General features: G+C 46.2%; 5 protein-coding genes across 8 annotated transcripts in view; 2 read left to right on the forward strand and 3 right to left on the reverse strand.

The window, feature by feature from the left end:
* LOC311125465 (eukaryotic translation initiation factor 4E-binding protein 3-like) overlaps positions 1-3,162 on the reverse strand; it is a 9,267-nt gene extending 6,105 nt beyond the window's left edge. Inside the window, exon 1 of the mRNA XM_084199514.1 lies at positions 2,709-3,162. Coding sequence (XP_084055640.1) covers positions 2,709-2,841 — 133 coding nt within the window. The 5' untranslated portion in view covers positions 2,842-3,162. The remainder of the gene's footprint in view (positions 1-2,708) is intronic.
* A 7,790-nt stretch (positions 3,163-10,952) lies between these two features.
* On the reverse strand, positions 10,953-63,514 carry LOC311125466 (ankyrin repeat and KH domain-containing protein 1-like). 3 transcript variants are annotated; one of them, XM_084199517.1, is made up of 38 exons: positions 63,089-63,514; positions 53,535-53,688; positions 46,175-46,331; positions 45,629-45,776; positions 43,732-43,879; positions 42,203-42,436; positions 41,923-42,017; positions 40,465-40,620; positions 39,717-39,798; positions 39,300-39,491; positions 37,721-37,830; positions 37,192-37,279; positions 36,642-36,769; positions 36,343-36,486; positions 36,067-36,172; positions 34,468-34,745; positions 33,609-33,902; positions 32,447-32,876; positions 31,974-32,113; positions 31,721-31,832; positions 31,365-31,510; positions 31,031-31,173; positions 30,166-30,379; positions 29,785-29,960; positions 29,436-29,598; positions 29,164-29,259; positions 28,707-29,007; positions 28,299-28,498; positions 22,174-22,481; positions 21,354-21,506; positions 20,868-21,017; positions 17,382-18,903; positions 16,659-16,845; positions 16,350-16,475; positions 15,952-16,197; positions 15,651-15,835; positions 11,794-11,958; positions 10,953-11,668 (listed from the first exon to the last, which is right to left on the reverse strand). In XM_084199517.1, exons 1-38 carry the CDS (start codon positions 63,362-63,364, stop codon positions 11,618-11,620), a joined length of 8,004 nt encoding a protein of 2,667 aa, XP_084055643.1. In that variant the 5' UTR covers positions 63,365-63,514; the 3' UTR covers positions 10,953-11,617. The 3 variants fall into 3 exon arrangements, with proteins under 3 accessions (XP_084055643.1, XP_084055642.1, XP_084055641.1); XM_084199516.1 differs by having other exon boundaries at positions 45,629-45,791; XM_084199515.1 differs by having other exon boundaries at positions 31,974-32,116; positions 45,629-45,791.
* Positions 63,515-79,697: 16,183 nt separating this feature from the next.
* On the forward strand, positions 79,698-85,111 carry LOC311125474 (heterogeneous nuclear ribonucleoprotein H2-like). The gene is made up of 10 exons (XM_084199524.1): positions 79,698-79,836; positions 80,418-80,521; positions 80,627-80,782; positions 80,984-81,127; positions 81,888-82,026; positions 83,014-83,198; positions 83,344-83,456; positions 83,539-83,674; positions 83,850-84,026; positions 84,189-85,111. The coding sequence occupies exons 2-10, from the start codon at positions 80,437-80,439 to the stop codon at positions 84,275-84,277; spliced, it is 1,224 nt and encodes a 407-aa protein (XP_084055650.1). The 5' UTR covers positions 79,698-79,836; positions 80,418-80,436; the 3' UTR covers positions 84,278-85,111.
* Positions 85,112-85,174: 63 nt separating this feature from the next.
* On the reverse strand, positions 85,175-96,795 carry LOC311125471 (RUN and FYVE domain-containing protein 1-like; the record flags this gene model as incomplete). Of its 2 annotated transcripts, none has more annotated exons than XM_084199523.1 (15): positions 85,175-86,163; positions 86,343-86,420; positions 86,648-86,696; positions 87,506-87,600; positions 87,677-87,806; positions 87,899-88,018; positions 88,128-88,225; positions 88,381-88,548; positions 88,671-88,787; positions 88,874-88,975; positions 94,791-94,926; positions 95,118-95,303; positions 95,466-95,685; positions 95,898-96,071; positions 96,448-96,795. In XM_084199523.1, the coding sequence occupies 15 exons, from the start codon at positions 96,779-96,781 to the stop codon at positions 86,029-86,031; spliced, it is 2,142 nt and encodes a 713-aa protein (XP_084055649.1). In that variant the 3' UTR covers positions 85,175-86,028. The 2 variants fall into 2 exon arrangements, with proteins under 2 accessions (XP_084055649.1, XP_084055648.1); XM_084199522.1 differs by having other exon boundaries at positions 86,510-86,696; positions 96,448-96,781.
* A 1,023-nt stretch (positions 96,796-97,818) lies between these two features.
* On the forward strand, positions 97,819-103,622 carry LOC311125467 (proheparin-binding EGF-like growth factor). Its single transcript, XM_084199518.1, has 6 exons — positions 97,819-98,073; positions 98,921-99,181; positions 99,608-99,797; positions 100,468-100,626; positions 101,628-101,716; positions 101,958-103,622. The coding sequence occupies exons 1-5, from the start codon at positions 98,031-98,033 to the stop codon at positions 101,698-101,700; spliced, it is 726 nt and encodes a 241-aa protein (XP_084055644.1). The 5' UTR covers positions 97,819-98,030; the 3' UTR covers positions 101,701-101,716; positions 101,958-103,622.
* Positions 103,623-127,144: the final 23,522 nt, after the last annotated feature.

Consider the following 127,144-nt stretch of genomic DNA (forward strand, 5'->3'; position numbering starts at 1 on the left):
ATAATCCCAACAACTGGGCTCTGACAGGTTATAATATAATATAATATAATAATATGCCATTTAGCAGACGCTTTTATCCAAAGCGACTTACAGTCATGCGTGCATACATTTTTGTGTATGGGTGGTCCCGGGGATCGAACCCACTACCTTGGCGTTACAAGCGCCGTGCTCTACCAGCTGAGCTACAGAGGACCAGCTGAGAGACTGATGATTCCCTGAATTGCAACAGAACATTGATAAACAACCGTTAGATATTTCATACTGAATATGAATATCATGCTGATGAACTGAAGTTTGACCTGAACCACTGTGTACTAGATAAACTAATTAGCAGGCTGCCTTCCAGAACATTTCATAAACAGCTGTTAGATGTGAATCATCCAATGTTGTGGTGTCTACTAGTGAAGTTTTCCCTGGACAGGGTTACATGGAGAGGACAGGGAGTGGTGCCGTGCAGTATTTAGTATTAGTACAGCATGCTGGAGTTACAACTGTTCTGCACTTAATCACTTCTATTTACACACACATACACTATGCAACCTCTGCCTGTTGAGCACCCTGTCCTGAACAAAAGGGGAGCGGAGGGGAAGGAGTGTGTGCGTGCGCACAAGGGAACATTGGGGCAGGAATTCAGGCAGAAGCTATGCAGAGAGAGCAGGCCAGCCAGCAGCTAAGCTATAGTACCCTGGCCATGAGTTATGCAGCAGAGGCCCAGCCAAGCCCAGCTCTGTGGCCAATCTCTTTGTTCACAGGAAACGTACCACGTCCCATGTAATGCTACTCACTCTGTTTGTGGCAATGGGACATCACCCTCCCTCCCCTCATCACATTACAACAGGGAGAGGAGATGTTACATGATTGGGCGGGGGACCGGAAGAGTCTCTCCATACCATGTGCTTGTTGTGCTCACATCAGCAGTTAGTTGCATAAACTTTACTTCTGGTTATAGAAGCATCATGTAAAACTACTCTAGGCCATTGGTTGTAAGGCATCAATGAAGAACCACCAATAACCACTTGACAGTAACAGAGCTGTTATATCCATGTTATAACCCCTTAAAGCTCATAACTAAGTTGTTCTGGTCTGGCCATGCCTTCCACAACACATAAGGGACATTAAGTATCCATAGAGGACCTGAAACCACACTGTTTTCTGGCCTCCTCAGCCAAATCACACATTCCACCACTCCCTCCCTCGTGCCCTCACTTCAACCATTCTTAGAAAGGCCTCGTTGCACTCCATTTATGCTTCCCAATCCCTCCCCCCTCTGATCCCTCCCTCCCTCTCCACTTGGCTGGAACACAATGTTCCTACAGTATTCCTGAAATGCACCAGGGCAGCTGCGGGGGCGCACAGAGGGGATGTCTCCCTCTCTTCTTCCCAATCATCATCCTGAATCTGGCACCGCCCACCCATAGGTCAAGAGGAGCTTGTTGTCCAACAATCTGCTTTTTCACAAGTATTTTTCCGTCCAGAATGTTGTGCCAAATTTGACAACCATAACACCCATCACTATGACTACTTCACTTACATCCCAACTAACAAAACATATGTAAGCTAAAGTTTAATTTGGCCCAGTCAAAGTTAATTGTGAATTGGTTCCCAACATAACACTTTACGTGGGTGTTGTTGTGAATGTGAATTGCAGCAGCCAGCTCTCTTGTCAGCGAGTTTGCGCAGGTCTGAGCTGTGTGTGTGGTAAACAGACAGTACCGAATCTCACCACCAGATTGCTCTGCACAGACTGCACGTAAGCAGCCATGAGGTTGAACAAGTAAACCTTGTTTTTTTCCACATCACTTAAAAATGCATTTTTTATTTTCGTCTGTCAATAAGAATAAAGCTTTTCCAGTAAAGGAAGAGTGACCTCTGTATTAAAAAGACTGGAGGCAATAATTTGAACACTTTTTTTTGAAGATGCATTGATTAAATTTGCATTAGCATTTAAAATATCACATAGCAAGCATATTATACACAATTTCCAACATAAACGCTGTATGCTGCAAGTCAAACTGACAGACAGAACACAGTACGCTGCAAGTCAAACAGATACACAACACAGTACGCTGCAAGTCAAACTGACAGACAGAACACTGTACGCTGCAAGTCAAACAGATACACAACACAGTACGCTGCAAGTCAAACTGAAAGACAGAACACTACGCTGCAAGTCAAACTGAAAGACAGAACACTACGCTGCAAGTCAAACTGAAAGACAGAACACTACGCTGCAAGTCAAACTGAAAGACAGAACACTACGCTGCAAGTCAAACGGAAAGACAGAACACTACGCTGCAAGTCAGACACAGATCGCTAGACTAGTTTTAGCCAGCTAACTAACAAGCGCGTGGCACTCATTTGCGCATGTATTATGTACGACACAAATAAACTGGAAACTGAGGGTTGAGTAACGATGAGTGGTTGCAAGATTTGGGTAGGTAAATGTACGTTTCAAAACAGCTTTAAAGAACGTGAACGTGTTATTTCGTGCACAACCTTCGACAAGTAGCTAGCTAGTTTAGATCCCCTAATCCCACAATATAACGTTCGTTTTCAAACTATAAAAAACATAGCTGGCTAATGTTGGTGAAACCATAATATATTATATTTACTAAGACACTAACGTTAGATAAATTATCCCTGGTACAAAACGTGTTGAGCGTGGTGCATGGTTGATCATAAACAAACATCCGGCTCCGTGCTCTTACCTCCGGGCGTTGTGGAGAAGAGAGTACCCCCGGGAGTCTGACTGTAGCAGTCGGGGAGCTGAGACCAGTCTTTCAGGGTGAGAACCCGGGTAGGGATGGGGCAACTCTTCGCCTGCTGAGCGTTGGTAGTCATCCTGAGTTTGTTTGGGTTCTTCTGATCAACCGCAGAAAGATGCTTTGTGTGAAGATCAGCTGATCTTACAAATTCGATTGTTTACAAACGTTTACCAAACAAGAAAATCTCCAAGTAATTTGCTAACAAGATCCACAACAATGAAAACGTAGCTAAAACTGGCTAGCTAAACAAATAAGAGACGGAATCGACTGCGGTGCTGTTCAGAGCGGACGGTTTTGTTGGCAGATAAGTATTGCTGTCAGCTCAGCAACAACCGTAGCTAGAGAGAACGAACTGAGAGATGTTCAACATGTTCCCGTGCATTTAATAACTGCCAGGGTGACTCTGGTCATGTGACGTGTTGTGATCGCAAGAACATAATCTCCATGAGGAAGGGCGACTGGTTAGTCACTCATACTAGCTCCGCCTGTGAAGGGTGGGGCTGTCCTAAACGGAGTGATATGGTCCTTTTATAATAATAATAATAATAATAATAATAATAATAATATGCCATTTAGCAGACGCTTTTATCCAAAGCGACTTACAGTCATGCATGGGGTGGTCCCGGGGCTTTTGATCCAGAAGTAATCCAGTGGATCTAATCTGAAGCGATGGTGTAGAACAGAAAGTAACACTGACCATAAACAAGTCCCAACTTGTTTTACTTGACAACAATGGCAAAGCAAATACATTATTCAGCAGAAACACCAAGACTCAAAATACAATAATTTCCATCCAAAAAATAATAAACTGATCTACCTCAACTCACCACATTCTGATAATGTACCTACCTGAATATGACTGAACCCAGCAAATGAAGTTATGACATCACTAAATGGATCTGTCTGTGTATTGATACCACTGAACAACATATTCCCATTTACTTTTATTTATTGTGATCTGATTAACAATGTGTACACAGGCTGGGTATATTGTACATTCATGGCTGCACAATAAACTTCTCACCCGCGTGAGATAAATATATTTAATTGGTATACAGCATTGATTGTTTTATAATACATGTAATGGGAACAGGAAGTGTGCTACTGCATGACAGGTCTTCTGACCCACTGAAGAGAACAGTCATCATAACTCACCGCCCGCCGACAAGGACACAATGGCTGATATGAAGTTTCACCCCAAACTGTAAACTAGTGCGCACACACAAGGTTCCCGAAACGGTGAACGAACACACACACGACCTGGCATGCCTCACATTCTCCTTGTTGCCTAAGGCATACATCACTCTGTTTGTCATTTGGCACCCAGCACCTCCCAGCCCCCCAGCTGTCAGGCTCCCACAGCATTAGATCATCTGTTTATCAGTGCGCTACTACAGCACCAGAGAAGGAAATCCCCAGGTAGTTAGTTTCTCTGGACGAGAGTAGCTAGTTGCTCTAGTGTGACGTGACCAACGTGACTACACGATGCCAGAGAGGTAGAGGCAAAGCGAGATGTTCCACTCTCGTCAATATGTACACGCGAGAATACAGCGACAAACTTACTAAGTGGGGGATTTTTGTATGGCGGTCTATGAGTGTCGGATTTGGTCAACAAAAAATGTGATTGGATGCTAATTTGCTAATGTTTCGTAATGTTTAGGTTGTTACAAATTTACTGATATAAGTGGACGCAAGTGGCATCTCGGCAACTTTGAGAAAAATTATTTTATTTGGAGTTGTGTCTGTTGTTCACACACCTATATGCCCTCTCATTGGCTAGAATGTTCCAACCTGCTCTCACCTGCCTTCTGCCTTTAAGACAATGGGCGCGTTTGAGTGGTGGTGACAGAATGGTTAGTTCCTATGCTTTGAGTTTGCAGACGCCGGACATCAGTGTTGCCAACTCCTCAGTAAGGAAAGTAGCTATTGGCTGTCCTAAAAGTCGCTAAATGACGTAATCGCCTAATTTGCATAATTGGCCACGTGCATGTAATTGTGATGGACGCTGTAGGAGAGAGGAATAACGTTGTGGGAAAGAAAAAGTGAGTAAAAAACACCCTACATTTACATCCCACCCTGAATGTAAGCCAGGGCGGGATCAGCCAGCGCGATTCATTTGCAGTCTGGACACGGAGGGGTGAACATCTCCTGCTCTGACTGCAGCTGGGAGGGACTGCTGTGCGAGGACTGGGCCGCCTGTGTGCTCTGGGACGGGGGTAACAAAGCACCCGCTGCTCGTTGAGAAGAGTAAGAACGATAAGTGCTTTCACGTCAGAGTCTCCAAAAGTCTCCAATAACACAAAAAAAAGTCGCTAGATTTGTCGCTAGACGCTTTTTTGAAAATGTCGCTAGAGGGGTCTGAACTCGCTAAATATAGCGACAAAGTCACTAAGTTGGCAACACTGCTTGCAATGCCTGGTATTTTAAGTATCAGCTAACCACAAAATTATAGCAATTTGTCAGTCGATGACGTAGCATGCAACCATTGGTTGTTGCGTCTCCTCGCCTTTAGCTGTGGAACTCGCCTTGTCTAATAAAATACAATAAAATTGTGTTTGTCACAGATTTAGACCATACAGTGAAATGCTTACAGTGGGGAAAAAAAGTATTTAGTCAGCCACCAATTGTGCAAGTTTTCCCACTTAAAAAGATGAGAGAGGCCTGTCATTTTCATCATAGGTACACGTCAACTATGACAGACAAAATGAGAAAATAAATTCCAGAAAATCACATTGTAGGATTTTTAATGAATTTATTTGCAAATTATGGTGGAAAATAAGTATTTGGTCAATAACAAAAGTTTCTCAATACTTTGTTATATACCCTTTGTTGGCAATGACACAGGTCAAACGTTTTCTGTAAGTCTTCACAAGGTTTTCACACACTGTTGCTGGTATTTTGGCCCATTCCTCCATGCAGATCTCCTCTAGAGCAGTGATGTTTTGGGGCTGTCGCTGGGCAACACGGACTTTCAACTCCCTCCAAAGATTTTCTATGGGGTTGAGATCTGGAGACTGGCTAGGCCACTCCAGGACCTTGAAATGCTTCTTACGAAGCCACTCCTTCGTTGCCCGGGCGGTGTGTTTGGGATCATTGTCATGCTGAAAGACCCAGCCACGTTTCATCTTCAATGCCCTTGCTGAAGGAAGGAGGTTTTCACTCAAAATCTCACGATACATGGCCCCATTCATTCTTTCCTTTACACGGATCAGTCGTCCTGGTCCCTGTGCAGAAAAACAGCCCCAAAGCATGATGTTTCCACCCCCATGCTTCACAGTAGGTATGGTGTTCTTTGGATGCAACTCAGCATTCTTTGTCCTCCAAACACGACGAGATGAGTTTTTACCAAAAAGTTCTATTTTGGTTTCATCTGACCATATGACATTCTCCCAATCCTCTTCTGGATAATCCAAATGCACTCTAGCAAACTTCAGACGGGCCTGGACATGTACTGGCTTAAGCAGGGGGACACGTCTGGCACTGCAGGATTTGAGTCCCTGGCGGTGTAGTGTGTTACTGATGGTAGGCTTTGTTACTTTGGTCCCAGCTCTCTGCAGGTCATTCACTAGGTCCCCCCGTGTGGTTCTGGGATTTTTGCTCACCGTTCTTGTGATAATTTTGACCCCACAGGGTGAGATCTTGCGTGGAGCCCCAGATCGAGGGAGATTATCAGTGGTCTTGTATGTCTTCCATTTCCTAATAATTGCTCCCACAGTTGATTTCTTCAAACCAAGCTGCTTACCTATTGCAGATTCAGTCTTCCCAGCCTGGTGCAGGTCTACAATTTTGTTTCTGGTGTCCTTTGACAGCTCTTTGGTCTTGGCCATAGTGGAGTTTGGAGTGTGACTGTTTGAGGTTGTGGACAGGTGTCTTTTATACTGATAACAAGTTCAAACAGGTACCATTTATACAGGTAACGAGTGGAGGACAGAGGAGCCTCTTAAAGAAGAAGTTACAGGTCTGTGAGAGCCAGAAATCTTGCTTGTTTGTAGGTGACCAAATACTTATTTTTTCACCATAATTTGCAAATAAATTCATAAAAAATCCTACAATGTGATTTTCTGGAAAAAAAATTCTCAATTTGTCTGTCATAGTTGACGTGTACCTATGATGAAAATTACAGGCCTCTCTCATCTTTTTAAGTGGGAGAACTTGCACAATTGGTGGCTGACTAAATACTTTTCTCCCCCACTGTACTTACAAGCCCTTAACCAACAATGCAGTTAAGAAAAATAAGTGTTAAATTATTTACTAAAATAAACTGAAGTAAATAATAAATAAAACAAATAGAAAAATAACAATTAAAGAGCAACAAAATAACAGTAACGAGGCTATATACAGGGGGTACCGGTAGAGAGAGCAGTCTATGACTAGGGTGGCTGGAGTCTTTAGCAATTTTTAGGGCCTTCCTCTGACACCGCCTGGTATAGAGGTCCTGGATGACAGGAAGCTTGGCCCCAGTGATGTACTGGGCCGAGCAGTTGCCATACCAGGCGGTGATACAACCAGTCAGGATGCTCTCGATGGTGCAGCTGAAAAACTTTGTGAGGATCTGAGGACCCATACCAAATCTTTTCAGTCTCCTGAGGAGGAATAGGTGTTGTCGTGCCCTCTTCACGACTGTCTTGGTGTGTTTGGACCATGATAGTTTGTTGGTGATGTGGACACCAAGGAACTTGAAGCTCTCAACCTTGCTAACTGGTTGTAATTATACACAGATAGGACAATGAGAGATATTTCACTGGACATATCAATGCGAAGCATCCGCTTGGCATTTCCACTCACTACCAAATATGGTAGTGACTGGAAGCCCATTGGCCGGCAGTGGGAGAAGATGGAACGAGATGGATTTTTGCTGACATTCTGCACATTTTCTCATCAATGAAACATTTGATCTCTATACAGTTTTCTGTTCCCAAAACTACAATCTGTGCCGAACAGAGTGGACAAAGTTTTGTAGACTTTACCCTTTACCAGTTTTAAAAAATTGCAGTTGTTTAGGAGTGCAAAGGCAAATTGAGTTATTGCACACGCGCACTTCAGAGTAGGCGTTCCCTAACGGAAATATGCAAATGTAGCTAGAATGTGCCAAAAGGATCTTGCTAGCTTGTGCTTGGCTCTGCCCACCTCCTTGCTTGTGTTGTGCACTGTGACTCATTTGTTCCCATTGGAAACGACATGCTGTAGTCTATATTCGTTATAAAAATCTTTGGTTATACACGTACAACCATTAAGCAAGTCGGAAATTTGAGTTTACTAGTTCCAACCAGTCCAGCCCACCCGACTAGAATCACTACTCTCGACGGGTCTGACCTAGAGTATGTGGACAACTACAAAGACCTAGGTGTCTGGTTAGACTGTAAACTCTCCTTCCAGACTCACATTAAGAATCTCCAATCCAAAGTTAAATCTAGAATCGGCTTCCTATTTCGCAACAAAGCCTCCTTCACTCATGCTGCCAAACATGCCCTCGTAAAACTGACTATCCTACCGATCCTTGACTTCGGCGATGTCATTTACAAAATAGCCTCCAACACTCTACTCAGCAAATTGACTGTAGTCTATCACAGTGCCATCCGTTTTGTCTCCAAAGCCCCATACACTACCCACCACTGTGACCTGTACGCTCTTGTTGGCTGGTCCTCACTACATGTTCGTCGTCAAACCCACTGGCTCCAGGCCATCTATAAATCACTGCTAGGCAAATCCCCGCCTTATCTTAGTTCATTGGTCACCATAGCAGCACCCACCCGTAGTCTGCGCTCCAGCAGGTATATCTCACTGGTCATCCCCAAAGCCAACACCTCCTTTGGCCGCCATTCCTTCCAGTTCTCTGCTGCCAATAACTGGAACGAATTGCAAAAATCTCTGAAGCTGGAGACTCTTATCTCCCTCACTAACTTTAAGCATCAGTTGTCAGAGCACCTTACCGATCACTGCACCTGTACACAGCCCATCTGAAATTAGCCCACCCAACTACCTCATCCCTATATTGTTATGTATTTTGCTCTTTTGCACCCCAGTATCTCTATTTGCACATAATCTCTTGCACATCTAGCATTCCAGTGTTAATACTAATTGTAATTATTTTGCACTATAGCCTATTTATTGTCTTACCTCCATAACTTGCTACATTTGCACACACTGTATATATATTTTCTGTTGTATTTTTTTGACTTTTTTTTTACCCCATATGTAACTCTGTGTTGTTGTTTTTATCGCACTGCTTTGCTTTATCTTGGCCAGGTCGCAGTTGTAAATGAGAACTTGTTCTCAACTGGCTTACCTGGTTAAATAAAGGTGAAAAAAAAAAAGTGAACGCTGCATTAACTAGCACTTGTATTCCGCCTCACCACGCTAGCTTCGCCCTCGTGTGAATGCTAGCAAGCATGCTAGGTACTGCTAGGAATCAACAGCCAATCCAGTAGAGGCTGGAATCTATAGTGAGCTTCGATGAGTCAATTACGGTGCGATGTCACAGAGTATTTGCATATTTGGTCCCGTCCTGTTCACGCTCCCTCGCCCATGCATGCGTCGCTCAACGATCCCCTGCCCACTTCGCTTCTTCCATTGGAAATGAATGGCTTTCCGTAGTTTCATCGCCCAGGCACCTAAAAGGACTCTGACCATGAGAAACAAGATTCTCTGGTCTGATGAAACCAAGATTTAACTCTTTGGCCTGAATGCCAAGCGTCATGTCTGGAAGAAACCTGGCACCATCCCTATGGTGAAGCATGGTGGTGGCAGCATCTTGCTGTGGGGATGTTTTTCAGCGGCAGGGACTGGGAGACTAGTCAGGCTTGAGGGAAAGATGAACGGAGCAAAGTACAGAGAGATCCTTGATGAAAACCTGCTCCAGGGTGCTCAGGACCTCAGACTGGGGCGAAGGTTCACCTTCCAACAGGACAACGACCCTAAGCACACAGCCAAGACAACGCAGGAGTGGCTTCGGGACATGTCTCTGAATGTCCTTCAGTGGCCCAGCCAGAGCCCGGACTTGAACCCGATCGAACATCTCTGGAGAGACCTGAAAATAGCAGTGCAGCGATGCTCCCCATCCAACCTGACAGAGCTTGAGAGGATCTGCAGAGAAGAATGGGAGAAACTCCCCAAATATAGGTGTGCCAAGCTTGTAGCGTCATACCCAAGAAGACTCAAGGCTTTAATCGCTGCCAAAATGTGCTTCAACAAAGTACTGAGTAAAGGATCTGAATACTTATGTAAATTGATAGTTTTATTATTTGTAATACATTTTCAAACATTTCTAAAAACCTGTTTTTGCTTTGTCATTATGGGGTATTGTGTGTAGATTGCGGAAAACAAACAATTTAATCAATTTTGGAATAAGGCTGTGCCGTAACACAATGTGGAAAAAGTGAAGGGGTCTGAATACTTTCCGAATGCACTGTATAGGGGTAAGGTGACTAGGCATCAGGATATATAATAAATAGAGTAGCAGCAGCGTTATTGATGATTGTATGTGAGTGTGTAGAGTCAGTATGTTTGTTTGTGTTGTGTGTGTGTGAGCAAATTGTGTGTCTATGACTTGGGTGACTTGGGTGGCTGGAGTCTAACAATTTTCCGGGCTTTCCTTTCAAACCACCTGATAGAGGTCCTGGATGGCAGGGAGCTCGGCCCCAGTGATGTACTGGGCTGTCTGCACCACCCTCTGTAGCGCCATGCGATCGAGGGCGGTGCAGTTGCCGTACCAAGCAGTGATGCAGACAGTCAAGATGCTCTCAATGGTGCAGCTGTAGAACTTTGAGGATCTGAGGGCCCATGCCAAATATTTTCAACCTCCTGAGGGGGAAGAGGCTGTGTGTGTGGACCATTTTAAGTCCTTAGTGATTTGGACACCGATGTGGGAGAAGTCAGAGCTCAGGGATGATAGACATTTCCCACTAGTAAATCACCAGTTGGAGGGGCGTTCAAGTGGATTTTTCCCCAGTCATATGTGGTAAATACCACCTTCCCACTTGATTATGAACGCAGCATTAGCTGTCAAAATGTTAGTATTTATTAAATGTATCGCGTCGGAGCCATGAGTTGAGTGTGCAGATTTTATTTTCTAAGACGACAATATATAAATACATTGTGTTGTCACTAGTCAAACATGCCATTTATTTTGGGGAAATAAATACAAAGCCCTACCTACACATATACAAAAAAGTGCACTGCCACAACAAGTACATTTCAATATTTTTATTGAATATTAAGGTAAATATTTCACATTAATACAGGCTACGTAAAGTAGAGCCACTATAGGACGTGAAACGTACTCTCATTTTAACCCTTTTTTTAGTATGTAAACAATTATACATGTATTTACCACTAAAAGGTATTCTGATTTCTTTCTCTCGCCCTCTCTTTAGGTAATCATCATCCTCTAGTTCTTGGCTGAGTATCATTAGCTACGTCATCATCATCATCTTTATCAGGTCAAGCTCTCCCCTTAAGGAGAGCGAGAACTCTGTACGTGGGTGGAAGTCCTAAAGCTAAGCTACACAGAGCATGGAGCCAGTTGGACAGGCTGTCACCATCCGTTTGGTTGTTCATCAGACATCAACAGGACTTTAAACAGAACTAGGGCCCAGAGTTTTCCCTCCCTCCCGACCCCACCACCATAACAGCCCTCGCTCAAATTGTAGTATATTTCTTTATTTCTTATTAAAGAACGGTGCCAAGATAATTTCTCTCCAATTGGTCAAACTCTGCTTTGCTCTCTGTTCTCTACTAAAGTTAGCATGTTTTACAAATCTGTTGGTTTTTGTCTCGTCAAGGTTTTGTTGTCAGTTTGTGGTGTGTGTGATGTGTGTGTGTGTGTGTGTTTGATTGCTGTCGATGCCGGCCGGCTAGTTGACGTGGTTCAGGTGCACGTGAGGAGCCCAGGTACCAGGCCACACCTGAACGTGAGGAGAGGCAAGGGGGGAAAGAGGAACAGGGGAGAGAGGAAATTCCATTAGCAAAGACAACTGTGTGTGTGTTTGTGTGTGTGTGTGTGTGTGTGTGTGTGTCGATAAAGTCTCACCTGCTGTGGGTCGGTGTTGTCTGCGTTGTTGGGGACCACCTTGATGATGGGGCTCCATGCAGGGTCGGCAGAGTGCAGCCCGTTGAACATGGCCCCCCCCGGACCCTCTCCCATAGGGGGGTTGGGGGGCAGCATGGTCCCTCCATACATCGACATGGCCATACCCTGGAGACAACAAGGTCATTATACACATCACAACAAGGTCCACTATCTACAGTATATTGACATGGCCATACCCTGGAGACAACAAGGTCATTATACACATCACAACAAGGTCTAATGACATGGCCCTACCCTGGAGACAACAAGGTCATTATACACATCACAACAACAAGGTCTAATGACATGGCCATACCCTGGAGACAACAAGGTCATTATACACATCACAACAACAAGGTCTAATGACATGGCCATACCCTGGAGACAACAAGGTCATTATACACATCACAACAACAAGGTCTAATGACATGGCCATACCCTGGAGACAACAAGGTCATTATACACATCACAACAACAAGGTCTAATGACATGGCCATACCCTGGAGACAACAAGGTCATTATACACATCACAACAACAAGGTCTAATGACATGGCCCTACCCTGGAGACAACAAGGTCATTATACACATCACAACAAGGTCCACTAACTACAGTATATTGACATGGCCATACCCTGGAGACAACAAGGTCATTATACACATCACAACAAGGTCCACTAACTACAGTATATTGACATGGCCATACCCTGGAGACAACAAGGTCATTATACACATCACAACAAGGTCCACTATCTACAGTATATTGACATGGCCATACCCTGGAGACAACAAGGTCATTATACACATCACAACAAGGTCCACTAACTACAGTATATTGACATGGCCATACCCTGGAGACAACAAGGTCATTATACACATCACAACAAGGTCCACTAACTACAGTATATTGACATGGCCATACCCTGGAGACAACAAGGTCATTATACACATCACAACAAGGTCCACTATCTACAGTATATTGACATGGCCATACCCTGGAGACAACAAGGTCATTATACACATCACAACAAGGTCCACTAACTACAGTATATTGACATGGCCATACCCTGGAGACAACAAGGTCATTATACACATCACAACAAGGTCCACTAACTACAGTATATTGACATGGCCATACCCTGGAGACAACAAGGTCATTATACACATCACAACAAGGTCCACTAACTACAGTATATTGACATGGCCATACCCTGGAGACAACAAGGTCATTATACACGTCACAACAAGGTCCACTAACTACAGTATATTGACATGGCCATACCCTGGAGACAACAAGGTCATTATACACATCACAACAAGGTCCACTAACTACAGTATATTGACATGGCCATACCCTGGAGACAACAAGGTCATTATACACATCACAACAAGGTCCACTAACTACAGTATATTGACATGGCCATACCCTGGAGACAACAAGGTCATTATACACATCACAACAAGGTCCACTAACTACAGTATATTGACATGGCCCTACCCTGGAGACAACAAGGTCCACTAACTACAGTATATTGACATGGCCATACCCTGGAGACAACAAGGTCATTATACACATCACAACAAGGTCCACTAACTACAGTATATTGACATGGCCCTACCCTGGAGACAACAAGGTCCACTAACTACAGTATATTGACATGGCCATACCCTGGAGACAACAAGGTCATTATACACGTCACAACAAGGTCCACTATCTACAGTATATTGACATGGCCATACCCTGGAGACAACAAGGTCATTATACACGTCACAACAAGGTCCACTATCTACAGTATATTGACATGGCCCTACCCTGGAGACAAGGTCCACTATCTACAGTATATTGACATGGCCCTACCCTGGAGACAACAAGGTCCACTAACTACAGTATATTGACATGGCCCTACCCTGGAGACAACAAGGTCCACTATCTACAGTATATTGACATGGCCCTACCCTGGAGACAACAAGGTCCACTATCTACAGTATATTGACATGGCCCTACCCTGGAGACAACAAGGTCCACTAACTACAGTATATTGACATGGCCCTACCCTGGAGACAACAAGGTCCACTATCTACAGTATATTGACATGGCCCTACCCTGGAGACAACAAGGTCCACTATCTACAGTATATTGACATGGCCCTACCCTGGAGACAACAAGGTCCACTAACTACAGTATATTGACATGGCCATACCCTGGAGACAACAAGGTCATTATACACGTCACAACAAGGTCCACTATCTACAGTATATTGACATGGCCCTACCCTGGAGACAAGGTCCACTATCTACAGTATATTGACATGGCCCTACCCTGGAGACAACAAGGTCCACTAACTACAGTATATTGACATGGCCCTACCCTGGAGACAACAAGGTCCACTATCTACAGTATATTGACATGGCCCTACCCTGGAGACAACAAGGTCCACTATCTACAGTATATTGACATGGCCCTACCCTGGAGACAACAAGGTCCACTAACTACAGTATATTGACATGGCCCTACCCTGGAGACAACAAGGTCCACTATCTACAGTATATTGACATGGCCCTACCCTGGAGACAACAAGGTCCACTATCTACAGTATATTGACATGGCCCTACCCTGGAGACAACAAGGTCCACTAACTACAGTATATTGACATGGCCCTACCCTGGAGACAACAAGGTCCACTAACTACAGTATATTGACATGGCCCTACCCTGGAGACAACAAGGTCCACTAACTACAGTATATTGACATGGCCCTACCCTGGAGACAACAAGGTCCACTAACTACAGTATATTGACATGGCCCTACCCTGGAGACAACAAGGTCCACTATCTACAGTATATTGACATGGCCCTACCCTGGAGACAACAAGGTCCACTATCTACAGTATATTGACATGGCCCTACCCTGGAGACAACAAGGTCCACTAACTACAGTATATTGACATGGCCCTACCCTGGAGACAACAAGGTCCACTAACTACAGTATATTGACATGGCCCTACCCTGGAGACAAGGTCCACTATCTACAGTATATTGACATGGCCCTACCCTGGAGACAACAAGGTCCACTATCTACAGTATATTGACATGGCCCTACCCTGGAGACAACAAGGTCCACTAACTACAGTATATTGACATGGCCCTACCCTGGAGACAACAAGGTCCACTAACTACAGTATATTGACATGGCCCTACCCTGGAGACAACAAGGTCCACTAACTACAGTATATTGACATGGCCCTACCCTGGAGACAACAAGGTCCACTAACTACAGTATATTGACATGGCCCTACCCTGGAGACAACAAGGTCCACTAACTACAGTATATTGACATGGCCCTACCCTGGAGACAACAAGGTCCACTAACTACAGTATATTGACATGGCCCTACCCTGGAGACAACAAGGTCCACTAACTACAGTATATTGACATGGCCCTACCCTGGAGACAACAAGGTCCACTAACTACAGTATATTGACATGGCCCTACCCTGGAGACAACAAGGTCCACTATCTACAGTATATTGACATGGCCCTACCCTGGAGACAACAAGGTCCACTAACTACAGTATATTGACATGGCCCTACCCTGGAGACAACAAGGTCCACTATCTACAGTATATTGACATGGCCCTACCCTGGAGACAACAAGGTCCACTAACTACAGTATATTGACATGGCCCTACCCTGGAGACAACAAGGTCCACTATCTACAGTATATTGACATGGCCCTACCCTGGAGACACAGACAAGAAGAGGAACAGCCATTTGAGAAGGTGATATGATACTTTCAAAATCAGCAAAGGTGTGTGTGTTACCTTGGGGAAGTCCATGTAGTTGTTGGGGTGGTTGATGTGTTGCTGGTGGTAGTTGTTAGCGGGGTTAGAGATGCCGGTGTCGTCCTGCTCCATGGGCTGGTACTGGGAGAAGTTGTGGTCCGCCTGCAGCCCAGGGTGCATCATGTGACTACCCATCAGGGGCTGGGACCAACCTGACATGGCTTCTAGAGGAGAGGGAGACGGGAGATGAGACACGGGGTGTGGTCTGTTTACCTATCAGCCCTACATCAGGGGATGGAGAGACCAGGGTGGGTTAAAGGTTGTGTGTGTGACTACTCACCCGAGGCGCTGCCGACTCCGAAGGACCATATGCCTCCCTGTCCTACAGGAGCGGTGTAGGAGGTCTGGAGGAGAGGAGGGTTGACGGTGGTCTGTCTGATCCTAGCCAGCCTCTCTGTCCCGATGGGAGGAGGCACCTTCCTGTCCTGCTGGCTGCTTCCCTGGCCCTGCTTGGCCTGGTGGGGAGGGGGGCCCGGGGGGCCAGACGACGACACCGTGGAGGCAGGGGGCACCGCCTGGGACTCGCCTGGGGAGGGGAGGGGTTAAAGGTTGTGTGTCTAGTTAGGCAAAAATCTCTTAAATTGTATTAGTTAAATAATTTATGTTCTGTGTGTTGAATTCCTGGAAAATAAGCTTCATGGGCATTTTAGATTCATTTTCACACATCTGTGTCAGTACCTGATGTGGCAGCGCTCCAGGGGTGAGGGGAGAAGTGCTGTCTGCTGAAGGAGGGGGTTCCCACAGCTGCTGGGCCGTGTAGATAGACTGGACTACCAGACATACTAGTAGCATAGCTGGTCAGAGCTACATACAGAGAGAGAGAGTTAGAGGCCTATAGACTGCAGGTACCCTGGACTACCAGACATACTGGTAGCATAGCTGGTCAGACTCAGAGCTGTAAGACAGGGAGAGAGAGTTGGGGCATATACTGTAAGGTCAAACAAAGTCAAAGAGAAAATAAATCATCTAAATAGCCTTTTATTTTACCAATGGGACTGTTGACCATCCTCTGTGAGGCAGAGCGGTATCCAGGGGCCTTGGAGCTGTCTGGAGGAGGGGCCATCATGCCATCCATCTGGCCCATGCCCATGTAGGTGGGGGGGGCAGAATACTGCTGCTCAGGGGGGGAGCGGGCAGGGAGGTGGCACGCACCCCACACCTGGTTGTTACCCACCTAATAGAGACAAGTGGTTAGTGAGCAAATTGGGCACAGGTGTGACCCAAAATGAGTAGGCACTGAAGTTTAGGTCACAACCTTCAAACATGTTGTTACTCTATGGCAGGGCTCTCCAACCCTGTTCCTGGAGAGCTACCCTCCTGTAGGTTTTCGCTCCAACCCTAATCTAGCTCACCTGATTCTAATAATAAGCTGGTTGATAGGCTGAATCTGGTTAGTTACAACTGGGGTCGGAAGGAAAACCTACAGGAGGGTAGCTCTCCAGGAACAGGGTTGGAGTTAAAACCTACAGGAGGGTAGCTCTCCAGGAACAGGGTTAAAGTGAAAACCTACAGGAGGGTAGCTCTCCAGGAACAGGGTTGGAGTGAAAACCTACAGGAGGGTAGCTCTCCAGGAACAGGGTTGGAGTGAAAACCTACAGGAGGGTAGCTCTCCAGGAACAGGGTTGGATAGCCCTGCTCTGTTGTAATAAAATGTTTTTCTTTGGATAATAAAAATAAAAATAGTAGAAAATAATGTGTGGTGGCACCCACCTGGTTGTTGTCGAACATGCTGCTGAAATGGTTGAAGAGGGCTGCAGGGCCGAAGTTAGGGGGCATCTGCTGGGGCTTGGCCCCACCATGGACCTGCTGTTGCTGCATCTGAGAGCCGTTCATCAGACCCATGGAGGACTGGGGGTGGTGAGGAGACTGGGGCTGAGGGGGCATGGAGGTTGGCTGGGACGCTTGGGGCTGCTGCTGGTTGGGGTGCTCATGTTGTTGTTGCTGTGTGTTGTGGGGTAGGAACGGTTGTTGTTGTTGCTGCTGCTGGTTGGGGTGTTGGTAGTAGGGCCCTGTCGGGGGCTGCATGCGGTGTGAGACGCGGGGAGCGGGAGCCGAGAAGTGGGGTACGGTGCTGTTGGGGTGTGTGTGTGAGGGAGCGGAGGAGGATGGGGGGAGGTGGGAGCTGGACTGAGGAGGGAGGAGAGGTGGAGGGGAGTCTGAGGAGGAGGTGGAGGTTAGGGGAGGGGGTTGGTGCTGCTGCTGGCGGGGCTCAGGTTTGGAGGGGGCAGCCATGGCAGGGGCGGTGAAACCACCTGAACTAACCCCATTGTTGACTGAGACGGGCTGGGCCTCCTGAGAGAGGGAGGGGGTCAGCTTCACCTTGCCTGGGGGAGCAGTGGGGGCGCTGGGGGGTGACTTGGGGGGCTGAGAGATGGGGGCGACCTGGGGTTGATGAGGTTTAGGGGCGTATGTAGCCGTTAAGCCTGTGTATTGGTGGGCGGGAGACCCTGTACCTCTCACTGAGTGACTACTACTATTACTACTACTACTACTGACAGTGGTGGCAGTAACCATGGAGACAGAGTTGACCCCTGTGTGCTTGGGGTCAGAGGTGAACAGCTGTTTCCTGACTGAGGAAGGGGTGGGGGCACTGGGTTGGGCCCCAGGAGGGGTGTGGGGTGACCCTGTAGTCGTAGCAGCGTGACTGTTAAAGGCACTAGGACTGGAGACAGAGGACCCTGTGGATGATGTGTTGTGATCATTATGACTAGATAAGTTGGATCTGGCCTGGTTGTTACTACTACCACCGTTGTGTTTGGGGGAGCTGTTGGCGCTACCGGGACTCAGCGGCCGCACCGGGAACGGGCCCCAGGTGCTGGCGGCAGGGGAGAAGGTCCCACCGAACTGGGCCATGGGCAGTCTGGGGAGCCTGATCTGGTGCATGGTCTGGGCTGCCAGAAGGGCCAGCTGGGGATGGGCGTAGGCCAGGGGGAGAGACACGGGAAAGGGCTGCCTCACCCCAGACGACAGACCCTTACCCATCTTACCCCCTGTCTGAGAGGAGGAGGACTGGAAGGAGACCCCAGAGGACGTGACCAGGGAGCCCAGTGCCTTGGCCCCGACGGTGAGGTTAAGGTTAGCTCCAGTGGGGGTGGGGAAGGGGACTGAGGTGGTCTTGGAGCCCGGGGCCCTGATGTGGTTCCTGGGGATCAGGTCCTCTAGTTCCTTGGCTGGGTCCTGGATCAGAGAGTTGATCAGCTGGACCGCGTGGCGTGTCGACTCTGTGCCACCTCTGGAATGGACCATCACAACACGGGGGTCAGGGGATGCACTACAATGTATACATTCCATATGGAAATGGTTCCAACCAATCACAGTATCTGAACTCTTCACTGATATCCTGGAGATACAGCAGGAGGATGATTAAGACCACACTTCATTCCTTCTAAATACTTAGAATCACTCAGATAAATCAACACATACACTACTGGTCAAAAGTTTTAGAACACCTACTCATTCAAGGGTTTTTCTTTGTTTTTACTATTTTCTACATTGTAGAATAATAGTGAAGACATCAAAACTATGAAATAGCACATATGGAATCATGTAGTAACCAAAGAAGTGTTAAACAAATCAAAATATATTTTATATGAGATTCTTCAAACAGCCACCCTTTGCCTTGACGACAGCTTTGCACACTCTTGGCATTCTCTCAACAAGCTTCCCCTGGAATGCTTTTCCAACAGTCTTGAAGTAGTTCCCACAGATGCAGAACACTTGTTGGCTGCTTTTCCTTCACTCTGCGGTCCAACTCATCCCAAACCATTCAATTTGGTTGAGGTCAGGGGATTGTGGCCAGGTCATCTGATGCAGCACTCCATCACTCTCCTTCTTGGTAAAATAGCCCTTATACAGCCTGGAGGTGTGTTGGGTCATTGTCCTGTTGAAAAACAAATGATAGTTCCACTAAGCCCAAACCAGATGGGATGGCATATCGCTGCAGAATGCTGTGGTAGCCATGCTGGTTAAGTGTGCCTTGAATTCTAAATAAATCACAGACAGTGTCACCAGCAAAGCACCCCCACACCATAACACCTCCTCATCCATGCTTATCGTGGGAAATACACATGCGGAGATCATCCGTTCACCCACACCGCGTCTCACAAAGACACGGCAGTTGGAACCAAAAATGTCCAATTTGGACTCCAGACTAAAGGACACATTTCCACCAGTCTAATGTCCATTGCTCATGTTTCTTGGCCCAAGCAAGTCTCTTCTTCTTATTGGTGTCCTTTAGTAGTGGTTTGTTTGCAGCAATTCGACCATGAAGGCCTGATTCACGCAGTCTCCTCTGAACAGTTGATGTTGATGTGTCTGTTACTTGAACTCTGAAGCATTTATTTGGCCTGCAATTTCTGAGGCTGGTAACCAATGAACTTATCCTCTGCAGCAGAGGTAACTCTGGGTCTTCCATTCCATGAGAGCCAGCTTCATCATAGCGCTTGATGGTTTTTGCGACTGCACTTGAAGACCCAGAGAAACGTATTGACTGACCTTCATGTCTTAAAGTAATGATGGACTGTCGTTTATTTGTTTATTTGAGCTGTTCTTGCCATAATATGGACTTGGTCTTTTACCAAATATGGCTATCTTCTGTATACCCCCCCTACCTTGTCACAACACATGTGATTGGCTCAAACACATTAGGAAGGAAAGAAATTCCACAAATTAACTTTTAAGGCACACCTGTTAATTGAAATGCATTCCAGGTGACTACCTCATGAAGCTGGTTGAGAGAATGCCAAGAGTGTGCAAAGCTGTCATCAAGGCAAAGGGTGGCGATTTGAAGAATCTCAAATATAAAATATATTTAGATTTCTTGAACACTTTTTTGGTTACTACATGATTCCATATGTGCTATTTCATAGTTTTTATGTCTTCACTATTATTCTACAATGTAGAAAATAGTAAAAATAAAGAAAATCCTGGAATCAGTAGGTGTTCTAAACTTTTGACCGGTAGTGTATATTCCTGGTAGCGTAGCTATTATTTTCTCTCGTTTCCTCCTGTTCAGTTCTCTACTCGGTTGACTGGTCTAATAGTGGGCTGCTGCCACCAGAGGTCTCTCTCTCTCTCTCTCTCTCTCTCTCTCTCCCCCGTCCTCTCCATCCCCTCCCTTCCTCTCTCCCCCTCCCTCTCCATCCCCTCCTTCTCCACCTGATGGTGATAATTCTCTCTCCCTCCCTCCCTCCCTACCTGATGGTGATCATTCTCTCTCCGTTCTTGTCTTTCTGTTTGTCCACGTCGATGTGTGCTCCCGTCACGTCCTGTATAGCTGTGATGTTGCAGCCTCCTCTACCCATGATCCTCGACACCACCGAGGCCGGCACCGACAGCTTCTTAGACCTGCAGCCCGGAGAGAGAGAGAGAGGTTCATATGGAGTTTAGAACCGGGCCAAAAAACAAGATCAATGGGGAGCAACAGTGCTGACAACTCACTTTTCCTTATTGTCTAAAACAGTGGTTCCCAACCAGGGGTACTAGGCCTATCCACAGGGGGTACTTTAGAATACTCATGAGACCATAGGTCTACTGTGAAAATGCACATGAGGGGGTTACTACAGGCAGAGAAAGACTTAAAAGTAAACAAAAAAGGTTGGGAACCACCGGCCTAAAATGACCTATAGATTAATTTGAAGCATTTCTAGATGGATTTTATGGATGGTGCGTGCGTCTACCCACCGTCTGACCACCTCCTTCCAGCCCTCCTCTCTCTTCTGTCCCCTCTTGGGGCTGGTGAGGCTCTTGCTGTTGGGGGATGTGACGGGCAGAGACATCGTCTTAAACTGAGACGGTAGAGAGCTGCTGGGGGTCATCTCACTCATGTCTGGAGCTCTGAGAAGGGGAGCGGGTGAGAGAGAAGGGGGGGAGGAAGAGAGAAGGGGGGGAGGAAGAGAGAGAAGGGGGGGGAGGAAGAGAGAGAGAAGGGGGGAGGAAGAGAGAGAGAAGGGGGGAGGAAGAGAGAGAGAAGGGGGGAGGAAGAGAGAGAGAAGGGGGGAGGAAGAGAGAGAGAAGGGGGGAGGAAGAGAGAGAGAAGGGGGGGAGGAAGAGAGAGAGAAGGGGGGGAGGAAGAGAGAGAGAAGGGGGGAGGAAGAGAGAGAGAAGGGGGGGAGGAAGAGAGAGAGAAGGGGGGGAGGAAGAGAGAGAGAAGGGGGGGAGGAAGAGAGAGAGAAGGGGGGAGGAAGAGAGAGAGAAGGGGGGAGGAAGAGAGTGAGAAGGGGGGGAGGAAGAGAGAGAGAAGTGGGGGAGGAAGAGAGAGAGAAGTGGGGGAGGAAGAGAGAGAGAAGGGGGGGAGGAAGAGCGCGAGAAGGGGATAAATATTTACAATTATTATAATTACGATTCACAATTAATAAGGTTGCTGTTTTTAACTATGCATTTGTATAAAAAATGCACTGTTCTGTGTAATGTGATGGAGCTTGACCAGCTCCTTTAGGAAAACTACAGTTCTTAGTCTAACTCAAACCAATATCTCTCCTCTAAAGTGCTGCAGGTCACTCACTTCTGTGTAGGTTTGGAGATGGAGACGGTGACTTGGTTGCCTGGGTGTAGCTGAGGACAGTGTCTCTTCTCCGGGCCTGGCAGCAGGCTGTGAGAGGGGCCCGAGGACGAAGAGGAGGAGGAGGACGAGGAGGAGGAGGAAGAAGAGGAGATGTCGGGGAGGAAGTTGAGCTCCTGGCTCTTGCCCCCACTGCTGCTAGTCTCACTGGCACAGTCGGTGCTGTCCAGGGGGTCTGAGTCGCTGGTGCCCCCAGCCCTGCCCCGCGGCTCCCCATGGATCTTGTTGGCCTTGTGCTGTGCCAGCACCACCTGCTGGACAGAGATGGAATTATCACTGATTAGACACCTTGACTGACTTGATAAGACTGTTTGATGGTAGAATTTTGAGTGGAAATGTGTATGTATTTACAGCCTCCCAGAAACAAAACCATCATAGCTTCTCACTCTTGTCCTTGAATTTAGCTACATTATATTTTGCAGTCATGTCACACACACACTACATGACTAGTGTATGTGGACACCTCCTCGTCAAACATCTCATTCCAAAATCATGGGCATTAATATGGAGCTGATCCCCCCTTTGCTGCGATAACAGCCTCCACTCTTCTGGGAAGGTTTTCCACTAGATGTCCCCGCAGCAATGTTCCAACCTGCTTCCATTCAGCCACAAGAGCATTAGTGAGGTCAGGCACTGATGTTGGGCGATTAGTCCTGGCTTGCAGTCGGCGTTCCAATTCATCCTAAGGGTGTTCGATGTGGTTGAGGTCAGGGCTCTGTGCAGGCCAGTCAAATTCTTCCACACCGATCTCGACTAACCATTTCTGTATGGACCTCGCTTTGTGCATGGTGGCATTGTCATGCTGAACTTCCCAAAACTGTTGCCACAAAGTTGGAAGCACAGAATTGTCCATAATGTCATTGTATGCTGTAGCATTAAGATTCCCCTTTACTGGAACTAAGGGGCCCCAACCATGAAAAACAGCCCCAGACCATTATTCCTCCCCCACCAAACTTTACAGTTGGCACTATGCAGTCGGGCAGGTAGAGTTCTCCTGGCATCCGCCAAACCCAGATTCGTCCGTCGGACTGCCAGATGGTGAAGCGTGATTCATCACTCCAGAGAACGTGTTTCCACTGCTCTAGAGTCCAATGGCGGCGAGCTTTATACCACTCCAGCCGACGCTTGGCATTGTGCATGGTGATCTTAGGCTTGTGTGCGGCTGCTCGGCCATGGAAACATTCTTGAGCTGACGTTGCTTCCAGAGGCAGTTTGGAACTGCCAAGACTGTGCAAAGCTGTCATCAAGGCAAAGGGTGGCTATTTGAAGAATCTCAAATATACAATATATTTTGATTTGTTTAACACTTTTTTGGTTACTACATGATTACATATGTGTTATTTCATAGTTTTGATGTCTTCACTATTATTATACAATGTAGAAAATAGTAAAAATAAAGAAAAACCCTGGAATGAGTAGGTGTGTCCAAACTTTTGACTGGTACTGTGTGTATATATAGATTATATAAATATAACTCAGCAAAAAAAGAAACAAATTTTTCAGGACCCAGATTTTCAAAGACAATTCGTATAAAAATACAAATAACTTCACAGATCTTCATTGTAAAAAAGGGTTTAAACACTGTTTCCCATCCTTGTTCAATGAACCATAAACAATTAAATGAACATGCACCTGTGGAACGGTCGTTAAGACACAAACAGTTTACAGACGGTAGGCAATTAAGGTCACAGTTATGAAAACTTAGGACACTAAAGAGGCCTTTCTACTGACTCTGAAAAACACCAAAAGAAAGATGCCCAGGGTCCCTGCTTATCTGCGTGAATGAGGCATGAGGACTGCAGATGTGGTCATGGCAATAAATTGCAATGTCCGTACTGTGAGACGCCTAAGACAGCGCTACAGGGAGACAGGACGGACAGCTGATTGTCCTCGCAGTGGCAGACTACGTGTAACAACACCTGCACAGGATCGGTACATCCGAACATCACACCTGCGGGACAGGTACAGGATGGCAACAACAACTGCCCGAGTTACACCAGTAACGCACAATCCCTCCATCGGTGCTCAGACTATCCGCAATAAGCTGAGAGAGGCTGGACTGAGGGCTTGTAGGCCTGTTGTAAGGCAGGTCCTCACCAGACATCACCGGCAACAACGTCGCCTATGGGCACAAACCCACCGTCGCTGGACCAGACAGGACTGGCAAAAGGTGCTCTTCACTGACGAGTCGCAGTTTTGTCTCACCAGGGGTGATGGTCGGATTCGCGTTTATCGTCGAAGGAATGAGCGTTACACCGAGGCCTGTACTCTGGAGCGGGATCGATTTGGAGGTGGAGGGTCCGTCATGGTCTGGGGCGGTGTGTCACAGCATCATCGGACTGAGCTTGTTGTCATTGCAGGCAATTTCAACGCTGTGCGTTACAGGGAAGACATCCTCCTCCCTCATGTGGTACCCTTCCTGCAGGCTCATCCTGACATGACCCTCCAGCATGACAATGCCACTAGCCATCCTGCTCGTTCTGTGCATGATTTCCTGCAAGACAGGAATGTCAGTGTTCTGCCATAGCCAGCGAAGAGCCCGGATCTCAATCCCATTGAGCACGTCTAGGACCTGCTGGATCGGAGGGTGAGGGTTAGGGCCATTCCCCCAAGAAATGTCCGGGAACTTGCAGGTGCCTTGGTGGAAGAGTAGCTTAACATCTCACAGCAAGAACTGGCAAATCTGGTACAGTCCATGAGGAGGAGATGCACTGCAGTACTTAATGCAGCTGGTGGCCACACCAGATGTAGAGGTCTGTAATTTTTATCATAGGTACACTTCAACTGTGAGAGACGGAATGTAAAACAAAAATCCAGAAAATCAAATTGTATGGATTTTTAAGTAATTAATTTACATTTTATTGCATGACATAAATATTTGATCACCTACCAACCAGTAAGAATTCCGACTCTCACAGACCTGTTAGTTTTTCTTTAAGAAGCCTGTTTGAACTCGTTACCTGTATAAAAGACACCTGTCCACACACTCAAACAGACTCCAACCTCTCCACAATAGCCAAGACCAGAGAGCTGTGTAAGGACATCAGGGATACAATTGTAGACCTGCACAAGGCTGGGATGGGCTACAGGACAATAGGCAAGCAGCTTGGTGAGAAGGCAACAACTGTTGGCGCAATTATTAGAAAATGGAAGAAGTTCAAGATGACGGTCAATCACCCTCGGTCTGGGGCTCCATGCAAGATCTCACCTCGTGGGGCATCAATGATCATGAGGAAGGTGAGGGATCAGCCCAGAACTACACGGCAGGACCTGGTCAATGACCTGAAGAGAGCTGGGACCACAGTCTCAAAGAAAACCATTAGTAACACACTACGCCGTCATGGATTAAAATCCTGCAGCGCACGCAAGGTCCCCCTGCTCAAGCCAGCGCATGCCCAGGCCCGTCTGAAGTTTGCCAATGACCATCTGGATGATCCAGAGGAGGAATGGGAGAAGGTCATGTGGTCTAATGAGACAAAAATAGAGCTTTTTGGTCTAAACTCCACTCGCCGTGTTTGGAGGAAGAAGGATGAGTACAACCCCAAGAACACCATCCCAACCGTGAAGCATGGAGGTGGAAACATCATTCTTTGTGGATGCTTTTCTGCAAAGGGGACAGGACGACTGCACCGTATTGAGGGGAGGATGGATGGGGCCATGTATCGCGAGATCTTGGCCAACAACCTCCTTCCCTCAGTAAGAGCATTGAAGATGGGTCGTGGCTGGGTCTTCCAGCATGACAACGACCCGAAACACACAGCCAGGGCAACTGAGGAGTGGCTCCGTAAGAAGCATCTCAAGGTCCTGGAGTGGCCTAGCCAGTCTCCAGACCTGAACCCAATAGAAAATATTTGGAGGGAGCTGAAAGTCCGTATTGCCCTACGACAGCCCCGAAACCTGAAGGATCTGGAGAAGGTCTGTATGGAGGAGTGGGCCAAAATCCCTGCTGCAGTGTGTGCAAACCTGGTCAAGACCTACGTATGATCTCTGTAATTGCAAACAATGGTTTCTGTACCAAATATTAAGTTCTGCTTTCCTGATGTATCAAATACTTATGTCATGCAATAAAATGCAAATTAATTACTTAAAAATCATACAATGTGATTTTCTGGATTTTTGTTTTAGATTCCGTCTCTCACATTTGAAGTGTATCTATGATAAAAATTACAGACCTCTACATGCTTTGTAAGTAGGAAAACCTGCAAATCGGCAGTGTATCAAATACTTGTTCTCCCCACTGTGTGTGTGTGTGTGTGTGTGTGTGTGTGTGTGTGTGTGTGTGTGTGTGTGTGTGTGTGTGTGTGTGTGTGTATATATATACACATATACAAACACACACATATATATACATATACAGTGAGGGGAAAAAGTATTTGATCCCCTGCTGATTTTGTACGTTTGCCCACTGACAAAGACATGATCAGTCTATAATTTTAATGGTAGGTTTATTTGAACAGTGAGAGACAGAATAACAACAACAAAATCCAGAAAAACGCATGTCAAAAATGTTATAAATTGATTTGCATTTTAATGAGGGAAATAAGTATTTGACCCCCTCTCAATCAGAAAGATTTCTGGCTCCCAGGTGTCTTTTATACAGGTAACGAGCTGAGATTAGGAGCACACTCTTAAAGGCAGTGCTCCTAATCTCAGTTTGTTACCTGTATAAAAGACACCTGTCCACAGAAGCAATCAATCAATCAGATTCCAAACTCTCCACCATGGCCAAGACCAAAGAGCTCTCCAAGGATGTCAGGGACAAGATTGTAGACCTACGCAAGGCTGGAATGGGCTACAAGACCATCGCCAAGCAGCTTGGTGAGAAGGTGACAACAGTTAGTGCGATTATTCGCAAATGGAAGAAACACAAAATAACTGTCAATCTCCCTCGGCCTGGGTCTCCATGCAAGATCTCACCTCGTGGAGTTGTAATGATCATGAGAACGGTGAGGAATCAGCCCAGAACTACACGGGAGGATCTTGTTAATTATCTCAAGGCAGTTGGGACCATAGTCACCAAGAAAACAATTGGTAACACACTACGCTGTGAAGGACTGAAATCCTGCAGCGCCCGCAAGGTCCCCCTGCTCAAGAAAACACATATACAGGGCCGTCTGACGTTTGCCAATGATCATCTGAATGATTCAGAGGAGAACTGGGTGAAAGTGTTGTGGTCAGATGAGACCAAAATTGAGCTCTTTGGCATCAACTCAACTCGCCGTGTTTGGAGGAGGAATGCTGCCTATGACCGCAAGAACACCATCCCCACCGTCAAACATGGAGGTGGAAACATTATGCTTTGGGGGTGTTTTTCTGCTAAGGGGACAGGACAACTTCACCGCATCAAAGGGACGATGGACAGGGCCATGTACCGTCAAATCTTGAGTGAGAACCTCCTTCCCTCAGCCAGGGCATTGAAAATGGGTCGTGGATGGGTATTCCAGCATGACAATGACCCAAAACACGCAGCCAAGGCAACAAAGGAGTGGCTCAAGAAGAAGCACATTAAGGTCCTGGAGTGGCCTAGCCAGTCTCCAGACCTTAATCCCATAGAAAATCTGTGGAGGTAGCTGAAGGTTCGAGTTGCCAAACGTCAGCCTTGAAACCTTAATGACTTGGAGAAGATCTGCAAAGAGGAATGGGACAAAATCCCTCCTGAGATGTGTGCAAACCTGGTGGCCAACTACAAGAAACGTCTGACCTCTGTGATTGCCAACAAGGATTTTGCCACTAAGTACTAAGTCATGTTTTGCAGAGGGGTCAAATACTTATTTCCCTCATTAAAATGCAAATACATTTATAACATTTTTGACATGCGTTTTTCTGGATTTTGTTGTTGTTATTCTGTCTCTCACTGTTCAAATAAACCTACCATTAAATTATAGACTGATCATTTCTTTGTCAGTGGGCAAACGTACAAAATCAGCAGGGGATCAAATACTTTTTTCCCCTCACTGTATGTATAAATAATAAATAAATAAATAAAAAACACAAAAAAAATCAAAATGTGAATCTATATTTTAAATACACCAAACGCCTGTGGGTCCTGCAGTATGATTGGTTAATACCTGTGGGTCCTGCAGTATGATTGGTTCGCTGGAGGACGAGTCCTTGATCTTGTTCTTCTTGCTCTTGCGGTTGGCGCTGGTCGTCGTGGCAACACTGGCCCTCTTCTTGCCGAACACACAGCTGAAGGAGACCGAGGTGGCGGGGATACCGATGGTGGTGGTGGTGGTCGCACTGGGAGGGTCGATGGGGGGGTCCACTTCTGGAGAGGGGGAGGGACGGACGGAGAGTTGAAGGGATAGTTCCACAATATTACATATTAGACATTTGTTTCCTTACTTTGAAAACAGTCTATGGACAAGGATTGACTGCAATCTTTGCTTTTGTTAAACTAGCTACAGCAAACAAACGTTAATAATCAGCATTTTTGGGAACAAAAGATTAGATATTGAAATCAATATATAATTTACCCTCAGCCGACTCGTCCTCCTTCTGCATCTCACAGTCTTCCTCCTCCTCCTTGGTAGTCTTCTGCTCCTCCTCCTCCTCCTCCTCCTCCTGCTTTTTCTTCTGTTCCTCCTTCTTCTTCTTGCGTTTCTCCTTGCGTTTCTCTCTCTTGGCTGCCAGGGCCTGCTTCTTGCTCTCCTCTCTGGACTTCTCCAGGTCGAGCTCCTTGAGGAGAATGCTGGCGTTCTTGTTGGCCTCAGCAGCCTGCTGGTCTTTGGCTTTGACGATGGTCTCCATGCACTGGTGGCACTTCTTCAACAACTCCTGAGAGCGAGGGAGGAATGGAGAGAGTTGGTGGAGACAACTCTTTCTAACCCACCGCCATACTTATACAAGATATGCCGCATTTGACAGTAAATGATATCCAGCCAACATACAAACTCAAAGAGTGATCATTCCAACCTGGTGGAGGAGTGTTACCTTGTCAGCGATGGTGGCGATGTATCTCATACACTCAATGTCTGAGGGGAACTGGTTGACCTCTTTTACCAGGTACTGAACCACCTTTACATGACCCTGAGAAACAGACACAAGGAGATAGAGCGAGATGAGATAACTGTAAAATAGACCAACATTGTTTCAGGCTGGGGGCAGTAAAGGGAGGCGGTAGACTGTAGGACCTAGTAGTAGAACTAGGTAGTGAGGGGGCCAGGTGTTGCAGAGGGGAAGGGTCATCCTGCCACACGACCTACCTTGCGGAAGGCAGCCATGAGCGGTGTGATCTTGCGGTTGTCTGCAGCGTCTACGTCGGCCCCGGCCTGCACCAGCAGCTGAACCACGTCAAAATGGCCGCCGTTGGCCGCCAGCCACAAAGGGGTGTTCCCTTTCTTATTGCGCACGTCAATGTGAGCCCCTCTGGAGAACGGAATAAAAGAGGGAGGAGTTAAGAGAAGAGAGATAAACAGGATAAAAAGAAGATGAAGGAGATAATTAAAACATTACCTTTTAGGGAAATTCCTGGCTTCAAAATGAATACCCACTCAGACAAAGACTGATTCATTCAGAATGATTGATTATTTGATTGGTTGGTTTAACACCCACCTGTTGATGAGCAGCTCACAGAACTTGTAGTGGCCCTTGTCTGCAGCGATGGTGAGGGCTGTGTCTCGGGACGAGGGGACAGGAGGGGCGTTGACATCAGCCCCTTTATCCAGCAACACCCGGCCGACCTCAGCATAGCCCCCCGACGCCGCCTCCATCAGAGGGGTCAGACCAGTCTACCAGGGGAGAGGGAGGTCAACATCACATGTACAATATGGGGCCAATCCCTCACTCAAATCACTTAGTCATGCACTGAGACAGAGTGACAATTCTAAAGTTAGGATTCCCCAGACCCTATATGTAACTTGGCTCTGGACTTGATATACTACTATAATATGGACGACTAACAGTTCATGTGCAGTCCTGGTCCGGTCTCCTCACCTTGGCTCTGTGCTCTACGTTGGCCTTGCGGTCTAGCAGCAGACTGACCACCTCAGCGCGGCCCTGGAAGCAGGCCAGGGTCAGCGCCGTGTTGCGGTTAGTCTCGATCTGAGCGTTGATGTCTGAGCCCATGTCAAGCAGTAGCTTGACTGCTGGAACGTGACCATTCATCGCTGCCAGCATCAGGGGAGAGATACCCAGCTTACTGCCCGTCCTAGAGAGAGAGAAAGAAAGAAAGAAAGAAAGAAAGAGAGAAAGCGAGAAAGAAAGCGAGAGAGAGAGAGATATTGAGGGTGGATTTTATCAATGAGTGAGAGATGTGAGGGGCTTTCACTATCAAAGACGCAGTCATCATTCATTTAAACAACACGGTGCAAGTTTCTGATGTAAGACATTTCAGAAATAAATGTATTTGATCAAGACCTGGAAAAGTAGTGTTATCAGTTAGAAGAGAAGAGAAAATAAGATGTAGTCTCGCCCTGCCCCTTCTCGCCCTGCCCTGCACCGTCTCGCCCTGCCCTGCACTGCACCGTCTCGCCCTGCCCTGCACTGCACCGTCTCGCCCTGCCCTGCACTGCACCGTCTCGCCCTGCCCTGCACTGCACCGTCTCGCCCTGCCCTGCACTGCACCGTCTCGCCCTGCCCTGCACTGCACCGTCTCGCCCTGCCCTGCACTGCACCGTCTCGCCCTGCCCTGCACTGCACCGTCTCGCCCTGCCCTGACCTGCACCGTCTCGCCCTGCCCTGCACTGCACCGTCTCGCCCTGCCCTGCACTGCACCGTCTCGCCCTGCCCTGACCTGCACCGTCTCGCCCTGCCCTGCCCTGCACTGCACCGTCTCGCCCTGCCCTGTCTCGCCCAGTACCTTGAGTTGATCTCTGAGCCGGCGTTGAGGAGGATCTTGATGATGTTGACATAGCCTCCGGACGCCGCCAGGCTCAAAGGGGTGTAGTCTGACACGTTACGATGCTCTTTATTGGCTCCTCGCAACAGCAACAACTCCACCACCTAGGACAGTTATCTGTAAGTACTGGGACATAGTCTTTATTATGTTTTCAATATGCTATTTCAGTGAAAGGCGAGTTGATTCAGTGAGTCGTTTCAGTGTGGTGATTCATAGAAGGGAAGTGAGAGTGTACCATAGAATTCCATATTAGAAATAATTAAACACATTTAAATCAGATCTCTATGGTGTGTACCTCCTGTCGTCCCCCTGAGCAGGCCAGGGAGAGGGGCGTGTCTTTGGTTCTCTCTGACTGGGCCTCTATGTCACCTCCTTTATCCAGAAGGACCTCCACCACACCTACGTGGCCCGCTGTCGCAGCCAGGATCAGAGGGGTGAAACCTGGGGAAAGGACGAGGAGAGGGGGTCAGAACCAAATATCCAAATTCACCCAATACAATGTGAAACACTTTGAACACTGTATAAATCCTATCTTGGATGTAAGAAAAATATATTCCTGATTAATCAGAAAATAAAACATGTCTGACGGATATACCGGCCCAACTAACATTCAGAATGAACAGTAACTTCATGTGTGTGTGTGTTTGTTACCCTTCTTGTCGCGGTGCTCGATGTTGGCTCCTCGTGCGATGAGAACAGACACCAGCTCCTCGTGTCCTCCGGCACAGGCCAGCGTCAGCGCTGTGTCATGGTTACTCTCCGTCTGAAGGGAGACACACATTTACAACAACACTGTGTGTATCGGTTTGTCTCTCAGTCTTGAATGTGTGTGTATGCGTGACCATGGGCTTTACAGTACATGAGCATCGATCTCCACAGTGTGTGTGTGTGAGCAGTGACTTACGTGTGCGTCGATGTCCACAGAGGGGTAGAGGGGCAGTGGGGAGGGGGGCGAGCCCATGTTGGAGGGGGTCTGTGACAGGGGGTCAGACAGGGGGGTGGGGGACGTCGTAGTGTTCAGCATGGGTACTCTGCTGCTCACAGCTGCTGGAACAGAGAGAGGAGGAGAGAAACAGGGGAGGGAGAAGGAGGGAGAAGTAAGCATCTGTTACTTTTCAGGCCTTTCCTTTGGGGAATTTGTTCATCAGTCCTGTTCTTTCAAGTCAGTGTAGTTGAAGGAAAGGAGACAGGGAGTATACTAAGGAGGAAAGGAGTTAAGACTATTGAGATGCACCCACCCACCCACAGCAGGCAGAATGGAAGGAAAAGAGACGGGGAGTATACTAAGGAGGAAAGGAGTTAAGACTATTGAGATGCACCCACCCACCCACAGCAGGCAGAACAGCTGTAAGACCACGCTACGCTACACACACTCACCTGCCATGATGTCATCCAGTGTGTCTGTAAGTGTCTGAGCGGGCGTAGCCACCATGAGTCCGTCTGGGGCCTGCTGCCCTACCATCCCTGGTCCTAACCCCTGACCCAGACCCAGACCCAGACCCAGCATCTGCTGGCCCACCAGTACCCTCTGCAGATCAGGGCTGGTACTGCCAGGGCAGGGGTAGTCGGCAGGGCACGGGCTGTACTCGGGTAGGGGTTGGATGGGCACGAAGGCTGTCTGGAGGGGGGGAGGGGGGTGGAGATGTGAGTGGGGGGAGGACAGGGGCTGGGGGGAGGGCGAGGGCGGCAGAGGGGGCTGCTGTCCATCCCTGTAGAGGATGGTGTCCACCTGGGGAAGCTTAGTGTAATCTTCCTCCTCTCCTTCCACCTCGTCATCATCATCTTCATCCTCCTCATCATCGTCATCCTGGAATAGAAACAAGGCAAACTTAAAACAAATTAACAAAGCATCTAAAAGTATGAAACAGTTTTCACAAAAAACAGCAGAAATGTGATCAGGACAACTTAGACAGTCAGAAGAAATGAAGATTTGGGCTAGGGGATGGATAGGTCTGTTTCTATTAGATATGAGGGGATGGATAGGTCTGTTTCTATTAGATATGAGGGGATGGATAGGTCTGTTTCTATTAGATATGAGGGGATGGATAGGTCTGTTTCTATTAGATATGAGGGGATGGATAGGTCTGTTTCTATTAGATATGAGGGGATGGATAGGTCTGTTTCTATTAGATATGAGGGGATGGATAGGTCTGTTTCTATTAAATATGAGGGGATGGATAGGTCTGTTTCTATTAGATATGAGGGGATGGATAGGTCTGTTTCTATTAGATATGAGGGGAAGGATAGGTCTGTTTCTATTAGATATGAGGGGATGGATAGGTCTGTTTCTATTAGATATGAGGGGATGGATAGGTCTGTTTCTATTAGATATGAGGGGATGGATAGGTCTGTTTCTATTAGATATGAGGGGATGGATAGGTCTGTTTCTATTAGATATGAGGGGATGGATAGGTCTGTTTCTATTAGATATGAGGGGATGATAGGTCTGTTTCTATTAGATATGAGGGGAGGAGAATGTCAGAAAAGCAGAAACTCTTGATTACTCAGAAATAACAGAACACCACCAACAACTCCTAACCTCCTCCTCCTCCTCCTCTTCTTCCTCCTCCTCCTCTCTGTTCCCCTCCTCATCAGACCCTGTATCCGACCCGGGCTGTGTGTGCGTGTTAACCCCCGGTGGTGCTGTGAGGGCCCCAGGCATGGTAGTGTTGGCCCCTACCCCCGGCCCTGGCCCCGGGTCCTGGCCTGCCTCCTGCTCCTCCTTCAAGCCCTTGGCCTCCATGTACTCTTTGGTGAACTGCTGCTGGGTCTTCAACTGCAGCTGGCGCTCCACCTTCTGCAGCTCCTTCAGAATCTTCTTCTTCTTCTGGACCTAGAAGACACGCACGCCACGGGGGAGAGAAATCAGACCTCTCTCATCCATTGGTTGAGAGACTAGATGGGTGGAGCCATCTATCTATCAACATATTTCCTAGACCCATCTGGTCCCTTCAGACCTGGGTAGTGTTCATTAGGCACCAACCAAAATAAATAAATGAAACGGAGATGGAACTACCTGGACTGCCTGGAATAAGAAACACACATTTTCGCTTTGCATTGCAAAAAGTTACAACATTTTCCATTGTGTGCCCTTTACCTACCTGTATTGAGGGTCTATGACAGCATTTCCCAAACTCTGCCCTGGGGACCCCAAGGGGTGCACATTTTGGTTTTTGCCCTAGCAATTCACAGCCGATTCAAATAACCAACTCATCATCAAGCTTTGATCATTTGAATAAGCTGTGTAGTGCTAAGGCAAAAACCAAAACGTGCACCCCTTGGGGCCCTCAGGACAGCGCTTGGGAAACACTGGTCTACGACCTCATCCCCTCTAATAATTCAATAGGATCTCTGTGGTCCTATACCTATAAATGATCCATCTGTCTGTCTGCTCTCACCTGCTCCTCCCGGCTCTTCTTCAACTCTTCGATCTTGTCTTTGGTGAGCGGCTCTCCCTGGATAAGTTCCAGAGACTGCAGCTGGGCCTTCTCTATGGCTGAGATCCTCTGGCCCAGCTCATTAAGCTTCCCCTCCGTCTCCTCCACGATACACTCCAAGGGCTGGCACAGGTGGAAGGAGGGCAAGGCCTCTGCATCCCCGGGACCCGGGCCGGGACGCACCCCTCCTGGACTGGAGGGGCTGGGAGGGAGGGCAGCCTGTCTCTGCTTAGACCAACCTGGAGAGGAGGGAGAAAGGGATGGAGGGAATGAGGGATAACAGGATTAGGTCACACTACAATAAAGCCAATTCATCATCAGTTGAAGTCACGTCATCTTTAGACACTTTTGATATGTATACTGAACAAAAATATAAATGCAACATGTTTCATGAGCTGAAATACAAAATCCCAGAAATGTTCTATACGCACAAAAAGCTTATTTCTCTCATATTTTGTGCACAAATGTGTTTACATCCCTGTTAGTGAGCATTTCTCCTTTGCCAATATAATCCATCCACCTGACAGGTGTGTCATATCAAGAAGCTGATTAAACACCATGATCATTACACAGGTGCACCTTGTGCTGGGGACAATAAAAGGCCACTCTAAAATGTGCAGTTTTGTCACCCAACACAATGCCACAGATGTCTCAAGTTGAGGGGGTGTGTAATTGTCATGCTGACTGCAGGAATGTCCACCAGAGCTGTTGCCAGAGAATTTAATGTCAATTTCTCTACCATAAACCACCTCCAGCATCATTTTAGAGAATTTGGCAGTACGTCCAACCGGCCTCATAACAGCAGACCACGTGTATGGCGTCCTGTGGGCGAGCAGTTTGCTAATGTCCTTGTCGTGAACAGAGTGCCCCATGGTGGTGGTGGGGTTATGGTATGGGCAGGCATAAGCTACAGACAAAGAACAAAATTGCATTTTATCGATGGCAATTTGAATGCACAGAGATACCGTGACAGAGATTCTGAGGCCCATTGTCGTGCCATTCATGCGCCGCCATCACCTCATGTTTCAGCATGATAATGCACGGGCCCGTCACACAAGGATCTGTACCCAATTCCTGGAAGCTGAAAATGTCCCAGTTCTTCAATGACCTGCATACTCACCAGACATGTCACACATTGAGCATGTTTGGGATGCTCTGGATCGACAGCATGTTCCAGTTCCCGCCAACATCCAGCAACTTCACACAGCCATTGAAGAGGAGTGGGAAAACATTCCACACCTGATCAACTCTACGCAAAGGAGATCTGCATAACGCAAAATGGTGATCACACCAGATACTGACTGGTTTTCTGATCCATGCCCCTAGCTTCTTTTTTTTTAGGTATCTGTGACCAAGAGATGCATATGTATTCTCAGTCATGTGAAATCCATAGATTAGGGCCTAATGAATTTATTTCAATTGACTGATTTCCTTATATGAACTGTAACTCAGTAAAATCTTTGAAATTGTTGCGTTTATATTTGTGTTCAGTATAGAACAGGCCAAGCCAAGGCAAGGCTCTTCGTTTATAACAGGCCAAGCCAAGGCTCTCTGTTTTACCTTTGCTGGTGACGGGTGGCGGGGGCGTGGTGATGTTGGAGGGGGCTCTGTCTGGCTCCTGGGGGGGCACCACCATGGCCAGGGCCTGGAATGGGACACGAGGAACCTGGGAATAGAAGAGTGGTTGTAAAACATCAAACACTTTGACAACAGTTAAACATAACTTCCATGCCGGCCATTTCCTGTTTCAATAGTGCAAAACAATCTCATAAAATATTTTTTATCTGAGAGGGGTCTTACCTGAGAGGGGTCTTATGAGGGGGGTGTGAGTTTTACCTGAGAGGGGTCTTGTGAGGGGGGTGTGAGTTGGCAGAGGTCAGGCGCGGGGACAGACAGGATGTTGTTAGGGAAGTCTAGCAGGTAGGACACCACGTTGGTGTGGCCGCCCTTAGCAGCTTCAATCAGCATCGTCGAGCCGTCCTATTGGAGGAGAAATAGGAAGTGAGAGTAAGTCTGCATGTGGCTTCATCAAAGTTCACTTTTTCTATTCTGATCCTCTTGTTACTATGGCTGAGTTAAACAGCTTCCTTATGAGGTTGATGCTGGTGTTTGATGACGGTGTGTGAGTGTTGTACCTTCAGTCTGTGTGTGGGGTCAGCTCCATGCGCTAGCAGCAGTTCTACCACAGCTAGGTGCCCTCCAGCGCAGGCCAGAGACACCACCGTGTGGTCCTTGTTAGCTGTCGCTCGGTTCACGTTAGCACCTGGACACAAAACACAGGAAAGAAACATTCATATACCGCTTTAAATTCACTTCTAAGAATCAATTGTTTCATACTAATAATAGTTCAAAATGAATGTAGATCCCAAAGGAGGGACTTGTTTTTATGTTTTTAATGCAGTCTAACCCAAAGAATACTAGAACCGGGTTGTAACCAGTTCAGGAAACCGAACAGAAAACCGGAAAATAACATATTTCGAGGAACAGAACCATTATTCTAAAAGCATGGGAACCGGTTAATAACGTTATTTTAAATTCCAAGCATTTTTTTCACTCCCACAAGAAATGCCACCAAAGACCGTACGCAAAACACTCACTGTCACTTCAACTTCTCCTTCCAGTGTCTGCTATAGTAGGACATTGTAGAGGTTTAAAAAATAAAAGATGCAGTCTAACCTAACCCACCCTTGCTGATGAGGAACTGCACGGTGCAGAGGTGTCCTGCTCTGGCTGCCTTCATCAGGGGAGTCCTCCCCCCCTCAGACTCATGCTCCTGGAGGACAGACAAACAGGAAGTGGATTTTAGGAGAGGACATGGGTCCACACACACAGTTTTGTATTGCTATCCTTGTGAGGACCAAATAACGGATTCCCATCCAAAATCCTATTTTCCGTAACCCCTAAACCTAACCGTAACTCCTAACCCCAACCTTAATTCTAACCCTAAACCTAACCCCTAAGCCTAAAATAGTATTTTTCCTTGTGGTGACCAGCAAAATGTCCCCACTTGTCCGAATGTTCCTTGTTTTACTATCCTTGTGAGGACGTCTGGTACCCACATGACAGTAAAACAAAAACCAAACACACAGAAAGAGTAGAATGGAAAGAGAGCAAAGGATAGAAGAGAGGGGAAGATAAAACAAATGGAGGGAGATGGTGACAGAACGGGATAACAGGAGATGGTGACAGAACGGGATAACAGGAGTGTGTGTACCAGATCTGCTCCTGTCTGCAGCAGAACGTCGGCCACGTCGGTGTGTCCATTCTCACACGCGTACGTCAGCGCTGTGTCTCCTGTCGCCGTGGTAGCGTGCACGTTTGCCCCTATAGAGAGAGGTCAGAGTTCAGAGCTGACCCAAAAGAAAAACTAACAAGCCCTGTTTAAAAAGGTAGAAGTTGTCAACTTTACTTACAACAGCCATCTAGTTACTAGGCTAAGGCCTGGAGTCTCACAAGTTCCCTACAAAAATACTAACGATCAAACAAAGAATTCTCAATAAGCAACCAGGAGGTTTCCCTCTCTCCCTCTCTCCCCGTCCGCCCGCCTCTGTGTCCGTCCGTCCGTCCGCCTCTGTGTCCGTCCGCCCCAGTGTGTCCGTCCGTCCGTCCCAGTGTGTCCGTCCGTCCGCCCCAGTGTGTCCGTCCGTCCGCCCCAGTGTGTCCGTGTGTCAGTCCGTCCGTCCCTCTCCGTGTCAGTCCGTCCGTCTCTCTCTCCGTGTCGGTCCGTCCGTCCCTCTCCGTGTCAGTCCGTCCGTCCCTCTCCGTGTCAGTCCGTCCGTCCCTCTCTCCGTGTCAGTCCGTCCGTCCGTCCGTCTCTCTCTCCGTGTCAGTCCGTCCGTCCGTCCGTCTCTCTCTCCGTGTCAGTCCGTCCGTCCGTCCGTCTCTCTCTCCGTGTCAGTCCGTCCGTCTCTCTCTCCGTGTCAGTCCGTCCGTCTCTCTCTCCGTGTCAGTCCGTCCGTCTCTCTCTCCGTGTCAGTCCGTCCGTCTCTCTCTCCGTGTCAGTCCGTCCGTCTCTCTCTCCGTGTCAGTCCGTCCGTCTCTCTCTCCGTGTCAGTCCGTCCGTCTCTCTCTCCGTGTCAGTCCGTCCGTCTCTCTCTCCGTGTCAGTCCGTCCGTCTCTCTCTCCGTGTCAGTCCGTCCGTCTCTCTCCGTGTCGGTCCGTCCGTCTCTCTCTCCGTGTCGGTCCGTCCGTCTCTCTCTCCGTGTCGGTCCGTCCGTCTCTCTCCGTGTCGGTCCGTCCGTCTCTCTCCGTGTCGGTCCGTCCGTCTCTCTCTCCGTGTCGGTCCGTCCGTCTCTCTCTCCGTGTCGGTCCGTCCGTCCGTCTCTCTCTCCGTGTCGGTCCGTCCGTCCGTCTCTCTCTCCGTGTCGGTCCGTCCGTCCGTCTCTCTCTCCGTGTCGGTCCGTCCGTCCGTCTCTCTCTCCGTGTCAGTCCGTCCGTCTCTCTCTCCGTGTCAGTCCGTCCGTCTCTCTCTCCGTGTCAGTCCGTCCGTCTCTCTCTCCGTGTCAGTCCGTCCGTCTCTCTCTCCGTGTCAGTCCGTCCGTCTCTCTCCGTGTCAGTCCGTCCGTCTCTCTCTCCGTGTCAGTCCGTCCGTCTCTCTCTCCGTGTCAGTCCGTCCGTCTCTCTCTCCGTGTCAGTCCGTCCGTCTCTCTCCGTCTGTGTGTCCGTCCGTCCCTCCGTCTGTGTGTCCGTCCGTCTGTCTGTGTGTCCGTATGTCTGTCTGTGTGTCCGTATGTCTGTCTGTGTGTCCGTATGTCTGTCTGTGTGTCCGTATGTCTGTCTGTGTCTGTCTGTACCTGCAGCCAGGAGGTATTTGACCAGCTCCAGGTGTCCCTCCTGAGCAGCCTCCATGAGAGGTGTGGAGCAGCCCAGTTCGATGTCGGCTCCGGCCTTGATGAGGAAGTCAGCCACCTCCAGGAACCCTCCACAGCAGGCCAGGGTCAGGGCTGTCTCCTGGGTTTCCTCCGTCTGGGCGTTGATGTTGGCACCTGGAGGGGGAGGGAGGAGAGAGAGCGATAAATAGAGTGAGAGAGAGAGAGATGGAGAGAGGTTAGTGTCTATTTTAGGAGTGAGACCCTCTCCAACAGGCCTGACAAAGCAGTTATTTCCACACAATAACATAGTATATGCAAGAGCATTGAACAGTGTGCAGGTATCCATTTATGTTCTAGTTCCATATGATCCCAGTTGCCAGTCGTCTCCCAGTTCATTACCCTGAGCCAGCAGCAGAGCCACCATCTCTTCATGGCCTTCTCTGGCTGCCTCCATCAGAGGGGTATAGCCTTCATCATTCACCTAGACACATTAAAACATCCAGTTACAGGACTCAGTGGCTGAATCCCAAATCACCCCCTTCCCCTCGCCCCGCTATTTGCACATTCACGTGCGCCTCCGCCATTTGCACAAGTGTCCCAAAGCAGAAGGAGTGAAAATGATCAAGGGCGTAGAGGCTAATTAGCCCCTCCAGTAGGCACTTAGACTGAGCCTGCAACGCTGCCGGCTTCATAGCGAAGTGGAATCCCATAAGGCACTGTGTTGTTTTTGTGCAATTTCACAAAAGAATGGAGAGGCGTGCCTAATTATATGACACGTGCATTGGTTTGTCTGATGTCGAGACTTGACACATGTAAAATATAAAAATACCTCCCAAATTAAATGTTTAACTGTTACGGAGGGTTGTAAAACGGCAGGGGGGGATTTGTTCATTTGAATTTCCTGCTTCTTTTATATGAATATGAATTGCATCATTCAAGTCAGGAGCGTCCTGAAGTTGATGGGTTTATTGATCCCCTCGCCACTAGTCACCCTCAGTGTGACAACAGAGGGCCCTCAGAGCGGGTTGGTAGGGGTGAGTCACCGTCTCTCTCTCTGTGTGACCCTAACCCATCAGAGGGCTGTAACCCTCATCATTCACCTACACACACACATTCTAACATCCACTGTTATTGTGTTGCTACTCACCTCCTCTAGGTTGGCTCCTCTCTCTATGAGCAGAGCTGCTAGTTCTACGTGCCCGCCGCAGGCTGCCAGGGTGAGGGGCGACTCGAAGGAGTCAGCGGGCATGTTGACCTGCGCCCCGCTGTCCAGCAGCAGCCGTGCCACCTCCACATGCCCATCCTGGGACAGGAGACACACACACACACAGGGACAACATAAGCACCTGAGTGGGTTACACACACACACACACACACACACACGCAGGAAGAGAGAAGAGAGGGGCTGTGTGTTGGGTCATATGCTCACCACGCAGGGAGAGAGAAGAGAGGGGCTGTGTGTTGGGTCATATGCTCACCACGCAGGGAGAGAGAAGAGAGGGGCTGTGTGTTGGGTCATATGCTCACCACGCAGGGAGAGAGAAGAGAGGGGCTGTGTGTTGGGTCATATGCTCACCACGCAGGGAGAGAGAAGAGAGGGGCTGTGTGTTGGGTCATATGCTCACCACGCAGGGAGAGAGAAGAGAGGGGCTGTGTGTTGGGTCATATGCTCACCACGCAGGGAGAGAGAAGAGAGGGGCTGTGTGTTGGGTCATATGCTCACCATGCAGGGAGAGAGAAGAGAGGGGCTGTGTGTTGGGTCATATGCTCACCATGCAGGGAGAGAGAAGAGAGGGGCTGTGTGTTGGGTCATATGCTCACCACGCAGGGAGAGAGAAGAGAGGGGCTGTGTGTTGGGTCATATGCTCACCATGCAGGGAGAGAGAAGAGAGGGGCTGTGTGTTGGGTCATATGCTCACCACGCAGGGAGAGAGAAGAGAGGGGCTGTGTGTTGGGTCATATGCTCACCACGCAGGGAGAGAGAAGAGAGGGGCTGTGTGTTGGGTCATATGCTCACCATGCAGGGAGAGAGAAGAGAGGGGCTGTGTGTTGGGTCATATGCTCACCACGCAGGGAGAGAGAAGAGAGGGGCTGTGTGTTGGGTCATATGCTCACCACGCAGGGAGAGAGAAGAGAGGGGCTGTGTGTTGGGTCATATGCTCACCACGCAGGGAGAGAGAAGAGAGGGGCTGTGTGTTGGGTCATATGCTCACCATGTAGGGAGAGAGAAGAGAGGGGCTGTGTGTTGGGTCATATGCTCACCACGCAGGGAGAGAGAAGAGAGGGGCTGTGTGTTGGGTCATATGCTCACCACGCAGGGAGAGAGAAGAGAGGGGCTGTGTGTTGGGTCATATGCTCACCACGCAGGGAGAGAGAAGAGAGGGGCTGTGTGTTGGGTCATATGCTCACCACGCAGGGAGAGAGAAGAGAGGGGCTGTGTGTTGGGTCATATGCTCACCACGCAGGGAGAGAGAAGAGAGGGGCTGTGTGTTGGGTCATATGCTCACCACGCAGGGAGAGAGAAGAGAGGGGCTGTGTGTTGGGTCATATGCTCACCATGCAGGGAGAGAGAAGAGAGGGGCTGTGTGTTGGGTCATATGCTCACCATGCAGGCTTCCATCAGTGCTGTGTGCATCTCATCAGTCTTATGCTCCTGATCTGCCCCAGCTTCCAGCAGAAACCTCACCATGTCCAGATGACCTGGAGGGAGAGGGAGAGAGCAGGGGAAGGAGAGAGTAACAGAAAGATCATTTAATTTAAATTGTTATTTTGTTGTCTATGAATGCTGCTTTTGGGGGGCTATGTGAGCGAGCACCACAAGAAAACATCTAAAACAATCAAAGGGAACAGTGAATACATAGATGAGAAGTGAAGTAGAGTGTCACCTTTGTAGCAGGCCAGTGTGAGGGCGCTCTCCTTGAACTCGTTGGAGTGTGTGTTGATCCCGGCGCCGTACTCCAGCAGAACCCTGGCCACATCCACGTGGCCCGCGCTCGCCCCCTCCATTAGGGGTGTGTGGCCGTTCTCGTTGTGGTCCTCGATGTTGGCCCCCTCCTTTAAGAGAACCTTCACCACATCTACGAACCCCCCGGCACACGCATACGTCAGGGCTGTGTTACCTACAGGGAGAGAGCCCATACGTCAGGGCTGTGTTACCTACAGGGAGAGAGCCCATACGTCAGGGCTGTGTTACCTACAGGGAGAGAGCCCATACGTCAGGGCTGTGTTACCTACAGGGAGAGAGCCCATACGTCAGGGCTGTGTTACCTACAGGGAGAGAGCCCATACGTCAGGGCTGTGTTACCTACAGGGAGAGAGCCCATACGTCAGGGCAGTGTTACCTACAGGGAGAGAGACCATACGTCAGGGCTGTGTTACCTACAGGGAGAGAGCCCATACGTCAGGGCTGTGTTACCTACAGGGAGAGAGCCCATACGTCAGGGCTGTGTTACCTACAGGGAGAGAGCCCATACGTCAGGGCTGTGTTACCTACAGGGAGAGAGCCCATACGTCAGGGCTGTGTTACCTACAGGGAGAGAGCCCATACGTCAGGGCTGTGTTACCTACAGGGGGAGAGCCCATATGTCAGGGCTGTGTTACCTACAGGGAGAGAGACCATACGTCAGGGCTGTGTTACCTACAGGGAGAGAGCCCATACGTCAGGGCTGTGTTACCTACAGGGAGAGAGCCCATACGTCAGGGCTGTGTCACCTACAGGGAGAGAGCCCATACGTCAGGGCTGTGTCACCTACAGGGAGAGAGCCCATACGTCAGGGCTGTGTTACCTACAGGGAGAGAGCCCATACGTCAGGGCTGTGTTACCTACAGGGAGAGAGCCCATACGTCAGGGCTGTGTTACCTACAGGGAGAGAGCCCATACGTCAGGGCTGTGTTACCTACAGGGAGAGAGCCCATACGTCAGGGCTGTGTTACCTACAGGGAGAGAGCCCATACGTCAGGGCTGTGTTACCTACAGGGAGAGAGCCCATACGTCAGGGCTGTGTTACCTACAGGGAGAGAGCCCATACGTCAGGGCTGTGTCACCTACAGGGAGAGAGCCCATACGTCAGGGCTGTGTTACCTACAGGGAGAGAGCCCATACGTCAGGGCTGTGTTACCTACAGGGAGAGAGCCCATACGTCAGGGCTGTGTTACCTACAGGGAGAGAGAGAGAGAGAGAGAGAGAGAGAGAGAGGCGGAGGGAGAGGAGGACTAGATACAATACTTGTGTTAGTGAGGTTTAGATTTAATGCAACTCAATGGAGCTAGATGGGGCTAGATGGGGCATATTGTCCAAGCAGAAATCTAAACATTTTGGTTTGGACCAACAAATAATGAATAGAAATAACCACACGCACATTGAGCAAGGCAGATGGAAAACGATAAATATGTGTGTGTGTGTATATATTCGTACCAGTGGAGGACTGTGCGTTGGCATCAGCCCCGTGGACCAGGAGCAGCTTGACGATGTCGACGTAACCTCCGCTGGCCGCCGCCATCAGGGGAGTGATGTCACCTTTAATCCCCCGGTCCTCCACGTTGGCATGCATGGCCAGCAATACCTAACAACCAATCACAGCAGGGGTCAGAGGTCATACAATGTAAATGTACAGTGAGGGAAAAAAGTATTTGATCCCCTGCTGATTTTGTACGTTTGCCCACTGACAAAGACATGATCAGTCTATAATTTTAATGGTAGGTTTATTTGAACAGTGAGACACAGAATAACAACAAAAAAATCCAGAAAAACACATGTCAAAAATGTTATATGTCTGCAAAACATGACTTACTACTTGGTGGCAAAACCCTTGTTGGCAATCACAGAGGTCAGACATTTCTTGTAGTTGGCCACCAGGTTTGCACACATCTCAGGAGGGATTTTGTTCCACTCCTCTTTGCAGATCTTCTGCAAGACATTAAGGTTTCAAGGCTGACGTTTGGCAACTCGAACCTTCAGCTCCCTCCACAGATTTTCTATGGGATTTAGGTCTGGAGACTGGCTAGGCCACTCCAGGACCTTAATGTGCTTCTTCTTGAGCCACTCCTTTGTTGACTTGGCCGTGTGTTTTGTGTCATTGTCTTGCTGGAATACCCATCCACAAACTATTTTCAATGCCCTGGCTGAGGGAAGGAGGTTCTCACCCAAGATTTGACGGTACATGGCCCCGTCCATCTTCCCTTTGATGCGGTGAAGTTGTCCTGTCCCCTTAGCAGAAAAACACCCCCAAAGCATAATGTTTCCACCTCCATGTTTGACGGTGGGGACGTTCTTGGGGTCATAGGCAGCATTCCTCCTCCTCCAAACACGGCGAGTTGAGTTGATGCCAAAGAGCTCGATTTTGGTCTCATCTGACCACAACACTTTCACCCAGTTCTCCTCTGAATCATTCAGATGTTCATTGGCAACATCAGACGGGCCTGTATATGTGCTTTCTTGAGCAGGGGGACCTTGCGGGCGCTGCAGGATTTCAGTCCTTCACGGCGTAGTGTGTTACCAATTGTTTTCTTGGAGACTATGGTCCCAGCTGCCTTGAGATCATTGACAAGATCCTCCCGTGTAGTTCTGGGCTGATTCCTCACCGTTCTCATGATCATTGCAACTCCACGAGGTGAGATCTTGCATGGAGCCCCAGGCCAAGGGAGACTGACAGTTCTTTTGTGTTTCTTCCATTTGCGAATAATCACACCTTCTCACCAAGCTGCTTGGCGATGGTCTTGTTGCCCATTCCAGCCTTGTGTAGGTCTACAATCTTGTCCCTGACATCCTTGGAGAGCTCTTTGGTCTTGGCCATGGTGGAGAGTTTGGAATCTGATTGATTGATTGCTTCTGTGGACAGGTGTCTTTTATACAGGTAACAAACTGAGATTAGGAGCACTCCCTTTAAGAGTGTGCTCCTAATCTCAGCTCGTTACCTGTATAAAAGACACCTGGGAGCCAGAAATCTTTCTGATTGAGAGGGGGTCAAATACTTATTTCCCTCATTAAAATGCAAATCAATTTATAACATTTTTGACATGCGTTTTTCTGGATTTTTTTGTTGTTATTCTGTCTCTCACTGTTCAAATAAACCTACCATAAAAATTATAGACTGATCATGTCTTTGTCAGTGGGCAAACGTACAAAAGCAGCAGGGGATCAAATACTTTTTTCCCCCTCACTGTATGTGCTGTAGATAGTTTGTGGGGGACTGAAACTCATTCTGACATAACCCCAAAAAGAGAAGACAGTTCACGAAAGTTACTAAGATGTTTTTGAAAAAGAACGATTACACACTCGCGTACAGACACGCACTGCTCTCTCTCACACACACCTGTGCGAGTTCATAGTATCCAGCAGAGCAGGCTAGGCAGAGCAGACTCTCTCCCTCCTCAGTGTGTTCGTTGACGCTCCTCCCCTCGTCTAGTAGCTTCCTCACAGCGTTCACGTCTCCGTCCGAACACGCCTCCGCTAGACTACGGCTGAAAATAACCAGACTGCTACAATTACTGCCACTGTGACAGGAGAACACACAGGTCCCTTACATACATGCATTAACACACAACGAATACCAACACACACACACACACACAACTAATGCCCACACACACACACACAGCTCATGATCACACTTCTGCTATTACAGTGACAGAGAAACAACCAGACATATGATGCTTGACTAAACTGTTTGATCGAGTGACATTTTGATCACGGAGGTAATACATTGACTGACATTCAGATATTGATTGCTATATTCAGTTGGTCTCACATACTTGTCAGCCTGCCCAGCGTTGAATATGTTCTCTTCTCATGTCTGCTAAATGACTAAAATGTAAATGTATTGATATATATTGACGTACAGACTGGGGTAGATACATACTTGTCGGCCTGGCCAGCGTTGAGTGTGTTCTCTGCTCTCATGCGCGTCAGGGCGGCAGCCGCCTCGTCCAGGGCACAGCTCACTGACGACGTCAGCCTCCGCAGCACCTCGGGATCTGCAAACGCTTTACCATCCGCAGTTGACAGTTTACCAATGCCTTCCGGGTTAAAGGTCATCACAGCATGGGGGAAAAACCACACCAAAGAAGCCAGGCAGGTGATCGTAGAGGCAAGTCCAGCCACAGCCAATCCAATCCATGGTTAGTAGAGGCATTCATTAAAACAAAAACACACAAGCATGGGTTAGATCCAAATCAGGAAAACTGAGATTTGACAAGCTTAACAGTCTTGGGTATATACACTGTGTACAAAACATGACGAGTGCTCTTTCCATGACATAGACTGACCAGGTGAAAGCTATGATCTCTTATTGATGTCACTTGTTAAATCCCCTTCAAAATCAGTGTAGATGGAGGGGAGGAGACAGGTTAAAGAAATATTTTTTATTGAAGCCTTGAGATATGGATTCTGTATGTGTGCCAAACAGAGGGTGAATGGGCAAGACAAAATATTGAAGTGCCTTTGAACGGGCTATAGTAGTAGGTGCCAGGCGCACTGATTTGAATGTGTCAAATCAGTGCGCCTACAGATCCTCTGTAGCTCAGCTGGTAGAGCACGGCGCTTGTAACGCCAAGGTAGTGGGTTCGATCCCCGGGACCACCCATACACAAAAATGTATGCACGCATGACTGTAAGTCGCTTTGGATAAAAGCGTCTGCTAAATGGCTTATTATTATTATTATTATTATTATTAAGAACTGCAACATTGCTGGGTTTCACACTCAACAGTTTCCAGTGAGTATCAAGAATGGTCCACCCCCCAAAGGATATCCAGCCAACTTGACACAACTGTGCGAAGCACTGGAGTCAACATGGGCCAGCATCCCTGTGGAACACTTTTGACACCTTGTAGAGTACATGCCCTGATGAATTGCGGCTGTTCTGAGGGCAAAAGGGGGTGAAACTCAATATTAGGAAGGTGTTCCTAATGTTTTGTACACTCTGTCTATGTCTACATGTTAAAAAGGTCAAGAGATATTTCACACTAAGTAATGTGAGAGTAGCTCCACCTTCCCCTCCGAGAGGCTAGGTGGAAACCGACTGACCCAGTCCTCACAGATCTAACCCTAAGAGCCTGGGGGCTAGACTAGAGCCTAAGATAGGTTTTAGGGTGCTACCTAAAGGGCTGGGGGCTAGCTGGTGTCTAGGGAGTAGGGACTAGCTAGGGGCTTGGGGGCCTATAGGCTAGCAGAGCTCGGTCTTCTGCCTCCTGTGTGTGAATTATAGATGACGACTAGAGTGGTGGACTAACACTGTGTAGAAAGTATTGGACAAGAGAAACAGCAGGGAGAAAAGCAAGAATGTCATACAAGAGAGTGTGTGGGAGGGAGGGGAGGTAAGGGGAGGGGAAGGAAGAGAAAGCCTGCAGAAGAGAGAGAGAGGACCGAAATGCAGGGAAGAGAGCGAGACGCAGGCATGAGGATAAAACAGACCGCTTGTTCTGTTAACCTACATTGAAGGACCTCTTTCACAAGGAGCAAGACCCACTTCCCATCCAGGGAGGCCATCCAAGCCAAAATACTGTGTTTTTTATTTTATTTTTATTTTATTTCACCTTTATTTAAACAGGTAAGAAGCCAGTTGAGAACAAGTTCTCATTTACAATTGCGACCTGACCAAGATAAAGCAAAGCAGTGCGATAAAAAACAACACAGAATTACATTTGGGATAAACAAAACATAAAGTCAAAAATACAACAGAAAATATATATACAATGTGTGCGAATGTAGTAAGTTATGGAGGTAAGGCAATAAATAGGCCATAGTGCAAAATAGTTACAATTTCGTAATGAACACTGGAATGATAGATGTGCAAAAGATGATGTGCAAATAGAGATACTGGGGTGCAAATTAGCAAAATAAATAACAATATGGGGATGAGGTAGTTGGGTGGGCTAATTTCAGAATGGCTGTGTACAGGTGCAGTGATCGGTAAGGTGCTCTGACAACTGACACTTAAAGTTAGTGAGGGAGATAAGAGTCTCCAGCTTCAGAGATTTTTGCAGTTCGTTCCAGTCATTGGCAGCAGAGAACTGGAAGGAATGGCGGCCAAAGGAGGTGTTGGCTTTGGGGATGACCAGTGAGATATACCTGCTGGAGCACAGACTACGGGTGGGTGTTGCTATGGTGACCAGTGAGCTAAGATAAGACAGGGATTTACCTAGCAGTGATTTATAGATGACCTGGAGCCAGTGGATTTGGCGACAAATATGTAGTGAGTGCCAGCCAACAAGAGCGTACAGGTCACAATAGTGGGTAGTATATGGGGCTTTGGAGACAAAACGGATGGCACTGTGATAGACTACATCCAATTTGCTGAGTAGAGTGTTGGAGGCTATTTTGTAAATTACATCGCCGAAGTCAAGGATCGGTAGGATAGTCAGTTTTACGAGGGCATGTTTGGCAGCATGAGTGAAGGAGGCTTTGTTGCGAAATAGGAAGCCGATTCTAGATCTAACTTTTGATTGGAGATGCTTAATGTGAGTCTGGAAGGAGAGTTTACAGTCTAACCAGACACCTAGGTATTTGTAGTTGTCCACATACTCTAGGTCAGACCCGCCGAGAGTAGTGATTCTAGTCGGGTGGGCGGGTGCAAGCAGCGATCGGTTGAAGAGCATGCATTTAGATTTACTAGTGTTTAATAGCAGTTGGAGGCTACAGAAGGAGTGTTGTATGGCATTGAAGCTCGTTTGGAGGTTTGTTAACACAGTGTCCAATGAAGGGCCAGATGTATACAAAATGGTGTCGTCCGCATAGAGGTGGATCCGAGCGTCACCAGCAGCAAGAGCGACATCATTGATATACACAGAGAATAGAGTCGGCCCGAGAATTGAACCCTGTGGCACCCCCATAGAGACGGCCAGAGGTTCAGACAACAGGTCCTCCGATTTGACACATTGAACTCTGAGAAGTAGTTGGTGAACCAGGCGAGGCAGTCAGAGAAACCAAGGCTATTTAGTCTGCCAATAAGAATGCGGTGGTTGACAGAGTCGAAAGCCTTGAACAGGTCGATGAAGACGGCTGCGCAGTACTGACTTTTATCGATCGCGGTTATAATATCGTTTAGGACCTTGAGCGTGGCTGAGGTGCACCCATGCCCAGCTCGGAAACCGGATTGCATAGCGGAGAAGGTACGGTGGGATTCGAAATGGTCGGTGATCTGTTTGTTAACTTGGCTTTCGAAAGGCAGGGCAGGATGGATATAGGTCTGTAACAGTTTGGATCTAGAGTGTCACGCCCTTTGAAGAGGGGGATGACCGCGGCAGCTTTCCAATCTCTGGGGATCTCAGACGTTACGAAAGAGAGGTTGAACAGGCTAGTAATAGGGGTTGCGACAATTTCAGCAGCTAATTTTAGAAAGAAAAGGGTCCAGATTGTCTAGCCCAGCTGATTTGTAGGGGTCCAGATTTTTCAGCTCTTTCAGAACATCAGCTGTCTGAATTTGTGTGAAGGAGAAGCGGGGGAGGCATGGGCAAGTTGCAGCGGAGGGTGCAGAGCTGGTGGCCGGGGTAGTGGTAGCCAGGGGGAAAGCATGGCCAGCCGTAGTAAAATGCTTGTTGAAATTCTCGATTATTGTAGATTTATCGATGGTGACAGTGTTTCCTAGCCTCAGTGCAGTGGGGAGGAGGTGCTCTTATGCTCCATGGACTTTACAGTGTCCCAAAACTTTTTGGAGTTAGTGCTACAGGATGCAAATAACTGTTTGAAAAAGCTAGCCTTTGCTTTCCTAACTGATTGTGTATATTGGTTCCTGACTTCTCTGAAAAGTTGCATATCGCGGGGGCTGTTCGATGCTAATGCAATACGCCACAGGATGTTTTTGTGCTGGTCAAGGGCAGTCAAGTCTGAGGAGAACCAGGGGCTATATGTTATATCTGTGTGTGTGTGTTGACACAAGAGACGGGGAGAAAGTGAGCGTAGAGGCATACGTTTGCCTTTACCCTACATTAGTGGAAGTTTTAGTTGTCACATGCACAAGTACAGTGAAAATCTAAAACTTGCAAGCAACAGCACAGTAAAGTAAAGATAAACGCCAAAAGAATCAGAAAAAAGCAAAAGTTGGGTCAGAGATTAAGACAGCAGCCACACGGTACGCAAACATCTTTGTAACAGAAAAGTTTAGAAGTAAAACTCTGTGTGAGTGGGTGGGTCCTGCCAGTCAGTGTTGTCATAACTACTACCCTCTGCTCTGCCTGTGTGAGTGAGACTAAACTTTGGCTATGCCTAGCTGTCAGAAGGATTTCACAACATTTCCCCAGGCGGGCAGGCAGGGCAGGGCAAGTGGTGGAAGGCTGAGGTTTGGGGGGTTGATCGTTGTATTGTCCTGTCTAAACAACATCATATCAGCTTTTGACAACAAGCAGTATTGTGAGGCTGTTTTTACTGATCTGGCTAAAGCCTTTGAGTCTGTTAACCACTGCATCCTGCTCAGACTCAGCGACCTAGCCTAGTTTGAAAAAGACTTCTCTGGCTGTGTACAATGTGTCAAATCTGAGGGCCTGCTGTCTAATCCACTGGAACTATCTATGAGAACACCATGAACACCATGTAACAACCCTACAACATAGCTTTAACATCCAGCACTGATGTTGAGCGATTAGGCCTGGCTCGCAGTCTGCTTTACAATTCACCCCAAAGGTGTTCGATGGGGTTGAGGTCAGGGCTCTGTGCAGGAGGGTCAAGTTCTTCCACACCGATCTCGACTCTGTGCAGGAGGGTCAAGTTCTTCCACACCGATCTCGACAAACCATTTCTGTATGGACCTCGCTTTGTGCACGGGGACATTGTGATGCTGAAACAGGAAAGGGCCTTCCCCAAACTGTTGCCACAAAGTTGAAGCACAGAATAACATTTCGCTTCACTGGAAATAAGGGGCCTAGCCCGAACCATGAAAAACAGCCCCAGACCATTCTTCCTCCAAACTTTACAGTTGGCACTATGCATTGGGGCAGATAGCGTTCTCCTGGCATCTGCCAAATCCAGATTCGTCCGTCGGACTGCCAGATGGTAAAGCGTGATTATTCACTCCAAAAACGCCTTTCCACTGCTCCAAAGTCCAATGGTGGCGTGCTTTACACCACTCCAGCCAACGTGTGGCATTGTGCATGGTGATCTTAGGCTTGTGTGCGGCTGCTTGGCCATGGAAACCCATTTCATGAAGCTTCCGACGAACAGTTATTGTGCTGACATTGCTTCCAGAGGCAGTTTGGAATGCGGTAGTGAGTGTTGCAACTGAGGCAAGACGATTTTTACGCGCTTCAGCACTCGGCGGTCACATTCTGTGAGCTTGTGTGGCCTACCACTTCACGTTCTTGCTCCTAGAAGTTTCCACTTCAAAATAACAGCACTTACAGTTGACCGGGGCAGCTCTAGCAGGGCAGAATTGTGACGAACTGACTTGATGGAAAGGTGATATTCAGACCCTTTACTCAGTACTTTGTTGAAGCACTGTTGGCAGCGATTACAGCCTCGAGTCTTCTTGGTTATGACGCTACAAGCTTGGCACACCTGTATTTGGGGAGTTTCTCCCATTCTTCTCTGCAGATCCTCTCAAGCTCTGTCAGGTTGGAGGGGAGTGTCGCTGCACAGCTATTTTCAGGTCTCTCCAGAGATGTTCGATCGGGTTCAAGTCCGAGCTCTGGCTGGGCCACTCAAGGACATTCAGAGACTTGTCCCGAAGCCACTCCTGCGTTGTCTTGGCTGTGTGCTTAGGGTCGTTGTCCTGTTGGAAGGTGAACCGTCGCCCCAGTCTGAGGTCCTGAGAGCTCTGGAGCAGGTTTTCATCAAGGATCTCTCTGTACTTTGCTCCGTTCATCTTTGCCTCGATCCTGACTAGTCTCCCAGTCCCTGCCACTGAAAAACATCCCCACAGCATGATGCTGCCACCACCATGCTTCACCGTAGGGATGGTGCCAGGTTTCCTCCAGACGTGACGCTTGGCATTCAGGCCAAAGAGTTCAATCTTGGTTTCATCAGACCAGAGAATCTTGTTTCTCATGGTCTGAGAGTCTTTAGGTGCCTTTTGGCAAACTCCAAGCGGGCTGTCATGTGCCTTTTACTAAGGAGTGGCTTCCGTCTGGCCACTCTACCATAAAGGCCTGATTGGTGGAGTGCTGCAGATCGGGTTGTCCTTCTAGAAGGTTCTCCCATCTCCACAGAGGAACTCCAGAGCTCTGTCAGAGTGACCATCGTGTTCTTGGTCACCTCCAAACTTCTTCCATTTAAGGTTCTTGGGGACCTTCAATGCTGCAGAAATGTTTTGGTACACCTCCCCAGATCTGTGCCTCGACACAATCCTGTCTCGGAGCTCTACGGACAATTCCTTCGACCTCATGGCTTGGTTTTTGCTCTGACATGCACTTTCAACTGTGGGACCTTATATAGACAGGTGTGTGCCTTTCCAAATCATGTCCAATCAATTGAATTTAGCACAGGTGGACTCCAATCCAGTAGTAGAAACATCTCAAGGATGATCAATGGAAACAGGATGCACCTGAGCTCAATTTCGAGTCTCATAACAAAGGGTCTTAATACTTATATAAATAAGGTATTTTTGTTTTTAATTTCTAATAAATTAGCAAACGTTTCTAAAAACCTGTTTTCCAAAAAAACAGTTTTGGTCATTATGGGGTATTGTGTGTAGATGAGGATTTTTTTATTTATTTAAATCGATTTTATAATAAGGCTGTAACGTAACAAAATGTAGAAAAAGTCAAGGCGTCTGAATACTTTCCGAAGGCTATGCACACACACGTTGACATTAGAAACATGGACATATCTCTTTCTGGTTTTCCATCAGGCTGGCTTTGCCCTGTTTGAAACGCCTCCTGCCTTCCTCCTTCCCCTGAAGTAACCAGTGATCTAACATGGTCGGACGGTAGGTGACAGCTATGCTGTGCAAGATGCAGATAACCACACGTTCACTTCAATGGATCAAGCAGAAATGCGACAGTCTGCAAGGCAAGGTGTTAGGGTCAGGTTTGTGGGAAGTACTAGATGGGCGAGTCGGGTTCTGGTAGGGTGGAATTGGGTTGCTGGTGGGGTCCTTTCACGTCAAGTAGGGTTGGATAGAATTGGTTTGGATGGGGTACTAGGCCTAAGTCTTAGGGTGAAGTGAGTTTGAATTGAGTTAGACTAAATAGAGGCAGGTTTGGGACAGGGCTGAACCGTGGGATTGGGCCCAGTTGGGTTCTGAACAACAGGGGTCAGGGTTAGGGCCCAGAGATGGGTTCAGGGTCGTACCTGCAGCCTCTAGCAGGGCCTCGAGGCGGGCCTGTGTCTCTGGGTCAACGGTGCGTAGGTCCACACCGTCTGTGGCGCTGGACAAAAGCAGCTCAGAGGCAGTCTTCATGATGGGGTTCTCCAAGTCCTCCTGGTCCAAGATAAATGACTCCACCTTGGGTAAGGAGAGGGGGGGGGGGGGGGGGGGAGAAAAGCAATGCACAATTTATAAAGTACATAACAGCAGACGGGGAAATCTCACTTTTGATGTTGCATCATGATCTGCAGCCGACCCCCAAAACGTGTAATATTATATTGCTTAAAAATCTGTATCCATAGGTATATATTTGACTTTGTCATCAACAACTAAGACAAGGGGTCTAATGTAAACTAGCACAGCTCTCCAGTTTGACTGGTGGCCTCCACAATTCCAGTCTTATTTGCATGACTGGATGTTTTTCTCCAACACCACCGCATGAGTGAGTAGAAACGCGTGGATCAGATAACCAACTGCAGCTGAAACGTATTGGCCGTGGCGTGTTGCCGGGTAGAATGGATACTGCATTTACTCTAAACAAATGACCAGACAAATGAGGGGTGTGGTTCCATATTTTTAACACACATCTTTTCCAGAGAATTATGTCAGACATTGTTATTGTTTATAAAAAGGGAGGTTCAGTTACATGTCTCTGCATTTTGGTCCAAAGTTGTGTCTGTATGAGACTTAAGGCTTCCCATTTGAAACAGTTCAGCAATATATTATGACCACATTGTGACGTTTTGGTCTTTGGCAAGGTTTTTTTTTCGGCTGCTCGTGCACACACATTATTTTCTTAAGGCAAGCGGAAGTCGGTTGCCGAAGTTTACACCCCTTCGGCGGTGATTGGTCAACAGTAGGGATGAAGTATACACCCCTTCGGCAGTGATTGGTCAACAGTAGGGATTCTTCAATTAAGTGTTTATCATTCAACGAGAGACTAATTGTTTTCAAGCACATTTTTTCACTTTTTAGATGTAAAATTTAGCAACTAAGATCGCCTTGGCATAAACTTAAAAATTTATGACAGATTTCTTGAGTTTTCTTAGATTCATTCTGACTATTTTGAGGAAGTATATACGGGCTATGGCATCTCGAGATGGACAAACAGTACTATTGCAGCATTCTTTCATTTTTCAAGGTCTTTAAAGGGAGTATTGCGAGCACACTCGTTCGGTTAGGTGCCAACCGAACAAAAGCATGCAGAAAGCATTAGGCTGAGCTTCAAGTTTTTTCTGAACGCGTGAACTGACCAGGACAAGGTCATGTCAATTAAACATCACACCAGACTATATATTTTGGCCCACCGACACAGACATTTGGTCTGGGACAGCTGTAGGGTTAGGATGAACTTTCAGCCTGCTTTATGGCAGGCAGGGACAGTGAAAACGAAACCTCCCACTGTAATTTCTCAAGGAGTCCCTGTCCTATACGTAGGCCTCAGGCCTGTGCTGGTTTTTCCCTTTGTTGACCTAGACATTCTGTACACACCGAGGTGTCACGTCAGGTCTGATGCAAAGTCCATCCCTCCATCTTTAGCCAGGGCCTCTAGAGTAGCATTGCAGCCTGACACATTCACATTGGCCAAGAGGCCTTATAACGGACATGGTCTGAGCATTGAGGAAGACTCCGTCAAGTCAAGGCTTCAGATGCACTGCATTCGGAAAGTATTCAGACCCTTTGACCTCCCCACATTTTGTTACATTACAGGGTTATTCTAAAATTGATTCAATAAAAAAAATGTTCCTCAATTTACACACAAAACCCCATAATGACACATTATTTGCAAATGTACTAACAGATTAAAAACTGAAATACCGTATTTACATAAGTATTCAGACCCTTTGCTATGAGCCTCGAAATTGAGCTCAGGTGCATCCTGTTTCCATTGATCATCCTTGATATGTTTCTACAAATTGATTGGAGTCCAGCTGTGGTAAATTCAATTGATTGGACATGATTTGGTAAGGGACACACCTGTCTATATAAAGGTCCCACAGTTGACAGTGCATGTCAGAGCAAAAACCAAGCCATGAGGTTGAAGAATTGTCCGTAGAGCTCTGAGACAGGATTGTGGCGAGGCACAGATCGGTGGAAGGGTACCTAAAAAAATACTCCCAGCTAACATACCTGACTCCAATAATCAACGAATCGTGATCTTCAGTTTAGAATGCAATTAGTTTAAATCAGCTGTGTTTGCTAGGGTGACACAGCTCCAGTGTATGTGAGCGGAGTGGCGCGGGAGCGAGGAGGAGTGCCCAATTTGACTGGAGCTCGGGGCGAGTTTCCCAAAGGCTGGAGGGTCGGCTTTCTCGCCCACTCCAATTTCACTCCAGTAGTGCTCACTTCACGAGCTCAGGGCATGCCCGGCCCAGCATGCATCTGTAGTCTACTTGTGTGCTGCTATAGCCCTTTGCTTTAGCTACTGTCATGGAGTTCACTGAATATTTTCATCAAGAATGATAAAAAACACAGAGGAGCAAACTCAAGGTGACTTAAAAAGATGAGGAGGAACAAGAGGAAGAGAGTGAGTGTCTACAACTAAAGAATCATTGTGGAATCTGAAAAGACACATATCCCGAAAGCATGAAGGTGTACTATGTGCACATGCTAACAGAAAGGAACAAGGTTCTATTATCATTGATTTTGGACCAATAGGCCTGACATATGACTTCTTCCAAGGAGCTTTCTATAGGCCTACGTGTAGCTCAGTTGGTAGAGCATGGTGTTTGCAACGCCAGGGTTGTGGGTTCAATTCCCACGGGGGGCCAGTATGAAAAATTAATAGAAAATATCAAAAAAATAACAAAACATGTATGCACTCACTAACTGTAAGTCGCTCTGGATAAGAGCATCTGCTAAATGACTAAAATGTAAATGTACCTATAGAAACATTATACAAAAACATTTTGTTCCAGGAACGGTAAAAGACTGGAATAATAATAATAATAATAATAATAATAATAATATACTGAATGCATTAACAGAAATGACCGTAACCAAACAAACATTGTAGATGAGAAATAGGAATTAACGGTAAACGTACTGCTGGTGATATATGTGGAATTGATAGACACTAACAATCAAACATACAATCCACACAATGAAGTTATGAAACAATGAATGTGCACAAATTGACGGGAGAGCGCACATTCTGAGAGAGACGTGCATTGTGCATCTTAGCCACACTCCCCTTCTTGGACTGTGCCATCCCTGCGGCCTCCGCAATGGATTAGTCTCGGCCTCCGCAATGGATTAGTTCACTGAGATGGGTGTGAATCAGACAGGTGTCGTGAGCCATAAAAAAAAACATATTTGCTGCTGCTTGACTAAAGAAATATTGGTCGACCAACAGCCTATCAACCAGTCGACTAATTGGTGTCAGTCCTAATTTGTATTTACAGAGAAGGAGATGCAGCAGCCATGAACTTTGCAGGAGAAAGACACACTCCAATATTACTTTTCTGCACGTAAAGCCCCGGCAGTGTCGCGGAAGAGAAAGAGCCAATTGGATGAGGCTTTCTTTTTAAATGGTTTACTTGGACTATGAGCCCCTAACTAAGGGAGAATGGGAAGGGATCCGGTACTTTGTACGTGCAGCTCAACCAGGCTACACAGCCTTGCTATAGTACGGTCCGAGACACCCTCATGCCCTCCAAGAAATTGAAGCCATGCTGAGAGATCTATTGCAACTAGGTGATGGTTTCGTTGTGTCAACTGACATTTGGACTAGCAGAAGGGGGCACAGTTTCCTGGGGGATTGTCGCTAGTTTCATTGACGGAAAATATAAAGGCCACATGGTGTTGCTGAGCTGCGAGCACATACAAGGACACCACACAGCAGAGGCCATTTAGCAGAAATATCAAAGTATCCTGAGGAACTAGAACGTGCAGCGACAGCTGATACAAGTGGTGACTGACAGCGCAAGCAACATGGTCAAGGCCTTCACCCTACCTGCTTTAGAGTAGACCAATGATGGACAGGACTAAGAGGAGGCATCCGACACGGAGGAGTAGGACGCACCACCTGCACTCTCAGTCCCAAACTGACCATATAGCCAACAACATTGACACGATTGTAAACCAATACTTCGGAGTCAAATCTCAATTTACAGTGCCCAATTCACATGCTTCAGCTCGCAATAAAGGATCCCATTAACATGCATGATGGGGTTAGTGGACTGATCCAGAAAGTGGGGAAACTTGTGAAAAGTGTTAGGAAGAGTACATTGAACACAGAGGAAAGTGACAGATTGGGAGTGCACCCCACAGAAGCCTGCATGACAAGATGGAACAGCCAATTACGCATCATTGAGTCTGTAATGAAGATTTTCGAAAGAGGCCCATTGTGGCAAAACAAACTGAAGTCTATGTCCGATTATGAAAAATTCCCCCTAAACTAAATGTATTGGCAAACAGGTCCTGGTGGAGGTTCTGACACCACTATGCAGAAAGAGCTGGGGACCCTGGGCATGATTCTCCCTGCCATGTCGGAAATAAAAGAAACTGTTGACTACAGTGTCTCAACCCATAGACATTGCTGCTTTGCAGAAACACTATCAGATAACGTCTCCACTCAGTACAATAACGATAAACATTCTGGTCCTCGCAGTCCTGGAGCCCAGGTTTAAAACTGATTGGGTGATAGGGGATGAACTGGTGCGTAACCAGCTTGGAGATACGCTACCTCCTCGTGATGGAAACTGAGGCTATGAAAATGAAACAGCGCCTTTGAATTCACTTTTAGAAATAAGTTTGGCCAGAGTCTTGTGGCTTCAAGCGATGGTGCCTGGAGAGTGGCCCGAAGGGTGTTTAGCATCCCCAGTGGCTTTGCAAGCGTGGAGAGGGTATTCTCCGCTGCTGGCCTGCTCTACAGGCACCATCACATGAGCCTGAAGCCACAAGACTCTGGCCAAACTTGTTTCTAAAAGTGAACTCAAAGGCACTGTTTCATTTTGATTTAATTCTAAGTAAGTCACAGCCTCTAAATTGACAATTTATAGACTATCGTGATTTAATAACAAAATGTTGTTTAAATGCTGAGCGCTTAATGTTCCTGCCAGCCTAATCATTGAATTAGGCTAATAATATAGCCGAAATAATTCCTTATTTACCAGTGGCTGTTTAGAGTGTTTATATGCTGTTCAATATGACATGTAGCATATTTGAAACAATGAGCGCTTCTTACAGTCACCTTTTCCTGTTGTTTATAACAAATAATTTTTATTCAAATCATATGGTTTGGTTTCAATACTTGGCAGGTCCACGTAGTCAAAAAGATAGATGGGGAGTTGTTTAAATTGTGACTTAAACCAAAAAAATGAATGGAGATAATGTGTAGAGGTTGTTTTATTTCTTCCTGTGAGCGAGGAGTGGTTTTTAGCAGAGCAGTTGGAAAGTGGAGCGCAGAGCGGGATTTCCGACAGCTCAACTCCGCTCACATACTCTGCACCACTCGGCCCCCGAGGACTGGAGTTGCCCATCCCTGGTTTAGATAGAAAATGTACTTAATGGTAGATAATATAGTCCATGTCCACTCCATGCTAACAAAACTTAGATTCAGTGGGGAAAGGTTAACATATTATGCATATGATATGTTCCCAGTGTAAGTGCAACTCTGATGTGGATGGGAGAGAACAGAGCCTGTTTCTCCATTCTGGAACCGTTGATTAATGAATGGCTTGGCTCTAAGGTAGAGTGAGTTACCCTGAGCTGAGCACAAAAGGCCAACCTAGCTATAGAATATCTAAGATCCAGGGTCTCCATGTAGGACGACACTCGTGACGGACACAGATTTCCATCTCAGTTTTCTACCTCACAACGTCGTCCGCAAACTAACTCAAACATTTTCGGTGTACAAACTCCTTAAATGTTCTAAATCAATGTTTTCCAAAATGGTGGTTCATATTACGCTGATTCCTTTAAGGGGATTTGCAACCGAAAACTGTCTTTTGACCAAAAAACATGAGTTTGTTTGCTTTGTGTGTGTAATAACTGAAAACATTCAAGAGTTTGATGTGGGTCAAGGAGCAAAACAACTGTTCCATAATAAACATCTCAAAAACATACATGGAGTGACATCCGTTCCATATCAACACCATCAACCAGCATGAGGTTCTCTCCAGTGGGGCCAAGCGGGCTCTGATAAGTTAGTGTACTGTAAACAGTGCAAGCCAAGCTCTTGATTTAAAAACCATATCCATCAGTTTCCAGCTCTGAGAGAAAGGCTGGCTTGACCGTATGGTATTGGACTGTACATGGCTGTATGTATCTGGGGGGTACGGTAGCACAAAAGCATTGAGGAGGAAAACAGTATGCGGCAAATTCAGTACATACAGCACGGGCCCCCTGGCGCAGCTCCGTGCTGGGACTGCAGCTGCCCAAGGTCAGGGCCAGAGAGAGGGGCTTGTGTCTGTCTGTGTACCCAACATGCCAACCAACCTGTCCCAGCTCCAAAATAGTGTACCGTTTACTAGCATTGCTTGGCAAAGATTTATGAGGAACGTGACGTGAGTGCAGATAAAATGAGGGAATAGATCCTGTGAATTCAACAATAGCAATATTCAAAAGAGCATTAATGATGTGTTTAAACTTCAGACAATAGGTAGTAAACTGTTTCAAATTCACACAAAAACATTAAATAATTAAGACAAACTGGTCACATTCCTAGTAGTACAGTATGCAAAGATATGTCATGAAAACAATGACCCACCTGCAACTGTCAAACAGCATTCAAAATAAAAAGATGACTGCGCTAACTCCGTCAATAGTCTGCTCTTAGCTGTAGTCCTTTACAGAGATGAGGACCAGTAAGGAAAAGCTACTGGGTGTCCACAGACAGACTAGCGGCAGTCTGTGTGGAGGAATGTAGCTATACACTTGGAATGCAGAAAACAATTACTTTTGGGGGATGTAGTTCCAAGAGGGCTCTCACAAACAACAATGTACATCAGTTCTGCCCATCAATGAACTACAGTTCCCAGCACTGTGTTGCATCCGGAAAGCTGGAAAGGCCTGGAAAGGCATCTGCTTAATCCTGGAGCTCAGAGTTCAGCTGCAGCCCACAGGAGTGAGCTCTCCACTAGGCTAACATTTCACAACAATACCTCCCTTTCAGCCAGATCCTCAAGGCCTTTTAGGAAGGCCACAAAACATGACACAGGTATCAGACATATACTGTACATTCAGCCTCAACTAATTCCCAACAGAAGGTAGAGCGAGAGCGAGAAAGATAGCTGCCTGCTTTCGTCTCCTATCCCCCCCCATCTCATTTTCCAAATGAAACATAAGAACTTATAATCCATTGCAGATGTAATGCTCACTATTTACTTGTGGGTTATGGTATGGTCAGGAGGTGGTAGCTCAACAGGCAGTGTCTTCACCCTGTTAACATGCCAGGCTCCACAGCTTCCATCCATCCAACACCATGAAATGGGAAAGTGCTCTCTGCAGGTGCACATGTTACAACAGATAGACTTATAACATGACAGAAAAAAAATGTCACTGCCTCATGAATAAATAAAACCCTTTGTTTAAATGTATGAGAAACGTTTTAGTGGATTGATTTTCCAGTATTATCTGGATTGTGCCCCTTAGCCCTGCATCACTATCAGGTTGTCGCCTGGTCTGGCAGTTCCAACATGCGTCACACACACGATCCTTGCCTAGAAACCCGACTGCATTGAATTCTATGTCGGGCAGAAATTAGTGTTTGATTCAGGAACATTTCCTCTCTCCAACTCCATCAGCCAGAATGTTGAATAAAATGATATTTTAACTTACTTTACCAGTTGTCTGTGTGGTTGGTCCTTTTGCAGGTAGGGATGAGAGACATTATATCCACAGGAAAGTATAATTACATCAACTTTTCAAAGCGCTGGTAGTGCGTTGAGATTTCTATCACCTGAAGCATGCGCACAAAATGAAAACGCAAGCACAGCACGCATGCATACTTGCCGAGCTGGTGCACGTGTTTACCTGGTTCTACCCATGCTTCAGGTGATAGACATCTCAATGCACTACCAGCTTTGATAAAGTGATTTAACTATACTTTCCTGTGGTTATATGGTCTCACATTCCTACCGTCAAAAGGACCAACAGCGGTAACAACCGGTCTAGACTGTTTAAATATAATTTGCTGGCTTGTAGAGGTCGTGAGAGGAAATTTTCCTGAACCAAACACTCATTTTTGCCCGACGTAGAATTCAATGCAATTCAACGTTGGGTTTTCAGGCAAACATGATCCTAGACTGTGTTCCTAGAATGGGAGTCCATAGACTGTCACATGACGCCATGCCATGCAAGCCTAATTACATTTCAACAGTTAGAATAACAAGGCAGGCATGGTGTTTTTGTAGCCTGTGTAGGAAGTGGACAGAATAGCCAGACAGGTAGCGATGTGTCAGTCAGACAACTTGATAGTGTCATGGCCGCCTCAAGTCCACAGACAGGTTAGGGTTGGGCTGGGTATGGTATAGTAGGGCATGGTTTGGTAGGGCATAGTATGGCAGGGCAACCACAGGTGTGGCTTCAAAAGTCACACCTTCACCTGACCTGGAAGCAGATGTTGATTGGTTGGTGGTGAACACGCAGAGGGCAAACGTGTCAGGGAACCAATCCACATAAGAAAGATTTTACAGTTGAAACCGTTGTGTTGTCATCATCATTACTGATGACAGAACAGGAACTCGTGGTTTGTGTTTGTGTGCGTGTGACCATGTTGTAGCTCGCGATCTTAGATCAACTGTCAGGTATCAACCTCAACCGTGGTGCCCTGTAAGCCTGCCAACACATGTAAAGTTGCCCACAGCTCAGAAAGGGGACTGTTATCAATTGTAACAGCGCAGGACAGTGATAGAGTTGGCCATTTAGTTGGCACCGTCTCGTGAGGCTGAGACCAGTGTCATCTGATCCCTCCGTGTTCTTTATTTATGATACCACGATGATCGACCACTCAACTAGCTACGACAGTTAACGTTAGCTAACTAGCTGTCTAAAACGTGTGTTGAGGAATTGAAGGACAGTCGGATTTAAAATTGATATCATTTATAAAAAGGTGACGTAATTGCACCATTACGATAACATTTGAGCTAGTTTTAATATTGGCAAGATTGACAGCCCGTGCTTGTTCTGACTGTGTGTGAATACGTACTCTCCCACCACTGTGTACAGTGTCCGAAGTTGAGAATGTGTGTCTGCGCTGCGAGACGACTGCTAACTTACTAACGTTAGCTAGCACTGACGATGGCATGATCGCTTCCACCCGAACTAGGCCGTGGTCACAGCCTACGCCGCATAAATAAAACATTCCATCGGTTATCGTACAATTATGTTGCTGTCTTGCACTATTTGCCTTATGTCTGACAACCCATGAGAAATTGAGTTTGCTGGAGACATGTTTCGAGCAAATTCTTAGTTGTTTTTTAGGTTATTTCGTCAGCCTAAGAGAGGGTGGCTGCCCACAACTAACTAGCTGGCTAGACAGGGAGATGAACGTTTGCTAGCTAGCTGGCTAACTAGCATATCCAGCTAACGTTACCTCTGAGACCTCGTCTTCGTCGCTGTTGGATCCGGGACCAGAGGAAAGGACTGCAGCCGCAGCCAGTTTGAAATCCAGTCTATCTGTAGAAGGCCCACCGGGCTCGCCAAACAATCGTACTTTCTTTCCGCCCACACCAATCCCTATGCCCCGAAGTCCGACTCCTGGTGTTGCTCCTACCCCCATCCCTACCGCTGGGGTGCGAGGAGTCACCGAGTCGATCTCGTCCTCGAAGCCGTCCGTCAGCATTCTCGTCCCGGCTACTGCATCCTGCATACTTATCTTGACAATACGTATATTAGCGTTCTTATTGTTGACCTTAACTTCCTTTAGGGGTATCTCTTGTAGAATATTCGGGTGTTTTTACTTCAGGAAATCCTGAAACTCTCCCGAAGCGAGGGTTGAGGAGGATCTCTTTCCCCCAGCCATTAGCTAACTTTCTAGCTAACAACCTAACCCATTTCTCTGTGTTTCTCAGAAACTCCGCCTCTAAACAAAATACTGAAATCGCCATTGGCTGACGTAAAAAAATGACTGACAATGATTGGTTTACCTTGGTGCTTGTCAAGCGGAAGCACGCGACGTCAGTTAGGTTTACCGATATCACGAGTCTCTCAGAACGAACGTCAAAACGTGTAGTGGCCTCACTGGCCCAGGCACTTTTATTAAAAGTAAATATGTATAAACTGGAATATTTCAGGCATAATTTTTTTTTGTCATATCAACATGATATTTGGAACTACATAAACAGGGTCATCAAAAGGAAAGTAACTGAACTGAATGACTACCGACATGCTTAACACCCTGGCCAACCTACAATCTAAACTAGATGCCCTCAATCTCACACAAATTATCAACGAACCTACCAGGTACAACGCTAAATCTGTAAACATGGGCACCCTCATAGATATAATCCTGACAAATTGACCCTCTAAATACAATACTCTTCAACCAGGATCTCAGCGATCACTGCCTTATTGCCTGCGTCCGTAATGGGTCCGCGGTCAAACGTCCACCCCTCATCACTGTCAAACGCTCCCTAAAACACTTTAGCGAGCAGGCCTTTCTAATTTACCTGGCCCGGGTATCCTGGATGGATATTGACCTCATTCTGTCAGTAGAGGATGCCTGGTTGTTCTTTAAAAGTGCTTTCCTCTCAATCTTAAATAAGTGTGCCCCATTCAAAAAATTCAGAACTAAGAACAGATATAGCCCTTGGTTCTCCTCAGACTTGACTGCCCTTGACCAGCTCAAAAACATCCTGTGGCATACTGCATTAGCATCGAACAGCCCCCGCGATATGCAACTTTTCAGGGAAGTCAGGAACCAATATACACAATCAGTTAGGAAAGCAAAGGCTAGCTTTTTCAAACAGAAATTTGCATCCTGTAGCACTAACTCCAAAAAGCTTTGGGACACTGTAATGTCAATGGAGAATAAGAGCACCTCCTCCCAACTGCCCACTGCACTGAGGCTAGGAAACACTGTCACCACTGATAAATCTACAATAATCGAGAATTTCAACAAGCATTTTGCTATGGCTGGCCATGCTTTCCCCCTGGCTACCACTACCCCGGCCACCAGCTCTGCACCCTCCGCTGCAACTTGCCCATGCCCCCCCCCCCCCCCCCCCCACCGCATCTCCTTCACACAAATTCAGACAGCTGATGTTCTGAAAGAGCTGAAAAATCTGGACCCCTACAAATCAGCTGGGCTAGACAATCTGGACCCTTTCTTTCAAAAATTAGCTGCTGAAATTGTCGCAACCCCTATTACTAGCCTGTTCAACCTCTCTTTCGTAACGTCTGAGATCCCCAGAGATTGGAAAGCTTCCGCGGTCATCCCCCTCTTCAAAGGGCGTGACACTCTAGATCCAAACTGTTACAGACCTATATCCATCCTGCCCTGCCTTTCGAAAGTATTTGAAAGCCAAGTTAACAAACAGATCACCGACCATTTCGAATCCCACGTACCTTCTCCGCTATGCAATCCGGTTTCCGAGCTGGTCATGGGTGCACCTCAGCCACGCTCAAGGTCCTAAACGATATTATAACCGCAATCGATAAAAGACAGTACTGCGCAGCCGTCTTCATCGACCTGGCCAAGGCTTTCGACTCTGTCAACCACTGCATTCTTATTGGCAGACTAAATAGCCTTGGTTTCTCAAATGACTGCCTCGCCTGGTTCACCAACTACTTCTCAGATAGAGTTCAATGTGTCAAATTGGAGGGCCTGTTGTCTGGACCTCTGGCAGTCTCTATGGGGGTGCCACAGGGTTCAATTCTCGGGCCGACTCTATTCTCTGTGTATATCAATGATGTCGCTCTTGCTGCTGGTGACGCTCGGATCCACCTCTATGCGGACGACACCATTTTGTATACATCTGGCCCTTCATTGGACACTGTGTTAACAAACCTCCAAACGAGCTTCAACGCCATATAACACTCCTTCCGTAGCCTCCAACTGCTCTTAAACACTAGTAAAACTAAATGCATGCTCTTCAACCGAACGCTGCTTGCACCCGCCCACCCGACTAGAATCACTACTCTCGGCGGGTCTGACCTAGAGTATGTGGACAACTACAAATACCTAGGTGTCTGGTTAGACTGTAAACTCTCCTTCCAGACTCACATTAAGCATCTCCAATCAAAAGTTAGATCTAGAATCTGCTTCCTATTTCGCAACAAAGTAAAACTGACTATCCTACCGATCCTTGACTTTGGCGATGTCATTTACAAAATAGCCTCCAACACTCTACTCAGCAAATTGGATGTAGTCTATCACAGTGCCATCAGTTTTGTCACCAATGCCCCATATACTACCCACCATTGTGACCTGTACGCTCTTGTTGGCTGGCTCTCACTACATATTCGTTGCCAAACCCACTGGCTCCAGGTCATCTATAAATCACTGCTAGGCAAATCCCCGTCTTATCTTAGCTCACTGGTCACCATAGCAACACCCACCCGTAGTCTGCGCTCCAGCAGGTATATCTCACTGGTCATCCCCAAAGCCAACACCTCCTTTGGCCGCCATTCCTTCCAGTTCTCTGCTGCCAATGACTGGAACGAACTGCAAAAATCTCTGAAGCTGGAGACTCTTATCTCCCTCACTAACTTTAAGTGTCAGTTGTCAGAGCAGCTTACCGATCACTGCACCTGTACACAGCCATTCTGTAATTAGCCCACCCAACTACCTCATCCCCATATTGTTATTTATTTTGCTAATTTGCACCCCAGTATCTCTATTTGCACATCATCTTTTGCACATCTATCATTCCAGTGTTAATACGAAATTGTAACTATTTTGCACTATGGCCTATTTATTGCTACATTCGCTCACACTGTTTATATATTTTCTGTTGTATTTTTGACTTTATGTTTTTGTTTACCCCATATGTAACTCTGTGTTGTTGTTTTTATCGCACTGCTTTGCTTTATATTGGCCAGGTAGCAGATGTAAATGAGAACTTGTTCTCAACTGCCTTACCTGGTTAAATAAAGGTGAAATAAAATAAAAATAAAATAAAATGTAGCACTCACTTCCATCATCATGAAGTGCTTTGAGAGGCTCGTCAAATACCACATCACCTCTACCCTCCCCAATTCGACTACCACCCCGACAGATCCACGGACGACGCAATCGCCATTGCACTGCACACTGGCCTCACCCACCTGGACAAAAGGAATGCATATGTGAGGAATGGATGCGGTTCATTGACTACAGCTGGCTTTCATTTACATTTACATTTTAGTCATTTAGCAGACGCTCTTATCCAGAGCGACTTACAGTTAGCACATACATTATTTTATCGAACCCACAACCCTGGCGTTGCAAACGCCATGCTCTACCAACTGAGCTACATCCCCTGCCGGCCATTCCCTCCCCTACCCTGGACGACGCTGGGCCAATTGTGCGCCGCCCCATGGGTCTCCCGGTCGCGGCCGGCTACGACAGAGCCTGGATTCGAACCAGGATCTCTAGTGGCACAGCTAGCACTGCGATGCAGTGCCTTAGACCACTGCGCCACTCGCCTTCAATACCATAGTGCACTCTAAACTCACCACAAAGCTCACGGCCCTGGGACTGAACTCCTCCCTGTGCAACTGGGTCCTGGATTTCCTGACAGGCCGTCCCCATGGTGAAGGTAGGCAACATTACCTCCTCCACACTGATCCTCAACACGGGGGCCCCACAAGGGTGTATCCTCAGTGCCCTCCTGTACTCCCTGTATAACCATGACTGCATGGCCTCACACAGTTCCAACTCCATCATCAAGTTCGCTGACGACACGACAGTAGTAGGCCTGATTACCAACAACGACGAGACAGCCAACAGAGAGGAGGTAGGCACTCTGCCGGAGTGGTGCCAGGTAAACAACCTCTCCCTCAACATCAACAAAACAAAGGAGCTGATTGTGGACTTCGGGAGGAACCAGGCTGGGCACCCCCCCATCCTCATCAACGGGGCCGCCTTGGATACAGTCAAAAACTTCAAGTTCCTTGGCATACAAATCTCCAAGAACCTGAAATGGTCAAACCACATGGGCACCATGGTGAAGAAGGCACGACGGCAACTCAGGAGGCTGAAGAAAGGGCCCTCGCAGTTTTCTACAGGAGCACCATCGAGCACATACTGTCGGGCTGCATCATAGCCTGGTACGGCATCTCCACCGCCGCTGACCGCAAGGCACTACAGAGGGTGGTATGCTCAGCCGAACGCACCATTGGGTGCACACTGCCTGCCCTCCAGGACCCCTACAACACCAGGTGACGCAGGAAGGCCAAGAAGTTCATAAATTACCTCACCCACTCAATAGCCACCACTAGGCAGCTACCTGCTCCCCAATGGACATTTATAATTGTTACAGTTGTAAATATGTATATATTATTATTATGTTGATTTATTATTGTTTCATTAACTTCTCTTTTTGACCTGCACTGTTGGAGCTTAACAATTTCACTGTACCCTGCAATTACATCTGCAACCCTGTGCATGTGACTAATAAACTCATCCAATCATCTAAAATCTAATAACACCAAGAGGAACGTAGAAAGATTGACCCTAACTAAAGTGACCAGTAGATTACAGTATTCTATGTGATTAGGCTGCAGTACTGACTGTAATCCCATGTGACTATTAATGAGAGGTGATGGATGGAGTACTTCAAAGCAGAGGTCTTCACAGGTCCACCCAAACCGAATACCCGAAACCCGACCCGGGAACCTTTGGGATTCAGGTCCAAAATGTACAACGTAACTCGGGTCCAGGTCTGGTCCAGTTTGATTGTCACAGGTCTTGGTCTATGTAACTACTACAGCCTATATATCCGGGTGGACCCAACCGGACCAGACCATGGCTCTGCATAGCCTATTTATTTGATACTAAGAAGGCGAAGTTGTTGCTGTATAGTAGTGCTTTGGACTGAAATAGGTGCCGGTACTCATTTTGGATTCTGGTACTGTTTATATGTAGGAGCAGGAACTGCAATACTTTTGAGCTAACATTCTATAAGAGGTGCAGGAACTCAAGCATTAGAACATTTGAGGTGTCGGTACTCAGTTCCGGTGAGCTTCTGCCCAAGTCAAGCTATGCCTACTAGCCAATCCGTGCCACATCTGTTCAACAAACTGTTCACACCCCTCTTGTTGGTGGAGAGAGTTTTGCAGGTTTAAAGCTTATTTCCTGCAATGCTACATATTTTATCATGGGGTACAAAGAAAATGTTGCAGTTTTAAAGCTATTTTTCTTGCAATTCTATACATTTTGCAATATCTAATGTGTATTCATGTGATATTTGAGTGAGTAAAAAAATTACAACAATATCTATGGGCTAAAAAACCTAAATAATTTGTTTTTAGCTGATATGGGCTAGTTGATTTGGACATTTCTGACAAGTTATAAATAGCTCTAAGGTATGTAATGACTAACATGACAAGAGGAACTGATGATGCACTACCCAATTTCGAAAATGCTCCTTGTGCATTCTACTATTACAACATTCAAGAGTAAGTTTAAAGCCGGACTGAGTTCCTTTAAAAATAAAAGTAAAATACAAATGTGGGGAGTGGGGGACCCAGCACACCCCCCACCGACCCCTCGCGCCCTACAATGGCATAGAAATTACTAGGTTAGGGAGTTCCATAACTTCCGTTCCATAACTTCCATTTCAAATTTCCACTCGCACATAATGACAAATTAAATAGCCTACCTACAACTGGTAAAAAGTTATCACGATGTGTGCGTGTGCTGCTCTGTCAATTAAATTACCATTCAATTCAAGGGGCTTTATTGGCATAGGAAACATATGTTTACGTTGCCAAAGCAAGTGAAATGGATAAATAAAAGTAAAATAAACAATAAAAAGTTAACAGTAAATATTACTTACAAAAGTTCCAAAGGAATAAAGACATTTCAAATGTCATTATGTCTATATAGAGTGTTAAAGCGATGTGCAAATAGTTAAAGTACAAAAGGGAAAATATGGGTTGTATTTACAATGGTGTTTGTTCTTCACTGGTTACCCTTTTCTTGTCGCAACAGGTCACAAATCTTGCTGCTGTGATGGCACACTTTGCTATTTCACCCAATATATATGGGAGTTTATCAAAATTTGATTTGTTTTCGAATTCTTTGTGGGTCTGTATAATCTGAGGGAAAATGTGTCTCTAATATGGTTATACATTTGGCAGGAGGTTAGGAAGTGCAGCTCAGTTTCCACCACATTTTGTGGGCAGTGTGCACATAGCATGTCTTCTCTTGAGAGCCAGGTCTGCCTACGGCGACCTTTCTCAATAGCAAAGCCATGCTTACGGAGTCTGTACATAGTCAAAGCTTTCCTTAATTTTGGGTCAGTCACAGTGGTCAGGTATTCTGCCACTGTGTACTCTCTGTTTAGGGCCAAATAGCATTCTAGTTTGCTGTTTTTTTGTTAATTCTTTCCAATGTGTCAAGTAATTCTCTTTTTGTTTTCTCATGATTTGGGTGGGTCTAATTGTGTTGCTGTCCTGGGGCTCTGTGGGCTCTGTGTGTTTGTGAACAGAGCCCCAGGACCAGCTTGCTTAGGGGACTCTTCTCCAGGTTCATCTCTCTGTAGGTGATGGCTTTGTTATGGAAGGTTTGGGAATCGCTTTCTTTTTGGTGGTTGTAGAATTTTCTGGATTTTGACCATTAGTGGGTATCGGCCAAATTCTGCTCTGCATGCATTATTTTGTGTTTTACGTTGTACACAGAGGATATTTTGCAGAATTCTGCATGCAGAGTCTCAATTTGGTGTTTGTCCCATTTTGTGAATTCTTGGTTGGTGAGCGGACCCCAGACCTCACAACCATAAAGGGCAATGGGTTCTATAACTGATTCAAGTATTTTTAGCCAGATCCTAATTGGTATGTCAAATTGTATGTTTCTTTTGATGGCAAAGAAGGCTCTTCTTGCCTTGTCTCTCAGATCGTTCACAGCTTTGTGGAAGCTACCTGTGAGGCTGATGTTTAGGCCGTGGTATGTATCGTTTTTTGTGTGCTCTAGGGCAACGGTGTCTAGATGGAATTTGTATTTGTGGTCCTGGCAACTGGACCTTTTTTGGAACACCATTATCTTTGTCTTACTGAGATTTACTGACAGGACCCAGGTCTGACAGAATCTGTGCAGAAGATCTAGGTGCTGCTGTAGGCCCTCCTTGGTTGGGGACAGAAGCACCAAATCATCAGCAAACAGTAGACATTTTACTTCAGATTCTAGTAGGGTGAGGCCAGGTGCTGCAGACTGTTCTAATGCCCTCGCCAATTCGTTGATATATATGTTGAAGAGGCTGGGGCTTAAGCCACATCCCTGTCTCACCCCACGGCCCTGTGGAAATAAATGTGTTTTTTTGCCAATTTTAACCGCACCCTTGTTGTTTGTGTACATGGATTTTCCATCAATTTGTATAGCAGACCCTCATGCCAAATTGGGTCAAAAGCTTTTTTGAAGTCAACAAAGCATGAGAAGACTTTGTCTTTGTTTTGGTTTGTTTGTTTGTCAATTAGGGTGTGCAGGGTGAAAATGTGGTCTGTCATACTGTGATGAGGTGTGAATGAAGGAGTCAGACGCAGGAGGTAAAACACAGAAGTCCAGAGTTTATTCCGTTTACATAAATAAAACGTACCAAGCGTCAAAACAAAACAATCACAAGGGAAATATTCCACCTTGGCAATAACAAATGGAGCTACTCGCTCTCACAATGCAACAATCTCTCACAAAGACAAGGGGAACAGAGGGAACACTTATACACATACTAATTAGGGGAATGAGCACCAGGTGTGTGTGATTGACAAGACAAGACATGACAAGTGGAGTGCTGAGAATTGGATCGGCAGTAGCTAGTAAGCCGGTGACGACGAACGCCGAAACAAGGAGGGGAGGCAGCCTCGGCAGAAGTCGTGACACATACGGTCATTTGGTAAAAAGCCAATTTGACATCTGCTCAGTACATTGTTTTCACTGAGGAAATGTACAAGTCTGCTGTTAATGATAATGCAGAGGATTTTCCCAAGGTTGCTGTTAATGCATATCCCACTGTATTTATTGGGGTCAAATTTGTCTCCACTTTTGTGGATTGGGGTTATCAGTCCTTGGTTCCAAATATTGGGGAAGATGCCAGAACTGAGGATGATGTTAAAGAGTTTAAGTAAAGCCAATTGGAATTTGTGGTCTATATATTTTATCATTTCATGTAGGATACCATCAACACCACAGGCCTTTTGGGGTTGGAGGGTTTGTATTTTGTCCTGTAGTTCATTCAATGTAATTGGAGAATCCAGTGGGTTCTGGTAGTCTTTAATAGTTCATTCTAAGTTTTTTATATATATGTTTTTACTGTTTGTTCTTTGTTATAGAGCCAAAACGATTGGAGAAGTGGTTTATCCACACATCTCCGTTTTGGATAGATAACTCTTTGTTTTGTTGTTTGTTTAGTGTGTTCCAATTTTCCCAGAAGTGGTTAGATTGTATGGATTCTTCAATTACATTGAGATGATTTCTGACGTGCTGTTCCTTCTTTTTCCGTAGTGTATTTCTGTATTGTTTTAGTGATTCACCATAGTGAAGGTGTAGACTCAGGTTTTCTGGTTCTATGTTTTTGGTTGGATAGGTTTCTCAATTTCTTTATTAGGTTTTTGCATTCTTCATCAAACCATTTGTCATTGTTGTTAATTTTCTTAGGTGGTGTGCTTGAAATTTTTTGATTTGATAGGAAAGCTGAAATGTCAAATATACTATTTATGCTTTCTACTGCCAAGTTTACACCTTCACTATTACAGTGACATGTTTTGTCCAGGAAGTTGTCTGAAAGGGATTTAATTTGTTGTTGCCTAATACCACCTAATTCCACCACTCACTCAGCAACAGCTTGTCTCATTGCCTGATTGTAGCAGGTGATTTTGGACGGAGTCACGCGCAGGAGGGTAAATCACTGAATAAATGGTTTATTCGGCAATACAGCTGTACGCAGCAATGAGTAAAACACTACAGTGCGGTAAAACGGCGCACTGGAGAAAACAAGGCAATATCCCGGCGATACAAAATAGCTCCACCGAGCTATCGTCGCCTCCACAATAAACATTCACACATAAAGACACGGGGGGGGGGGGGGGGGGGGGGTTGAGGGAATACTTACACATTTACTGATGAGGGGATATGAACCAGGTGTGTGTAATAAACAAGACAAAACAAATGGAATCCTGAGAAGAGGAGCGGCAGTGGCTAGAAGGCCGGTGACGACGAACGCCGAAGCCTCCCCAAACAAGGAGAGGAGGCATCTTCGGAGGAAGTCGTGACACTGATAGTCAGCAGCAGCAGGTCACAGTGAAATCATTTTTTAAAACATTTATGTATTTTTTATAGAAATTCCATTGTCAGCAGCGGTGGAAAGTAACCCAAAAACCTACAAGCCGCGACCAATACATTTAAATCCAGGACCAATACATTTTCACCCGCGTTTTCAAAGTAGCCCAATTTCAGTAAAACCGCAGACATGGCAACCCTGTGGGTAGGTTCCCTCCTAAACACTGGGCATGGTAAGGATTGAGATATAGTAAACTGATCCTAGATCAGCAGCAATTTCCCCTAACCTGGCCTAACTCTTCCTGAGTGGTGCAGCGGTCTAAGGCACTGCATCTCAGTGCTTGAGGCGTCACTACAGACCCCCTGGTTCGATTCCAGGCTGTATCACGACCGGCCGTGATTGGGAGTCCCATAGGGCGGCGCACAATTGGCCAACGTCGTCCGGGTTTGGCCGGTGTAGGCCGTCATTATAAATAAGAATTTGTTCTTAACTGACTTGCCTTGTTAAATAAAGGTAAAATAAATTGATAATCTGTCCAAGACAGTCCAAGACAATTAATCTTCTCCTTTCCCCCTTCTGATAACCAGGTGGCGAATCGCATCTCTACATGTCTGGCAGACATATCAGTGTGGATGACGGATCACCACCTCAAGCTGAACCTCGGCAAGACGGAGCTGCTCTTCCTCCCGGGGGAAGGACTGCCCGTTCCATGATCTCGCCATCACGGTTGACAACTCCGTTGTGTCCTCCTCCCAGAGTGCAAAGAGCCTTGGCGTGACCCTGGACAACACCCTGTCGTTCTCCGCTAACATCAAGGCAGTGATCCGATCCTGTAGGTTCATGCTCTACAACAGGGTTCTTCAATTCCGGTCCTGGAGGGCCGAAACACTTCTGTTTTTTATTTCTACCTGGTAGTTAATTGCACTCACCTGGTGTCCCAGGTCTGAATTAGCCCCTGATTAGAAGGAGAGGATGAAAAACAGAGGTGTTTCGGCCCTCCAGGACCGGAATTGAAGAACCCTGCTCTACAACATCCGCAGAGTACGACCCTGCCTTACACAGGAAGCGGCACAGGTCCTAATCCAGGCACTTGTCATCTCCCGTCTGGATTACTGCAACTCGCTGTTGGCTGGGCTCCCTTCCTGTGCCATTAAACCCCTACAACTCATCCAGAATGCCGCAGGCCGTCTGGTGTTCAACCTTCCCAAGTTCTCTCACGTCACCCCGCTCCTCCGCACACTGGCTTCCAGTTGAAGCTCGCATCTGCTACAAGACCATGGTGCTTGCCTACGGAGCTGTGAGGGGAACGGCACCTCCGTACCTTCAGGCTCTGATCAGTCCCTACACCCAAACGAGGGCATTGCGTTCATCCACCTCTGGCCTGCTGGCCCCCCTACCTCTGCGGAAGCACAGTTCCCGCTCAGCCCAGGCAAAACTGTTTGCTGCTCTGGCACCCCAATGGTGGAACAAGCTCCCTCACGACGCCAGGACAGCGGAGTCACTCACCACCTTCCGGAGACACTTGAAACCCCACCTCTTTAAGGAATACCTGGGATAGGATAAAGTAATCATTCTACCCCCCCCCCATAATTTTTTTTAATTTTTTTTATTTAACCTTTATTTAACCAGGTAAGCCAGTTGAGAACAGGTTCTCATTTACAACTGCGACCTGGCCAAGATAAAGCAAAGTAGTGCAATAAAAACAACACAGAGTTACATATGGGGTAAAAAACATAAAGTCAGAAATACAACAGAAAATATATATACAGTGTGTGCAAATGTAGCAAGTTATGGAGGTAAGGCAATAAATAGGCTATAGTGCAGAATAATTACAATAGTATTAACACTGGAATGCTAGATGTGCAAGAGATTATGTGCAAATAGAGATACTGGGGTGCAAAAGAGCAAAATAAATAACAATATAGGGATGAGGTAGTTGGGTGGGCTAATTTCAGATGGGCTGTGTACAGGTGCAGTGATCGGTAAGGTGCTCTGACAACTGATGCTTAAAGTTATTGAGGGAGATAAGAGTCTCCAGCTTCAGAGATTTTTGCAATTCGTTCCAGTCATTGGCAGCAGAGAACTGGAAGGAATGGCGGCCAAAGGAGGTGTTGGCTTTGGGAATGACCAGTGAGATATACCTGCTGGAGCGCAGACTACGGGTGGGTGCTGCTATGGTGACCAATGAGCTAAGATAAGGCGGGGATTTGCCTAGCAGTGATTTATAGATGGCCTGGAGCCAGTGGGTTTGACGACGAACATGTAGTGAGGACCAGCCAACAAGAGCGTACAGGTCACAGTGGTGGGTAGTGTATGGGGCTTTGGAGACAAAACGGATGGCACTGTGATAGACTACATCCAATTTGCTGAGTAGAGTGTTGGAGGCTATTTTGTAAATTACATCGCCGAAGTCAAGGATCGGTAGGATAGTCAGTTTTACGAGGGCATGTTTGGCAGCATGAGTGAAGGAGGCTTTATTGCGAAATAGGAAGCCGATTCTAGATTTAACTTTGGATTGGAGATTCTTTATGTGAGTCTGGAAGTTGAGTTTACAGTCTAACCAGACACCTAGGTATTTGTAGTTGTCCACATACTCTAGGTCAGACCCGTCGAGAGTGGTGATTCTAGTCGGGTGGGCGGGTGCCAGCAGCGTTCGATTGAAAAGCATGCATTTAGTTTTACTAGTGTTTAAGAGCAGTTGGAGGCTACTGAAGGATTGTTGTATGGCATTGAAGCTCGTTTGGAGGTTTGTTAACACAGTGTCCAATGAAGGGCCAGATGTATACAAAATGGTGTCGTCTGCGTAGAGGTGGATCTGAGAGTCACCAGCAGCAAGAGCGACATCATTGATATACACGGAGAAAAGTGTCGGCCCAAGAATTGAACCCTGTGGCACCCCCATAGAGACTGCCATAGGTCCAGACAACAGGCCCTCCGATTTGACACACTGAACTCTATCTGAGAAGTAGTTGGTGAACCAGGCGAGGCAGTCATTTGAGAAACCAAGGCTATTTAGTCTGCCAATAAGAATGCGGTGGTTGACAGAGTCGAAAGCCTTGGCCAGGTCGATGAAGACGGCTGCACAGTACTGTCTATTATCAATCGCGGTTATAATATCGTTTAGGACCTTGAGCGTGGCTGAAGTGCACCCGTGACCAGCTCGGAAACCGGATTGCATAGCGGAGAAGGTACGGTGGTATTCGAAATGGTCGATGATCTGTTTGTTAACTTGGCTTTCGAATACTTTCGAAAGGCAGGGCAGGATGGATATAGGTCTGTAGCAGTTTGGATCTAGAGTGTCACCCCCTTTGAAGAGGGGGATGACCGCGGCAGCTTTCCAATCTCTGGGGCTCTCAGACGTTATGAAAGAGAGGTTGAACAGACTAGTAATAGGGGTAGCGACAATTTCGGCGGCTAGTTTTAGAAAGAAAGGGTCCAGATTGTCTAGCCCAGCTGATTTGTAGGGGTCCAGATTTTGCAGCGCTTTCAAAACATCAGCTGTCTGAATTTGTGTGAAGGAGAAGCGGGGGGGGCATGGGCAAGTTGCAGCAGAGGGTGCAGAGTTGGTGGCCGGGTTAGTGGTAGCCAGATGGAAAGCATGGCCAGCTGTAGCAAAATGCTTGTTGAAATTCTCGATTATTGTAGATTTATCGGTGGTGATAGTGTTTCCTAGCCTCAGTGCAGTGGGCAGCTGGGAGGAAGTGCTCTTATTCTCCATGGACTTTACAGTGTCCCAAAACTTTTTGGAGTCAGTGCTACAGGATGCAAATTTCTGTTTGAAAAAGTTAGCCTTTGCTTTCCTGACTGCTTGTGTATATTGGTTCCTAACTTCCCTGAAAAGTTGCATATCGCGGGGGCTATTTGATGCTAATGCTGTACGCCACAGGATGTTTTTGTGCTGGTCAAGGGCAGTCAAGTCTGAGGAGAACCAGGGGCTATATCGGTTCTTAGTTCTGTATTTTTTGAATGGGGCATGTTTATTTAAGATTGAGAGGAAATTACTTTTAAGGAACAACCAGGCATCCTCTACTGACGGAATGAGATCTATATCCATCCAGGATACCCGGGCCAGGTCAATTAGGAAGGCCTCCTCGCTAAAGTGTTTTAGGGAGCGTTTGACAGTGATGAGGGGTGGTCGTTTGACCGCGGACCCGTTACGGACGCAGGCAATAAGGCAGTGATCGCTGAGATCCTGTGTCACGATCGTCTTGACGAGAAGTAGACCAATACGCAGCGTGTTGAGCGAACATGATTGACTTTATTACCGTCAGTGATAATAAGCACACTACACAAAACAATAAACGACTTGTGAAGTCCACGGTGACAAAGACCGACAAGGAACAAAAACCCACAAACCCAAAGTGAAACACAGACAGTTAAATATGGCTCCCAATCAGAGACAACCAGCAAACAGCTGACACTCGTTGCCTCTGATTGGGAGTCACTCAGTCAAACATAGAAAATGACGAACTAGAACACCCAACATAGAAACAGAACACATAGAATGAACACACCCTGGCTCAACATAATGAGTCCCAGAGCCAGGGTGTGACATCCTGGTTGAAGACAGCTGAGGTGTATTTAGAGTGGTTGTCCCACTGGCTATCATAAGGTGAATGCACCAATTTGTAAGTCGCTCTGGATATGAGCGTCTGCTAAATGACGAAAATATATATATAATTTAATAATAATTTGGTAGGTGCTTATATTTGTCCTATATCACACATGTGAATTGGAAATGTGTTTTTTACTCCACTCAGAGAGTGGGTTCTTGGCCAGGGTCAGCCATTATCAACGGCGACCCTGGAGCAATGGAGTTAAGTGCCTTGCTCAAGGTCACATCGATCTGATAATCTGTGAAGTGTGCCTGGCAATGAAAACAAGCTATACTAGAACGTGCCTTAAATCTCCAGCTTCAAGTTCACAGATTCACAGAGGAACACAAATGTAACTCAAGTAATTTAGTTAAAGGCCCAATGCAGCCTTAAAAAAAAAATCTATATCAAATAATTTCTGGGTAACAATTAATTACCTTAGTGTAATAGATTTCCATTTAAATGGGCAACGATAGCTTTTTAGCAAAACACTTTCTCAAGCAAGTATTTTCCTAGGACTGTCTGGGAGTGGTCTGAGTGGGGAGGGGAAAACTGAAAACTAGCTGTTAATGAGGGGATTTGATTAATCTGGACCGGGTGCCCGGGTAGGTGTCTTTAGCACCGGGTGAAAGTTGATTGCATTCATTTTGAAACCGGTCTGCCTCCCAGGCATGAACCAGGTGCCTGTTCAAAGCCCATGGCGAAGTCGGCTCAAAACAAAAGTGACCTAATTAAGCACAAAGAGTAATGAGGAGGATTCTGTGTTTTCACAGGCAAAAGTGATTGCTTTAAATAAAAATGCTTTATCTGCCTTCCCAATGAAAACTATACTGAACAAAAATATAAAAGAAACATGCAACAATTTCAAAGATTTTACTGAGTTACAGTTCATAAAAGGAAATCAGTCAATTGAAATTAATTAATTATGCCCTAATCTATGGATTTCACATGACTAGGCAGGGGTGCAGCCATGGGTGGGCCTTGGAGGGCATAGGCCCAACCACTTGGCAGCCCCACAAAAGGGCTTTATTACAGACAGAAATACTCCTCAGCACCACCCCGGTTGTGTGGCCATTTGGACATACTGCCAAATTCTCTAAAACGACGTTGGAGGCAGCTTATGGGAGAGAAAGGAACTTTTAATGATCTGGCAACAGCTCTGGTGGACATTCCTTCAGTCAGCATGCCAACTGCATGCTCCCTCAAAACTTAAGACATCTGTGGCATTGTGTTGTGACAAAACGGCACATTTTAAAGTGGTATTTTATTGTCCCCAGCACAAGGTGCACCTGTGTAATGATCATGCTGTTTAATCAGCTTCTTGATATCCCACACCTTTCAGGTGGATGGATTATTTTGGCAAAGGAGAAATGCTCACTAACAGGGATGTAAACACATTTGTGCACAACATTTTAGAGAAATATTTTTTTTGTGCGTATAGAACATTTCTGGGATTTTGAATTTCAGCTCATGAAACATGGGACCAACACTTTACAGTGTAGTTAGAAAATTAAAATATGTATTTTGTAGAAAATAGATGTTGTATGTTTCTGGATGATGCACCATGCTGCCTTGTTGACAACATGAATGAGCAGCGCAGATTACTGTTCAAGTTGAGAAGGGCGTTCCTCCCTCACCGCTTTTGCCCGTTCACGTCACGGGCCATAGACCGGTGCCCCGAGGCTCAGCATAATCCAATCTGCCCATAGGCAGAGAGGTTTGGAACTCTCTTTGTTGTTGGTCTATTAACCAATTTACTGCATGGTGATGTCACCATGGAAAGCCGAAACTCCCGCCCATGCAAACCTGCTGATTAGGTCCTGTGTAGATTGTATTTTCAAGCAGCAACTATCAGGAAATACCACTGATTACATTTTGTTTTAACTTTTACAGTGTTAGTTTCATCAGCTGTTGTACAATATTATACAAAACACAGGAAAAAAATATTCCACTGCACTGGGTCTTTAATGTTAAAATTTCTAAATATTAGATTAGGAATGTACCTTAGAGTAATGTGAGTGCATTTTTTCTCAAGAGCAATGGAAAGCAATGGAAATGTTAACTCGGACAGCAATAAATAGCTTTCCAAGTTTCCCAAGAAGCTAGCTAGGTGTCATGTAGTCTTCAGCATTGGTACAGTTTAGTATTCACTTTACAGTTTCCTCAGTAAAATGGGGCCACAATCAGGCACGTCATACTTTCTGGGCGTGGACCTAGTTAGCAAGCTAGGAGCTAGCTACTGTAGCTAGCAGAAAAAGACCGACCTGATACAGAAACACAGCTAGCTAGCAATCCTGGTTGTGATAATATTGTCACTGGATTTAAATTAACAGGTAGCTATGTCTATTTTTCAACGAATGTGATTTGTGATAATACCTTTACCTTGTGAGTCCTTGCTTGCTGTTTAGGTCATCCAATTTGATCAAGCTAGCAAGCCAGGTAACTGACGTTAGCTAGCTAACGCCAGGCCTGCCATTTGTGTTTGATGATCAAATTATGATCTAATAACGTTAGTCACATTAACTTCATCTAGCTATTTTGTTAGATTCAAAGTGCAATCGTGTGTTTCATGATAATGAATTTAGCTACTGTAGCCAGCTAAACATATTTAACTAGCTAACGTTAGTTACTAGCAACAATGCGCTAGCTAAATTCACAATGTTAGCCTTGTTAGATAGCTAACATTACCAGCTAGCATTTGCATCAATTTCAAATGTCTAACGTTACAGGACATGATTAGCTAGTTAACTGCATTCACTTACCTAAAAGTGAAATACAATTTAGATGGGTAGGTAGTTAACTAGTTGCCTAGTTAAACATTATTAGCCAAGTAGCTAGCTGAGTAACGGTAGCGAGTTAATTAACGTTATCTAAGCATTACAAACATACCGATATGCTTCTTCACTTTCCTCAGGTTTAAAATAATACCAACCATGTCTGATGGAGAGGGCTACGTGGTACGTGTGAGAGGCCTACCATGGTCCTGCTCTGTGGATGAAGTACAGAGGTTCTTCTCAGGTAATAACACCTTTACGATAACACTTGTATAGCTTGATACTACACCTTTATAGCCTACACCTCTCACAGCTGAGATAACTGTGAGTCCCTCTTCTTGGTATATAGATTGTAAAATCGCCAACAATGGCACCAGCATCCATTTTACCTCCACACGTGAGGGCCGACCCAGCGGAGAGGCCTTCGTTGAGCTGGAGGACGAGGATGACCTGAAAATCGCTGTGAAGAAGGACAGAGAAACCATGGGCCACAGATATGTGGAAGGTGTGTGTGTGTCTCTGTCTCTCTGTGTGTGCGTTTGTGTGTCACTGTCCAAGTCTTCCTGAAGTTTCAATGTTCGCAGCAGGAGCATAATATGTGCCTTGGGACTTCACTTTGGGCTACATTTCTCAGCCGTTTACATTGTGTAGCACTTTCAGTAGTGACTTAGGTCTGTGTGTGATGACTTGACTTGTATTTCCTCAGTGTTCAAATCCAACAACGTGGAGATGGACTGGGTGATGAAACATTCTGGTCCAAACTGCCCAGAGACGACTGGAGACGGCCTGGTCAGACTCCGAGGCCTCCCCTTCGGCTGCAGCAAGGAGGAGATCGTCCAGTTTCTCTCAGGTACCAGTAACTAGGTCCACATGAACAGCCCCATAACATCCTGTAGGAGTAGGTAGACCGTCCTCAGCCCTCATCAATTTTTCAGTCATTTAGCAGACAGTCTTGTCCAGAGCAACTTACATTATACAGGCTATAGTTTGTCCAGGATTTCCCCATCACCTAAGTTCCTCTATCACTGCTTTGGTCCCAACCAACAATTTTTTAAATGAATTATTCTGTACAATAATTTGGCCAATCAGGGCTGACATGCTAGTCTCCTCTGTCACTTTCCATTGACAGTTGTCCTGTGGTGTTTTCCCATGAACCCACTATATCATAACAAAGATGTCATTCATCCCATTGGGACAATTATAGAATGGATGGGTACTAAAGGTAACACAAGTACTGCCAGAGCCACTCCTCTTCATTCCTTCCCACCTACAGTCTCTTCCTCTGCTGTATCCTTCTCTCTCTCTCTCGCTCTCGCTCTCTCTCTCTCTCACTCACTCTTTCCCCTCTCCTCTCATCCTCCTTTATGTTCCCCCAAATGCAGTAAAAGTAAGTACCATGAATGGTCACTTACTCATTGGTTAAAAACACTCACCTGGTATGTACAGTACATGTCATAATGTATAGTTTTCATTATATCTCTCTCTTAAAAAAAAAAGTATCTATCTATCGTACGAAATAAATAAAGCAACAATAGAGAAAGCTACCTTTCTGTAACTGGGCATGTGATTTACTGTGTCCCCCGCTGGGGTTATCTGTCCTTGGGTTGAAGGGTTGGAAATCGTGCCAAATGGGATTACATTGCCGGTGGACTTCCAGGGGAGGAGTACGGGGGAGGCCTTCGTGCAGTTTGCTTCACAGGATATAGCTGAAAAGGCTCTAAAGAAACACAAGGAAAGAATAGGGCACAGGTGGGGATGGTTGGTTGGTTGGCTGGATAAAGCTGCTTTTCTTATGGTGTACAACTTACAAACATTAACCATACGTATCACTGACTGACACTCAACAGAACAGTTCATTTAAGACAACACATACTCGGGTATTGACTGTAAAGACACATAGTTACAATATTAGATCAGAACACACTGACACTCATTCACTCACTCACAGCAGTCTTTGGGAAAATGAAGCACATTCTCTTGTTCTAAAACCATTGGGAGATAGATCATATTCTGAGTTTAGTGCCGAGGTGTCTTGAAAGCTCTCAGGTTTGTCACCAAGTTTGGTTGAGCGAGCAGAGTAAAAATTACAGTTGAATTTGGGCATATCCATTTTACCCCAATTAAGAGTGAAGCTAATTGGTTCCTGGGCACTAAACATAAGTACAGGTAGCCAATAGACAGACAGATACGATTCTCCCAGGTTTTCTAACTCACTGAGGGCCAATCAACATGAGGACACGGACCCCGCCCACTGTCACTCACAGGTAATGCTCAGAGAGTGGGTCTCCATGGATAACAACAGGACAATGACCACGACAGGGACACAATGTAACAGGACACAGATTGTACTGTAACATCAATGTTAACTGTATCGGGTACCTGCAGGTAACCATAAGAAAAGTGCCTGTTGTACTGTCAAGGCTTTATTTTTTCCCTCTCATACTACACAGTATACTGTTACCCACTAGATCAAGTCTCACCTACCTACGGAGCAGTAGTGCCAATGGCAGCACCTGGCCTGAATAACCCAACTTTATCAGTACCCTCAATGACAAGCAAATACACAAAAATGTCAGCTCAGCAACTGAATATTGAACACCCAACTTTATTGGTACCCTTTACATTTGAACAGACACATTCATTCAGCCTTTGGAGCTGTACAGTAGCTAGCTCTAGCCGCCACCTCCTGTGTGTGGTGCGGTCTTCATGGTGGTGTGTGTACTGTATGTATCTCAGGTACATTGAGATCTTCAAGAGCAGCCGTGTCGAGGTGAGGACCCACTACGAACCCCAGAGGAAACCTATGGGGATGCAGAGACCGGGGCCCTACGACAGACCGTCTGGGGGCCGTGGGTACAACATGATGGGGGGCCGAGGAGGGGGCTCCTATGACAGGGCTAGACGCGGAGGCTATGGTGGAGGTGTGTGTGTGTGTGTGTGTAATGTCTACCCAGTCATGCTCTTCCTAGCACTATGCACATTCCTATCATGATGAGAGACGGTATGATATGTCTCCATGTCCCAGACCAGTCTCTCTGTAACTACGGTGTGTGTGTCTAACTTCAGGTGTGTCTGATGGGAGGTACGGTGATAGTAGCTCCTCCTTCCAGAGCACCACGGGTCACTGTGTTCACATGAGGGGTCTGCCCTACAGAGCCACAGAGACCGACATCTACAATGTGAGTTATAGGATCTCTTACTAAGAATGGTCTGTGTGTGAGACGGTGAGTATAACGTCCTGCTTTCTCTCTCTCTCCGTAGTTCTTTTCTCCTCTGAACCCAGTGAGAGTGCATGTAGAGATCGGTCCTGACGGCAGAGTGACAGGAGAGGCTGACGTGGAGTTTGCTACACATGAGGACGCTGTGGCAGCCATGTCGAAGGACAAGGCCAACATGCGTGAGTCTGTCAGGTTTCTTTGTTTTTCATCAGTTTGAGCCGACCACAGCTTCACCCCCCCCCCCCCCCCCCCATAATCCCTCCTTCTTCCCCCTCATCCTCCCCAGCATTCCTTCCTTATTTTCCTACCTTAAGATGATTAAATACATGTGCTAACCAGCTGTCTGTCTTGCAGAGCACCGCTATGTGGAGCTGTTCCTCAACTCTACAGCAGGGGGCAGTAATGGCTCGTACGGCAGTCCGATGCAGGGTGGTATCGGGAGCCAGTCCCTCCTCAGCAGTGGAGGGCTGAGCTCTGGATACTCTGGAGGCTACAGCGGCCAGGGCAGCATGGGAGGTTACAGTGATTATAGTGAGTATCAGCTCTGTAAAACACACACACCTGTTCACATGTACCTCCACCACTGTTGACCAGCCTTCTATGTCGTACCTGCGTATGACCTGAACTATCAAGCTTTAGAGTGTGTGTGACCTCTGAACTTCTCGGTCCCATAGTGTATCTCTCTCCTGTCAGGTAACCAGGGCGGTATGAGCAGCAGTTATTATAGCGGCGGTGGAGGAAGCAGGAGTTCCAATGGCCTGGGGGCAGGATGGGGGATGTAGTTCTTTAACCAAGCATGTGTTCGGCTGGAAGGACTGGAATTGTAGTTCTTACCTGGATGTTTTGTTTTAGACCGATCGTATTCATGATTGAGGCTCCTTTGAAGTAATGTTGGTAGAAATTAGAGACATTTTGTTTTCACCCTCTGCTATCCTACTGTTAATGACATGACTGCAGCGACACAACTGTTTGGTACTGTTGGAACAAAAACTGACCTTGGGCGGAATGCTTGTTTCATCATCGTTACCAGGAAGTGTGTGTTGTTTTGTGTTTTAACAAAGATTCAAATAACCAACTGTGATTATGACCCAGTCTGTTTCTCTAACCCACAGTGGCTCACCTTATGTTGACCAGAGCTTTTATTTGACCATGAAGTGACTGACTGCAGGGTTGGGGTAAACTCTAGTCAATTCAGAAAGTAAACCAAATTCCAATTCCAATTTTTGTAATTGAAATGTAATTGACCCCACCCCTGACTGTTCTGTCTCCCCGAGTGTATGAACCAACACACCTCTGTAAATAGTATTCTAGATGTTCCTTGTCTTTTCTCCAGTAGGTGCAAAAATATGTAGACTTTGTTGAAGTCTGAAACAATGGTGTGAAGTTAACATTTTACATGGTGAACAAAGAGCATGTTTGAGTTTGTTTATAATGAAGAGTGATTGTTATGGGAGGGTTACGGGGAATTCTCCATGAGGGATGGATACTTACCTAATTTAGTTGGCAAACAAACCTTACGTTTTTCTGTTATAAAGGTTTCTTTCTACTGCCTATGGGGAATTTTCTCTTTGTATTTCTTGTAAGGTGCACAAGAGTGAATACAATTTTAAGATGGATACATGTCTGTTTGTCTTGTTTGAGGTGAGTAGTTTCTTAGACAGTCAAGGAGAAACAACACATTCAGATACGTTTTTATTAAATTAGATATCTTTATAGAAAACATGCCCCAATTACCCGTCAGAAAGTGGCTGTTTTAGTAGCACTGGTCACAATCAATCCACAAAATGATCGTTATTTATATACATTCTAAAATAGACCTTTAGTATCTTGATTTGTTAAGAACATTCTGTAGTCATTTACAATAAAAAAAGACCTGGGTCTAACAAATCCACAATTCTTCAGCTAGGCAGGTTAAGATGAACAGAAAATAACTTGGTTCCTTTGCTTCACTGGAAGTGAAAGAACCACGTGAAATGATCTATAGAAACGCCTCGAAGATAGACCTTTTCAAAACTGAGAAACTCCTGATTTATAATTAAGTGAATCAACACAATGCTATTATTGAAGGTCAGTTCGTCTACTAACATTTTCCCCCAATTGTGACATTGTTGCATATTGGGTCATTCATAATACAACACAAATACTGATGCCTGTTCCAATACCCTGTGGCTCCCTTCAACTACAACTATCCTTTAAATTCAGCATCCTAGAGGGTATATGGAGTATAACTGGGAATGGAGTTAGTTTGTAACAGCTGGCTGACTCATTGTATTCTTTATTGATCTTACTTTGTGAAATCCCCTCAGGTGAGTTTAAAAGAGAGAAGGCAGTACCCTCTACCGTTCAACAATCAACCATGCCCAAACATCTTGAACTTTATAAACATTATAGATTACACCAAAGCCCCTGTTCGTGCTCAAATATGATAAATGTTTTTCTCAGTGACCAATAGTACTGTGGGCTTTGATCACTACAATGACTTGAGCGAGGGAAGAAAGATTGAGTGAGAAGGAGAGCGTGTGTGAGGGTTCTGTCAGGAGGTGCTCCTCTGCAGCAGGAGGGAATGGCAGATGTCACAGACCCGTACAGGTCGAGGGTAGGAGGGCAGGGCCAACTCGTTACTAGAACAACTGTTGCAGTAGATATCTCCACAGTTCCTACAGTGGTGCTGCAGACAGGGAGGGTGAAAAAAAACCCAGACATTTAGTATAACTGTATTTGTAACACTTGTGGCAAATGAGAGCATTTCATACGAAGGCATTTCTAAATCTTTCTCTACATCTGCCACAGACCAGAATCCACAACTGAAGGAAAGACAGAAGAGATGGCTGGACAGAGCCGCTTCACCTTTCTGCGAGCGATGGAGAACTCCTTCTGACAGTGTTTACACTGTGTAGCCTCGTCGTCTTTCAGCCAGGCTTGGCCCTGATGGACACGGACAGACAACAATGCTCAAACACAAATGATTACATAATAGAGTGTGTGTCGTGTAGGTCATAGACTTCTCCTTGTACCTGAAGGACTCTATGACCAGCGAGACCACCAAGGAGTACCCGTCTCTTCTGTTCTTCACTAGTAAACTCCATAGAGACTTGGTGTAACAGAGGGCTAGGGGAAAGGGGAAGTGTTATGGAGGACAGGGAATACGTTACCTTCAGGGCTTTATTGACCTCTTTGAAGTCCTCCATCTTCAGTTTCGACCTACGAGAGAGATGAGTCACACAAAGATAAAACAGAGGGAACACAGGAAGGAAGAGAAAGAGGAGGATTAGGAGTGGGCCTAGTACAGTACTCACTGGCTGAGGTGTAGGCCCATCTCCTGTAAGGCTGTCTAGTACAGTACTCACTGGCTGAGGTGTAGGCCCATCTCCTGTAAGGCTGTCTAGTACAGTACTCACTGGCTGAGGTGTAGGCCCATCTCCTGTAAGGCTGTCTAGTACAGTACTCACTGGCTGAGGTGTAGGCCCACCTCCTGTAAGGCTGTCTAGTACAGTACTCACTGGCTGAGGTGTAGGCCCATCTCCTGTAAGGCTGTCTAGTACAGTACTCACTGGCTGAGGTGTAGGCCCATCTCCTGTAAGGCTGTCTAGTACAGTACTCACTGGCTGAGGTGTAGGCCCATCTCCTGTAAGGCTGTCTAGTACAGTACTCACTGGCTGAGGTGTAGGCCCACCTCCTGTAAGGCTGTCTAGTACAGTACTCACTGGCTGAGGTGTAGGCCCATCTCCTGTAAGGCTGTCTAGTACAGTACTCACTGGCTGAGGTGTAGGCCCATCTCCTGTAAGGCTGTCTAGTACAGTACTCACTGGCTGAGGTGTAGGCCCACCTCCTGTAAGGCTGCCTAGTACAGTACTCACTGGCTGAGGTGTAGGCCCATCTCCTGTAAGGCTGTCTAGTACAGTACTCACTGGCTGAGGTGTAGGCCCACCTCCTGTAAGGCTGTCTAGTACAGTACTCACTGGCTGAGGTGTAGGCCCACCTCCTGTAAGGCTGTCTAGTACAGTACTCACTGGCTGAGGTGTAGGCCCATCTCCTGTAAGGCTGTCTCCTGCTCCTGACAGCTCTGCTGGAGCTGCTTCTTCTCCTGACGAACATCTTGCAGCTCCTAGAAACACACAGAAACAAGCTCAGAAGAAAAACGGGAGGTGGACTTGTCTTTTCTCTGTGTGTGTGATGCTGACCGTGTGTAGCCCCTGTATCTGTTGTAGTTGGGTGCGTAGCTCAGTGCTGTTGTCCTGTTCTCTCTGTAGAGCTCTCTGAATGGCCTGTCTCTGCTCCTTCTCACTGCACAGAGCACTCTCCAGACCCAGCCTAGACAGACAGGGGGGAGTAGGTCACAACGTGTGTGTGTGTGTGTGTGTGTGTGTGTGTGTGTGTGTGTGTGTATCCCCGTGCGTACGTACCTCAGTGTGTCCAGGTCAGACAGTTGTTTCTGTAGGGAGTCCACTCTGCCCTCCAGCTCTGTCCTCATGTCTCTGTCTGTCTGGTCACACTGTCTGCGATCACGCTCAGAGTTCTGCAGTCTGAAAATACATGGGCTACAATTAGCATTCAATCATGTTAAAACACAGAATCCATTATGGAAAAAACCCTGTTACCCCCCCCCCCCCCCTCATCCCTCCCCACACACACCTCTGCTCCATCTCCTTAATGGTGGTCTCCATCTGGTTAATCTTCTCCTCCAGTTGTCCTGCCGCCTCCTGCTTCCTCTGGGCCTCGCGCTCACAGTCCTGCACACACATTCTGTCAAGAGGTGTGTCCTCACCACGGTGTTGCTGCATAAGTGAGTGTGTTTGTGTTTCATGTTTGCTTGAGCATGTGTGTGTGTGTCCGTGTGTGTGTGTCCGTGTGTGTGTGTCCGTGTGTGTGTGTCCGTGTGTGTTACCTGTGCCTTATGGAACATCTGCAGGTTGAGGGTTTTGACCTGGTCTAGTTGGTGTCGGAGGGCTTGCAGTGTGTCCTGTTTCTCATGCGTGTCTTTCTCCAGCAGCCTCATGGCCATCTCCATCTCCTGCTTTAGTCCTCCCTGAAGCTCCAACTCCCGCTCCAACTCCTACACACACACACAGGAACAAAGGTACAGGAACACACACACACCTGTTGTAGAGGCAGTTAGTTAGCTAGGATCTCATAAAGAAATGTAGAGCTAGTTGTTCATCTCGCTGTTTCACACACCTGTCTGATGCGTTTCTCCTCCTGGTACTGTTTCCACACCACGCTGTACATCTCATCCAGACCCTGCCGTGTCTGTCTGTATGTCTCCAGCTCTACTGCGCTGTCCTCCAGGGTCGCCTAGGAAACCAAACAGGACGTGAAATGCCAGCTCTTCATATTGTCTGACTTAGATGACAGTTACACAGACTGAAAACGGTCCTGACCTCCTCTTTCTTCTGGCTGCTCTGGACGATGGTCTCATTCTCATGTCTCAGTGATTCCTGTTCCTCCCGTAACGAGTTAATTCTGTCTGTCGCTGCCGTCAGCTGTAGGGTTATAACACATCCATAAGCACTGTAGTTTTTTCTTTCTTTTTCTCGTGATTAATCACATTGTCTGATAGTGTTAAAATACACTTAAAACAACCAAATACATAATCTATACAGCTAAAATCGACTATGCCATGTAAAAACAAGTTGACATTGAGGTTAAAGAAAGTCTGCTTTTCTCAATTTACCAAATTTTACTAACCGTTACTTTAGACAAAATCAAGACGTGAATATTCTTGTAATGTTTTTTGTATGAAAAATCTTCAATTACAGTTCACACTTTGAGCAAATTCGGAATTTGCGATTAATCACAGCTAATCCTGCGATTAAATTGATTTAAAAAAAGAAATTGACAGCCCTAGTTAAAACACATCCATAATGTCTGTAGGGTTATAACATGTTTAAGCACTATGTAGGGTTAAAACACATCAATAAGGACTATAAAGGTTATAACACATCCATAATCACTACATAGGGTTATAACACATCCATAACAACTACCTGAGGTTATAACACATCCATAATCACTATGTAGGGTTACAACACATCTGTAAGGACTATATAGGGTTATAACCATCCATAATCATTACATAGGGCTATAGAACACATCCATAACAACTACATAGGGTTATATAATACATCCATAAGCACTATGTAGGGATATAACTAGGGATGTGCATCTTTCCCTTTCAAGACGATTCCATATGTATCTAGATACATACGATACGATACAGGAACGATTTGTTTTAGTTTGAAACGATTTGGTGCGATTTGTTTTAATTAGAGGAACAAATCGATGCGATTCGGTCCGATGTGATACGATTCGAAGCACTAACATTTATTGCATAAACACATTCATTTTCTATTCTAAATTAAAATCGCTGCTGATGGAGCGCATGAGCCAGATCTGTCTGAGCTGACTTGTGTGTGTGTCTAAATGATGTATACTGAACAAAAATATGAACGCAACATGTAAAGTGTTGGTCCCATGTTTCATGAGCTGAAATAAAAGATCCCAGAAATGTTTCATATGCATAAAAAGCGTATTTCTCTCAAATGTTGTACACAAATTTGTTTACATCCGTGTTAGTGAGCATTTCTCCTTTGCCAAGATAATCTATCCACATGACAGGTGTGGCATATCAAGAAGCTGATTAAACAGCATGATCATTACACAGGTGCACCTTGTGCTGGGGACAATAAAAGACCCCTCTAAAATGTGCAGTTCTCTCACACAACTCAATGCCACAGATGTCTCAAGTTTTGAAGGAGCGTGCAATTGGCATGCTGACTGCAGGAATGTCCGCCAGAGAATGTAATGTTCATTTCTCTACCATAAGCTGTTTTAGAGAATTTGGTAGTACGTCCAACCGGCCTCACAACCGCACGCCAGCCCAAGACCTCCACATCTGGCTTCTTCAACTGTGGGATCGTCTGAGACCAGCCACCCGGACAGCTGATGAAACTGTGGGTTTGCACAGCCGAATCATTTCTACACAAACTGTCAGAAACCGTCTCAGGGAAGCTCATCTGCGTGCTCGTCGTCCTCACCAGGGTCTTGACCTGACTGCAGTGCGGCGTCGTAACCGACTTCAGTGGGCAAATGCTCATCTTTGATGTCCACTGGCACACCGGAGAAGTGTTCTCTTCACAGATTAATCCCGGTTTCAACTGTACCGGGCAGATGGCAGACAGCATGTTTGGCGTTGTGTGGGCAAGCAGTTTGCTGATGTGAACATTGTGAACAGAGTGCCCCATGGTGGCGTGGGGGTTATGGTATACGATATGACAACAAACACAATTACATTTTATCGATGGCAATTTGAATGCACAGAGATACTGTGACGAGATCCTGAGTCCCATTGTCGTGCCATTCATCCGCTGCCATCACGTCGTTTCAGCATGATAATGCACAGTCCCATGTCGCAATAATCTGTACACAATTCCAGGAAGCTGAAAATGTCTCAACTCTTCCATGGCCTGCATACTCACCAGACACGTCACCCATTGAGCATCTATGGGATGCTCTGAATCGACGTGTACGACTGCGTGTTACAGTTCCCTCCAATATCCAGCAACTTCGCACAGCCATTGAAGAGGAGTGGGATAACATTCCACAGGCCACAATCAACAGCCTGATCAACTCTATGACTCAGATACTTACTGGTTTTCTGATCCACGCCCCTACTTTTTTTTTTTAAGGTATCTGTGACCAACAGATGCATATCTGTTTTCCCAGTCATGTGAAATCTATAGATTAGGCCCTAATTAATTTATTTCAATTCACTGATTTCCTTATATGAACTGTAACTCAGTAAAATCTTTTAAATTGTTGCATTTGTATTTTTGTTCAGTGTACAGTTGAAGTCAGAAGTTTACATACACTTAGGTTGGAGTCATTAAAACTCATTTTTCAACCACTCCACAGATTTCTTGTTAACAAACTATAGTTTTGGCAAGTCGGTTAAGACATCTACTTTGTGCATGACACAAGTAATTTTTCCAACAATTGTTTACAGACAGATTATTTCACTTATAATTCACTGTATCACAATTCCAGTGGGTCAGAAGTTTACATACACTAAGTTGACTGTGCCTTTAAACAGGTTGGAAAATTCCAGAAAAATTATGTCATGGCTTTAGAAGCTTCTGATAGGCTAATTGACATCATTTGAGTCAATTTGAGGTGTACCTGTGGATGTATTTCAAGGCCTACCTTCAAACTCAGTGCCTCTTTGCTTGACATTATGGAAAAATCTAAATAAATCAGCCAAGACCTCAGAAAAAGAATTGTAGACCTCCACAGGTCTGGTTCATCCTTGGGAGCAATGTCCAAACGCCTGAAGGTACCACATTCATCTGTACAAACAATAGTACGCAAGTATAAACACCATGGGACCACGCAGCCGTCATACCGCTCAGGAAGGAGACGCGTTCTGTCTCCTAGAGATGAACGTACTTTGGTGCGAAAAGTGCAAATCAATCCCAGACTACAGTTTGCAACTGGGACAAAGATTGTACTTTTTGGAGAAATGTCCTCTGGTCTGATTAAACAAAAATAGAACAGTTTGGCCATAATGACCATAGTTATGTTTGGAGGAAAAAGGGGGTGGCAGCATCATGCTGTGGGGGTGCTTTGCTGCAGGAGGGACTGGTGCACTTCACAAAATAGATGGCATCATGAGGAAGGAAAATTATGTGGATATATTGAAGCGACATCTCATGACATCAGTCAGGAAGTTAAAGCTTGGTCGCAAATGGGTCTTCCAAATGGAAAATGATCCCAAGCATACTTCCAAAGTTGTGGCAAAATGGCTTAAGGACAACAAAGTCAAGGTATTGGAGTGGCCATCACAAATCCCTGACCTCAATCCTATAGAACATTTGTGGGCAGAACTGAAAAAGCGTGTGCAAGCAAGGAGGCCTACAAACCTGACTCAGTTACACCAGCTCTGTCAGGAGGAATGGGCCAAAATTCACCCAACTTATTGTGGGAAGGTTGTGGAAGGCTACCCAAAACGTTTGACCCAAGTTAAACAATTTAAAGGCAATGCTACCAAATACTAATTCAGTGTATGTAAACTTCTGACCCACTGGGAATGTGATGAAAGAAATAAAAGCTGAAATAAATCATTCTCTCTACTATTATTCTGACATTTCACATTCTTAAAATAAAGTGGTGATCCTAACTGACCTAAGACAGGGCATTTTTACTAGGATTAAATGTCAGGAATTGTGAAAAACTGAGTTTAAATGTATTTGGCTAAAGTGTATGTAAACTTCCGACTTCAACTGAACAGAGCCATAAAGGAGATTGGGCATCTACCACCACACTATCAGTTTGGGGGGGTGGGGTTAAGGGGTGATGGACTCTGAACTCCCCATTACCCACTAATTCATTTTTGCAGATTAAAAGTGTTAGAGCTAGTAATGTATCAATATTTATCTTTAAAAATTAGCTATGACACCAAATGAATATATAGCAGACCTTTGGATTTCACCCCCGTCTCATAATCGAATGGTTTGACCGTTTGGAAGTTTTGACAAGTCAGAGTGAGCTTCTCTTCTTCTCCTGCTTCCACCATGCAGTGCGGGTAGCAAAAGTGATTGCTGTCCTCATTATTCAATTATTAACTTTACCCTGTATATCTACAAATGACCATATATACCGATTGCTTCAAGCAAAACTACCAAAACTATTGCTGATGGTGAACCTGAATTATCTAAGTAAAATATAATGTAATCCCGATCAGCATGTAGGCAATAGCCAGATGACAGTTATATCTCTGGTGGTAGCTCAGGGTCATCTCCATGTAAAAGGACCCATGAGCACCAACACGTCAAATGAAAGCTAAGAGTCTATATTTATTTATTTATTAAGGCATATACATTTTCCAACAATTGTCCATCCTAAAAATTATGAATAAGCAAAGGCTTTGATTTCTGGTCAAACAGATGGTAAGGGGGTCTTTGAAAACATCTACCAGAAAAAGTCTTAAAAGGTATTATACATACATCAACACACAATCATGTTGAAGTAAAGACCCCTGCCAACTAATATCAACACTTATATTTAGTTTTGGATACATTTTTTGCCTTCTTTAAGTTTAAGAAACATTGCCTTGTGCCTTGAAATTCAGTTACCAAAAACCCACATATCTTTAAGATATTTTAACATTTCTCTCCCTCATGAGAAGGGAGGATAATGAAAGTTCACAGAAGTAACAAGTAAAGGTAGACCTATCAATTAGTTATACTGTTTTTACTGATATCAATTTTGTTTATGAATTATTAAGTGATTAGAATTTGAAATTCCGTTACCAAATCGGTAACAGAATTTTCAGAAGGTAGAAAGAAAGTAATTTGACTAAAACATTTTAGTGAACCGCCGATTCGTAACTTTGAATAGATTTTCTGACTGATGCATGCTACATTTGGATCGGTTTAGTGTTTAGGAGGAGTGAAAACCTGCAGACACTTGGCCCTCTGTGGAATGAGTTCGACACCTGTGCCTTAAGGTATAAAAAAATATATACTTGATGAAACAATTAATTTGGCCTTACTGCTATCAGCCCATAGAAACGCATTGAATAACAGCTTCATACATGGATAAAAAAAAAAAATATCTAAAGGAAGTCTGTTCTGAAGTGTCTGTCCTATATCTGTGTTTTGCTCCGTTCATCCGTGTTTGTGAGAGACTCACCTTTCCATAGAGGGATCATATTGGTCCTCTGTAGCTCAGTTGGTAGAGCACGGCGCTTGTAACGCCAAGGTAGTGGGTTCGATCCCCGGGACCACCCATACACAAAAAAAAAAAATGTATGCACGCATGACTGTAAGTCGCTTTGGATAAAAGCGTCTGCTAAATGGCATATTATTATTATTATATTAGCGTGTAGCTCAAACTATTTGGACGCTACAGACAGAAGTTGGCAGATCGGCTGTACCGACTTCAGACGAGACCCGTGACACTTGTGGGGGTCGTAAAGCAAAACAGAGAACACCATCGTGTTCGTGAGAGTCTCATCTTTCCATAGAGGGGCCAAACCGTTCGCACACTACAGATGTTTTTGTGAGAAGACCGATTTTCAGGATGTCTCATGGTCTGACAAACACCATTCTAGCTCTGCCACCTTTCACCGCAGATGCGGAAAGGCAAAATCGGCGGATGCAGTGGATTGAGACGCAGCCCATGCAAAAAAACAGATATGTCTAGCTTAAACTGACGGATTTTGATGGGCGCGCAGACATCGACACTAGGGGGTTAATAAACACTACAAATGATTAAAACACATTCATAAGCTCCTCTGACCTCCTCAATGAGCTTGCTGTTGGTCTTCTCTATGGAGTCCATCTTGGCCTGCAGGTCAGTGACGGAGCAGCTCAGGTGTCTGTTCAGCTCCTCAATGTAGTGCTTCTGGTCCAATATGGCCGTCATTTTAGCATCGCTGACAGAGGAGAGGTTACAGGAGATGAGACAGAATAACAGAGAGAGAGGAGTTTGGTTTATGTTGATGCTTTATCTTTGTATCACTGAGAAAGAAAGAGGAGGTGGTGGTTAGAGGAAATGAGAATAGTCATAAATAAACAGAGGAGTGTGTTTGGGGTGAGGGAGGAAAGGCAGAGACATAGTTCTTACTCCTTAGTGGTCTCAGTGGTCATAGGGTCCTTCAGGTACAAGGAGAAGTCTATGACCCCCACCTGGGAGTCCAGGTCCTCTCCTTTGATACAGAGGTTAGCGTCGATGACGTTTAGCCCCACCAGCATCCCTCCTATCACTGTCCCCTCCTCCTCCATCATCAACGCTCCTGGATCATAGAACTCACTGTGGGAGGAAGGAGGGAGAGAGAGAGAGAGATGTAATAAGATAGATACAATAACTACTGTAAATGTGAATAGGACACAAAATGCTTACTGGTATTACATGTTTATTACATACTTATTACACTGACTCAGTTCCAGCAGCAGAGCCTTGCGCTGTACTCACCACAGGAGGTCCTTATGGTCTAGCAGGGCTTTCAGGTAGTCAGACAACTTCTTCTGCATCAGGGCCAGATGCAGCCAGGCCCGAGCCCGACCTAACCCAGTCTTTAGCCCTGGCAGGTCTCTGGCGCTGGTGGCAATATCAGTAGACTCAGGACACAGCTTCTGAACCAGCTCCAGAGGACCCCAGATAGACTTATTCTGATTGATGAATGACTTCTTCACTACAGAGAGAGAAGATAGGAGAATGTTGAGGTAGTGTTCTTCAAAGTCCAAAACTAGTAAGTCTCCAACTTGGTTGTGCAGGCTTTCGCTCCAGCCCCGCAGTAACACACCTGATTCAGCTAATCAAGACCCTGACAAAAGTCTGCAACACACCTAGTAGCTTTCCAGGCAGAGGGTTGGCCTGTCACCCCTGCTCTTGAGCAAGTCTCACCTTTCAGTCCGTGTTTGAGGCAGTGCTCCAGAACCACAAAGAACTGCTGCAGAGGAGGGTAGTCAGAGTCCAGGGTTCTGCCCAGACTCAGAGATGACTGGATCAGGACCTTAATACTCAGCTTCATCATACTGAACAGGTTGGAGCGCTCCACAGCCATATGGTCCTTCACAGCTACAAATAGAGAGGGCGAGACAGAGAGAAAAATTAAGAGAGTAGAGAAAGAGAGAAAAAGAGGCGAGAGAGAAAGAGGGAAAGAAAAAAAAGAGAGGAAAGGAAGGGAGAGAGAGATCTTAATCTGAGTTTCCTGTGCAAAAGTAATTTCAAAAAGTACACTAAGAAATGACCACGGACAAATATAGACTATTAGATATGTCGTCGATATATATGATGTTGAAGCATGCCATTCTGAATTCCTCGCCAGGCAGGAGTCATGTGTTCTGATGACAACTGAGATACAGAAGAGGGAAGTCGCTGGTTCAGCACTTCACTACCTACTAAGTATATATACTTCCACATTGGCGTGCAATACAATAACCTTGCTACGTACCTGGTAGGTATTGGTTAGTGTTGGTGTCATTCTCCGTAGAGTTTTGTATAGTCGGACTCGTCGGAGAGCTCGCGGCAGATCCCGACGATGTGGCGTTTCTCAAAGCTGCACGGTAGCTGACACCACTGCTGATCGTCTCGGTCGCCTTCCGTGCCAGCGACAGGATCGGTGTTGACCAGTTGCTCTCGGTCGCCGGTTTGTCTTTTGGAGCCTCTTCATCGCTGCTAATGCCAACAGGGTGGCTGTCTGGAAGAACTTCCAAAACTTTGGGTTCCTCTTCTTTTGCCTCGCTTTCCTCAGCGGCTGTGTTTGTTTCAACTACCCCGTCGGCCATGTTTTCATAATGGAACACGTGACTCCAGGCCAGAGCAGTCGCCTATCATGCCTGCGAGAACTCCAAAGTAATCGAGCTATGATTTTCAGTAAGTGTTCTTTTAATTCGTTTCGCATTGTTTGAAGTGTTTTCTTTCCAATAATATTTTACGACTTTTTTAAGCGAAGCTAAGTATTTTTATGTATTATTATTATATATATATTGATTGCAACAATAATACCAATATTACACATGAATACAGGGACATTCATGTGTATAGAATAAAAATTAATTAAAAAAAACATACTTTTTTTGCTAAGTATTGGGGACAACAGCCAATATTTATGAAATTATAGATGTGTAGCTATTTCATGCCACTAGATGTCACTATTGATATTGTCTCTTGTCCTTCAGGTGTGTCTCCATTGCGTAGGTAGGCCTATGATGAAACTGAGTTAAGGTTTCAGACCTAGAAGTGCATTCAGATCAGTGGCTTTTGGTTGACAACATATTATTAAAGATTTAAACCAGTTTCGAACACGTTTAGCTGTTTTCCCGGTTATAGATTAAGTCTAGTCCTGACTAAGTAGATCTTTCAATAGAGAATCTCCATTGAACATGTTTTTTTTTTAGTTCAGGACCAGGCTTATTAAACTGTGACTGGTAAACTGACCCTAAATGTCATAATTTGCATGTTTTTTTCTATTAATGTAGTCACAGGTCTAATGGTAGCGTTTTGTCCTTTATTCACATTCATTCAAATGATACAGAAAGAGGCACAATATGATCAGCAATATGATGTGAAGCAATGCACTTTTATGTTATTTTTCTAACTTAAATTCCTAAACAGTCAACAAAATTAGACACATTTTCATTTAGCCTACATTAGATTGTTGTAACCCATGTATATGCTTTAAACCACTCTATATGTATAAACCATTATAATAAGGTGTATAGCATATAAACATGTTGTAATAGACAGATTACAGTAGTCTACCGTTTAGGCGTGGTCGAGGCAGTCTATATAAATCGTGACGCCTCTAGTCTGGCGTTCCTTCCACTCGTCCCCACTCTGCAAAGGCTGTGTGCGCCACCGCTACCCGAGACGCGCCCGGCATCTTGAATAAGAAAGTCGCACTGAGAACCGAAGGAATAGGCCTACCAGGAACGTGTAAAGAAAACAAATATCGAGTACGTGGACAAGAGAAAGGAAAACGATATACAGTGATTTTTGCAGAATTACAGTTGGTGGTGATTGAAGTTTGAAGACATGAGGATTCTACGAGTTGCGCTCCTGCTCGTCCATGCCTTTGGTAAGTGTCAAGTTACACTTTTATATATCAAGTCAGATTATATAGTTCCTATTCTGTAGCGTTTATACTTTAACATTGAATAAACTATTGGTGGTAATAGTTTCTCCTAGACTTGATTCCTCCTAAATGGTATATTTCTTATTCATAAGAGACATGTCTTGGAGTTACACTTGTTGACTGTAAAAGAGTGTGAACTCTAGCATGACCTTCTGAGCAAGTCACATAAACTTTTAAAAGAAGAGTCAACGATTTTCATAAGGTGTAGGCCAGTCTATGCCATTGAAGAACGAAGTGTGGTCATCTTTCTATTTTAAAACATGCTTTATGTAACTGGATATACTTATTTTTAACTCATATTCTTGTACATTAGCTAACTGTCTGTCAATGCAACATTTTGTGTACCATAGCCAAGCAGGATTATAGTCTCCCCTGTACAGAATACTGTACATGCATGATGTTGTTGGGTGCCTCACAGTTCTTGGAGCTGAAATGCAACTATCCAGTTTAATAGGCTCACCTGGAGGGGCCATGGGGCCTCATGCAGGGTTCTCAGTCTAGAGACATGTTTCAACTTGCCCACTCAAACCCCTCCATTTTCTTGGCACCTGAATGAATTACTGTGTTGGAAAGAAAAGCTTGTCTTCCCAGTGAGCAAAACTGCTTGAAAAGATTTCATTTCAACAAGTTTTGCCATTGAAATGATGTATTTTCAACTAGCATTGCTCACTGGGTTAACTCCTCACGGTGTCAGTCAGAATCTAATCTACATCTTTAAACCACAAACTATTGAATTGTGTAGCATCAATAATGGTCAAATGTTAATCTTGTGTTTCCTTGTGTTTTCCAGTGGTGTCGAGATTGGTGAGTGGAGCTGTGGTGGACAGGTATGAGATTGAGAGGCAGCAGCAGCAGCACACGGCAGTTATCAACCTGTTGGATGTCCTGAGCGACAGAAGGATGGAGGGAGGGATGGAGGAGAGTAACCACGGCGTGGAGGGTCCAGTGTTGGAGGATGATGGAAGTGAGGAAGAGGATGAGGAGTACTATGATTACTACGATGAAGATGAAGAAGATGCCTCAGGGGACTATGAGGTGGAATTACCTCGAGGTATTTAATAACTCACTTTGATTTATGTTTGTTTATTGCTCTGTTGTAGATCCTCCTATTGTTTATAGGTTCTGGAATCCTCACTGACACATTTATTAGAATACCCTTTATAAACATGATTTGTGGCACTATTATTCATTAGTTTAACTGACAGGTTGTCAGTTCCATTTGAACACCTGTTCCTATGCAACCCGTAGTTAAATTTACTGTATGGACCAGGTAGCCTAGCGGTTAGAGCGTTGGGCCAGTAACCCTAATTTGCGCCAGGGGTGCTGTACTACTATGGCTCACCCTGTAAAACAACACATTTCACTGCACCTATCTGGTGTATGTGACAGTAAAACTTGTATTCTATGAGATGTGTTGGCTAGATCCATGGATTCAGTTGATAAACATTTCTTGTCTGTGTTCTTTTCTTTTTTTTAGTTGCATTGTCGACTAAACCTAAAGACCCATCGGCCATCTTGGAAGCTGAGAGGAAGAGGAGGAGAGGAAAGGGGAGGAAGAAGGGAAAGGGGAAGGGGAAGAAGAGGAACCCTTGTCTGAAGAAGTATAAGGACTTTTGTATCCATGGCACCTGTCATTACCTGAGGGACATCAAAGCTGCGTCATGCATGTAAGAAACACCTCTCTCTCTCTCTCTCTCTCTCTCTCTCTCTCTCTCTCTCTCTCTCTCTCTCTCTCTCTCTCTCTCTCTCTCTCTCTCTCTCTCTCTCTCTCTCTCTCTCTCTCTCTCTCTCTCTCTCTCTCTCTCTCTCTCTCTCTCTCTCTCTCTCTCTCTCTCTCTCTCTCTCTCTCTCTAGACTGCTCTCTCTCTCTCTAGACTGCTCTCTCTCTCTCTCTCTCTCTCTCTCTCTCTTTCATTCTCTCCCGCTAGCTCTCCCTCTCTCTTTCTCTAAACTTCTCTCTCTCTCTCTCTCTCTCTCTCTCTCTCTCTCTCTCTCTCTCTCTCTCTCTCTCTCTCTCTCTCTCTCTCTCTCTCTCTCGCTCTCTCTCTCGCTCTCTCTCTCTCTCTCTCTCTCTCTCTCTCTTCATTCTCTCCCGCTAGCTCTCCCTCTCTCTTTCTCTAAACCGCTCTCTCTCTCTTTCTCTCTCTCTCTCTTTCTCTCTCTCGCTCTCTTTCATTCTCTCCCGCTAGCTCTCCCTCTCTCTTTCTCTAACCCGCTCTGTCTCTAGCTCCATCTCTATCTCTCCAGAAGAACAATATGCCTGTTGTACTGTATGTTGCATGAATCACATCTCACCCCTCTCCCTCTCTCTCTCTCTCTCTCTTTCTCCTTGTGCAGATGTCGTCCCAGTTACTCTGGGGAGCGGTGTCACCTGTTCACGCTGGCTTCAGAGGGGAGGGACGTGGGAGGCTACAGCAGGACCACAGCTCTGGCTGTGGTGGCAGTGGTGTTGTCCTCTCTCTGTCTCACCATCATAGGCCTGCTGCTGGTGCTCAGGTCAGTACTACAGCCTTACACACACACACACACACAGTTTACCACAATTTTTCACCACTACTTCCTGGCGTATTATCTAACACAGGGGGTATATAGAACCAGAGCAGCTGTATAACACAGGGGGTATATAGAACCAGAGCAGCTGTATAACACAGGGGGTGTATAGAACCAGAGCAGCTGTATAACACAGGGGGTGTATAGAACCAGAGCAGCTGTATGACACAGGGGGTGTATAGAACCAGAGCAGCTGTATAACACAGGGGGTGTATAGAACCAGAGCAGCTGTATGACACAGGGGGTGTATAGAACCAGAGCAGCTGTATAACACAGGGGGTGTATAGAACCAGAGCAGCTGTATAACACAGGGGGTGTATAGAACCAGAGCAGCTGTATGACACAGGGGGTGTATAGAACCAGAGCAGCTGTATAACACAGGGGGTGTATAGAACCAGAGCAGCTGTATAACACAGGGGGTGTATAGAACCAGAGCAGCTGTATGACACAGGGGGTGTATAGAACCAGAGCAGCTGTATGACACAGGGGGTGTATAGAACCAGAGCAGCTGTATGACACAGGGGGTATATAGAACCAGAGCAGCTGTATAACACAGGGGGTGTATAGAACCAGAGCAGCTGTATAACACAGGGGGTGTACAGAACCAGAGCAGCTATATGACACATTATACATTGCATTATGCAGCAGCTGAAGATAAACAAAGTCTGTATTGGCACTGTATTGTGGAAATGGGCCAACAGGAAATGAATAGTACACAACCTAATTGATTGTAGAGGAAAAGGGAGATGAGGCTATAACAAACATATGACAGGATAGTTCAGCATTGTCATAGTTCAACATGTCATAGTTTAGCGTTATTGTTCTCACCTCACAACAATTATGGGAACCACAGGTGTTATTGTTGTTGTTGTTGTTGTTGTTGTTGTTGTTGTTTCAAAACAGTTCCAGGATCCACAGGTCTGAACTCTGTTGTTGTTTTCCTCCAGGTTTCACAAGCGAGGAGCGTACGACATAGAGAATGAGGAGAAGGTGAAACTGGGGTCAGCGCCCAACCACTGAAGAGCTGGAGAGAAGGGTGAGTTACCAGGGAAACCTAAATTCCTCAATTGACAGAAAGTCAAACGTCATCATAACATTACTATACATTACAGTATGATTGTGAAACAGAGGCTGGATTTAGATTGATGAAAGATTAGTCTGGGTTTTGTTTTCACACGGTCTGAGTGTTGAAGGAGTGTTGTATGAGTGTTGAAGGAGTGTTGTCTGAGTGTTGAAAGAAACTTGATCACTCATTGTTTCTCCCTCTTCTATTTCAGGACAGGATAGGGAAATTCTACCTCAAAATAGAAAAGAAGAAGTGAAAAAAAGCCAGGAGAGAACCCAGAGAGACATGGAAGGTATGGGAGAGAAGGGGGACTAGATGGGCGTGACCTGGACACATAGCCCCATCCCGTCTCACTGATGGACAGATGTGATTGGGTAGCTCAGGATTCTGCGGTAGGCCCTGCAACCTATCAGGAGATAGCCTGCCTAAAACTGGAACTCTGATTGGCTGGGAGAAAAGACTGGAGTGGTGATGAGGATATGGAATTTGAGAGGAAGAGGAGGAACATTTCTGGGCCCGTATCCACAAAGCGTCTCAGAGAAGGAGAGCTGATCTAGGATGAGTTTTACCTTTAGATCATAATGAATAAGATTATATGGACTGACCCTGGATCAGCACTCCTTCTCTGAGATGCTTTGTGGAAACGTCCCTAGACTCAGTGCTGCTTCTTGTTAAAAAGACTACCAGGAGTCTCAAACTAAAAGAACACCATCTTCTCTTCTTCTGCCAGAAACAGAGAGAACCCTGGTCTTTCTTCAAAAGGAGTGTTGTTTTTACCAATCAGCATTTGTATTTTCCTGCACATGTTCGTTCGTTGTCGTTTTCTAGCGTACTGTAAAACTTTTATTTATACCATATACTTCCTCTTTTAATTTATTTATTTATGTGTTGTTGTTGCTGTATTTATGCAGATTTTTAACTGCTTCTTCTACCCAAAGATGCACTGCCAGTTTGTAAAGATTATATATCAGGTCATCATTGTGTTTTTATATTTAAATGTTAAATCCTATTTATTGATGAGAATTAAGATAAAAGGAATAAAACATGTACAGTACTTTTGGAGAAATCGACATTTAAAAGTAAGAGTCCTCTTGGTCTCATAGAGCTACCTGATTGCTGACTGTGATATCGGCACTCTGGTTACAGGCAGCTGAGAACACACACCACTGTGGTTGGTTGATTGACTTATTGATTGATTGATTAAACAGCGCTGTGGTGTATTCCACCAATGTACCACTGACAGGTCTCTCTGTGTGTACCATTATGACGTGGTTGCATTGGTCTTCTGTGTTTGACTCTGTGAAGAAGACATGCAAAGCATCCAGACATAGAAGTAAATTTAACAGAACCTACTCTAGAATCCCAAAATATAGAATATAGAAAATATTCTAGAATGTTTAAAATCTAGAATCCAGTTTAGATTTTTCTGTATTATAATCAGGATGTGGAATAGGTACAAGGTAAACGCTGGTGCCTTGTTGAGTCCAGCCATTGTAGCGAGTGTTGGAAGGCAGAAACACACACAAATGGCGTAGTTTTTATTGTCTATAAGAAACGAGTTGGACATAAATCTCCAACAGTGTTATCTCCAATTTCAGTCATTTATTTCTGTGACCTGCCAGTTAGTTGTGGTGTTGTCTTGTCTTAGCATGGTGGGCATGGTTAGGGATATACTCAGTGATTTACTGTCCTGTATTATACACTGAGATCCATGCTAAGATCATGATGAAATGTGAATTCATTCAAGTGGTCAGCCTTTTAAAAACGAATAACCCTCCTCAAGAAAAACATCCTGGAAACAACCTGCAGTTTTGAAGTGATTTCTAGTCAAAAAGGGTTTGTTTTTTTTCTCCGAAAATAAAGTATTTTTTCTCCGAATTCACGAAGTCATTGTATTTATTATGCTTTGTCTGTGTCACTAACGCTGCATGTACACAGGCAGACTAATTCTGATATTTTTTCCACTAATTGGTCCTTTGGCCAATTACTAGCCTGTTCAACCTCTCTTTCGTAACATCTGAGATCCCCAGAGATTGGAAAGCTGCCGCGGTCATCCCCCTCTTAAAAAGGGGGTGACACTCTAGATCCAAACTGTTACAGACCTATATCCATCCTGCCCTGCCTTTCGAAAGTTTTTGAAAGCCAAGTTAACAAACAGATCACCGACCATTTTGAATCCCACCGTACCTTCTCCGCTATGCAATCCGGTTTCCGAGCTGGTCATGGGTGCACCTCAGCCACCCTCAAGGTCCTAAACGATATTATAACCGCGATCGATAATAGACATTACTGTGCAGCCGTCTTCATCGACCTGGCCAAGGCTTTCGACTCTGTCAACCACCCCATTCTTATTGGCAGACTAAATAGCCTTGGTTTCTCAAATGACTGCCTCGCCTGGTTCACCAACTACTTCTCAGATAGAGTTCAATGTGTCAAATCAGAGGGCCTGTTGTCTGGACCTATGGCAGTCTCTATGGGGGTGCCACAGGGTTCAATTCTCGGGCCGACTCTATTCTCTGTGTATATCAATGATGTCGCTCTTGCTGCTGGTGACTCTCAGATCCACCTCTACGCAGACGACACCATTTTGTATGCATCTGGCCCTGTGATAACAAACCTCCAAACGAGCTTCAATGCCATACAACACTCCTTCAGTAGCCTCCAACTGCTCTTAAACACTAGTAAAACTAAATGCATGCTCTTCAATCGAACGCTGCTGGCACCCGCCCACCCGACTAGAATCACTACTCTCGACGGGTCTGACCTAGAGTATGTGGACAACTACAAATACCTAGGTGTCTGGTTAGACTGTAAACTCTCCTTCCAGACTCACATTAAGCAACTCCAATCCAAAGTTACATCTAGAATCGGCTTCCTATTTCGTAACAAAGCCTCCTTCACTCATGCTGCCAAACATGCCCTCGTAAAACTGACTATCCTACTGATCCTTGACTTCGGCGATGTCATTTACAAAATAGCCTCCAACACTCTATTCAGCAAATTGACTGTAGTCTATCACAGTGCCATCCGTTTTGTCTCCAAAGCCCCATACACTACCCACCACTGTGACCTGTACGCTCTTGTTGGCTGGTCCTCACTACATATTCGTCGTCAAACCAACTGGCTCCAGGCCATCTATAAATCACTGCTAGGCAAATCCCCGCCTTATCTTAGCTTATTGGTCACCATAGCAACACCCACCCGTAGTATGCGCTCCAGCAGGTATATCTCACTGGTCATCCCCAAAGCCAACACCTCCTTTGGCCGCCATTCCTTCCAGTTCTCTGCTGCCAATGACTGGAACGAATTGCAAAAATCTCTGAAGCTGGAGACTCTTATCTCCCTCACTAACTTTAAGCATCAGTTGTCAGAGCACCTTACCGATCACTGCACCTGTACACAGCCCATCTGAAATGAGCCCACCCAACTACCTCATCCCCATATTGTTATTTATTTTGCTCATTTGCACCCCAGTATCTCTATTTGCACATCATCTCTTGCACATCTATCATTCCAGTGTTAATACTAATTGTAATGATTTAGCACTATGGCCTATTTATTGCCTTACCTCCATAACTTGCTACATTTGAACACACTGTATATATATTTTCTGTTGTATTTTTTTTTACTTTATGTTTTGTTTTACCCCATATGTAATTCTGTGTTGTTGTTTTTTATCGCACTGCTTTGCTTTATCTTGGCCAGGTCGCAGTTGTAAATGAGAACTTGTTCTCAACTTGCTTACCTGGTTAAATAAAGGTTAAATAAAAAATAAATAATTGGCCAAAAGATCAGAATTGGACTGCCTGTGTGAATACAGCCTATAGCTCATATCCATATCAGCTGCTATCTATACACTGATGAGTGATTTCAACTCAGAATCATGATGCAACAAAGTTACCTCTAGACACTGATCTAATGTCAGTTTAGGGTCAGCTGTTTCGGATTGGAAGAAGGTAATCTTATTCAAGATCTGAGGTGGTTAAGATACGTTTTCTTTTTTACCTCAAGCTACTCCTCCTATCTGTTATTATAGATTAATAACATTTCTATACTAATGGCCTAGGCTTCACCTTGATAGTAAAGGTCACCATTATTATAGCTATCTGGTAAACTTCCTGTGCGAGTGTGTCAGTATGGCCTCATATTGTAGTGATATTTAAAAAGAGAGACCGGTCTGGGACGATAACACTACTGTGTCCTTTTGGCCTTTCAGTCACTGGCAGTAATTATAGAAAAGATAATATTTGTCCCCACCCCCTCCCTTTCACCTCTCTTCTCCTCCCTCCTTTCCCCCATGCTTCAGCTAGTCCTTTCAACCAGAGCACCTGTATCCTGGCCAAGGGTCACCTTCAGGATGTGCAGCCAGCCCTTGCAAGCTTTCTGAAGAGTTTCGTCTTAAGTCATTTCTTGAGTAACTTACGTTTACTCTTAACTTCTTAAGAACATTTTCTCTTTCCATAAATCATCTCCACATGTGTTCATGCCAATGACAAAAGGGCTGGCAAAATCACAAGCAGACCTGGCTAGCCAGCTAGAAGGCTACCCAGCTACAGTAATCTAGTATATCCGCAGCTGTTCTCCTTCGATCTACAGTAATCTAGTATATCCACAGCTGTTCTCCTTCGATCTACAGTAATCTAGTATAGCCACAGCTGTTCTCCTTCGATCTACAGTAATCTAGTATATCCACAGCTGTTCTCATTCGAGCTACAGTAATCTAGTATATCCCCAGCTGTTCTCCTTCGATCTACAGTAATCTAGTATATCCCCAGCTGTTCTCCTTCGATCTACAGTAATCTAGTATATCCACAGCTGTTCTCCTTCGATCTACAGTAATCTAGTATATCCCCAGCTGTTCTCCTTCGATCTACAGTAATCTAGTATATCCCCAGCTGTTCTCCTTCGATCTACAGTAATCTAGTATATCCCCAGCTGTTCTCCTTCGATCTACAGTAATCTAGTATATCCAAAGCTGTTCTCCTTCGATCTACAGTAATCTAGTATATCCACAGCTGTTCTCCTTCGATCTACAGTAATCTAGTATATCCCCAGCTGTTCTCCTTCGATCTTCAGTAATCTAGTATATCCCCAGCTGTTCTCCTTCGATCTTCAGTAATCTAGTATATCCCCAGCTGTTCTCCTTCGATCTACAGTAATCTAGTATATCCCCAGCTGTTCTCCTTCGATCTACAGTAATCTAGTATATCCCCAGCTGTTCTCCTTCGATCTACAGTAATCTAGTATATCCACAGCTGTTCTCCTTCGATCTACAGTAATCTAGTATATCCCCAGCTGTTCTCCTTCGATCTACAGTAATCTAGTATATCCCCAGCTGTTCTCCTTCGATCTACAGTAATCTAGTATATCCCCAGCTGTTCTCTTTCGATCTACAGTAATCTAGTATATCCCCAGCTGTTCTCACTTCCCAGTTATGAGGTTTGCATCTAATTGTTGTATAAAACGAATTATTAAGTATACTAATACTTTTGTGAAGTTAACAATTTGATTTTAGCATTCTAGACGAGATGATTGTTTTCCATATTGATTTGTTCTCAGTCAGTGGCCACGCCCAGATGAGCGCAAACATGATGGGACGCCCCTTTTACCCTGAGTGCATAAAAAGCCTTGAAAAACATTTTAACATTAGACCAGCAGACGTTAAGCGTGAGCTAAACATTGCAAATGGTTGAATTTCTACCAGACCAGGAAGCCCACGGCTTAAAATAGTTGAAACTCTACAAGACCAGCAGACGTGAAGCGTGAGCTAAACGTTACAAACTGCTTTAAAACTACAACTCCATTACCAAAGGAAGACCAAGCATACTACGGTATAAGCCGGATGTTGCAAATGGTTGAATTTCTACAAGACCAAGAAGCGTGAAGCTGAAGCTACACGTTACAAAATGGTTAGACCAGAAAATATGAGACGTTAGTCCACACGTTTGAAATGGAGAAACTCTGAAACTCTCAACCTCTACACGAGGTGAAGAAGAAGACAATGCACTAGACCTTATCATTTCAGTCTGCAGCTGGCATGTATAGTCGTCTAGAGAACTTTCACTAAAGACACGAGTTGGAAAGGACAATCCCTCTCCGACAACCGCTGGTACATCTGAAGTATCCATTCTAACCACCACTACGACCAGAAACTCTACCAAGTACATTGGGATCTCTGGAGGGCAAACCAGAGTCCAACATCATCAACTCTGTAGCTCAATTGGTAGAGCATGGCGCTTGTAACGCCAGGCTAGTGGGTTCGATCCCCGGGACCACCCATACGTAAAAATGCATGCACACATGACTGTAAGGCGCTTTGGATAAAAGCGTCTGCTAAATGGCATATTATTTTTATTATTAACTCAACTATCGAGGACAGCTACACGTAAATACATGTTGCATTTCTAATCCGAATGAGCGTTTAGTGGGTTTTAAGCATTTGTATTTCCGTGTGGCGTAGTTTCCAAAGTAACTACGATGTCAGATGTTGCTGTAGGTAGGTGTGGTGTGGAATCAGGCGCAGGACGCAGAAGTTAAGTCCAACAAAGACTTTTAGTAGATCACACAAAATATAATCCAAAACAGCCCGGAGGCGAGAAAAGCGCACACAGGCGTAAACAAACGGGCGCACTAAACATGTGCGTAATCTTCTCCTAAACAAACAAGGAGGTAAGCTACAAATAGCGCACCGAAACGGGTAGCGCAGCAACACGACAATGGGAACAATTACACACAACACCTAAACTCACAACAAGGAACTAAATAGGGTGCTTAATGAGACATAACACAAAACAGGTGTGACAAACAGACAAAACCAATCAAACATGAAACAGAACGGTGGCAGCTAGTACTCCGGAGACGACGACCGCCGAAACCTGCCCGAACAAGGAGGAGGGGCCGCCTCGGCCGAAACCGTGACAGTACCCCCCCCTTGACGCGCGGCTCCAGCCGTGCGCCGCCCCCGGCCTCGGGGACGACCAGGAGGACGCGGAGCAGGGCGCGTAGGATGACCACGATGGAATTCGGTCAGCAGGGACGGGTCCAGAATGTCCCTCCTCGGCACCCAGCACCGCTCCTCCGGGCCGTACCCCTCCCACTCCACGAGATATTGGAGACCCCCCATCCGGCGTCTCGAATCTAGGATGGTCCGAACAGTGTACGCCGGAGCCCCCTCGATGTCCAACGGGGGCGGAGGAGTCTCTTCTATCTCAAAGTCCTGGAGTGGACCAGCTACCACCGGCCTGAGGAGAGACACATGGAACGAGGGGTTAATATTCTTGTAATCAATGGGCAGTTGTAACCTGTAACACACCTCGTTCAATCTCCTCAGGACTTTAAAAGGCCCCACAAACCGCCGACCCAGCTTCCGGCAGGGCAGGCGGAGGGGCAGGTTTCTGGTTGAGAGCCAGACTCGATCTCCAGGTGCGTACACTGGCCCCTCACTGCGGTGGAGGTCGGCGCTCGTCTTCTGTCGACGGATGGCTCGCTGCAGATGGACGTGTGCAGCGTTCCACGTCTCCTCCGAGCGCCGTACCCACTCATCCACAGCAGGGGCCTCGATCTGGCTCTCATGCCAAGGTGCCAGAACCGGCTGGTACCCTAACACACACTGGAAAGGGGTTAGTTTAGTGGAGGAGTGGCGGAGAGAGTTCTGTGCCATCTCGGCCCAGGGCACATATCTCGCCCACTCCTCCGGCCGGCCCTGACAATATGACCTCAGAAACCTACCCACATCCTGGTTGACTCGTTCGACCTGCCCATTACTCTCCGGGTGGTAACCCGAGGTAAGGCTCACCGAAACCCCCAACCGTTCCATAAAGGCTCTCCAGACTCTGGAGGTAAACTGGGGGCCTCGATCAGACACTATATCCTCGGGTACCCCGTAATGCCGGAAGACGTGAGTAAATAGAGCCTCAGCGGTCTGTAGGGCAGTAGGAAGACCCGGCATGGGAAGGAGACGACAGGCCTTCGAGAACCGATCCACAACGACCAGGATGGTGGTATTCCCTTGTGAGGAGGGAAGGTCGGTAACAAAATCCACCGAGAGGTGAGACCAGGGTCGTTGTGGAATGGGCAGGGGTTGTAATTTATCCCTGGGCAAGTGTCTGGGCGCCTTACACTGGGCACACACTGAGCAGGAGGAGACATAAATCCTCACATCCCTGGCTAACGTTGGCCACCAGTACTTTGTACTAAGGCAGTGGACTGTCCGGCCAATACCCGGATGTCCAGAGGAGGGTGACGTGTGAGCCCAATAAATCAGCCGATCCCGGACCTCGAGCGGGACGTACGTCCGACCCACCGGACACTGTGGAGGGCTAGGGTCGGTGCGTAATGCCCGCTCGATCTCCGCATCGACCTCCCATACCACCGGTGCAACCAGACAAGACTCCGGTAGTATGGGAGTGGGTTCCACGCACCTCTCCTCCGTGTCATACCGCCGAGACAGGGCATCTGCCTTCCCGTTCTGGGACCCAGGGATGTAAGTGATCTTGAACACAAACCGGGCGAGAAACATAGTCCATCGAGCCTGGCGAGGATTCAGTCTCCTAGCTGCCCGAATGTATTCCAGGTTACGGTGGTCAGTCAGAATGAGGAAAGGGTGTTGAGCCCCCTCAAGCCAATGTCTCCACACCTTTAGGGCCTGTACTACGGCTAACAGCTCCCTGTCCCCTACGTCATAATTCCGCTCCGCCGGACTGAGCTTTTTAGAATAAAAAGCACAGGGGCGGAGTTTAGGTGGTGTACCGGACCGTTGTGAAAGAACTGCCCCGATACCGGCCTCAGACGCGTCTACCTCTACTTGGAAGGGTAAAGTGGGATCCGGGTGCGCCAGCACTGGAGCCGAGGTAAACAGGTCCTTCAGTCTCCCAAAAGCCCTGTCCGCCTCAGCCGACCACCGCAAGCGCACAGGACCCCCCTTCAAAAGAGACGTTATGGGAGCTGCCACCTGTCCAAAACCCCGGATAAACCTCCGGTAGTAATTTGCAAAACCCAAGAACCGCTGCACCTCTTTAACCGTAGTTGGGGTTTGCCAATTACGCACGGCAGACACACGGTCAACCTCTATTCTCACCCCTGACGCAGACAACTGGTAACCCAAAAAGGAGACTGACTCCTGAAAGAACAGACATTTCTCGGCTTTGACATACAGGTCATGGTCCAACAATCTCCTCAATACCCTGCGCACCAGGGCTACATGCTCGGCCCGAGTAGAACTGTATACTAGAATATCATCTATGTACACCACTACTCCCTGCGCCTGCATGTCCCGGAAAATCTCATCTACAAAAGATTGGAAGACTGATGGAGCATTCATTAAACCATATGGCATGACGAGATACTCGTAATGGCCGGAGGTAGTACTAAATGCTGTCTTCCACTCATCGCCCTCCCTAATGCGCACCAAGTTATATGCGCTCCTGAGGTCCAATTTTGTGAAGAACCGTGCCCCGTGTAAGGACTCCGTCATGGTCGCAATCAGCGGGAGTGGATAACTATATTTCACAGTCACCTGATTGAGACCGCGGTAATCAATACACGGATGCAAACCTCCATCCTTTTTCTTCACAAAAAAGAAGCTCGAGGACGCGGGAGAAGTGGAGGGCCGTATGTATCCCTGTCTCAGAGACTCTGCAATGTATGTCTCCATTGCCCCTTTCTCCTCCTGTGACAAAGGATACACACGGCTCCGCGGGAGCGCAGCTCCTGCCTGGAGGTCTATCGCACAATCCCCCTGTCTATGAGGCGGCAACCGTGCCGCTCTTGTCTTACTAAACACGAGTGCCAAATCCTCATACTCAGGCGGAATGTGCAGTGCTGGCATCTGGTTCGGACTCTCCACTGAGGTCGCCCCTACGGAAACACCCAGACATAGCCCCTCACACTGAGCAGACCACCCTTTAAGAGCCTTCTCTCGCCACGAAATCGTAGGATCATGGGTAATCAACCAGGGAAGCCCCAGTACCACCGGATACGCAGGAGAGTCAATCAGATAGAGTTGAATCGTCTCCTCATGACCCCCCTGCGTCTTCATCCTAAGTGGCGCCGTGACCTCCCTAATCAACCCAGATCCTAACGGACGACTATCTAGGGCATGTACAGGGAAAGGCTTATCAACCGGAAGGAGGGGAATCCCTAACTCAACACAGAATTTTACGATCTACAAAATTCCCAGCTGCGCCTGAATCGACTAGCGCCTTATGCTGGGAACGAGGTGCAACCTGTGGAAAACAAACAGGTATAGTTATGTGTACGACAGAAAGCTCTGGGTAAGTAGGGCACCTACTCACCTGGGAGGACTCCCCAATGTGTGACCTGCCGTCTCCCTCACCAGGGGACCCTCCCCAGCACCTAGCCGCGGTGTGCCCTCCGCGGCCACAGGTGGTGCAGGAGACCGCCCCCCTCGGGTTCCTTCTTCTCCCCCCTCTAGCGCCAGCACCTCCGAGCTCCATCGGGCTCGGCTCGGAGGCGCTGGAGGGTGGAATGGGCGACCCCCACCTGGGACGTCCGCGGGTCGCGAGCAGGGTGTCCAACCGAATGGCCATGTCCACCAACTGGTCAAATGATAGTGTAGTATCCCTGCACGCTAACTCTCTGCGGACGTCCTCCCGAAGGCTGCATCTAAAGTGGTCTATGAGGGCCCGCTCATTCCACCCTGCATCTGCCGCTAGAGTCCGGAACTCCAGCGCAAACTCTTGAGCGCTCCTCATCCCCTGTCGGAGGTAGAATAGACGCTCCCCCGCCGCCTTCCCTTCTGGTGGATGGTCGAAGACCGCACGGAAGCGGCGGGAGAACTCCGCATAGGTGACAGTGGCGGCGTCTATTCTCCTCCATTCGGCGTTGGCCCACTCCAACGCCTTGCCGGTGAGACAGGAGATGAGGGCGGAAACGCTCTCGTGTCCCGAGGGCGCCGGGTGTACGGTGGCAAGGTAGAGTTCCACCTGTAACAGGAACCCCTGACACCCGGCAGCGGTGCCGTCATACGCCCTCGGGAGCGAGAGCCGAATCCCACTGGGTTCCGGTTGTTGGACGGGCGGGCTGACCGATGGTGATGGTGCGGTAGGTGGAGGTGTGGGTACATCGCTGGTCTCCCAACAATGGAGAATGTTCATCACCCGGTCCAGGGCGTGCCCGATCTGGTTAATCCGATCGTCTTGACCACGGAGACGCTCCTCCATGATGTCAGTGGGTGCTCCTGCTGATTCCATGCGAGGTGTGTAATTCTGTCAGATGTTGCTGTAGGTAGGTGTGGTGTGGAATCAGGCGCAGGACGCAGAAGTTAAGTCCAACAAAGACTTTTAGTAGATCACACAAAATATAATCCAAAACAGCCCGGAGGCGAGAAAAGCGCACACAGGCGTAAACAAACGGGCGCACTAAACATGTGCGTAATCTTCTCCTAAACAAACAAGGAGGTAAGCTACAAATAGCGCACCGAAACGGGTAGCGCAGCAACACGACAATGGGAACAATTACACACAACACCTAAACTCACAACAAGGAACTAAATAGGGTGCTTAATGAGACATAACACAAAACAGGTGTGACAAACAGACAAAACCAATCAAACATGAAACATAGAACGGTGGCAGCTAGTACTCCGGAGACGACGACCGCCGAAACCTGCCCGAACAAGGAGGAGGGGCCGCCTCGGCCGAAACCGTGACATACGAGAGTTTGAATCTCTGTCTCTCCCTTCCACTCTGACCCTCCTTCTGCCCAAGCATTCATGCTATTGTTAGTCCAGTCCACTAGGGACCTGTTTTCATTGTATTATAAGGTTAGGGTTCTTGCAGGTTCAAGGATTATGTGACGTTCAGAATGAGACTGATAAGAGGTAATTATTTAATAAGTGACTGTTATCGATATATAACATATATAACTTCTAAGAATTTAATTCGGTAGATGGTAACTCGTTAAACAACTTCTTCCGTGGTGCCCCAAATTCCTAATGAGTTAATTGTTACATGATTAATTTAATTGAGTGACAATTAAACATAGTTTGGTGATTCGATATATTACAGTCATACATTAAAGTAAGTCACGTCACGACATTATGATGACAGGACCCCATCAGGATCCCTGACAGATCAATTAGACATTACTAAGTGGCTGGTTACAGTGGGTGGGTTGGGTGGTGGATGGATATGAACCTGGTGCACTCTAGCCAGGAACAGGAACAGGAACAGGAAGCCTTTGGGGGAGCAGATGTAGTTGGGACACCTGATCTGAGCGTACACCACATCATTCCACTACACCACCACAGCATTAGTCACACAGCCAACAGACGGCACGTTCAGAGACGTTGCCTACTACTGTAACATATGAGCAACTCTACCACCACTCCTGAATACGCGCACACACACACACACAAACACACACACACACACACACACAAACACACACGTGTGCAACTATACTATAACACTTAGTCCTTCCACCACTGAGCACTCCTGAATACCAACACCCCACAAAGCTCATGTAGAGCTCAGACCAGCCCCTTACAATAAATACCCTGTGGCTGTACAACAATGCTGTGGTGCTGTGTAACATAACATCGCCTGGCTTAATGGTCTGGTTTAGTCTATGGCCTCAGCAGGACTCATAGACAGACTCAACCAACTGTTACTCAGACAGTGAAATCACCTCCTGTCCGGATGCTGATGCTGCTGCTGCTGTGTGTGTGTGTGTGTGTGTGTGTGTGTGTGTGTGGGTATGTGTATGTGTGTTAGTTATACAACACTGTATGTCTGTGTGTGTGCGTGCGTGCGTGTGTGTGTGTGGGCGACCTGCTTCCCCCAGCCATGGGCCTGGCTGTTTGATGTGGGGTCTTTGTTGGTTTAGGGACCCCTCTGGAATGCAGTGAGGGAGAGAGGGTAGGGGTGGTGGTAAATGGTTAACAGTCAATTGTTGCTGGATCTGAAATTGCTGACTCAAAAGTGAAATAAAAACAGTCCTGTCTCGGTGAAGTTAAATGTTAGTACACTTCACACAATAAAAGGTCTAAAGATTCCGATATTTTTTTTCTTCTGATTCTTTTGACAGAGATATTGGTGACAGGGAGGGAGAACTGGTTGAAGCCAGAAATTCAGCTGCAACACGCAGGGCGTGTCTCAAGAGAGTTCTGCTTAAACCATATGTTGAGCAATAGGGAGAGTGCTGCGCTCCGTTTGGAATTCGATGCAGCCTTGGAAACTGGAACAACCACTTCTAAGATGGACACAGTGCAGTACAGCTGAGGCTGTAACATCTGCTATCGTTCTTAAACTGTAAATGGATTTGACAGATTTTTGTCAAGCTATTGCTGAGTAGTACGGTGATTACACAGTGTGTGTGTGTGTGTGTGTGTGTGTTGTCATATACAGTAGTGGAGCCTCCCATAAGCCTGTCCTCACAGAAATAGTTGAGTGTAGTCATGGTCACATAGCTAGCTGCTCTTCCAGGGACAGACAGACAGACAGACAGACAGACAGACAGACAGGCAGACAGGCAGACAGGCAGGCAGGACAGACACACGCTACCAGAGAGAGACAGAACTAGAGAGAATCTTCTACGGCTTCTCTATGAACACTGATGAGTGAACGTCATGACGTAATGCATGGGTTGTCTAGTCCTGGAGTCAACTAATCATGTTCATCCACCTCCAGTTGAATCAGGTGTGTTAGTATGATGACACACAAACAGGCTACAGCAGCTAATGTTCCCACAACGTTCCTTGTTTACGAGGGTTCTGAGACGGTTTCTCTCAGATAAATTCCAGGAGAATCCGGCCACGTTTTCAGGTGACATTCCTGTATCCAATGCCTCTCTGTCGTGCCAACACATGATATCCCATGCTTCTCTGTGTACCATTAGAAGCAACTGATCAATTTCAATGCTCAGGGATTTTCCTCTCTATTGAAAGAACAGTAAACTGATGAGGTGTGTGATAGTGTGGGGCCCTGTGCTGCATATTCCAATCCTCCTAGTCCTACACTACCGTTCAAAAGTTTGGGCTCACTTAGAAATGTCCTTGTTTTTGAAAGAAAAGCAATTTTTTTGTCCATTAAAATAACATCAAATTTATCAGAAATACAGTGTAGACATTGTTAATGTTGTAAATGGCTATTGTAGCTGGAAACGGCTGATTTTTAATGGAATATCTACATAGGTGTACAGAGGCCCATTATCAGCAACCATCAGTCCTGTGTTCCAATGGCACGTTGTGTTTGAAATTCCAAGATAATTTTTATTAAAGGCTAATTTATCATTAGAAAACCCTTTTGCAATTATGTTAGCACAGCTGAAAACTGTTGTGCTGATTAAAAAAGCCATATCTCAGACTGCCCATCTTAATCTTTTAATTTTATTAGTTAGTCAAAGATATGGCTTTTTCTTTGCAACTCTGCCTAGAAGGTTAGCATCCTGGAGTCGCCTCTTCACTGTTGACGTTGAGTCTGGTGTTTTGCGGATACTATTTAATGAAGCTGGCAGTTGAGGACCTGTGAGGCGTCTGTTTCTCAAACTAGACACTCTAATGTATTTGTCCTCTAGCTCAGTTGTGCACCGGGGCCTCCCATTCCTCTTTCTATTCTGGTTAGAGCCAGTTTGCGCTGTTCTGTGAAGGGAGTAGTACACAGCGTTGTACGAGATCTTCAGTTTCTTGGCAATTTCTCGCATGGAATAGCCTTCATTTCTCAGAACAAGAATAGACTGACGAGTTTCAGAAGAAAGTTATTTGTTTCTGGCCATTTTGAGCCTGTAATCGAACCCACAATTGCTGAAGCTCCAGATACTCAACTAGTCTCAAGAAGGCCAGTTTTATTGCTTATTTAATCAGCACAACAGTTTTCAGCTGTGCTAACATAATTGCAAAAGGTTTTTCTAATTATCAATTAGCCTTTAATAAAAATAATCTTAGATTAGCAAACACAACGTGCCATTGGAACACAGGACTGATGGTTGCTGATAATGGGCCTCTGTACGCCTATGTAGATATTCCATTATTCAGCCGTTTCCAGCTACAATAGCCATTTACAACATTAACAATGTCTACACTGTATTTCTGATCAATTTGATGTTATTTTAATGGACAAAAAATTTGCTTTTCTTTCGAAAACAAGGACATTTCTAAGTGACCCCAAACTTTTGAATGGTAGTGTATGTCATTTTGGTCAGTCTTAGCCACAGTCACAGTCCTGTTGAAATTACTAAGTTACCAAACAAGCAAGTGTGGTTGATTAATCGGGTTCAGGCAATTATTGTGTGTGTGTGTGTGTGTGTGTGTGTGTGTGTGTTTGTTTGTGTGTGTGTGTTTCAAGTTTCAAGTTGTGTAGGCTAGCGATTAAGTGCGTCGGGCCAGTAACCGAAAGGTTGCTGGTTAGAATCCCTGAGCCGACTAGGTGAAAAATATGCCGATGTGCCCTTGAGGAAGGCACTTAACCCTAATTGCTCCTGTAAGTCGCTCTGGATAAGAGTGTCTGCTAAAAGTTTAAAAGTTTATTCACCACGTGCACATGATACAATGCAATAATAATAATAATAATAATAATAATAATAATAATATAGATAATAATATAAAATATAATAAAACATTTAAGTAAGAATAAAAACCACACAAGAACTACGATAAGAGTTAAAGAAACATGAGAATGCAAGTATATACAGGTCAGTGTCAGTACCTTATTCAATTTGCAGGGGTACTGGAGTGGTTGTATATACAGGTTAGTGTCAGTACCTTATTCAATGTTCAGGGGTACTGGAGTGGTTGTATATACAGGTTAGTGTCAGTACCTTATTCAATGTTCAGGGGTACTGGAGTGGTTGTATATACAGGTTAGTGTCAGTACCTTATTCAATGTTCAGGGGTACTGGAGTGGTTGTATATACAGGTTAGTGTCAGTACCTTATTCAATGTTCAGGGGTACTGGAGTGGTTGTATATACAGGTCAGTACCTTATTCAATGTGCAGGGGTACTGGAGTGGTTGTATATACAGGTCAGTGTCAGTACCTTATTCAATGTGCAAGGGTATTTCTGTTTTTTATTTTTTATAAATTTGCAGAAATGTCGCTTTGTCATTATGGAGTATTGTGTGTAGATTGCTGAGGATTTTTAATTATTTAATACATTTTAAAATAAGGCTATAACGTAACAAAATGTGGAAAAAGTCAAGGGGTCTGAGTACTTTCCGAAGGCAAGTAACAGGGCTGAAAAGTGACTGGTAGCAGGAATAGATACAGTGCATTCAGAAAGTATTCACACCCTTGACACATTTTGTTGTGTTACAGCCTGGATTGAAAATTGATTAAATTGAGATTTTGTGTCACTGATCTACACACAATACCCCAAAGTGGAATTATGTTTTTAGAAATGTTTACAAATTAATAAAAAATGTAAAGCTGAATTGTCTTGAGTCAATAAGTATTCAAACCTTTTGTTATGGCATGCCTAAATAGGTTTAGGAGTAAAAGTCACATAATACGTTGCATGGATTCACTCTGTGTGCAATAATGGTGTTTAACATTATTTTTAAATGACTACCCCATCTCTGTACCCCACATATACAATTATTTGTAAGGTCCGTCAGTCGAGCAGTGAATTTCAAGCACAGATTCAACCACAAAGACCATGGAGGTTTTCCAATGCCTTGAAAAGAAGGGGACGTAAGAAAACATACAGACATTGAATATCCCTTTGAGCATGGTGAAGTTGTTAATTACACTTTGGATGGTGCATCAATACACCCAGTCATTACAAAGATACAGGCGCCCTTTCCTAACTCAGTTGCCGGAGAGGAAGGAAACCGCTCAGGTATTTCACCATGAGGCCAATGATGATTTTAAAACAGTTACATAGTTTAATGGCTGTGATAGGAGATAACTGAGGATGGATCAACAACATTGTAGTTACTCCACAATACTAACCTAAATGACGGAGTGAAAAGAAGGAAGTCTGCAGAGAATAAAGATATTCCAAAACATGCATCCTGTTTGCAATAAGGCACTGAAGTAATACTGCAAAAAGTTTTTGTCCTGAATACAAATCATTATGTTTGGACAAATGCAACAAAACACATCACTGAGTGCCACTCTTCATATTTTCAAGCATGGTGGTGGCTGCATCATGTTATGGGTATGCTTGTCATCGGCAAGGACTAGGGAGTTTTTTTTAAATAAAAGAAACTGAATAAAGCACAGGCAAAACGCTAGAGGAAAACTTGGTTCAGTCTGCTTTCCAACAGACACTGGGAGACAAATTCACCTTTCAGCAGGACAATTACCTAAAACACAAGGCCAAATATACACTGGAGTTGCTTACCAAGAAGACAGTGAATGATCCTGAGTGGCCTAGCCACAGTTTTGACTTAAATTGGCTTGAAAGTCTATGGCAAGACTTGAAAATGGTTGTGTAGCAATGATCAACAACCAATTTGACAGAGCTTGAAGAATTTTGAAAATAATAATAGACAATTGTTGCACAATCCAGGTGTGGAAAACTCTTAGAGACTTACCCAGAAAGACTCACAGCTGTAATCGCTGCCAAAGGTGATTCTAGCATGTATTGACTCAGGGGGTTGAATACTTATCTAATCAAGATATATTACACAGGAGGTTGTTGGACCTTAATTTGGGGGAACGGGCTCGTGGTAATAGCCGGAGAGGAATGAGTGGAATGGTATCAAATACATTACAAAGTCTAAAAGTTATGGGCGGAGCTAGAATGTTGGCTGTCAGAAGAATTACAATAATAATAATAATATGCCATTTAGCAGACGCTTTTATCCAAGGCAACTTACAGTCATGTGTGCATAAATTTTTACGTATGGGTGGTCCCGGGGATCGAACCCACTACCCTGGCGTTACAAGCGCCATGCTCTACCAATTGAGCTACAGAGGACCACAATGTAAATTTACTTTTAATCCGAGTCTGGACAGAGGAAATGTAGTTGTTGTTTGTGTGCGTCTGTAAGTTGTTGTTCGTATGTGTTTGTTAGTATTTGGTGTGGGAATTTATTTTCCTTATTTATTTATTTTAACGTTAGAATTTTATTACACTTTGACATTACAGAGTATTTTTTTGTAGATCGATGTCAAAAAATGACAATTAAATCAATTTTAATCTCAATTTGTATGTCAAGGTGTGTGAATACTTTTTGAAGGCACTTTAAATAATTAATGTAATATACTAATGGTAATATAAACATGTAAACAGGAGTAATAGTGACCAGTAGCAGGATAAATAGATAGATACTAATGGTAATGGAAATCAATTATCATTTTAGCAGCAGTGTAGGTTGTGTCTGAGTGGGTAGAGACGTGTGGATGGGCTTAGAGTCAGTATGGATAGACTGTGGGAGATGGAGAGCAGTAGTTGGTAGCCATTTAACAGTCTTATGGCGATAGAAGCATTTTAGGAGTCTGTTTTTCTGAGCATGGATGTACAGGTACCACCTGCCGGACGGGAGCATGGAGAACAGTCCATGTCTTGGGTGGCTGGAGTCTTTGGCAGTTTTTCAGGCAATGCTTGGAGTATGTGTGTGAAGGAGTTGTTGTGAAAGGTGCTTCCTGTCTCAGCAGCCGAGCAACAATGGGTAGTTTCCACAGCGATATGGAAGTGCGCACACCGACACTTGGAAAAGTAATCATTTTCTTACTGGATCCGATCAACAGGAACAGATTAAGACTTACCTGGAATCAGTGATAAGTGTGTGTGTGTGTGTGTGCGTACATGCGTACGTGAGTGTGTGCGTGCGTGCATGTGTGAGAGAGTGCCTGTGTGCCCGTGTGTGTTCGTGCATGCATGTGTGTGCGTGTGCATGTGTCCATGTGCTGGTGTTGGCACGGTGTGCCCCAGCTGCTGTGGTCCTGAGGTAAGTGCCAGTCTCTCTGTGCCACTCAGAGTCTGACTCTAACCCTAACCCTAAACCTAACCTTAACCTTAACCTTAACCTTAACCCTAAACCTAACCCTAGCTCCTAACCCTAACCCTAAAACTAACCCTAGCTCCTAACCCTAACCCAAAACCTAATTCTAACTCTAACACTAATTCTAACCTTAACCCTAAACCCCCTAGAAATAGCATTTGACCTTGTGGGGACTAACAAAATGTCCCCAGTTGGTAAAATGTTTTTTTTTTTTACTATTCTTGTGGGGACTTCTGGTTAAACACGTCCACACACACGCAAGCACACACACACACACACACACACACACACACACACACACACACACACACACACACACACACACAGACACTACGTACGCTCACACACTTTCACACTTTTCACATACACTGCAACTATTCTGTTTATTATCTATCTTGATTGCCTAGTCACTTTTACACCTACCTACATGTACGTATTACCTCAATTCCCTCAACAACCTCGTACCCTGCACATTGACTCTGTCCCGGTACTCCTTGTATGTAGCCTCTTTACGGTTATTTTATTGTGTTACTATTTCATCATTAATTTGTTTGCAAATTTGTCTTACTTTTTAACGCTGCGTTGTTGGGAAAGAGCTCGTAAGTAAGCATTTCACAGTAAAGTCTATACCTGTTGTATTCGGCGCATGTGACAAATTCAATTTGATTTGATGTGTGTGTTGAGTCCAGCGTGTGTGTTGAGTCCAGTGTGTGGGTTGAGTCCAGTGTGTGGGTTGAGTCCAGTGTGTGGGTAGAGTCCAGTGTGTGGGTTGAGTCCAGTGTGTGGGTAGAGTCCAGTGTGTGTTCATAACTCAGTGCAAAAGAGTCAGTGCAAAAAAGGGTCAATGCAAGTAGTCCAGGTAGCCATTTGATTAGCTACAGTGAGGGAAAAAATAATTTGATCCCCTGCTGATTTTGTACGTTTGCCCACTGACAAAGACATGATCAGTCTATAATTTTAATGGTAGGTTTATTTGAACAGTGAGAGACAGAATAACAACAAAAAAATCCAGAAAAACGCATGTCAAAAATGTTATAAATTTATTTGCATTTTAATGAGGGAAATAAGTATTTGACCCCTCTGCAAAACATGACTTAGTACTTGGTGGCAAAACCCTTGTTGGCAATCACAGAGGTCAGACGTTTCTTGTAGTTGGCCACCAGGTTTGCAAACATCTCAGGAGGGATTTTGTCCTATTCCTCTTTGCAGATCTTCTGCAAGTCATTAAGGTTTTGAGGCTGACGTTTGGCAACTCGAACCTTCAGCTCCCTCCACAGATTTTCTATGGGATTAAGGTCTGGAGACTGGCTAGGCCACTCCAGGACCTTAATGTGCTTCTTCTTGAGCCACTCCTTTGTTGCCTTGGCCGTGTGTTTTGGGTCATTGTCATGCTGGAATACCCATCCATGACCCATTTTCAATGCCCTGGCTGAGGGAAGGAGGTTCTCACCCAAGATTTGACGGTACATGGCCCTGTCCATCGTCCCTTTGATGCGGTGAAGTTGTCCTGTCCCCTTAGCAGAAAAACACCCCCAAAGCATAATGTTTCCACCTCCATGTTTGACGGTGGGGATGGTGTTCTTGGGGTCATAGGCAGCATTCCTCCTCCTCCAAACACGGCGAGTTGAGTTGATGCCAAAGAGCTCCATTTTGGTCTCATCTGACCACAACACTTTCACCCAGTTCTCCTCTGAATCATTCAGATGTTCATTGGCAAACTTCAGACGGGCCTGTATATGTGCTTTCTTGAGCAGGGGGACCTTGCGGGCGCTGCAGGATTTCAGTCCTTCACGGCGTAGTGTGTTACCAATTGTTTTCTTGGTGACTATGGTCCCAGCTGCCTTGAGATCATTGACAAGATCCTCCCGTGTAGTTCTGGGCTGATTCCTCACCGTTCTCATGATCATTGCAATTCCACGAGGTGAGATCTTGCATGGAGCCCCAGGCCGAGGGAGATTGACAGTTCTTTTGTGTTTCTTCCATTTGCGAATAATCACACCAACTGTTGTCACCTTCTCACCAAGCTGCTTGGCGATGGTCTTGTAGTCCATTCCAGCCTTGTGTAGGTCTACAATCTTGTCCCTGACATCCTTGGAGAGCTCTTTGGTCTTGGCCATGGTGGAGAGTTTGGAATCTGATTGATTGATTGCTTCTGTGGACAGGTGTCTTTTATACAGGTAACAAGCTGAGATTAGGAGCACTCCCTTTAAGAGTGTGCTCCTAATCTCAGCTCGTTACCTGTATAAAAGACACCTGTAAGCCAGACATCTTTCTGATTGAGAGGGGGTCAAATACTTATTTCCCTCATTAAAATGCTAATCAATTTATAACATTTTTGAAATGCGTTTTTCTGGATTTTTTTGTTGTTATTCTGTCTCTCACTGTTCAAATAAACCTACCATTAAAATTATAGACTGATCATTTCTTTGTCAGTGGGCAAATGTACAAAATCAGCAGGGGATCAAATACTTTTTCCCCTCACTGTATTTAGCGGTCTTGTTCACCAGTATAATGGCTTGGGGGTAGAAGCTGTTCAGGGTCCTGTTGGTTCCAGATTTGGTGTACTGGTACCGCCGAGGAAGACAAGGAGAGGGAGGTGGAGAGGGAGGGGGTGAGGCAGATAGCGGGAGGGAGAAAGGGAGGGTGTGAGGCAGATAGCGGGAGGGAGAGAGAGAGAGGTGGAGAGGGAGGGGGTGAGGCAGATAGCGGGAGGTGGGTATAGTGAGAGAGAAACAAAAAAAGAGGGAGAGTGAGTCAGGGGGAGTAATAGAGGGTAAACATGTGAGAGAAAGGAAGAGAGAGAAGGTCAGATGTAGAGTGTTAGAATATGAGAGAGGTATGGAGGGAGAGAGGATGAGAGAGAGGGAGGGAGAGACGAGAGAGAGGGAGGGAGAGACGAGAGAGAGGGAGGGAGAGAGGGAGGGAGAGACGAGAGAGAGAGGATGAGAGGGAGAGAGGATGAGAGAGAGGGAGGGAGAGATGAGAGAGAGGGAGGGAGAGACGAGAGAGAGGGAGGGAGAGGATGAGAGAGAGAGAGGGAGGGAGAGAGAGAGGATGAGAGGGAGAGAGGATGAGAGAGAGGGAGGGAGAGATGAGAGAGAGGGAGGGAGGATGAGAGAGAGGGGGGAGAGAGGATGAGAGAGAGGGAGAGAGGATGAGAGAGAGGGGGGAGAGAGGATGAGAGAGGGAGTGGACAGCAGAGGTGCTGACTAGTCTTTGCTTCTGCCTGTGGCTCAGAGAGATTAAAGAGTTAGAGGAGAGAACTGTCTTTGTCTCTCACCGCTCCCTTCTCCTCCCTCCTCCTCCCTCTTTCCCCCACTCTGTCTCTCTTCCCTCTCTGTCTGTCACCACTCTCTTCTCCTCTATCTTCCTCCCTCTCTTCTCTGCCCTCTCTGTCTGTCATAGATACAGTTAAAGTCGGAAGTTTACACACACCTTAGCCAAATACATTTAAACTCAGTTTTTCACAATTCCTGACATTTAATCCCAGTAAAAATTCCCTGTCTTAGGTCAGTTAGGATCACCACTTTATTTAAAGAATGTGAAATGTCAGAATAATAGTAGAGAGAATGATTTATTTCAGCTTTGATTTCTTTCATCACATTCCCAGTGGATCAGAAGTTTACATACACTCAATTAGTATTTGGTAGCATAGCCTTTAAATTGTTTAACTTGGGTCAAATGTTTCGGGTAGCCTTCCACAAGCTTCCCACAATAAATTAGGTGAATGTTGGCCCATTCCTCCTGACTGTCACGCCCTGACTCAGGGGACACTTATATGTTGAGTCAGGGTGTGTATATTCCTTGTTGTGAATGTTCTATGTTGTTGTATCTAGTAGGTGTATTTCTATGTTGGCCGGTGTGGTTCCCAATCAGGGGCAGCTGTCGCTCGTTGTCTCTGATTGGGGACCATACTTAGGCAGCCTATTTGCACTGTCTAGTTGTGGGATCTTGTTCCGGTTAAGGTATGTTGTGTGTGCTACCTTGGACTTCACGTTTCGTTTCCTTTGTTGTTTTGTCATGTGTTTAACAGTTAAAATAAACATGTACGCATATCATGCTGCGCCTTGGTCTGACCCGTCATTAAACGAACGTGACAGAAGATCCCACCAAACAAGGACCAAGCAGCGTGCCGAGAAGGAGCAAACGCCTGGGACTCAACAGGAGGTTACGTTAGTAGATGTCCTCCTCGGTTGGGGGAGAATTACGGAGGAGGAGGCCGTCCGTTATCGGAGGGCGATGAAGGAGGATGCCCAGGTAGGAGAGGAGAAACGGTGCCAACAGTGCCGACGACGGAGACCCGAGAGGCAACCCCAATAAAAAAATTTGGGGGGGCACACGGTGTGGACGACGAGGCAGCAGGAGGCCGTTAAAGGGCGGATCTGCAGATTAGGAGAGGAGGCCACCATGTTACGGGGGCTATTGGTTCAGAGGAAGCAGGAATTATTAGGTCCGAGAGAGGCGCTACAGGAGGCTAAAAGGGAGAAGGAAAGAGTAGAGGCACGGCGAGAGGAGCTGGTTAGGCAGCAGAAGGAGCGGGGGTTAATAAAGGAACCCAGTCCTGCTCCTCGCACCAAGAAAGTGGTGCGTGTTCCCAGTACGGCCCGGCCCGTTCCTGCCCCTCGCACCAAGCCTGTGGTGCGCGTCGCCAGTACGGCCCGGCCTGTTCCTGCTCCTCGCACCAAGCCAGTGGTGCGCGTCGCCAGCCCGGCCCGGCCTGTTCCTGCTCCTCGCACCAAGCCAGTGGTGCGCGTCGCCAGCCCGGCCCGGCCTGTTCCTGCTCCTCGCACCAAGCCAGTGGTGCGCGTCGCCAGCCCGGCCCGGCCTGTTCCTGCTCCTCGCACCAAGCCAGTGGTGCGCGTCGCCATTCCGGCCCGGCCCGTTCCTGTCCCTCGCACCAGACCAGTGGTGCGTGTTCCTAGTCCGGTCCGGCCCGTGCCTGCTCCTCGCACCAGACCAGTGGTGCATTTGTCCAGTCCGGCACGGCCCGTGCCCGTTCCACCGGTGCCTGATCCAGCTTCGGTCAGCGGCTCCACTCCGGAGCCAGAGCAGTCCACTCCACCGGTGCCCAGTCCAGCTCCGGTCAGCGGCTCCAGTCCAGACCATGACGTCAAGCAAAGAGGCACTGAGTTTGAAGGTAGGCCTTGATATACATCCACAGGTACACCTCCAATTGACTCAAATTATGTCAATTAGCCTATCAGAAGCTTCTAAAGCCATGACATCATTTTCTGGAATTTTCCAAGCTGTTTAAAGGCACAGTCAACTTAGTGTATGTAAACTTCTGACCCACTGGAATTGTGATACAGTGAATTATAAGTGAAATAATGTGTCTGTAAACAATTGTTTGAAAAATGACTTGTGTCATGCACAAAGTAGATGTCCTAACCGACTTGCCAAAACTATAGTTTGTTAACAATACATTTGTGGAGTGGTTGAAAAACGAGTTTTAATGACTCCAACCTAAGTGTATGTAAACCTTCGACTTCAATTGTACCCAATACCCTCTACACCCCTATCCCCCCTCTGAAGGACCTCAGTGACCTATCCTCTCCTCCTTCTTTCATTCTGTCTGTCAGTTACCAATCCTCTCTTTCGCTCCTCCTCCTCTCCTCCTCTCCTCCCCCTCTTCCCCTCTCCCCCTCTCTCTCTCCAGCCATCCGCTCTGTGTGTTCCTTGGTGTTTCTGCATGTTCTCCTGTGAGCGTAAATAGCCATGGCATACAGCTCCTCTCTCCAACTGTCTGTGTGTGTGTGTGTGTGTATGACTGGGTATGGATGCCAGCAGATTCCCCAGTAGTGATCTCATGTTGTTGGACAGACACTTGTTATGTATCTTGATCACACTATTCAAATTTCAGTCTATTTATGCCTGCAGAAGCTCTTCAAAGACTCACATTCCATTGGGGGAGAGGAGGAGAGGAGAGCGGGAGGAGAGGAGGAGAGGAGAGAGGGGGGGAGAGGAGAAGAGGAGAGAGGGGGTAGAGGGGAGAGGAGAGAGGGGGGAAATGAGAGAGGGGGAGAAGAGGAGAGAGGGGAAGAGAGGAGGAGATGGAGGAGAAGAGAGAGGGGGAGAGGAGGAGAGGAGGAGAGGAGAGAGGAGAGAGGGAGGAGAGTAGAGAGGGGGGAGAGGAGGAGAGGAGGAGAGGAGAAAGGGGGAGAGTTAGGAGAGGAGAGGGGGGAGAGGAGGAGAGGAGAGGGGGAAGAGGAGGAGAGGGAGGAGAGGAGAGGAGAGGAGAGGAGAGGAGAGGAGAGGAGAGGAGAGGAGAGGAGAGGAGAGGAGAGGAGAGGAGAGGAGAGGAGAGGCGAGGAGAGGAGAGGGGGAGAGGAGGAGAGGAGAAGAGGAGAGAGGGGAGAGGAGGAGAGGAGAGAGGATAGATGGGGGAGAGGAGGAGAGGAGAGAGTGGGCGAGGAGAGGAGAGAGGGGGAGAGGAGAGAGTGGGGAGAGGAGGAGAGGAGAGAGGGGGGAGAGGAGAGAGGGAGAGAGGAGGAG

Source organism: Coregonus lavaretus (genome assembly GCF_964263955.1).
Source record: "Coregonus lavaretus genome assembly, contig: HAP1_SCAFFOLD_324, whole genome shotgun sequence".
Taxonomy (NCBI): Eukaryota; Metazoa; Chordata; class Actinopteri; order Salmoniformes; family Salmonidae; genus Coregonus; species Coregonus lavaretus.

Bases quoted from the DNA above. Each gene is read 5' to 3' on its own strand.
- LOC311125466 (XM_084199515.1), bottom strand. From the start codon at position 63,364: ATGCAGGATGCAGTAGCCGGGACGAGAATGCTGACGGACGGCTTCGAG. The intron at 37,831-39,299 runs GTACAGACAGAC...CTCTCTCTATAG, and splicing joins CAAATACCTCCTGGCTGCAG to GGGCAAACGTGCACGCTACC. The intron at 16,846-17,381 runs GTGGGTGCCACC...TGTCTCTATTAG, and splicing joins GCATGTTCGACAACAACCAG to GTGGGTAACAACCAGGTGTG.
- LOC311125474 (XM_084199524.1), top strand. From the start codon at position 80,437: ATGTCTGATGGAGAGGGCTACGTGGTACGTGTGAGAGGCCTACCATGG. The intron at 80,522-80,626 runs GTAATAACACCT...CTTGGTATATAG, and splicing joins AGTACAGAGGTTCTTCTCAG to ATTGTAAAATCGCCAACAAT. The intron at 82,027-83,013 runs GTGGGGATGGTT...TATGTATCTCAG, and splicing joins AAGGAAAGAATAGGGCACAG to GTACATTGAGATCTTCAAGA.
- LOC311125467 (XM_084199518.1), top strand. From the start codon at position 98,031: ATGAGGATTCTACGAGTTGCGCTCCTGCTCGTCCATGCCTTTG. The intron at 99,182-99,607 runs GTATTTAATAAC...TCTTTTTTTTAG, and splicing joins TGAGGTGGAATTACCTCGAG to TTGCATTGTCGACTAAACCT. The intron at 100,627-101,627 runs GTCAGTACTACA...GTTTTCCTCCAG, and splicing joins GGCCTGCTGCTGGTGCTCAG to GTTTCACAAGCGAGGAGCGT.